At 37.3% G+C, this 144,179-nt stretch overlaps 4 protein-coding genes across 5 annotated transcripts; 2 read left to right on the top strand and 2 right to left on the bottom strand.

Moving 5' to 3' along the window:
- Positions 1-32,919: 32,919 nt before the first annotated feature.
- On the bottom strand, positions 32,920-60,088 carry LOC112050960 (uncharacterized). The gene is made up of 5 exons (XM_024089373.2): positions 59,821-60,088; positions 39,139-39,665; positions 38,078-38,245; positions 36,807-36,942; positions 32,920-35,746 (listed from the first exon to the last, which is right to left on the bottom strand). The coding sequence occupies exons 2-5, from the start codon at positions 39,389-39,391 to the stop codon at positions 35,611-35,613; spliced, it is 693 nt and encodes a 230-aa protein (XP_023945141.1). The 5' UTR covers positions 39,392-39,665; positions 59,821-60,088; the 3' UTR covers positions 32,920-35,610.
- Positions 60,089-60,223: 135 nt separating this feature from the next.
- LOC112050970 (pyridoxal phosphate homeostasis protein) lies at positions 60,224-64,111 on the bottom strand. The gene is made up of 4 exons (XM_024089391.2): positions 63,864-64,111; positions 62,366-62,723; positions 60,932-61,173; positions 60,224-60,421 (listed from the first exon to the last, which is right to left on the bottom strand). The coding sequence occupies exons 1-4, from the start codon at positions 63,954-63,956 to the stop codon at positions 60,353-60,355; spliced, it is 762 nt and encodes a 253-aa protein (XP_023945159.2). The 5' UTR covers positions 63,957-64,111; the 3' UTR covers positions 60,224-60,352.
- Positions 64,112-64,949: 838 nt separating this feature from the next.
- Positions 64,950-118,034, top strand: LOC112055863 (huntingtin). 2 transcript variants are annotated; one of them, XM_052889134.1, is made up of 43 exons: positions 64,950-65,137; positions 65,203-65,344; positions 65,774-65,895; positions 66,304-66,521; positions 67,075-67,206; positions 68,877-69,010; positions 70,445-70,637; positions 71,190-71,338; positions 72,444-72,587; positions 73,282-73,391; positions 73,770-73,894; positions 74,652-75,472; positions 76,857-77,053; positions 78,621-78,740; positions 79,456-79,711; positions 80,428-80,602; positions 80,875-81,126; positions 82,214-82,386; positions 83,009-83,533; positions 84,300-84,460; positions 85,218-85,311; positions 85,872-85,971; positions 86,697-86,791; positions 87,763-88,008; positions 88,574-88,967; positions 89,709-89,895; positions 90,748-90,892; positions 91,183-91,365; positions 91,910-92,028; positions 92,860-92,991; positions 93,610-93,762; positions 94,198-95,242; positions 96,519-96,715; positions 97,301-97,447; positions 97,918-98,106; positions 98,700-98,848; positions 99,915-100,042; positions 107,092-107,295; positions 108,844-109,022; positions 110,271-110,409; positions 111,301-111,442; positions 112,281-112,600; positions 113,667-118,034. In XM_052889134.1, exons 1-43 carry the CDS (start codon positions 65,073-65,075, stop codon positions 114,075-114,077), a joined length of 9,312 nt encoding a protein of 3,103 aa, XP_052745094.1. In that variant the 5' UTR covers positions 64,950-65,072; the 3' UTR covers positions 114,078-118,034. The 2 variants fall into 2 exon arrangements, with proteins under 2 accessions (XP_052745094.1, XP_052745093.1); XM_052889133.1 differs by having other exon boundaries at positions 107,092-107,322.
- A 1,616-nt stretch (positions 118,035-119,650) lies between these two features.
- LOC112056997 (uncharacterized) lies at positions 119,651-130,683 on the top strand. The gene is made up of 7 exons (XM_052889132.1): positions 119,651-119,778; positions 124,137-124,254; positions 125,043-125,113; positions 125,739-125,814; positions 126,818-126,964; positions 128,501-128,660; positions 129,517-130,683. Exons 1-7 carry the CDS (start codon positions 119,683-119,685, stop codon positions 129,653-129,655), a joined length of 807 nt encoding a protein of 268 aa, XP_052745092.1. The 5' UTR covers positions 119,651-119,682; the 3' UTR covers positions 129,656-130,683.
- Positions 130,684-144,179: the final 13,496 nt, after the last annotated feature.

Below are 144,179 nucleotides of genomic sequence, written 5' to 3'. Positions count from 1 at the left end.
TCACGTGTCTCATACGGTGAAGGAAAAACTTCGTAAGGAAACCTGCACACTTGAGAATTTTCCTAATTCTTTACGTGTGAGAAGTCTGCCAATCCGCTAACGTGTTGGTCTAGCCCCTCTCAATTGTATATTCAATGTATACATATAGTTTTTACACTTCCTGTATTGTGTGTACTGGAAGTGTAAAAACTATATGTTTACGGTAATACATAAGAGGCGTGATAGCCCAGTGGGCGTGATAGCCCATTGGGCCTGGTCCGTGGTGGACTATTGGCCTAATACCTCTCAATCTGAGAGGAGACTCGAGCTCAGCAGTGAGCCGAATATGGATTGATATTATTATTATTATTAATATATAAAGCTGAAGAGTTTGTTTGTTTGTTTGATTGATTGAACGCGCTAATCTCAGGAACTACAGGTCCGATTTGAAAAATTCTTTTGGTGTAAGATAGCCCATTTATCGAGGAAGGCTATATATTATCCCTGTACTCCTATGTTATCTCCTATATATATATGAAACCGCGTGGTGTCAGCTAGTAATAGAATAAAACACAAAATTGTGCATATGTGTTGTGCTTAGTGTCGTTGCTAAAGTCGGATCACTTTTTGCGGTGATTTTGTAGGCCCGTAACATATCTATAGTTAAAATATCGTTGGCCATTGCAAGTTATGTCATATCATAATCATAGAATTTTTTTACAGCTGTGTACATAATATTAAGTAATATTTTTAGATGACCGGCGTCTTCGGTTTGATAGCTATAGTCAATGACAGGAGCACACAATATGAAGATTTGTACAAATTAGCAGAAATATATAAAAATCTCACCAGAAGTAAGTATTTTTGTTGAATTTAGTTGTACTGCAACTCTTGTAAATAAAGTGCAAACTATCCCCACATTTTAAGGTCCGTTTACAGACAAGTAGCGTGACAGACACCCACAGACACCGTCTATTCACACTGTCCAGCTTGAGACACTTAAAGTCCTTTTCATGACCCTGACTCGGCGCTAATGTCTTAATGGCGCTTATTGTCATTTGTGCAAGGCGCTGCCAATTTTAGTTCAGGTTTCATGAAAAGGACTCTACATACATGAACCGCACAGACAAAATATTCTTTCCGTGAATACAGGCCGGGCGCGACCCGTGTATGTCAACGTCTGCGCGACCGCGTTACGATAGATATATAAATACGTTAGTAAACACTTTAGAGAAAAATGTTATTTTGTCTGCCATGGCACGTGTCTGGCACGCTAAATGTCTGTAGATATAAATGGACCTTAAAAGGAGAATGGGTGGTTTTGTCCCACGGCTTTATACAGTAGTGATAAATGACATTTTAAAGCTCATAATAATATCAATACATCATATAAACAAAATTTAAATGTCTGTTTGCGATTTCAATAGAACTATGTTTTTTCAAGTGTATATAGCTATTTACACGACATAAAAACATAATAAAGTTGTTGCATCACGGTAATCTCTGGAATGACTGAACCAATTTTAATGGGACTTTCACTGGAAGATAGAGAAAGTTATGGAGCAACTTTTTATCCCGAAAAAAATACATAGTTTCCGCGGAATATGTGAAAAACAGAATTTCACGCGTAACAGTCGTCGAGGGAGTCGAAGTAGTTTTATCCTGTATCCAGAGATTACCCTCTACAACCTCTCAAACATAAACTTTAAATTAGTATAGATTAAGAATATGCGTAATTTCTCTTTTATTTAAAATATGATCAATTCCTTTTCTCCTCCAAACACTTATAACAACCAAGGCAATCATCAACTACGGCATCGATCCCAATGATTCTCGTGTTAAATCCGGCTTCATAACGTCTCGTTTTCAGGTACAGAAAAGAAAGATATTGTTCGTAATTCAAACATATTGGTGAAAACTTTATTTAGCGTATTTTCAATGTGCTTTATGTGCACTGGCCTTATGTTATTTTTTGGGACATTATTTGTAAGTATAATTTAATTTTTTTATACATATAAACGTAAATAAAATGGAGGAATGTTCGCGAAAAGTCAATTCCAAGAAATTGTCAACAATGATTAACCTACGAACGGAAGCGTAGATTTTCCAAATACTTGAACCCCAATACGTACCAATCATCATCATCAATATTATTATCATCAATATTATCATCATCATTATCAACCCATATTCGGCTCACTGCTGAGCTAGAGTCTCCTCTCAGAATAAGAGGGATCAGTGGACCAATAGTCCACCACGCTGGCCCAATGTGGATTGGCTGACTTCACACACGCAGAGAATTAGATGTTTTTCCTTCACCATTTGAGACACGTGATATTTTAATTTCTTAAAATGCACACAATTGAAAAGTTGGAGGTGCATGCCCCGGACCAGATTCGAACCCACACCCTCCGGAATCGGAGGCAGAGGTTATATCCACTGGGCTATCACGGCTCTCCAATACTTATACACATACCAATACGTATACTTGATACGTACCAATTCTTTCATAATCCGTAACTGTGATTATGAGAGCCGTGACAGCCCAGTGGATATGACCTCTGCCTTCGATTCGGAGGACGAAGGTTCGAATACAACCCTATGCACCTCTTTTCAGTTAGGTGCATTTAAAAAAATTAAATATCACGTCTCAAATGATGAAGGAAAATCATCGTGGGGAAACCTGCACACCGGAGGGTTTTCTTAGTTTTCTACGTGGTAGACCTAACCTAACCCCTCTCATTCTGAGAGAAGACTCGTGCTCAACAGTGAGCCGAATATGGGTTGTTAATGATGATGACGTAATTTTGTAATTTCAGAAATCAGAAGGCCTCGTGAATGCTTTCGTCTGGGTGACATTACTGAACGTTTTGCTCGGTTTCCTAATGTTGGCAGTGACATCGGTTGAATGTGTCATATACGACGACACGTGTCTGTTCACGAACTCTCTGGACTGGCTCTCTGGAGCTTTTTTGGTGTTATCTTTCGTGGGCTGTTTATTTAGTAAGTTTAATGTATTATACAGGGTGCTGACTTGGAGACTTGGTCGCTAACTATGGGCTTCATAAAAAGGCTCAGAGTCACACAGCGGGCGATGGAATAAGCTATGTTAGGAGTATCTCTGCGTGATCGAATCAGACACGAGGAGATCCGCAGAAGTACCAAAGTCACCGACATAGCTCAACGGGTTGCGAAGCTGAAGTGGCAATGGGCGGGGCACATAGTTCGAAAAACCGATGGACGTTGGGGTCCCAAAGTGCTGGAATGGCGACCCCGCACGCAGTGTTGCCCCCACCAGGTGGACTGACGACATCAAGCGAGTCGCAGGGATTCGCTGGGTGCAGGTGGCTCAGTATCGTGATGTTTGGAAGTCCCTACAAAAGGCCTATGTCCTGCAGTGGATGTCCATCGGCTGATATGATGATGATGATGATGACAGGGTGCTGGGTAGAATTTTCCATAACTTGAAGGTGTTGACAAGTCCACTTATAGGAGCCGAACTGCATAACATTTTTTTTTTAACTAAAAAAACTATCTGGACTGTCTCTCTGCAACTCTGTTGGTTGTTCTTGCTGTGAGATATTGGACATATAAGTTTCAATGTATCTATACTTCTATACTATATAAAGCTGAAGAGTTTGTTTGTTTGATTGAACGCGCTAATCTCAGGAACTACTGGACTGAATAGAAAAATTCTTTCAGTGTTAGATAGCCCATTTATCGAGGAAGGCTATAGGCTATATTACACCTGTACTCCTATAGGAACGAGAACCACGCAAGTGAAACTCGTATAAGCAAGCATGCATGCTGACAAACTCTCTGTACTGGGTTTCTGCAAGTCTATTGGTCCTTGCCATTGGATGTTTGACGGTTTCATCCGCGTAGTTCCCGTTCCCGTGGGTATAAAATATATAATATATTAAAGCCTATGAAACTATAGCTTTAAGAATTTTAATATTTTACAGTTTAGTAGATCCTGATATCTATACATCCTCACAAAGTGACAAATTTTACCGCTTTATAATATTAACTAGTATAATATTTAATAATAAATAATAATCAATTTAACTATTTCAGTGTGGATATATTTCATTGTCGTTGCAAACACATACTTGCTGGAAGAAGAACACTTACTTCGCTAGAAGAGTAAAAAAGAAAAATACGACTAAATAAAATCGATAATTTTAATATTTTAGTCCTCATTTATCTGTAGATTTTTATTTCAATATCATGACTTTCGTCATCATCATCATCATCATCATCATCATCATCATCATCATCATCATCATCATCATCATCATCATCATCATCATCATCATCATCATCATCATCATCGTCATCATCATCATCATCATCATCATCATCATCATCATCATCATCATCATCATCATCATCATCATCATCATCATCATCATCATCATCATCATCGTCATCATCATCATCATCATCATCATCATCATCATCATCATCATCATCATCATCATCATCATCATCATCATCATCATCATCATCGTCATCATCATCATCATCATCATCATCATCATCATCATCATCATCATCATCATCATCATCATCATCATCATCGTCATCATCATCATCATCATCATCATCATCATCATCATCGTCATCAGCCAATGGAAGTCCACCGCTGGACTTGGGCCTTTTGTAGGGACTTCCAAATATAACGGTCTCGAGCCGCCAGCATACACCGGCTTGATAACCCGGTTGATGTAGTCGGTCCACCGCGTGAGGGGTCAACCAACACTGCGGTGTGGGGTCACCATTAATACCTTGGGACCCCAAATTTTACTTCTTAGGGTAATTAGCCACTACCAAAGCCTGCTATCAGACTTAACCTAAGCTTATCTAAGAAATATTAAATCCTAAGCTGATTTGAATCAGGGAACCGAACCCAAGACCTCTCTGTTAAGAGCCATAGCATTACCAACTTCGTCAAGAGGGGTCGACAAAATCAATGTATAGCAAACAAACCACGATTAGTATATACATAAGCGTGAACAAACTTTTGCAGATTGTTAAAGTAAATAAACCAAGATCTTGTTTAGTTTAAGAGCTAAGCTGAACCAACTTCGTAATAGATTCTCAGAAGATATAAGTTGCGAATATCACCTGGTGTTATAGAGTAACTCGTGTAATTGATGATTTAGTAAACCACCACTAAACCACGTGACTGAAAAACGTATATGGATTTATTATTTAAAGATTAATAATAATAAGAAAGCCTTTATTTCCAATAATATATAAGTAATTACACAATATTGTTCAATAGAAATGTAACATTAATTTAAAACAAATATGTCAAAATTCTAAATTAAAATTTAATAAATGTCGGAAAAATTCTTCGTCTTTTTATAAGATTAGATTTTTAAAATATTGTTGATAATTTGTTTTTTCTAATGTACAGTAATGTTACGTTATTAATTTCTCCAATACGACTGCCTTTATAAACCTATGTGATAATTAAGTAACTAAGTAATTCTGGAGTGTGCAATATTTATAATTATTTTTGAACGCAACTTGATTCTGACGTAGTTTACAATGATACTTTGAAACCTGAAACCAGAAAAATGTTCAATTTATACAGAAGTGAATGATAATCGTCATAATTATCTGGTATTTTTTTTAATGCCCCAATAACAGAACCCCTGAGGATCTGTCTTTATCAGTATCAGAGGGACGCGGGTTCCCAAATTTAGGCCTACAATGTTTTAAATAGACCCTCAGACGTTAATAGAAATACTCAAGATTGAAGGCTTAATGAGCTCTGCAAGAGATATTCTAACTCTGAAAGATTGAAAATTAAAGAAAAGAAAAATAAAAATCATAATTATTATACTAAATCTTAATATGACTTAGCAGTTTAATAGAATGAGCGGATATTTCAATATAATTTGTGTTAAGTTTTGTAGGACCAAGTGGGCCTACACTTTAGAAATCATGATATGTATAATATCGTCTCCTCCTCAAACGGGCGGTCTTGTTGTGTTGTCTGACAAAATGGAGTCTTTAATGGGCTCATGCTTTTAGTGTAAAGTTGGAAAATAATGGAGTAATTTTATATTTTCCAATGTGATAATACACTCCTATTTATTTTTAGAGTTCTTTTGTTATAAAATCTATAAGTAGGTACAAGTTCGTTACATACATATTCGTCTATCTATCTGTATGTCTGTCTGCCATTTAGAATTAATTTCCTCTCATTTGAATTAATGTACTATATCTAACTAATCTCCTAATTTAAAATGAGAGGAAATTTATTATTATTAATTGTATTGGGATTTTAAACTTTACGGTAGATAAAATCCGTTTGAAACGAACCGTATGATGCGGATCAGTGGACGCACTTCTATTCAAAGTATACTAAAATCCGTTAGAGGCGATGCATCCGATAAACGATGCGAATCAGTGGACGCCTACTATTATTAGGCGTCTATTTCGTAGAAACATTTACTTGGTTGCTGTATTGTGACGTCATTAGTCAGTGTCCTCTTGACACGATGCCCTCCACAAGTATGCTTTAGGAGACTTCGGTCACATTTTCTCCGTCCTTGAAGGATTGTACGGATTTGTGTTTTGCTAGACACCGTTTCGTACTAGAATAATGCTGCAACTAGATACTATTAAGGTATAGCTACTAGCCTACGATTAACCAGATTTTTTTTATTCTTTACAAGTTATCCCTTGACTAAACTCACCTGTTGCTAAATGATGATGCAACCTAAGATGGAAGCGGTCTAACTTGCTTCGAGTAGGTTGAAAATTCACCATCCATCAAAATAGACTGGTAATGTGTTTATTGGTATATGAGAGCCGTTATAGCCCAGTGGACATGACCTTTGCCTTCGTTTACGGAGGGTATGCGTTCGAAACCGGTCCGGTCCGGGGCATACACCTCCAACCGTTCAGTTGTGTGCATTTTAAGAAATTAATTATCACGTGTCTCAAACGGTAAAGAAAAAAAAACATCGTTAGGAAACCTGCGAATTTTCTTAATTCTCTGCGTGTGTGAAGTCTGCCAATCCGCATTGGGCCAGCGTGGTGGACTATTCGCATAACCTCTCTCATACTGAGAAGAGGCTCACGCTCAGCAGTGAGGTGATTATGTGTTAATTTAGCCCGTTTAAAAACGTGTTCTTTCTAAATTAACATCCCATTTTTGACCGTCTCTCTCGCGTTTCAGGAGATACTTTGTCAAGGGGGGATTCGTATAATAAATATTATGTAAATTTTCAATTACAACGACAAAGGCGCGCTAACAAGCGGCTCGGAGGCGAGGCGTTTGTTTTAAATTCAGCCTTCATCAATTTTAGAGGTCGTTGTATGAAGATCGTCACTTACTATAACTTGGCAACTTCGTTTGTAACACTACCGACGGTCCGCGCGGGCGTGTAGCGATGAATGAAAAACCCACGACTGATTTTTTTTTTGATGCACCTCACATCCGCCCTGGTTGTATGATATAAATAAAAACTTGAAATTGGAATGGAATGCAACGTTGCTGTCTGTAGAATGCGTTATTTTTTTTTTTATTTGACTTTTATTGAGTTGCGAATTTAAAGAGCGAGATTTGAAGACAGTACGGTTTAATACCTTTGCCTTTTTCTCATGTGAAAAATAAAAAATAAAATTAAAAAGCAAGTAATCGCACTTGATTTTTTTAAGTAATTCATTGTGAATTTGTGACCGTCACTTACATGTTTTGCAACATTAATTGTTTTTGTTGTCTATCTAGTGAGAATGGTGACCCTAATTTGTAGATGGATGAAATTTTCAATCTGTTACCATCAAAGTCGAGACGCATTTACTTAAATACCTACCTACGAAAAATTTAAATAAGTGGGGAAAAGAGCAACGAATGGATTCACTTACGAAAGGAGTTTTTTATGGTATTATCTCCCACGTTTACCTCACATACTCATTATTCATCTTCAAAGCAGTCAAAATTATGTTACCGGGTAAAAATATCTCCCTTAACATCCAAAATTGTAGACTTTTGTACATTTAATTTTTAATTACGCACGTACGATTTCACACCCGCGATGTCTTTCTCCCCGTCGCCCGTATATCATGAGATTGAGAGAGAGAGAGTGAGAGTCCTGGGTTCGATCCCCAGCTGGGTGGATTGAGGTTTTCTTAATTGGTCCAAGTCTGGCTGGTGGGAGGCTTCGCCCGTGGCCTAGATACCACGATTTAAGCGATTAGTTAAGCGATTTAGCGTTCTGGTACGATGTCGTCTAGAAACCGAAAGTGGTGTGGATTTTCATCCTACTCATAATAAGTTAGCTCGCTTCCATCTTAGATCATCATCACTTACCATCAGGTGAGATTGTAGTCAAGGGCCAACTTGTATAGAATAAAAAAGGGGATCTGTAAAAGACAGAATATCATGCGATCGGAGTCGCAGCCATCCACCAGTATTGTACAACTCAAAGAAACAGAATTATGAATGTAGCTACGTTTAAATTTTTAAATGTAGCGAAGGTCAATCGATACTCCTTCAAACGAAGAAACTTGATCCAAAATGTATAAGGCCTATGTCATTCCCACACCAATCAATATTTATAGACGTTTACAAAATGTAAGCATTTTACTTCCAAAGTAAATACAAGAATAATTAATAGCAGGCATTATGTACTAGTGGACCCGGTCAAGCTTCGTGTTGACATATGCGCTCTTCTTCCCTTCCCCTACCTCTACCCCTAACACTACCCCTACCCCTACCCCTACCCATTCCCTAAAAAGACTCTCCTTAAAAACTATCGTCATACTTCAAGGAATATTCTAAAAAAAGAATTAGCTACATAGGTTCCGCAGTTAACAATGCAGCTGTCTAATAAAGCTTCTAGTCAATCATCATTAACAACCCATATTCGACTCACTGTTGAGCACGAGTCTGCTATCAGAATGAGAGGTTTAGGCTAATAGCACGCATCACCATCTCAATGCAGATTGGCAGACTTTACTCACGTAGGGAATTAAGAAAATTCTCAGATATGCAGGTTTCCTCACGATGTTTTTCCTTCGCCATCTGAGACACGTGATATTTAATTTCTTAAAATGCACACAACTGAAAAGTTGAATGTGTATTTTAAGAAAATAAAGCCCTGCCTTCTGCCTTCGATTTGGATCGAAGGCAGAAGTAATTTTCTCTGGGCTGTCACGACTCTAGACAATTATTAAATTAAATAAAGTATTTTATTGAAATACTTCAATTACGGAGCTTCCTCAGAAGATACCAACTCTATTGCAGTAAACTTTGAAGTTATTGATCTACTTATTAAAAACAGGAAGTAAGAAACCGTCAGAAGTGAGAATGTTCTTTAACTTCCGGATGCATTGCGGCTCCAATTTCCCGTTTCGCCGTCAACTTTGCGGATACGGAAAATCGTTATATTTTCATTTGAACGCTCTTTTATCGCTTTTCTATAGGAAATTATTGAAAAATATAATAATGTAAAAATTTAAATCATTTCTACTTATGAAGACACTAGCGCCCGCGACTTCGTCCACCCTTAGACCTCCCTAATCCGGCCTTCTAACAAAATCCGTTCTTAGCGTACATCTAGGTACTAACTGTAAACTTCCCTGCCAAATTTCATCTTCGTACGACAAATAGTTTTCGTGATTTCTTGATGTCCAAGTCTAGTCGTTGGCCATGACCGAAAAGCTACGGTTTGCCGTTGGCTATGGCGGGAAAGCTACGGTTCAGCTGTGGCCTGAATTGTAGCCAAAACCACGACCAGTCCAAAGCGGCCAATTTTTAAAAAAAATTTTTTTTATTGTTCATTAGCGTTGTACAAGATTGAAAAAAAATCATATTTTTTTGAGACGTAAAAAATTAAGAAAATTCTCAGATATGCTAGTTTCCTCACAATGTTTTTCTTTTACTGTTTGAGACAAGTGATATTTTATATCTTACAATGCCGAAAAGTTGGAGGTGCATGCCCCCAACTGGATTCGAACCTACGGAACCGGAGGCAGAGGTCATATTCACTGGCCTTTTTTTTTCATTCTTAACAAGTTAGCCCTTGACTACAATCTCACCTGATGGTAAGTGATGATGCAGTCTAAGATGGAAGCGGGCTAACTTGTTAGGAGGAGGATGAAAATCCACACCCCTTTCGGTTTCTACACGGCATCGTACCGGAACGCTAAATCGCTTGGCGGTACGTCTTTGCCGGTAGGGTGGTTACTAGCCGCGGCCGAAGCCTCACACCAGACCTGGATAAATTAAGAAAATCTCAATCTGCCCAGCCGGGGATCGAACCCAGGACCTCCGTCTTGTAAATCCGCGCATACCACTGCGCCACGGAGGCCGTCAAAATCTATCAATAATCAGTTAACTAGGTCTTTGCGCCCATTCGGCTGAGCTACCACAATAATGGCATTCATGGGGTTAATGATAACGATCATTATACCATACGTTTTTAATGTCGTATCAATATCGTATATTATAAATATCACACAAGCATGATTTTGTCGAGTAATTTTTCAGCAGCCTATACATATACAGGTTGACCGGCAATGTTATTACACTTCAGTCGTACTGAACCTTATGTCAAAGGATTAGAATACACTTTAGTTTGATTAGAGATCACGTTAAGTTGGCTACAGGCATAGGTGATCAATGTTTGAAGACCTCTCACTTATAGCTTATATGAAGATTGACAGTGTTAAGGGTGGTTTAGACGGCATATGTAATTTATTATTTTACTAGCTAACCACATATTGTGTCCTGCGCACTATTTGACGTGGCAACGTCTTGTAATTCAATGGAGCCGGATGCACACACCGGTGCCATTACGATGGATTCCCCTCGTTTCGTGTAGGCACTGGTATCAATGCGCTCCGAGCCATGATACTTCTTATGCTAAGTATTGTCACAGAATACAAATACTATAGGCAAATTAGTTCGTAACACTCCCGATAGCGCGCGCTGGCTAGGAGGGGTATAGCGACGCCCCGCGCGCTCGACTTCACACCCGCACAGTCCTTTCTCCCCGTCGCCCGCATATCATGGAAGTGTCATCAACGAACTTGCCAACCTATAGTGTATGAACTCCCATAGCCGGTGAAATTTTGCCTCCAAGGAAACGAGGTCCATGAAGTAGAACGCTCCCGCCTCCACGAGTCCAACATCCCAAGTCACAGGACCTGTGTCTTTTTGGTACTCAAAATAATGTAATCCAAGATTTTTCAAAATACTTCCCTAATAAGACGGTTGCAGTTTTTTAATTTATATCGTTCATGTTTTAAGTTACATTTTTGTAAAATGATTAGTGGACTATTTATCTATGTCTATACTTATAATGATGCCAAAAATGCAATCAGTAAAATTTTTGTTTGTCTGTCTGTCTGTATGCTCGTTAGAGAAACAAAAACTACTCGACGGATTTTAACGAAACTTGGAACAATTCTTTTTCATAATCCAGGGCAGGTCATAGTATAATATATAGGTTTGGTGCGGCAACACCGTACCATAAACATCTGTTCAAATTATTGCATTTATTTATTGTTTAAAGTATTAATTTTGTGTATGTTTATTGCCCAAATCGAATTTTATCGTAATATTTAGTTAAATTATACGGAATTAATATATAGTTTAGTGTATAAAGTGTTTACAAGTAAGTTATTTTTTTTAAATTCAAATATTATTTCGTCGTCATCAACCCATATTCGGCTCACTGCTGAGCTCGAGTCTCCTCTCATAATGAGAGGGATTAGGCCAATAGTCCACCACGCTGGTCCAATGCGGATTGGCAGACTTCACACACGCAGAGAATTTAGATAATTCTCTGGTATGCAGGTTTCCTCACGATGTTTACCTTCACCGTTTGAGACACGTGATATTTAATTTCCTAAAATGCACACAACTGAAAAGTTGGAGGTGCATGCCCCGGACCGGATTCGAACCCACACCCTCCGGAATCGGAGGCAGAGGTCATATCCACTGGGCTATCACGGCTCTAAATATTATTTAAATGTTGTTAATTTGTAATAGCTGTATTACAATTATTTTAACACACAAAATTATTTATCCAAACTAGAAAGAAAAGAAAGAAAAAAAAGAAAGAAAAGATCTTTACTTTTAAGTAATGCCACATATCACATTAAATCTAAATTATAACATATTATGGCTTAACTGTCCACTCAAACAGTGGAGCACTAAAGAATGTCCTGTAATATGTGGCATAACCTAGAAAAAGGCCCCAACTCAGCATTTTGCCGCATACTTTCAATAAAAAATGTATGCAGCACTGATTTTCAGTACTACTACTACTACTAAGTATTAGCAGTAGTAGTATTAAGATAAACGTTTGAAAAATGGGGTCGTGTGAAGCGGGCTTAACAGTACGTGATGCATGTAGGCTCTTCATATTCCCTAGCCAAGAGGCTGGGCTGACGGTACGACGCCACAAGATCTCCATCACAAGTAGGTTATCGTGTTTATTGCGATTCTTATGTAAAATCGTGTTCCTAAGTTTCATATGTTTACACAAAGTTTACATTAATTATGACATTTATGTTATAACTACCTGACGCCGCGCGGTTTCACCCGCGTGGTTCCCGTTCCCGTAGGGATACGGGGATAATATATAGCCTATAGCCTTCCTCGATAAATGGGCTATTTAACACTGAAATAATTGTCCAAATCGGACCAGTAGTTCCTGAGATTAGCGCGTTCAATCAAACAAACAAACTCTTCAGCTTTATAATATTAGTATAGATAATTATGTTATTGTTAAAATCTAATTATGTTATTTAATGTCTAATATTTTAATGACTAAAAAACGCGTATGATATTTATACATCTATCTATATTCATCATCTATTTATATTTATTTTAATACTATTGATATTACTACTATTCGTATAGTACATAATATCTGTACTAATTATTAGGGCATAATTTGTGGGTTGATGGTCTACTAAACCGATTTTATTTTACTTTTACCTATATTAAGCCTCGTTATTTATGAATGTACACTTACAAATAACGATGGTATTTCTCAAAATATTTTTTCTTAGAATATTTTTACGAGATAATAACCTCACAATTTGTAGGACATTGTGGCTTTTATAATAAATCGTGATTGATACAAGTTGGGAGGAGGGTAGATTTACAAAACTTGTTACTAACCAGGTGTTATATGTACTGTTGCTAAATTAATAGTTATAAAATTTAACAGCCACATTGTCCTACAAATTATCTCGTTCCGACGCTCTGAAATTTTCATTTCCTAGTAACTCAGTTAGCTACCAGAATCAAGAATTTTCGTAAATAAAAAAGTTGATCGTTTCATCGAGATGAAGCTACTCACGAAGCTACTCGCGAAAATTTGCTTGTTAGTAATTAGTTTTACAAAATATTCTAGAGATCCCTGACAATAATGTCTTAATGCACAATAAAGATTACAATAAAAAAATACCTACCTTTTCTTGGTTAAAAAATATTCCTCAGAGAATTTAAGATGCTGTGAAAGTTGTGGATAGTTTATAAATACTTAATACATCCAATGCGTTAATTTTACAGTACCCGAGTGCTGCAAAGGCGATTCTTTTAAACTTCTATATTTGTTTGGAGTGCAAAGTCTTGTGGAAGAGGAAAATTATTTAAAAGTTAAAAAGCTGTTTTTCTAATTCACACTGGAAATAAGGTTTTTATCGAGATAAAAGTATTGAAAACTATAGTAAAATCTCTATTATTACCTACTAGAGGAGGCCCGCGATTTCCGCCGCGCGTGCCGCGTTGCAAGAACCAGCTCATGACTAAGGGCATTCGAAACTAGTCGAGCATACACCGACGTTGTATCGCGTGAGTTTTAGCCGTGTTTTATAATAAGTTAATATAAAAAACACTCATCATTATCATCATTATCAACCCATATTCTGCTCACTGCTGAGCTCGAGTCTCCTCTCAGAATGAGAGGAGTTGGCCATTAGTCTACCACGCTACCACGCACCACACGCAGAGAATTAAGAAAAATCTCCGGTGTGCAGGTTTCCTCACGATGTTTTTCCTTTACCGTTTGAGACGCGTGATATTTTTTTTTAAATGCACACAACTGAAAAGTTGGAGGTGCATGCCCCGGACCAGATTCGGACCCACACCCTCCGGAATCGGAGGCAGAGGTCATATCCACTGGACTATCACGGCTCTACTGGGCTATCACGGCTTATCTATACTAATATTATAAAGCTAAAGAGTTTGTTAGTTTGTTTGTTTGTTTGATTGAACGCGCTAATCAGGCACTGCTAGTCCGATTTGAAAAACTCTTTCAGTTTTAGATAGCCTATTTATCGAGGAAGGCTATAGGCTATATATTATCCCCGTATTCCTACGGGAACCGGAACCACGCGGGTGAAACCGCGCGCCGTCAGCTAGTCTATTACAAATTTTAACATTATTGTATAATACTAGGTACTCAATTGTGAAGCTGTTTTATTATTCAAGATTTCCCCGTAGATTTTCAGCTGTTCAACAATTTCTTACATAAACTATCCGTCAAAGTTTATGAGTTTACTTGAGAATTATGAGCCTTGTCCACAAGGCTGATAAATCACTATAATATTCTAGGGTACCCTCAGGGACACTGTACGTTGGCTTACTTTCATAATGACAGTATGTCGTGTAAGTACCTTCTCTCGGTATCAAGGTAATATTATTAGTAGATCCGAACATAAGACGACATTTACCGATCTGTTTACTAGTTGAAAAGCTTTTTAGCTATCTACATATATTAAGTATATTATGGTAATAGCCGTGATTTCCCAGTGGATATGACCTCTGCCTCCGATTCTAGAGGGTATGGGTTCTAATCCGGACAGAGGCATTCACCTCCAACTTTTCAGTTGTGTGAATTTTAAGAAACGGTGAAGGAAAACATCGTGAGGAAAACATCGTATACCAGAATTAAGCGTTAATTATTTGCGTGTGTGAAGTCTGCCAATCCGCATTGGGCCAGCGTGGTGGACTATTGACCTAACCCTGCTTATTCTGACAGGATACTCGAGCTCAGCAGTGAGGTAATATTTCCTAAACAGAATTCGTATACTTGTTTAAGATCCGGCATTAGAAATATATAAGCAACCATTTACAGAGTCTACTAAACAGTCGAGCTATGGCTATGCCATTAAAAGCGTGAAGCGGCGAGCAAAAACAGTTCCTGATTCGCACTGCGAAGTTATGGAATGCCCTTCCTGCCACATACAACATGGGTATATTCAAGTCAAGAATGAATAGACATCTTCAAGGCAAGCGAGTTCCACCATAAGCGGCATCATCGCTACTGTCAAGCATGATTGCGGCCAAACGCTCGCCTTTAAAATGTAAAAATATATAATATAATAACATTAAGAGATGGATTTACACGGCATCATTGGTCCTCAGGTTCGTTGTGCCTAATATAAAAATATCGGATATTTATTATTTCAAAGTGGCAACATAAAGTTAAAATATTGATAAAATTACATCTCCGTGGCTCAAAGAGCACAATAAGCCATCATTTCATTTCATTATCAATAAGCAATAACATCTGATAGTAAACGATATAGAGTTATTATCACCCCAAGGTTGTCAAGCTAACCTACATTGAAGCAGGTACGTCTAACCAGAAAATGGCGTGCACAGGATTTTAACTAGGGAACTATGTACAGGACCTATAATGGAGAAGAAATGAAGGAGAATGACGAGATTGCATGCATTTTGGAACTAGGTGATAGAAGTAGCGTATATAATGGAAACCTATTTATGATTGTTTAAATACAATGGAAAATTCCTTCTCTATTACAGGTCCTCAGGGTAGGTATTGCATATTTGAATTGTATGCCATTACTTACGGAAAGGAGGCTTACACCCTTTACCCTATAGTGAGCAAATAAAAATAGCCTAACTATGGTAATGATGATGAGATCTTTACAATTTCACCATATTATTTTAAGAAAAACTTTCGGTTCTGTTATTTTGAAATAAATCACGGTAATACAAACAAACATATACCTTTTTTTTATAATTATTTACAAGTTAGTCCTTGACTACAATCTCACCTGATGGTAAGTGATGATGTAATCAAAGATGGAAGCGGGCTAACTTGTTAGGAGGAGGATGAAAATCCACACTCCTTTCGGTTTCTACACGACAACGTACCGGTACGTCTTTGTCGGTAGGGTGGTAACTAGCCAAGGCCGTAGCCTCCCACCAGCTAGACCTGGACCAACTAAGAAAACCTCAATCGGCCCAGCCGGGGATCGAACCCAGGACCTCCGTCATTAAATCCACCGCGCATACCACTGCGCCACGGAGGCCGTCAATACCTACCTACCTACATAAGGGTTGATTACAGAAACTGCTATTTTTAGGAAGGAATAATTGTACGAAGTATGAAATATTTATGAGTCTAGTTCTCTCTTAAAGGAGAGAGAACTAGACTCATAAATATTTTAATAGACGGAGAAAAGTCTCCGTCGTTATTTATGTACGATCTTGGTCGCTATGGTTATAATTATATAATTGCTTTTAGTACTTGTCCAATAACGCTGCGCCGCTTGTCGCTCCGCGCGTCGCTGATAGGTGAGAGTCGTGGCCACGCCGTCACTATGAACACACTTGATACCGAATATTATCCGTCAACACTTCGTGACTGAATAATGGATCCAATATGTAAGGACGTTCCTCACGACACAATAAATATTTGCTTTCCGCTAAAAAAGATTGGTTATATTTAAACTTAGTTACACATGTTACGATATTTCACCTTTACCTTTTTAAGCATTTTTTTTAAAGTTACATTAACCTCTAACTTCTAGTCCAGGAACCGGATTTTTTAATGTTGCTTAATATTTATAACATATTTTAACATTCACATCACCCTAATATTATAAAGGCGAAAGTTTGTGTGTAAGTGTGAAAGTGTGTTTGTTTGTGAAGCGATTTGGCTGAAATTTGGAATGGAAATAGATTTTACTCTGGATTAACACATAGGCTACTTTTCATCCCGGAAAAAATCGTGATTCCTGCGGGATTTGTGAAAAACTTAATTCCACGCAGACGATGCACGATGCGTTTGTCAGTATTGAGTGTGTGAGAGAAATGTTAAGGTATGAGCCGTGATAGCCCAGTGGATATGACCTCTGTCTCCAATTCCGGAAGGTGTGGGTTCGAATCCGGTCCGCGGCATGCACCTAGAACTTTTCAATTGTGTGTATTTTAAGAAATTAAATATCACATGTCTCAAACGGTGAAGGAAAACATCGTGAGGAAACCTGCATACTAGAGAATTTTCATAATTCTCTGCGTGTGTGAAGTCTGCCAATCCGCATTGGCCTAACCCCTCCCATTCTCAGAGGAGACTCGAGCTCAACAGTCAGCCGAATATGGGTTGATAACGAACACATAGGGTACTTTTTATCCTGGAAAAAATCGTGGTTCCTGCGTGATTTGTGAAAAACTGAATTGAAGAGCTAAACGTGAGTGAGTGAGAGAAATGGTATTTACTCTACAACTGTAAATAATCTTTCTAAACCTACGCTTAGCTGCCGGGTACTGTCGTGTATAGCAATATTTCCTCTAAAAGCCTATTTCCCTATTTCCCGGGCAAATTCCGGCCGCTGAGCGAAACGTGTATCGAGTTTGAAACTAGAAAGAACTTTAACTACACCGTTAGACTGGACGTACAAACGAACTAGGTCTAGAAATAACTCTGTGACATCTATATCTAGGTATATTAATATTATGATCTAACTGGTAACAATTTGGAATTTGACGTATTTCACTCTCCACCGCCGATATAAAGACCATTAAATTATTATTAATGGAGTAGGTATTTAGGTATTTAGGTTTCAGATACATTTTTGTGAATCGTAAACCCCCACTTTTATGTCACGTCATGTTTTTGACGGCCCCCGTGGCGCAGTGGTATGCGCGGTGGATTTACAAGACGGAGGTCCTGGGTTCGATCCCCGACTGGGCAGACTGAGATTTTCTTAATTTGTCCAGGTCTGGCTGATGGGAAGCTTCGGCCGTGGTTAGTTACCACCCTACCGGCAAAGACGTACCTCCAAGCGATTTAGCGTTCCGGTACGATGCCGTGTAGAAACCGAAAGGGGTGTGGATATTCATCCTCCTCCTAACAGGTGAGATTGTAGTCAAGGGCTAACTTGTAATGAATAAAAAAAAAATAAAAAAAACGTCAACATAGACCCTCTTCGAGTCTTCCACTTTGGGAATCGATGCATAAGATTATATTTTTTGTGATATTTATTTTCAGTACTGTTTATTTGGAAATGTTATCCTAATTTACGTAAGTTGAGCTGAAAATTTTCCACGTATTCGAATAAATGGCACTTGATTGACCCGCCGTCCCTTAACTGCCCTCTAGAGAGTAATAATACTTGGAACAATATCGGTGTTTTACGATTTTAAAGTAATTTTATCTATCTTTTTTTCCTAAAAAGATCCAATGTGTATAATGCTTAAATAAATCATCATCATCATTATCAACCCATATTTGGCTCACTGCTAAGCTCAAGTCTCCTCTCAGAATGAGAGGGGTTAGGCCAATAGTCCACCACGCTGGCCCAATGCGGATTGGCAGACTTCACACACGCATAGGTTAAAGAAAATTCTCTGGTATGCAGGTTAAGGACAACTTACAGCACCAATTTTATCTAAAAACAAATCAAAGTTCATCGTACAAAAAAGTTTACCTACATCGAAATTTTTTTAAGCAAACTACTCGCGATATATTTATGAACATACTTTTAATATAAAACACTTCTCATTCAATTAATAGATAGGTGAAAGACGTTTCTAATTCGGACTAGCTGACGCCGCGCGGTTTCACTCGCGTGGTTCCCGTTCCAGTAAGAGTACAGGGATAATATGTAGCCTATAACCTTCCTCGATAAATGGGCTATCTAACACTGAAAGAATTTTTCAAATCAGACCAGTAGTACCTGAGATTAGCGCGTTCAAACAAACAAACTCTTCAGCTTTATATAGATCAGTATTGATTAACTAAACTTGTTTTAACTCTGAAACCATTCTCTTGTTTATACTTGTTCGGGACTCTTTGTGGAATTTGTTGAGTTATTTAATTATCGCTTAGTTGGGAACTCCGCTAAGCGCACGCTCTCAGGGAGATTCGTTATTAAATCGTCGAACAAAGCTTTTGTGTAAACAACACTTGGTTAATACAGGCAATCGAAAATGTTTTTGAAGTTTATTTTTAGGGTTCCGTTTAAGGAACCCATAAAAGATCACATTGTTGTTTGTCTGTCAAGACCCTTTATTTCATCTGGCCTAATTTGGCACTAATTTGGTCTTTATTAACAACCTATTAAAATAAACATCAAACCAACTAAGGAATGTCTATCTACTGTATGATATCCACGAAAGATTGTCAGTAGGCAAAGGATTACATTTGTTATTAGTAGAGGAAATCTAGAAAAAATCGTATAAGATTTGTAAAAGAATTACATGACCCGAGATTTTTTAACCATCGGTAGGGAGCAACCCAGCAAGCTTAACTTGAGTACATCGACCCCCCTCCCCCCCTTGGAGTGACTTAGAAACTCAAAAAGTTATTGGATTGCGTTTTTGTCCTTAACTATCCACTTGAACCCATGATATCAACCAGGTAAATAAACAAAGGCCCCGATAAGCCCCGCCCCCCAAAAATCCCCAAAAATTACCAAAATTCGACAGATGTCGATCTACTAAAAACGTTACGACGACTTAAGTATCGCACGTATCTATACTAATATAATAAAGCTGAAGAGTTTGTTTGTTTGTTTGTTTGTTTGATTGATTGAACGCGCTAATCTCAGGAACTACTGGTCCGATTTGAAAAATTCTTTCACTGTTAGATAGCCCATTTATCGAGGAAGGCTATAGGCTATATATTATCTCCATATTCCTACGGGAACGGGAACCACGCGGGTGAAACCGCGCGGCGTCAGCTAGTTTGAAAATAAAATACCACGTCGTGCAGGGGTATAAAGAATAACTTTACCGTTGTATTTAAACCGCCAACAAATATCTACTTTTAATAAAAAATGTTAAAACTTAGAATTTTAATAAACTTTATCAAAATTAATCAAACTTTTCTTACACAACACTAAGATATTTATACACCGGATTAAAGTACTCATTTTCGTAAATAAAAAACCATAAAAACAACCATAAGAACTTGGAAATTCATTAACAAAATCATTAAACTTCGATCATTAAATTAAAATTTATTTGACAAAAAATGTAGAAGACATTCTCATCTACAATTAATGTCATTGAGGTACTATCGTACGACTTTAAATACGGAAGTTAGGTGGCGAAGAAATTGCTTGAAATGTGTTTTTTCAGCATATCTACGGTCCCATGAATTTTTGGAAAGATAATACTTCTAAGTTTACATATTTCAAAAAGGGAGTCAAAACTCATAGGTATATCCCGTTGATCTAAAACTATAATTATTCATAATGGCAATTCGACTAACTATTTTTATAATATAGATCCCGACCGAATTATTTTTTTTTGCCACTCTTCAGGTGAGATTAACCATGTTTGCAGGAGATGTAAAAACTCCGCCAACACCAGGCTCCATTTTTTTCTAAGGCTGACCCGGAAATCGAAACCTGGACTCACTAAAATCTACCTCGAAAGTAGAAATTGTCGACCTTTGTAATACCTATTGTGTTTTATGTAAGAAAATACTCCAAATTACGTAGGTACTACTACTATATAGCGTGACATAAACGTATTCAAGCCCAAAACAGCCACTTAGTATAAATTACGTACTTACACTCTCAAGCACCGGGAGTATAACGGCAATGGATCGGAAAATTATTTCAGACCCTCGTGACTATTAAATGAATTCACAGAAACTTGTTTCTTTGTTTCCTTTATGTACTCATTTGCAGTAGTTTCATACGTGGAAGTGACCATGTCTTTGTTATCAACCCACATTCGTCTCACTGCTGAGCTCGAGTCTCCTCTCAGAATGAGAGGGGTTAGGCCAATAGTTCACCACGCTGGTCAACGTTTGAGATACGTGATATTTAATTTCTTAAAATGCACACAACTGAAAAATTGGAGGTGCATGCCCCGGATCGGATTCGAACCCACACGCTCCGGAATGGGAGGCAAAGATCATATCCACTAGGCCAGGGTAGGCGAACCAATGGCACGCGTGCCATTGATGGCACGCGACACAATATTTTGGGCACGTCGCCGATCATAAAACATGTGTAAAGTAGGTATTTGACATAAATTATTTGTCATCTAACCTGCAGCAACAGAAGTCACACTAATTTTACAATAATTTAATTTATGCGTGTAATAAAAACATTCCAAAATGTACCTCTTTTGTTTACTTTATTTCATAAAGAGTTTTGATAGTATTTATTATTGTTATTCTCCAAATAATCAGAAAGTCAAAATTATTTGATGGCACGCCAATGACCCCATTAAACATTTTTTAGAAAAAATGGCACGTTGATGCATAAAGGTTCGCCTACCCTGCACTAGGCTATCACGACTCTTTTGGGAATCAGTAGTACGAAAACATTATATGTAACTAACGGACGCCCGCGACTTCGTCCGCCTTTAGACCTCTTTTTATCTGGCCCTATCGCAAAATCCGTTCTTAGCAGATACCTCCAAATTATAGACTACCTCCCTGCCAAATTTCATCTTTGAATAATTTCGCATTTCAATAATAAGATTCGGTTTGCGTACTAGCTTCTTCCTTCAGCCGTGCAGTAATTATTGATATTACTGCTTCACAATGTCCCAGTGGCCTCTGCTTTCGATTCGGAGGGCGTAGGTTCGAATCCGGCCCGGGGCAACCTCCGACAGTTATGTGCGTTTTAAGAAATTAAATATCACGTGTCTCAAACGATGAAGGCAAAACATCGTGAGGAAACCTGCACACCTGAGAAATTTCTTAAATCTCTGCGTGTGTAAAAGTCTGTCAATCTGCCATTACGATGATGGAGAATTATTAAAATTAAAAAAAATGTAAGTAAGTGGAGTTGGTGATGATTTGGTTATTTTGGTGGTGAAAAAATCTCATTATTGTATTTTTTACAGGTAGGTACAAATAATTACAATAACGAGACGCAAATAACCTTAGACGAGGTCTATTTTACGAAATAATCACGCCATTTTCGTGCGAGGGTCTCCGCGGAAAATGCGTGGCAATGGGAAGGAAAATTGCTCCAGAGGAAAATTGTTACGAGTATGTATATATGGCACGTTAAGTATCGAAATAAAATGTGTACTTGGGTGAAATATGACTCCCCCTGCTATGGCGGGATTAAGTCCATATTATTAGGAACCTCTCTTAAAGGAGGGGAAGGGCTCTGCAGTGGCTATTACAATAGGCCGATAATGATGATTGATGTGACGACCTCTCTGGCCCAGTAGGCCTATACATCAAGAATAGAACCCAGGACCTCGTGATATGAAGATATGAAGGCACATAGCACTGAACCAACGAAGCAGTCACATGATACACGATAAATCATTTAGCGTCATTATCAACCCATATTCGGCTCACTGCTGAGCTCGAGCCTCCTCTCAGAATGAGAAGGGTTAGGCCAATAATACACCACGCTGGCCCAATGCGGATTGGCAGACTTCACACACACACAGAGAATTAAAAATATTCTCAGGTATGCAGGTTTCCTCACGATGTTTTTCCTTCACCGTTTGAGACACGTGATATTTAATTTCTTAAAATGCACACAACTGAAAAGTTGAAGGTGCATGCCCCGGACCGAATTCGAACGAACACCCTCCGGAATCGGAGGCAGAGGTCATATCCACTGGGCTATCACGGCTCAACCATCTAAATTTATAAAATTATCGATACTGAGAAATATATATATTTTTTTCATTTGTCCGTATTTTCGGAAATCACGCCGAATGAATTCTAATGAAATTTGTTACAATTTTAAACTATAATACGAAGAAGGTTATAGGATACTTTTTGTCGTGAAACCTAAATCACAAGGGGTTAAAACATGTTTTGAAAGTTTGCATGGAAAGTCCTGCATTTTTCACGTTACTTTTGTAAAAATTGGTATTTAATCGAAAAATGGTTAAAGTAATGTCATTTAAGATTTTTTTTAAATTCCATCCCTTAAGAAGTAAAAAGGGGTTCATATTTTGAGTTGCGAAAAGTGCATAAAACATGCGAAAATTTAAGTAGAAGGGTATGAAACAGGGGTTGAAAAATTACACCAATTTCTACGCGAACGAAGTCCCGGGCGATCGCTCGTATCTAATAAACATACACGAATTTTATTACATACAGCATATAATATCTAAAGGACTGTAAGAGGAAAATTGTTCCTGTTTATTGAATAAAAGGAATAATACACGATCGTGGAAGACATACTTGTACCTCGCAAGGAATAAAAATTTAATAAGAGTTCCAAACAATAGCGTCCCATAACAAAAGCCAACCTGCTCTTCAGAGGTTCCATGAGAGAAAAAATTGGTTTCACTGCAGACTTACGACAAGATATTACGTATATTTTTATTCGACTACTAATAAAATAAATATATTTGGACATTTGCTATCTAGCCTAAGCTGACACTCGCAGTTTCATCCGCCCTTGGACAACTTTTCTTTTTTTTTTATTCTTTACAAGTTAGCCCTTGTCTACAATCTCACGTGATGGTAAGTGATGATGCAATATAAGATGGAATCAGGCTAACTTGCTAACTTAATCAGGAGGGATGAAATCCACACCCCTTTGGTTTCTACACGACGTCGTACCGAAACGCTAAATCGTTTGGCGGTACGTCTTTGTCGGTAGGGTGGTAACTATCCACGACCAAAGCCTCCCACCAACCAGACCTGGACCAATTAAGGAAACCTCAATCGGCCAAGCCGGGGATCGAACCCAGGCATTAAAGTGAGACACTTTAGATTCGATTAGATACTGAATTAAAGTTTTGACGGCCTCCGTGGCGCAGTGGTATGTGCCACGGAGGCCGTCAAAAGTTTAATCCAGCCCTATCGCAAAATCAGTTACTTAAACTGAATACAGTTTTCTGTATTCTGAGTACTAACTATATACAACTTACCTTATCGAATATCATGTTTGTTTGAACTCATTTGATTAAAAAAAAAACTAAATCAAAATTAAGTTGAAACTAATTCATCATTCGGGATTACTTTAGTTATGAGATTATTGTGTGCCCTTTTTGGATAAGGCGTGCTTGAAACATCGTACGTAGCCTTAGTTTTAAGTTTGCAACTTCACTTACACAACTCATTTACTTATTCAAAAAATATACCTAAGCAAATGAAATGAAAACTATAATCAAGACAACTGCCTCATTGGTTCTGTGATTAGCCTACGCGACTTCTGATCTTGAGGACCTGGGTTCGAATTAAGCATTAAACATTATCACCCTAAGCCCGCCTAATGTGGTGGGTTTAAACCTCATATCACCTCTCCTGTAAGGTGGGAGGCATGACCCTGTAGCGGGCCATTATAAATGGGCTAAAAATAACAAGACAACACCAACGACTGTCTTGTCGCAAGTCTGCTCGTATGTAAAAGACCAATATCAAATCACACACAACCTGTAAGTCTTCCAAATCGTTCGCTGTATTAATATCGCTCTATTTCACATTTTCCGATCTAATGAATCGAAATTGATGGCTTTGGGAGACAGAATTTGAGTTGACGCAATTTAAATCCTCGATCCTTTTACACAGACGATCGATAAATTGCTTGAACTTATACCCAACTGTGTGTGTTAAAGGTGTTTATCAGTTGATAGCCGTGATAGCCCAGTGGATATGACCTCTGCCTCCGATTCCGGAGGGCGTAGGTTCGGATCTGGTCCGGGGCATGCACTTCCAACTTTTCAGTTGTGTGCATTGTAAGAAATTAAATATCACGTGTCTCAAACAGTGAAGGAAAAACTTCGTGAGGAAACCTGCATTCCAGAGAATTTTCTTAATTCTCTGCGTGTGTGAAGTCTGCCAATCCGCATTGGGCCAGCGTAGTGAACTTTTGGCCTAACCCCTCTCATTCTGAGAGGAGACTCGCATGGGTTGATAACGATAGTGGTCATTATAGAGTTAAAAAACGTCATGCATGCACTTCATAGATGCAAAAAACACTGCCTACCCAAAGGACCCGATACAAACCTATGTTGGACCACAGAATACATTGTTGGTTACGGAAATTTTTCATTTTTACTTACAGTGCATATCATAGGTAAATACTTTATGCACGCCACTGGTCATGGCTATACTGAACTTCCGCTTTCACTATTTTTATTCTCAAAAATGAAACTAACGTATTGAAAATAAAGCTTTTAGAAATGGATACAAAACATCCATATTTAAAACCTTAAATGCTTTTGTCATATTGTGAACGAGTTTCTGTTTCTTCGCAACAGTTTTTAATAAATAAGAAAAAGAATTCCGTAAAATATAAAACAAAGAAAAATCTCTTTCACCGGAGAACATCTATTCAAGTTAAAACCTACACTTTAAATGCACTTCTGGGACAATAAGCTATGCGATATGCCCATTTTAGGGTTCTGTATCAAAATGGTTTACGTGACTCTTACTAAGGCTCCGTTGTCCGTCCATTTATCACCAGGTATCTCATGAACCGTGATAATTAGATGCCGTTTAGTCGACTTTCAATTAGTCTTTTTTTTAATTCTTTACAAGTTAGCCCTTGACTGTAATCTCACCTGATGGTAACTGATGATGCAATCTAAGATGGCAGCGGGCTAACTTGTAAGAAGTAGGATGAAAATCCACACCCCTTTCGGTTTCTACACGACATCGTACCGGAACCTAAACTGCTTGGCGGTACGTCTTTGTCGGTAGGGTGGTAACTAGCCACGGCCGAAGCCTTCCACCAGCCAGACCTGGACCAATTAAGAAAATCTCAATCGGCCCAGCCGGGGATCGAACCCAGGACCTCCATCTTGTAAATCCACCGCGCATACCACTGCGTCACGGAGGCCGTCTATTTCTAAATGTAATAAAATTTCAGTTAGTTTAAGTAGGTATCATATAAAGTTGTCGTTATCAACCTATATTAGGCTCACTGCTGAGCTCGACTCGTCTCTTAGAATGAGAGGGGTTAGGCCAATAGTCGACCACGCTGGCCCAATGCGGATTGGCAGACTTCACACACGCAGAGAATTAGGTAAAATCTCTGCTATGCATGTTTTCTGACGATGTTTTCCTTCACCGTTTGAGGCACGTGATATTTAAGAAATTAAATATCATAAATATATTATGATACTTTAATTATTATCTATCTGACTATAAAGCTAATATCTTAGCACCTTGCGGGTGCCGGGTTAATCGCATGACAAAAAAGAATTCCGTAAAATATAATACAAAGAAAAATCTCTCTCTGGAGAACATCTATTCAAGTTAAAAACCTACACTATAAATGCACTTCTGGGACAATAAGCTATGCGATATAACACCCAACCTCGTACCAATATACAAAGTGTCTCGCTCTTTTATATGTGTTTCGTATTCTTTCTCTTTCGCTCAACGGATATTGCAGCACATCTTGCATCCGTTACCAGAGGCGTAGCGTGGAATTTAGACGTTATGCTTGCTCGTTTTAGGGTTCTGTATAAAAAGGGTAAAACGGAACCCTTACCTACTAAGGCTCCGCTTCCGCTGCCCGTCTATCACTAGGCTGTACCTCATGAAGCATTTTAACTAACAAAAAACAGATTATCAATGTTTAAAGAGCTCCAATCAAGTTTTTTGGACCGATTTTGCTTCTCATTAAAAATATTCCAAATTTTTTTATAGGTATTGATTAAAAATCCAATTTTGTTCATCCAATTAAATCTCTTATTTTTTAGATATTGGTTAAAAATTCAAAAATCTATCTAAATCAACCCAGTCTGTCTTAGACAGACAGACATACCTCAATTTAGGAAGGCTGAAAGTTTCTCAGCCTGTGGTCCTATTGGTAAGTACCTACGGTAGTCAATTAAAGAGTTAGGACTTTGGAGTTAGGAGTTAGGCTTTGCAAGGTAGCAGGTTTTAATGGTCCATTCCAAGGGTTTACTGCGAACCTGTGGGCGAGGACCCGCGTCGCTCACATCTAGATACGCCACTGTCTATTACTGTTTGAATATAGAACAAAACCATAGGAGTACTATAGTTTGGCAAGTGAAAGTAGAGACAAACTAAAAAAAATATTAAAACAAATTAAAAAAAAACATCGTCATCAACCCATATTCGGCTCACTGCTGAGCTCGAGTCTCCTCTCAGAATGAGAGGGGGAGAAAAACACACGTTTTAAAACATACGTTTAATTTGTTTAAACTACCTTTTTGTTTGTGAATACATTACTACCAACACTTTAAGTATTAAACTCAGTTATTGCAATATTTGCACTATAATTTTGAGAATTTACTCCGATTTTTTTTTAATTTGGCAGGCGACTTCAGTCTCTTCTTTAATTAGCCAAACTCTATCAAAAGTAATAAAAATATATACCTACAGCCAATGACATTTTATATTACACGTCCCTACAAAATCACCGCAAAAAGTGAACCGAATAATAGGCTATTACACTGAGCGCACACATGCACAATTTTGTCTTTAATTCCATTAATATATTTATGTTTATATATAGTTTTTACACTTCCTGAACACTCAACCTGCGTGTTGCCAGTGATGAACTATGGTTCCGAGCCTTGGTCGCTAACTATGAGCCTCATAAGAAGGCTCAGAGTCACACAGCGGGCGATGGAACGATCTATGTTAGGAGTATCTCTGCGTTATCGAATCAGAAATGAGGAGATCCGCAGAAGAACCAAAGTCACCGACATAGCTCAACGAGTTGCGAAGCTGAAGTGGCAATGGGCGGGGCACATAGTTCGAAGAGCCGATGGACGTTGGGGCCCCAAAGTGTTGGAATGGCGACCCCGCACTAGTAAGCGCAGTGCTGGCTGACCCCCCACCAGGTGGACTGACGACATCAAGCGAGTCGCAGGAATTCTCTTGATGCAGGTGGCTCAGTATCGTGATGTATGGAAGTCTCTACAAAAGGCCTATGTCCTGCAGTGGACGTCCATCGGCTGATATGATGATGATGATGAACACTCAACTCGATATTGTAGACGATATTTAGGTAATATTTGTTTAAATAACTATTGACCACAACTAACATTGACTTGTGTATAAATTTCCTCTTTTGGCCGCCTCATTTTTCATGCGCTAGTAACACATCTAACAGTATTTAATATGCCTACAGCACAAACAAAAGACATTTTCTTGTTCAGTAAAAAGCTGACGTCACTCAATGGCTAGTTAGCCACATTCACACAGCCATATTAGCCACTTTTGAAACGTTACAAGCCACAGACAGTGTAACCACGTAATTAGCCACTTTAGATGAAAAATGTACGAAACATCAACGAACTGGGACTCGGTGAGAGTCTTCAGCCGGCTTAGGGTATTTACGCACTGCATCACCCTATTTTTAACACACAAACAACTGAAAAGTGCATGCCCCGGACCAGATTCGAAACCACAGCTCCGGAATCGGAGGCAGAGATCGTATCCACTGGGCTATTACGGCTCTTTTGGGAAGCTACACCACGTAGTAATTGTGCTCTTTGAGCTACACTATCCCCGAACGCTGTAGGCTATATTATCCCCGTATTCCTAAGCATACTGGGTTCCCGTATGCTTAGGGGTACGGGGATCCCGCGGTGAAACCGTGCGGCATGCCTTACCTTATCATCCGATAGACGTCCACTGCTGGACATAGGCCTCTTGCATGGACCTCCAAGCACAACGGTCTCGATCCGCCAGCATCCAGCGGCTCCCTGCAACTCGCTTGATATCCTCGGTCCACCTAGTGAGAGGTCAACCAACACTGCGCTTTCCGGTGTAAGGCCACCATTCCAGCACCTTGGGACCCCAACGTCCATCGGCTGTTTGAACTATGTGGCCTGCCCATTGCCACATCAGCTTTGCAACTCGCTGAGCTATGTCAGTGACTTTGGTTCGTCTGCGGATCTCCTCATTCCTGATTCGATCACGCAGAGAAACTCCAAGCATAGCTCGCTCCATCGCCCGTTGACTGACTTTGAGCTATAAGGCCCATAGTTAGCGACCAAGTCTCAGATCCGTAGACCATCTGGACTGGCAACACGCACTGTTCGAAGACTTTCGTCAAACGAACGTCGTCGACGAAAGTGTGGCGGCTATTAGTATAATATTATATTTTATAAGTAGGTATCTCTGCCCATAACCTTTCTGCAAATTACTATAGCCAAGCCATAACACCAGTTCGCCATTACTATCCAACGATTTTCATACGAAATTTTCCCTTTTCACATCACGTACAGGCACCTGTCCAATGGCAAAATGTAACGTACGAATTTGGAACATAAATTATTCAGAATACATCAATCTATGTCGACTTCTGGAAATTTATTTATAGGCAACTTCTACTTCATCTTACCTGAGAAATGTATGTAAATCACACGTCCTAATATTTATTTGTTTAATCATGTTTATGTTTAGTTACTATGCAGGTAAGGTAAGCCTTTGCGCATCTAACTTTTCTGTTATGGTTTTTTTTTACTTTTTTTTGTATCTGTATTTTCTTTGTGTGAATAGTATTAAAAAATTTTAATAATAAAAATTCAACCGACTTCCAACTCGAAAAATAACCTAAACTAAAAAGCAAGAAATAACTTCTTACCTGTGTGCTACCTTCTGATCAGTTTGAAGGCGGTGACAAAAAAAAATCAAATGACGGATTATCGCTGGACATACATAAAAAAAAACATACATACAGCCGAACGTAGAACCTCCTCCTTTTTGGAAGTCGGTTAAAAATAAATAAATAAGGTGTTTGAACATTGTTTATTTACGTTCGACTTGTAACTGTTTAAATAGTTAGTGGTTAGTGTATGTAAATAAGGTATAAATGTAAATAACCCTAACGAAAGTCCTTATTTTCGGAAGACAGAAAATAAGGACTTTCGTTAGGGTCCTAGAAACGAAATCTTACTCGTAACGTAGTGTAAAACAAAGATTTTAGGGGGCGGAAAATTTGTCCCAAAAATATTTAACCGAAATAATGAAAAACATCATTACATTGCTTAAACATTGAAAGGAGTCGTAAAATTTAAGGATAATTTTAACATTTTTGTCCTACTGTACTTACTGTGCAGTACCAAAATATTAAAAACAGATTAAATGTAATTAATGAATATTGAATATTATTACCTCAGACTAAATACATAAGGACTAGTATTGCACTCAAATTCACGAACAAAATTTTCTGCCATTTTCTAAGGAAAACGAGCTTAGATTTTATACATATCGTATAGATACTAAACTAGCAGTTTTTGTTCGTTTTTTACATCATTTCCGTCATTATCCGACGGACACGATTGTAAACTATGAAACATCGATTTTGTAGAGACAGTGTTTATAATCGCATAAGATCGTTGATCATATACTTTGACAGAAAAATAATGTCTTGCTAGGCAGGTCTTTATCTAATTAGTCTGAGATTATTACGAACTAGGGTAGGTATCTGGTAACAACAAAAAGGGTTGCGAAATTGCACAGCCTCCTGGCGGTAAAGTAAAACCGCCACTGCCTTTCCTGCATATCGGCTCTAATTTCAGTTTATTCATATCCAGAGAAAATAGTACAGTAAAAACTTAAGCTTTAGTCTAACCCCTTATCAAAAATATTCACGCATCCATTGGGTCCATATTTACCCAGTAGGTAGGTCGTAACACATTGAAGTCTCCTTTTCAGTGTTACCTGCTGTAATGGCAACGATTTAGTCGAAATCGTGTCAAAATCATTTCTATAATTTACCCTCGTAGGAAAATCTTTAGATATCGGATCCAATGGCGCTTATCGGGCCTTTGAACGAACTCTGAATATAAATTGAGTGAGTGCGTAAAAGTTGATCACGATACGCACGAAGTCAATGCCCTTTTTTACAGAAAATGTCTTTACATTTAAATACAATAGAATGATTTTTTTACACAGCGATCTCTCGGCGGCAGTCGACTGCAGTCAGCTGCGGTCTTCGGTAGAATTTGTATCTAGATGAAACCTTATTCCTATGTATCACCGATCTTTGCCTGTCCTATTACCAGCCTAACGAATTAACTTATGATACTTCATCATTATCAACCCATATTCGGCTCACTGCTGAGCTCGAGTCTCCTCTCAGAACGAGAGGGGTTAGGCCAATAGTCCACCATGCCGGCCCAATGCGGATTGGCAGACTTCACACACGCAGAGAATTAAGAAAATTCTCTGGTATGCAGGTTTCCTCACGATGTTTTTCCTTCACAGTTTGAGACACGTAATATTAAATTTCTTAACATGCACATAACTGAAAAGTTGGAGGTGCATGCCCCGGCCAGATTCGAACCCACACCCTCCAGAATCGGAGGCAGAGGTCATGTCCACTGGGCTATCACGGCTCACATGATATGATACTTACTGTTTCATTACTGTTACTGACTGATAGCCTAGTGGATATAAAATCTGCCTTCGATTCGGAGAATAAATATCACATGTCTCAAACGGTGAAGGAAAAACGTCGTCAGGAAGCCTGAGATTTTTCTTGATTCTCTGTTGTGTGTGTGAAGTTTGCTTAGCCGCATTTAGTCAGCTGGTGGACTAATGCCTAACCCATCTAATTTTGAGAGGAGACTCGTGATCAACAGTAAGCTGAATACGAGTCGTTAATGATGATGAGGCATCACCAATCTTTGCCTGTTCTATTATCAATGAATTAAGTGATGATGGTTGAAAACAGTCGGGACCTATTAAATAATGTAGAAGAAAATCATTCTATCCAATATCTAAGGCCCCGACTGTTTTCTAATTGCTTTCTACACTTCTGGACTGAGCTTGTTTTATTTATTTTCAGTTTTTTTATACTTTAAGCAGTCGGGTTTTTTTATTTGTTTAATTAATTTATTTATTACACTGGCTACTTGTGTAAGTACGTTTGTTCCTTTTACGCTGCGGCTACAGAAGCGATTTGGCTGAAATTTGGAATGGAAATAGATATTACTCTGGATTAACACATAGGCTACTTTTCATCCCGGAAAAATCCGTGGTTCCCGCGAGATTTGTGAAAAGCTACGCGAACGCGAACAATTCTGGGATAAAAAGCACGTGTTATTTGAAGATCCATTCCAATTTACTTCCTAATTGATTCAGTGGTTGCGGTGGGAAGGAGTAACAGACATACATACTTCATCATCAGCCGATGAACGTCCAAGGCTGGACATGCCTCCTGTAATAAACCTCCAAATACCACACTTTAGCCACCTGCATCCAGCAGCATGAGCCGTGATAGCCCAGAGGATATGACCTCTGCCTCCGATTCCGGAGGGTGTGGGTTCGAATCCGGTCCGGGGCATGCACCTCCAACTTTTCAGTTGTGTGCATTTTAAGAAGTTAAATATCACGTGTCTCAATCGGTGAAGGAAAACATCGTGAGGAAACCTGCATACCAGAGAATTATGTTAATTCTCTGCGTGTGTGAAGTCTGCCAATCCGCATTGGGCCAGCGTGGTGGACTATTGGCCTAACCCCTCTCGTTCTGAGAGGAGACTCGAGCTCAGCAGTGAGCCGAATATGGGTTGATGACGACGATCCAGCAGCATGTAACCCGTTTGATGTCATCCTAATGGGAGGTCTAGCTTGCAAACATTGAGGGGGTTCACCTTGTGGGGGGTCCATTTTTTAGGGGGTCTACCTAGTGGGGGTCCACCTCGTGGGGATCGAGGGGCTCACTACACATACATATTTGTAAAGGCGAAAACTTTAGAAATTAGTGTGTTTTTCGAAAACAAGACAACATACAATTTTACGGAATAAAAAAATAAAACGATTTTTTGAGAAAATCTAATTAGTATTTATTCACGATTAGGTCAATAAAAAAATACACAAAATATAAGTTAATTACAAATAGAAAATCAATGTACAAAATATTTAACCTAATGGCACTAACAATTAAAATGCAAATAAAAAATATGCACTACCTACTTTTTAATTTATTTTATTAATATCAAATTTATTTCTCAAAAAACATTAGTTAAATGCACAAATTATACTACATTTTCAAAATATGGTCATGCTATTGAGTTTTTTGTTATAAATTGAATAAAATAATGTAATGGCTTTTATCCTGTTTGTATTAAATAATTAATTACGGTTTTTGATAGTCTTTCGGGCGGTCACAGATTTAAAAAATCAAATAAGGGCCATAGTTTCGAACCCATACGGGGCCCTTAGTCATGAGCTGGTTCTCGCAACGCGGTACGATCCAAACTGATCGCACCGCGTATTTAAGTTTGCAAGTTTATATCGTGCCGCGTTTAAATTTCATTATATATAGTATAGTAGATAATATTTACTTCTGAGAAATTTCTGAGAAATTTATTTATTTAAGTATATCAAAACTAAAAAACAATACTGACGGGTTATATCATACTAGTGGACGCTCGCGATTTCGTTCGCATGAAATTGTATTTTTTGAAAATTTCACGGGAACCTTGGACTATTCCGGAATAAAAAGTATGCCATGTTCTGCCCTATAGTCCATTTTATCTCTGTACCAAATTTCATCCAAATCGGTTAAGAGGTATGGCCGTGAAGACAGACAGACTGATTATAATATTAGTATAAATAATTATATAGTATAGATTCATACGAGTAAGTTACGTTATGCTCTTTCCTTGCTGTTTTCGAATGTAACTATAGTTCTTACTATGCTATAGCAATGGAGAAATAGCATTTTAGTGAGATTCTAATCAAGATCTAGGTAAATAGTGAATTTTGATCTATGTAATTCATATTTTTAGTATAACTCTGATACTATAATAACATAGACATAATAAAAAGTCCAGACACCGTTATCTGAACTAAAAAGTGACGTACCCCAATTTTGCAAGTTCGCATATACATATACTCAGACCAATTATATTAAGACCTGACGTTAGACGTTACCCCTCTGTCAAAAGTATATGATCATGATCTAGCATGGTTATTAAAAATACAGGTGTGTGTATTGGAAATCAAGTCTATAGTTGTATAAAGTGTAATAACACAGAATATATTTATTGGTGTTAAATATTTTCGATGTTTACCTCGAGTTTACCTCGTCCCCCCAAAAAACTACAACAAAACAATTTTATTGGATAATTTGGGTGTAAATTCCTCTATGTATATATACGAACACACCAACACGCATATAATATTAAGACAGATCGCCATTAATTTCCAATACACTTCATACTCACACATCTCTCTATTACTCGGCGCCATTACGGTGCTTCAGTTGAATGCCATCTGCTTATTTTATTAGTCTATGAACAATAATGTCTTATATAGTAGCTTAGAGCTTCAATTGTATAATTTAATAAAGAAAATGGACGGAGTTCTTACACAATATTAAAATACTTTAAGCAATATAATACAAAGGTTTTTAGCTTAATTTTTATACTATTATTTAAGATATTTAAACATTGGTAGTTTTAGTTTCAAATAGTATAATATCATAAAGAAAATGAACGTAATTCTTACACAACACTATAAAATTATTATATTCGAAAACCTTTGACTTAATCTAACATTCAGCCTTATATACTTAAAGAAAACTAAAGTACTAGAAGACATACGTAATCTTTGAGCCTTTATGTAAAATACTTATTCATATACATGTATTAGTGCGATGTCAGATCTATTGATTCCTCAGACTAATAACATAAGGACCTGCCTCGCTAGACGTTACTTTTCTGTCAGAGTATTTGATCAACGATCTAAAGCTAATAAAAGCTGTCTCTATAGACTCGATGTTTATAGCTGTAAGAAGAGCTACGTAAAAATACCTTTTTGTGTAGTTGAATGCTGTAAAAAACGGTCAAGAATTAAGTCAAGAAAGAAGAATCTAAGCTCCATTTCCTCAAAAAATTACAGACAATTTTGTTTATGAATTTGGGTGCGATACTAGTCCATTTTATGTAATTAGCCTGAGATTTATTCATAAACACTACATTTCGACTTTTTAATTTTATTTTTGATTTTTGCTTTTATGTTTTTCTTAATATGGGTGTATGCCTGAAATAAATGAATTTTATTTTTACTACATAAGTTAGTAAACACTACACAGTTAGTATGTGTTGGCATAGGCAAACCATAATTCGACAATAGCCATGTGTGTTTAGCCCTTTTTCTATTTAAATGTTTGTGTTTCAAAGTTTCAATATTTTCTACTAGTCTGTTGACTAACTGTGTAGAAAATATTGAAACTTTGAAACACAAAACATTGAAATTAAGTAAACTCACGAATGAAACACGCTGTTTTACTATATGAAGGTTTTGTGCAAAGTTACTTCAACAAAAATCTAGTTTTACCGTTTTTCTATGTAAACATTTTCTACACAGTTAGTCCGACAATAGTACGTGAGTTAAGTCGTTTTTCTATGTTAATTTTTTTGTGCACAATTTCAAATATTGACTCGTCTAAGGGAGATGCGATACGTTGCGTCGTTGCAACGGAATGCGCTAATAAGGCATCTCCCTAATACAGCATGATGGCGCCGTTGACCTTCTCCTCGAGTGCGGGCGCAATGGTGTCCGCGTCGCGCGCGTCCGCCATCGCTATGAGGATGCACACGTTGTTCACGAAGGCGGTTATACACGCTGTCACCACTAGCCTGGAATAGGGTTGGCTCATATCAAATTTAATATAAACAATATTAATTTTGTATAGTACATGGAATAAGGATCCGAAATGTACTTAGAGGCACAATGGAGAATGTTCACTATTTTCAAATGGAATTACTTCGGAATTACTTCGTTATTGGTTCTCAAGATATAAATGTTTAATGGGCGTGACGTCATCGTACAACACATGCACAGCCCATTCATGCAATTTCGTACTTCCGCCTTACCTACCAACGAACTAATGGCTAACCATTATGCCTAGTTTGGAGTACTTTAGTATTTTAGTAGAGTACGAACAATTTTTGGATTTACCGCCCAAAAATCGTTCGTACTACGTTACGTACGCTATACGATGACGTCACGTACAATATCGCGACTATTAGCGGGCGTCGATATTTATGCCAACTTTGAATGCATGTAACAAAACAAAAAGTTTCAAGTGATTTTGCATACCTAGTAACATTCTCCAATGCGCTAGTATATTATAGTGGGCGGATAATTGTGCCTCTGAGTATATATCGATATCAATTCATATAAATTAATCGAGACCGATGTGCTTGGAAGTCCATGCAAGAGGCATATGTCTTGCAGTGGACGTCCATCGGCTGATAATGATGATGAATAGTTAACACAAGTTAAGGATTTCTTAGAAACTTAATTTAAAAATCATTGCAATTTTTTTTTAATTTTTCAAACGTAAAAAACTGTCGTACATTTTGTGATACAATGTTACTTGATGTACTGAACGTCAAAATAATTATTATTAACTATTTTTTTTTAAATATAGACCATCAGGCCGACAGCGTGTTGCGTACAAACCACGGTGCGCCCGTGATGTATTTCTATTATTTTTGTAAAATTAGAAGCGGCCTAAGGGTCGCTTTGGGACGGTGGGCAAACACTACACTAGCGTAGGTTAAGATCGGACCGATCGTGGTCGTGTCTTGTTTACACTATATTTATTGGTTGACAACTGCATTAAAATCCGTTTAGTAGTCTTTGAGTTCCGTAGTTTATTGCAAACAAATTAGGTAATTAAGAAGATCTCACCAGAAGGAAATCCCAAGTTCGGCAGTGGAATCTGACGACCAGTGGTTGGACAGGTCTTCATCAGACATGACATTGTGTTGCAGACGCAGGAAAAACTCCGTCAGCCACACGGACATAGTTCCCATGGTGAACAGTACTGGAAATACGAGTAAGAATAACTATCATAATCATCTTAATCATCTATCATCATGTTAAAAAAAATTACTAAGTCGAGGTTAACATCTTTATCATCAACTATCGGACGCCCGCAAATTCGTCCGCGTGGAATTCAGTTTTTCACAAATCCCACGGATTTTTCTGGGATGAAAAATTTCCTATTAATCCAGATGAAATCTATTTCCATACCAAATTTCAGCCAAATCGCTTCAGTAGCCGCAGCGTAAAGGAGGAACAAACATAAAACATACACACACACAAACTTTCGCCTTTATAATATTAGTTTGATTATGTACATTGATGAATTCCTCAATGATAAAGATGCTTGGAGGCCATTGGATCAGCTTCCACCTTTACACAAGAAGTAAAAAAAATTGATTTTTATAAGAGCAGGTCGGCGGATCCTGCCTTTAGAACTGATGGTAGGAGTTACTACAAATGGACATGATGTATCAAAAGGCTTCAAACTTCAAAATTTCATTTATTTGAAAAGTATGAAATAAATGAAATTTGAATTCATCTATTATATTAATCAGCCTATTGTAACAGCCCAAGACCAGGCCTCCCTTTATATAGACAGGACGTGGAGCTTACACCGATCACACTGATCCAATGTAATACGTGCAGTTTAAACTGAACACCGTGTAGTGTCCGTCAGTTTTAACTGAAGAGAATTTCTAAAGATTTTGATTGAAATTTAGAATAAAATAATAAAACTAATTTAGAATAAAATAATAAATATAAGTTAAAACTGATTGGGATTTCAACTCTCTTATTCATTCATCATTATTATTAACCCATATTCGACTCACTGCTGAGATCGAGTCTACTCTCAGAATGAGGGGTTAGGTCAATAGTCCACCACGCTGGCCCAATGCGGGTTGGCAGACTTCACACACGCAGAGAATTAAGATAATTCTCTGGTATGCAGGTTTCCTCACGATGTTTTCGTTCACCGTTTGAGACACGTGATATTTAATTTCTTAAAATGCACACAACTGAATGGTTGGAGGTGCATGCCCCGGACCGGATTCGCCGGAGGCAGAGGTCATATCCACTGGGCTATCACGGCTCTCTTATTAGTACGGATAACTAAATTAATGAAATAAACGTACTAGTGGCGCAGTTGCATATAAGCAACGGTTTCGGCGAGCATCGATTTCTGGCGGCGGAGCCTAACGCGGCGAGGACGCAAGCGGCGCCCGAAGCCGCCAGGGCGACCGCTAGCTGCGCCGCTGCTCCGCACCATGACCATCGACGAGCGGGGTGTGTGCCGGCTTTCACTGGAATTCAATAAAAAAAAGTTAGGCTTTACGGTCACCGATCTTTGCCTGTTCATAAAAAATTAGAACCATGTTTGAATTTTAATTTAATAAAGTCGAATATGTCGTATAATTACTAATCCTTAAGCCGGCCATAGACGGTCAAGTATAGGTTCAGCGCTGTCTGCAGTGCGTGTGTAGAGTCAGTGAAAACAATATCGAAATCACATCAATATTTCGATGCTTGACAGTCTGTGGCCGGCTTAACTGGCACGCAGATTGCTCGTTTACTGGAGTTCATAGAAAATTAAGTTGTCTGGTCACCGATTTTTATTTTTACCTTTATACATATACATTAATTGGAACAACAAATTAAATAATTTATTATCACCAATCTTTGGCAGTTAAAAATAAAACGAATAACATACGTTTTTTACCTCTCTGGAACAGTTGGTAGTGGCTATAGCACTCAACAGAGGTCCTGGGTTCGAATGTCAGCACGGTCAATTTAGGATTTTATATTTACAAACACACAAATACTGTTAAATATATAAATGTTAAGGATATTTGACTTCACATGGTAAATGTCATGAATGCTGATTAAATTCAGGTACACTATAACCCCTCTCATTCGAGGAGACTCGAGCTCAGCATTGAGCCAAATATTGGTTGATAATATTATAAAGCTGAAGAGTTTGTTTGTTTGTTTGATTGAACGCGCTAATCTCAGGAACTAATGGTCCAATTTGAAAAATTCTTTCAGCGTTAGATAGCCCATTTATCGAGGAAGGCTATAGACTTTATTTTATCCCCGTATTCCTACGGGAACGGGAACCACGCGGATGAAACCGCGGAGGCGTCTACTAGTTGATTGATAATGACCATGAATGATGGCACTATAAAAAGAAACTCACCACTCAAATCGGAATGTCTGGATCCATATCCGAGGTGCAACTCCTTATGACCTTCGAACAGTCCAAAGTTTATTCTACCCTCTCGTGTCCTATCGTAATTTGTGGGGGGTTTAGACGGGTTAGAGGACAACCACCTCGCCCTCGCGTCGACCCAATGCGTCGTGCCCAAAGACGCAACAATCAATGCTATACATAGACACGATCCAAAAAACGTCGCAAAAATCATCGACCGTTTGAACAAATTGAGCTTCATTTTGTTCTTTTTCCCCAATCGCAGCCATACAATGCTTTACCGCCCACTTAATCCTTAGACTCTTGCTCAAAAACCGTCAAAATAGGTGAGCAGGCATCATATACACAACTTCTCTGTCAACTTCCCACGCTCGTGCTGTGTCTAACTGTCACCAACAGATGGCGTTACATCACATTTCACACGCGGTATAACTTATAGCGTTTTCTAGTGAACGCATTTACGTGGAGTCCATTGTTTCTCATAACATCGTTTTCTTTCGCGTAACAAAGAAAATCTGAAACAAGAAGAAAATGATTGGTGTTTATGTCGCACCGTCAAAGTCAAGGTGACTTGTATGAACTATACCCAGAGGCACAATTATCCGCCCACTTTAATATGACGCGAGTATATTAAAGTGAGCGGATAATTGGGCCTCTGAGTATAGACAATATGATCTATACTAATATTATAAAGCAGAAGTTCGTTTGGTTGAACGCGCTAATCTCAGGAACTACTGGACCGATTTGAAAAATTATTTTAGTTTTAGATAGCCCATTTATCGAGGAAGGCTATTAGGCTATTTATTATTTTTTTAATTCCGTATTGGTACGGGAACCGGAACCACACGGGTGAAACTGCACGGCGTCAGCTAGTCATTTATGAATTCAAATTCAATGACAAATACATATCACAAAATGCTAGCTGGCTTCTTTATAGCGATATAGAAAGAGAATTTGTATGACTATATTTTATTTTTAGAGATAGCATGGGAACGGTGACAGTTGGTTTCACTCTTGAAAGTTTGCCGGAATTCACTATAATAGGTAGTACGTATTACGATTGTGGTTAATACTTATTTTGAATGAAATAATCGCTCATGTTATCTGATGATTTTAGTAAGCCAAACTAATAAAAATTGTCTTTAAGGACTGTAGTTTTTTTTTCCCTACCGCTGAACGCGAAAAAAGTATATAACCTAATTCTTTCTATCATCTAGTCTACCAAATCTAATCGATTCCAATGACACTGTAGTAACTGCAAATTTAGCATCCCGGGCACCCCTACTATAACAAATTAACGTGCCAAACTTGTAGTTCCGGAATTAGATGCTTAGTTGGATATGGAGAATTTAACCCACTTTTTATTAACCAAAACAAATAAGCATGTACTAGTGGGTATATAAGGAAACTCGTGTTGACATAGGAAATAGAAACGTGTAAAACCAGCTACAGATGTAGGGCTTACGCAAGTTTTACTGATGCAAGTGGCTAATATGTTATTAACCTATATGGCATGTTTAATTTGTCTTAAACACCATAATAACATTATAAATGTGAAAGTTAGTAAGGTTACTCAATTCCTCTTAAATGGCTGAACGGATTTGGATAACGATTAGGAATTTGGGTGTGGTACCCCTGTGCCTTGGACAGCCCTTTAAACCGTACGTCCAGCAGGCTAATTCACTAACTTTGACGTATGTTACTTGACATATATGTGAAATTGTCATCCGGTGCTTTACTGACAACCATTCGTGGATATCATACCTACAGTAGATAGGAATGACATTTCTCAGTTAATTTGATGTTTATTTTGATAGGTTGTTAATAAATACCAAATTAGTGAATAGCTCAGCTGGTCATTATCATTAACATCTGAAAGTGATCGTTATTTCATTGGATGATCATCATTGACATTATCATCTATACCTGAGTGGAGTATTTGCCGAAACAATGGGTGTGTCTTGTTTAATATTGAATATACAATATTAGATAAGCAACCATCCGACATAGCTCAACGAGCCGCGAAGCTAAACTGGCAATGGGCGGGGCACATAGTTACTACCACCCTACCGACAATGACGTACCGCCAAGCGATTTAGCGTTCCGGTACAATGTCGTGTAGAAACTGAGAGAGTGTGGATTTCATCCTACTAAGTTACTACTAAGTTAGCCCACTTCCATCTTAGAATGCATCATCACTTACCATCAGGTGAGATTGTAGTCAAGGGTAAACCTGTAGAGAATAAAAAAAAGGTTTACTGACGACATCAAGCGAGTCGCTGGATGCAGGCGGCTCAGGATCGTGATGTTTGGAAGTCCCTACAAAAGGCATATGTCCTGCAGTGGACGTCCATCGGCTAATATGATGATGATGATGATGAACCATCCATTTAAATTCCAAGATATAACCCACACATCCTAACAGAGCAAGTTATACGATAGCTACAAAAACAATAGTAAACTTTAACGCAACCGCAAAACCAAGAAACGCAACCGTATTGATATCGCTTTCCCTTTTTAACTTAAAGAAATAATAATTAACCATCTCGGATGTCTCCTGCTAATTGTCAAATGGTCAACTCTCTAGATGCTACGAGTAAATGGGGGCACTGCTTCCGTGAAAGTGTAGATCGAACTGATGACAAAAATGCAGCTTTTCTACCTTATGATGGATGTTACGCAATTTGTAATTGTAGACTAGGGTAGTTGACTCAGATTAAATTTAATTAAAAAAAAATATTCAGCTTCTCTCAGTCTTAAGCCGGATTTATATTTGTCTGACGTGTCGTGTCGTGACGCATTAGAACAGAATCGGTATCATTTTATATTTATACATTTTATATCGCAACGTTTACACTTATGTGTTGTGACATGTCGTGATGGCTTTTTATGTGCCGCATACATAATGACTGTATGAAATTCCGTACAAATCAGACAAATGTAAGTCCGGCTTTAATATGCGGTTTAGTGTTTACGTGACGTCATACACTGCTAAAATACAGACCATCATAGCTGATATCGTTTTCACTCGTATTGACAAAAAACTATTTAAAAATATTGTTTTTCTATATATTCGTATTATGTCCCAATCGAGTAGAAAGACAATGAACAATTTAAGAAACTTATAAAAAAAGTGTCAACTAGCCTATTCTTCTAAAACTATAATCACAAAGATATAATGATGATGTAAATATTCGGTAGCGCAAAAATTAATAGGTATTAATTACTTAATTAAAACCGATTACGCTACACAAATTCTTTGGGTCGTAAATTACAAGTCATAATTAATAATTGTATTTTATTCACTAACCAATGATTTTCAAATTGCAAACCAGCATCTAATGATATATTCACTTAGCATTAGCTCAATAAACTGGATTAAAAATGGCTAGTGACTAATGAGCGAACCTCAAAACCAAAGTCATTTCAAATACAAATTCCGAATCAATTAAAGATCCATTATTAACTCAGACTTCATGTATTCATAATGGGTTTCGATTGTAATAGTTTCATAATGAGTATCTAAGACTTTGGTTTCGAAATTCCGGTATACTTTTTCATAAGAGAGCCTCAATAGCTCAACGGTAAGAGCGGTCGGACTCATCACTGACGGGTGGTGGTTCGATCCTCGCCCCGTTGGTCTATTGTCGTAGCCAATCCTAATACAGTCTTTCCCGACTAGTTGGAGGGGAATGGGATTATTGGTCATATTTAAAAACATATGGCAAATATTCTTAAAAAAAAATAGTATATTATTGTGTTATTTCATAATATGAGAAACTAGCAAACGCCCCACGTATTCAGCTGCATAGTTCCCGTCCCCGTCCCTATGAGAATCATTCATTCATCATTATCAACCCATATTCGGCACACTGTTGAGCTCGAGTCTCCTCTCAGAATGAGAGGGATAAGGCTAAATAGTCCACCACGCTGGCCCAATGCGGATTGGCAGACTTCACACACGCAGAGAGATTAAGAAAATTCTCTGGTATGCAGGTTTCCTCACGATGTTTCTTCACCGTTTGAGACACATAATATTAAATTTCTTAAAATGCACATAGCTGAAAAGTTGGAGGTGCATGCCCCGGACCGGATTCGAGCCTACACCCTCTGAAATCGGAGGCAGAGGTCATATCCACTGGGCTATCACGACTCAGCTAACATCTATGATTAGCAAAAACTCGACACGTCAATGATCTTCTTATTCTTTGACACGATAATAGCTGCATTTCTATTGTCTGTTTGACCGCCAAAGAATTTTTTGCCCGGGTCACGATGAAATAAAACACTCAATAAAAACCGGTTCTATCAATATGGAGACAAAAAAATCCGTGACACAGTTACTCGATCGTCATCAAGTTTGTTTGGTGCAGATCCTACTAATATTATAAACTCGTTTGTATGGATGTTTGTTACTCTCTAACGCCGCAATTACCAAACCGATTTGGCTGAAAGGGGAATGCCCACCGACACATACACCGTCGGCCCAGGGAACCCATGTATACCCCCGTATCTATACTAATATTATAAAGCTAAAGAGTTTGTTTGTTTGTTTGATTGAACGCGCTAATCTCAGGGACTACTGGTCCGATTTGAAAAATTCTTTCAGTGTTAGATAGCCCATTTACCGAGGAAGGCTATAGGCTATATTTTATCCCCATATTCCTATGGGAACGGGAACCACGCGGGTGAAACCGCGCGGCATCAGCTAGTTACAGATGAAATAAAAATCTTGTAAAACGTTGTAGCAAATTTTTTTGGATAAAGTTTTGTGTAGGCTTGGGCCGGGAATGGAGATTAATACATAGACTACTTTTCATCCCGGAAAACCCATGGTTTTCGCGGATTTTGTAAAAACTTCAATTCCATGCGGGCGTCCGCTAGTATTATAATAAGCCAATTTCATATTATTTGTATGAATATTCTTATATTCATTCAACATACTGACATAATTTACCTTGTTATGTTATCTAAATGCAAATCGCTAAAGATTTGTCAAGGTCTTTTGTTTTTATATTGTATTTTTGTAGGTACTTTATTAAGTTTTACTCTGTCGCTATTATATTATTATTGTCGTGTATTGGTTGACATTTGTCTATTTTTTTCTTACATGATATGTAGTTAGTCGCATGTTAGGCCTACACATCAATTCTCTTTTTACAAACGCTTCGAATAAGCACTAAAAATATACCCAGAGGCACAATTACCCGCCCACTTTATTATACTCGCACCATATTAAAGTAGGTGGATAATTGTGCCTCTGAGTATATATTAGATTTGTACAAAAAGCTTATTCCCTTACATTCCAAGGTGGACGACTATATTCAATTGTAATCAAGATGAATATTCGACGCAACTAGAACTTTTTACACCGCGTAAGCTCATAAATGTCCCCATACACTCATAAGAGATAACTTCGTGGAATAACTAAATAAGGAAGTACATTCCTCTACAAATACCATTCGAGCTATGTGAATGAGATACAGCGAATGCGTGATATTTTTTGCGCAAGAACACACAAGAAACAGCCCACGGAAATACGCTTATGCATCATCGTCGTCATTATCAACTCGGCTCACTGCTGAGCACGAGTCTACTCTCAGAATGAAAAGGGTTAGGCCAATAGTCTACCACGCAGGTCCAGTGCAGATTGGTAGACTTCACACACGTAAAGAATTAAGACAATTCGCCTATGCATATATTTAAACAGTAGACGTTAGATTAGAACATTATGAATACTATATGCAATACTTCATCATCATCAACCCTTATTCAGCTCACTACTGAGCTCGAGTCTCCTCTCAGAATGAGAGGGGTTAGGCCAATAGTCCACCACGCTGGTTCAATACGGATTGGTAGACTTCACACACGCAGAGATTAAAATATTCTCTGGTATGTAAGTTTCCTCACGATGTTTTTCCTTCACCGTTTGAGACACGTGATATTTAATTTCTTAAAATGCACACAACTATTAAAACACAGAATTGAATATTTTGATTGTTTGCATTGAATAAGCTTTGAAACCACTAAACCGATTTTAATAAAAACAGAAAAAACGTGAGGAAACCGGCATACCTAAGAATTTTCTTAATTCTCTAGATATGTAAAGTCTGCCAATGCGCGTTGGGCCTGCGTGGTGGACTATCGGCTTAACCCATCTCATTCTGAGAGGAGACTCATGCTCAACAGTGAGCCGAATATGGGTTGTTACTGATGATGATGTCCTCTCTATAATATTTATCTGTAGCACAATTGGATTGAAGGGCAATGTCAAAATGCTGACGTTTTTTGTTAAAATATTGAATGAAATTAGGCAATTAAACCTTGTAAAAGTTCACAGATGTCCCCCACGTAACGTAACGGTCAGTCTATTGTACGTTACGCTCCGCTCGGCAGACCGTATGGCATGTGTTGTATGGTTAATTATATTTTTTGGGTAGGCCGTAGGTACATTCCAATGCCCACCAAATGGTAAATGACATCGCTTATGTCTACATCCGACAAAAGCGATGTCGTTTCGAGTTGCGACCGACAACAAGTTAGTTTTAGGAAAACTCTCCTCACATAGGTACAATATAATGTCGTTGTCTAACATGTATGAATTTACCTAGAATGCCGATTTTTGTGTCATATTCTCTTATAATAAGGATGCACAAGCATATAGAAAATTTTACTTAATAAAATTTAAATACAAAAATACAACCGACTTCAAAACCTAAAACGTACCTACTAAACTAAAAAGCGAAAAATAAAATCATAGTATTATTATGTTCTACCTGCTGATAAAATTGAAGGCGGTGCTAAGCCGGTGTCATATTAATTTTTGCCGTTTCTGAAAGAACCACCTTTCAATATTCATGGCTTGAATTAATACATCATCGGATTCATCATCATTCATCTTTTATAGATCCACAAATGTCTTAGTGTCTTACTAGACACGGGCATAAGTTAGTTATTTCTGCATATCGTCTCCAAAGAGTAAAAAAATCTTTTGTAGGTTTGGGTGTACTCTTCTATAATAAGATCCCCAAGACTGTGATGGACCTGCCAATGCATAGCTTTAAGCAATGTGTTAAAAAACATTTATTTAGTCGAGGGTACTACAACATTGATGAGTTCCTTAATGATAAAGATGTTTGGAGGCCGTTGGATCAGCTTCCACCTTCACACAGAAAGTAAAACTATAAGAAATGTAAACAGTAATTGTTATCAATTGTAATTATAATACTGTATGACTTTTTCAAAAGAGCAACTGTTGAGTTTCTTGCCGGTATCTTCTCAGCAGAACCTGCCTTCCGAACCGGTGGTAGAATCTTTACAAATAGTCAAGTGACGTGTCAAAAGTGCTTGTAAACTGAGCCTACTTGAAATAAATGATTTTTGATTTTGATTTTTTGATTTTCAAATCTTCTAAAAAATAATCAATCAATGCAAGTTTACACCGATTATCTCACAAACGAAGTCGCAGGCGTACACTAGTTATATACAAAAACGTTACCAAGTCCCTAAGTAACACTAACGACCACGTAATGTACACGGTTGAGTGCACACCACCGCAGGACATGTCGTTACAATGTATAATTATGTATGTGTGAAGGCACCACGAAGGTCACCGTATTGTACTGAGAGGCAGCGTTATTCTGTGACGAATCGACATGACAGAGAGTTTCGAATTCATCTCAATCTTTTACTGATTTAAGGGTCTGCTACACACTTCTCGAGACCGCCTCCTTTTCTTATTACTCGTCAGTAACAGAGGAATTTGTCTCTATATGTCTGTCTTGAAAGCTTGCTATACACTCCTCCAGCTTCGTCATCAACCCATATTCGGCTCACTGCTGAGCTCGAGTCTCCCCTCAGAATGAGAGGGTCCACCGCGCTGGCCCAATGCGGATTGGCAGACTTCACACACGCAGAGAATTAAGATAATTCTCTGGTATGCAGGTTTCCTTAGATGTTTTCCTTCACCGATTGAAACACGTGATATTTAATTTCTTAAATCCTCCAGCTTAGCACCTTTTATTATAATTCGACAGTGACAGAGGAATTCGCCTCTATATGTCTCTGTCTTGAAGGCCTGCTACACACTGCTACAGCCTGCCTCCTTTTCTCATTACTCGACAGTGACAGAGGTGTTCGTCTCTATATGTCTCCACACTTCTCCTGTCGGCCTCCTTTGTTATAATTCGTCAGTGGCAGACGACTCTTTCTCTCTGCAGTATATCCCCGCCACACTATGCTCTTTGCGCTACTGCGATATTGCCTTTTTTAACCACACAGTGCTCTACCTTTAAATTGCGCTATAAACCGACAAAATAGGGAGGTCTGCCACACACTTGACGAGTGTCATGGGAAGTAGAGATCAAAGGAAGCAAAGACGCAATGTGGCGACGTTACTATTACAACATCACGAAATATCGAAAACCCCTCTACGTACAAAGTTGAAATTTGACAGGGTCGTAGTTTTAGTACAGTTAGGAGACGTCTGCTAAGAACGGATTTATGAGACGGCCGGATTAAAGAGATTTAAGGACTGATGAAGTCGCGGGATTCCGCTGATGACTGTAATATTAGATAGAGATGTAGACGAATTCGTAACTCACTGTCGAGTAGTAAAACCGCATCGTTATAAAATAGCGATGCAGTTTGATATTCTACGAAACAATACGAGCGTGTGTTGATCAAGATATTTATTTGTACTTTCTCCAGCCCACGCCTAATTTTGAACTATCGGTACTGTACTAATGGTGTTTGCTTTTACGTTTGACCTTAAGGTCGATTGTTCCGCAAATAAAAAAGTCGATTTCATCTATAGACATTCCTTAAAGAAGAATTATTGTTTTTCTTGTGTTAGGATTTCTGAGAACAGTGTGTTTCTAGGTTTATTGCCATCTGTTGTTTAAAGTAGGTAAGACAATAGTACAATTCAAGCTTTTTAGTTACCTACTTGAAAAAAAAAAGGAATTATCATGTTGTAAAAACAGATTTAGTTTTATTATTGAAAAGAATTTCATAAAGGCCGCTTTAAAGCTAAATCTTTTTTCTCTATTGTAAAGTACCAATTTGGTTCTTCATAAAATTACGTTCTAGCCTATTTATGTAATTAGTAATTTAACTTTAACCTAAACTTATAATATATTATTATTATACTAAGATAATGCCCAATAACTTAGTCTTTCACTAACTATTACGTCTTTAGGTCACTTTGTTCACGTGATCTTCCATGTAGCACTTAACACTACACTAAACGCTAAATCTGTGGCTATGAAACGAATTGAAATCTGCTAGAAAGAGTTTTCGAGTCTACTAGTGACCAATAAGATTGGTTATTCAAAGATATTCCATAATGCTGCCAGTATTATAGGTACGGCCATGGAGTCGACGAGGTTTTAGATTTAGGAGCAACTAGATATTTTTTTTAGGTTATTGTAGTTTATATAATAGACTAGTGGACGCTCGCGACTTCGTCCGCCCTTAGATCTCTTTAATCCAGCCCTTACAGTAGTATCGCTGTAAAAATGGAGTAACTTTCCCGTTTTCCCAACATTTCCCTTCACTGCTCTGCTCCTATTGATCGTAGCGTGATGAAAAGTATACTATAACCTGCCCAGGAGTATGAAGAATAATTGTACCAAGTTTCGTTACAATCCGTCGAGTAGTTTTTGTTTCTATAACGAACATACAGACAGAGAGGCAAAAATTTTACTGATTGAATTTTTGGCATCAGTATCAATTCCTAATCAACTGCTGATAGTTATTTTGGAAATATATTTCATGTATACAATTGATTTCCCTACAGATTTATTTTAAGTATTAGATAACAAATAATAAAAATAAAAAAAAACACAGAGAATGTGTGCCAACAAAAACAGACGAAACACCAGGTTAATGTTAACAATAACCGTTAACTCGCATCGTAAAATATTACGGCTTGGAGAAGCATTATCCAGTTACCGCGGGTAATATACACCTAAATGCTTTTCCCGGTTTGTATCGGGTTATTGCGAAATACAGTCGTAATCGATTACTATCTAATTCTGGTATGAATACATAACTAGGCTAAGGCATTGATTATAAATAATGATTTATTTATTTTGCTATCATACGCGAAAAGCCGACGAACCCATGCGACAACGTCACCCAGGTCCGACAAAATACTCTCTACGTACGTTTCACCCCGAAACCGGAGCATACTCAGAAGATGTTGACTCTACAACGTTCAATTGCAAAGACATCTATCCAATATTTAAGACATTGATGCTACTTTATAGGATCTCATATGTATGCTTATATGGTAGCCTCGTTCGTTTGATGTCGTGTAGAAATTGTAAGGGGTGTGGATTTCCATCCTACTCCTAACAAGTTAGCTCGCTTCCATCTTATATTGCATCATCACTTACCATCAGATAAGATTGTAGTCAAGAGCTAACTTGTAAAGAAAAAAACATGGACTCTAATTGAGAACCTCTTTTGAAGTCGGTTAATAAAAATAAAGACCTTATCGATTTGTCAGATTATTGAGGAAGTTACGATCATTTTTGTCACATAAACTTTAATGTACAACTCATACTTAGGTGAAAAACGCAATCCAAAAACGGTCGATGTACTCAACCTTATTGGGTTGCTCCCTACCGATGGTTAAAAAATCTCGAGTCATGTCATTCTTGTTGAATACTGACTATAATATTTTATAGGTGCAGGTTTCTTTCTTCGGTTTTCTTGCTTCTTCTTGATTCTATTTTTGAATATATGAATGATGTTGCAGAATTTGATATGTAGGTTTTATGAGTCCGTCGTTGATGAGGTCTGTTCCTAATGTGAGTGACGTTTTATATGAATTGACGTCTGTCACTTTGTTTTCTTGTCTATTTATTTTGACATGTTATGAAATGACGTTTTACGTCATTGTACTGTTACTCAGAGGATAAAATGTTATTAATAAGGTTATTGTGGTCAAGTATTTTATCCTCTGAAATTTATTTCTTGTTTCACAACAATTCTTTTACAAATCCTATACGATTTTTTCTAGATTTCCTGTACTAGATGTTCTGTTACAAGTGAATGATCAAGTCAATCAACACCTTAGGAACATTCCTCAAGTCAACATGGCATATAGCGTCGTAAATCACATCCGATATCTGACGTCACCCAGACGTGGGCTTTTTATCTCACGATCTCGGGGGCGCCCGGACTGATACACTCAGGCCAAAACACCCTTCCCGAACGGCCCTCTAAGTCGAGGCCCGAGTCTCAGAGGAGACGCCCTTAGAGAGTCGTTCCGCCCATCTACTCTGCTTCTGCCTTCGGGCCCCATCAGGCGATGCTTCTGCGCTCGCCCAAACCCCCCGGTGACGCCGCTGAGGTCCCCTAAGAAGCCTACGGCACTTACACAATCAGAAAAAAGTAAATCACAACGTCAGTACACCGCACACGGTCACGGCCATTGATTAAGTGCTATACACGTATGTAGGTAATGATGTTAAGTTAAAACGAGCTAGCGTTTAAAATTGAACCGTACTGATACATAATTGTTGACTGTTACCTAACAGTAAACCTATCGTTAATTGCTAGTTAAACGTTGATATAGGCATTTATTCAGTTCATCTATTCAGGGAAGTCCGTTTGGTTTTGTATGTAGTGGTAAGATCAAGCACGAAAAAGGCGGATTTACATTTGTCTGACGTGACGAGACGTGACCTGACGCATCAGAACAGAATCGGTATTTATTTATTTATTTAGATATACCAACAATGACAACCAGAATCATTCATAAATATACATGGGAAAATCTTAATGCTAGTGCTACAGAAAGCTATCTTTTAAAAGTATATACAGCATTGTTTTCCGGTTAAAAGTTAAAAATTTAACTATTTTAAAACTACAAAATTATATGTTCATTAATGTCCTATTGATTAATATGATTATATTATATATACTCATATTAACATTATATTACATTTAAAATTAAAATAAAAGTAAGTTACAGTTAATTAATTATATCTGTATAAATAAGTCAAATATCAATAAAAAGAGCAAATAAATTTAGAAAGAAAGAAAGAAAAAAAAAGCTTTATTAGTGAATTATGCCACACAACACAATTTGTTCTTGAACAATATCCTGCGATGTGTGGCACAACCCAGTAAACGGATCCAACTCAGCATAATGCTACATACTCTTTAAATAAAAAGAGCATGCAGCGCTGGTTTTCAGTGTCAATAAATATTAAATAATGTATTTTAAATGTCAAATCAATTTAAAATTAATGTCAAGTAAGTTTAAAATTAATGACAAATAAATTTCAAAATTTATATCAAACTAATTTAAAATTCAACAGAACTAATTTTACTTTTGAATATCCGAAGAGAATCCTTGAAGATGTCAATATCTTGAAGGGCCTTTATCATACAGTTTGTATGGTAACGTTTACACTTATGTGTTGCGATATGTCGTGATGGCTTCTGATGCATCGCATACAAAATGTATGATACCGATTCTGTTCTGATGCGTCACAACACGACACGTCAGACAAATATAAATCCGGCTTAAGTTAGTACGAGATCCGACATAAGAAATATATACCCTTATCTGTTATTTATTTGGGATTAGAATCAATGATAGAAAAAATTTACATTGACTCATTGCACATAGGTTGCCTAGTCAAATTGCGGCCGGATAGTATTAAATGATTATTTTATTTTATTTATTTAATCTTCTTCCCTCATTGGTTAATTAAAAAAAATACACTAATGAATATACCCAAAAGAATTGGATAAGTAAATTTTATATTGCAACTGTGGGTTTTCCAGATATAAACAGCTAAGCAATGTTATAAACTCTCATCAGTTATTAAGTCGTCTTATATGTCGAATGAAAGTTTATTTTATGTAATTTCCGACATTCCGACAGTCCGACAAATCACTCTCTACGTATGTGCAATTGCACGTTGTAGAGTCAACATCTCCTGAGGATGCTCCGGTTTCGGGGTGAAACGTACGTAGAGAGTGATTTGTCGGACCTGGGTGACCGAAGAACCCATGCGATAACGCATGGGTTCTTCGGCTTTTCGCCGAGCATAGCAAAATAAATAAATGATGAACTTCCGAAGGTGGCGCCTGCTTCTATCCAATATTATCTATATTTTTTTATCACTAATAAATAACAGATGAGGGTATATATTTCTACCGCCGGATCCTAGACCATAAATAGTGTCCGTTGGACTTTCTAACTAGTTACTTATATCGGCTGCAGCAATAACTGAATCATCAATATCTTCATCAGCAGCCAAGCGTTAAGAAGAACTGATACTTACTCAACTTCTATGTCATAACTAAGTGCCTATGACATTATTTGACTATCAATGACATTCATCTTTTACAATCACAATTTTGTAATAGTTGCTCAGTGATCGCGACACGTTTAAATATATTAGCAAATCACTTTGTATATTTCTTTAACTCGTATATAAATCATCCGTAGAAATAAGATTATTTTTATCACGAAGGATTAAAAAAAATGAAATGTATTCGTCTCGGAACGCTCAATAGAAGTGAACTTAAACCTTCTGCTGTATGTCAGAAAGGGAAGCCGTAACGCGTTACGTTACGAAGCGGTTAAACCTCCCATAAGAGGTTATCACTTCAATACAATGTACATATGAGAAATCTAAACCCTTTCTCCTAATAAATCTATCTTAGTGCCCCGCACTCTACGACAAATACAAATAAGACTAGTTGACGCCGCGCGGTTGCAGCCACGTGGTTCCCGTTCCCGTAGAGATTATATATAGTCTATAGCCTTCCTCGATAAATGGGCTATCTAACACTGAAAGAATATTTCAAATCAGACCAGTAGTCCCTGAGATTAGCGCGTTCAATCAAACAAACAAACTCTTCAGCTTTATAATATTAGTATAGATTCCATATAATTAGAAGAACTCTCCTGAGACTTAAATACATTGGCAACTAAAAGTGAAAACTCAGTTGCAATTAATATGTAAAACCAATCCCAAGAACACCATTAGATTAAATTACAGAATCGACAAAGGACTTTTGCTTCCGTAAGAAAGTCTCTCGGGAAACCAAGACTATATTGCGAACTTAACACGTTCGCTGCGGTACGAGGTCAATTGACCTCGTACTAACTAGTGACTTCAAGAGTTACGAGGTCGATTGACCTCGTACCCCACCACACAACTTTTAGTACGAGGTCAAAAAACCTCGTACCGCACCAAAGAAAAGTACAGAAAAATCAGTGCCGCAGCAGTGTTAAGTAAAATTACACACGTATCCCCCATAAATATGCATAACGCGTAGCTAAGGCCATTGTATTCCATAGTACATCGCGTAAAGAAATCATAATACGAATTGCAACGGGCGAAAATTGGACTTTCGAATCTAATAGAAGCGTGGCAATCATTAGAATCGGCCGGAATGCCAAAACGCCGAAATTACGCGTTTTCTCCTCACGTAATTTCCATCAGACTACTGAGGTCAGAGCAGTTAACAAGGTAATTTTCACTTGTTATTTGTTACAGCGGTCAAAGCTTGGCAAACTCGTTCGTAACACACTCAATGGTCCGCGGGGGCCGGGAGGGGAATAGCGGTGGCCCTCGCAGTCATTTCCCTCCCGTCGCCCGCATATCATAGGAGTGTCATCAACGAACTTCCCAAACCATAGCTGGTAATTTTAGAAAAAAAACTTTAGTTACGTCACTTTTACGATTCGTCATCGACGAAAGCTTTTTCAGTAAATGTTTGTTTACTGTTTTTATAGTAATAATTTTTTTTTTTTTTAATTGATGGACCATGTCTACCTGGTAGTTAGGCTATGCCATGGCCTATAAACAGAGTAAACTCCTTAGAGCAGCGTTTCCCAAACTTTATTCTAATGTGTAAATTTCATACTCCTTCGTGACCCACTTGAGTTTTTGGACCCATAGTACAATCCGCCCGTCGAGCAATCATAATTGTCTCGTCACTGCTACTCGATGAAGATGTAGCTTTATAATATTCAAAATCGTTAAGTTTTTCTGTTTAATCGTAACAAACAACGGCCTCCGTGGCGCAGTGGTATGCGCGGTGGATTTACAAGACGGAGATCCTGGGTTCGATCCCCGTCAGGGCAGATTGAGATTTTCTTAATTTGTCCAGGTCTGGCTGGTGGGAGGCTTCGGCCGTGGCTAGTTACCACCCAACCGGCAAAGACGTACCGCCAAGCGATTTAGCGTTCCGGTAAGATGCCGAGTAAAAACCGAAAGGGGTGTGAATTTTCATCCTCCTCCTAACAAGTTAGCCCGCTTCCATCTTAGACTGCATCATCACTTACCATCAGGTGAGATTGTAGTCAAGGGCTACAATCTCACCTGATGATAAAGAATAAAAAAAAAACAAAATTCTTAAGAGTTTAGATCTTATACGCTGCCATAAATCATATTCAAAAACAACCTGACTTCCTTGGTATTAATGAGAGAACTTAGTCCAAAACAATTTGGAAACTGAACAATAGTAACTATCTATAGAACAAAGAATAGGTTGTTAAAACTGTATGTACGTAATTCCATTATGAAACTGAATTCAATGAAACACAAGTTTTTGATGATAAAAACTGATGGTTTGCTCTTGAATGGTGTAACAATATCGAAATATTGTCGTTATAGCAACAATTTCGTATTAAGGTTTTGGCAATCGAGCCTCATCTTGCAAAGCAAGTTAAATGAATGGGGATGATGACTAACTAAGATTGAATATATTGATTTTTATAATACATACGGGGAAATAAGGTCAATGTTAACTAATTAATATATAAAAAGAAAAGATTAGATTATTTAGAATAATTAGATAAGCAAAATAAATAAGATTATAAAATTTCAAAATCTTTTATCGTAATTAGATGAAAATTCATACAGTTTTAGCTTCCTTACATATTTAATACATTAAATGTGACATTTTTAATACATGAACGCATAAATAACAAGGATATTAGTAATTTTAAATGAATGGGGGTGATGACTAGGTTTGAATATATTGATTTTTATAATACATTCGGGTAAATAAGGTCAATGTTAACTAATTAATATATAAAAAGAAAAGATTAGATTATTTAGAATAATTAGATAAGCAAAATAAATAAGATTATAAAATTTCAAAATCTTTTATCGTAATTAGATGAAAATTCATACAGTTTTAGCTTCCTTACATATTTAATACATTAAATGTTACATTTTTAATACATGAACGCACAAATAACAAAGATATTAGTAATTTTGTTTGAACGCCCATACAAATCTAATGATCATTATGCACCTACGACGTCATTAAATCGTATCATTTTGTATGGAGCGTTTTTCAGGGAACTGCGGAAGCGCCGCAAATCTGACCCTTTAAATCCCTGTAGCTCCGAAAGTAATGATCGCAGATACCCTGTTATTTTTACAAAATTGCTTTACTATTAGTATACTCTTAATTTATACACAATTTAAAAAAAAAACTGTCATCATCCCTATCATTTACATGTACCTAGTATGAAGACTTTAAATATAAACTTTTTTGTATTGTTTAGATAATTTCTACTGCTGCTAGGTAGGTACCTGCGCCTAGTAAGCAATGAGTCAATAATGCAGTTTGTGGTGGAAAGCGCTTGGGAGTTTTGATTCCGTAAAACGGTCGTATTTCATTTTTCGTAAACTTGGAAGGTTGATTTTTTCACAACCTCATTCAAAATCTACACCCCTTTCGGTTTCTACCGGATAGCTAAACGCATGACGTACGGTACGTCTTGAGGTAGGGTGGTAATAAGCCACGGCATAACTCATAAGCCTCCAGCCAGACCTGGATGAATAAAGAAAACCTCAATCGGCCCAGCCGGGGATCGAACCCAGGACCTCCGTCTTGAATATCAACCGCGCATACCACGGAGGCCGTACCTCTATAAAAATACATTCCCGACATAAAAGTCTTGACAAACAGGCGATTTTAAAGGGTTCCGTTTTTTTCTTTTTGACAAATGGAACCCTAAAAAATTACACTGGCAACCACGCCAACAAGAACTTCATTTGAACTGTGGACCCTATAATCGCAATCCAGCGTTATTCTAACCACTAGATCATCAAGAAAGTTCACTCTCATAGCATAACTGGTACAATCAAGCAATTAACTCGAGATGTTAATTTTTTACCAAGTTTCATTCCAAGTGGCTTCACGAGCAATTTCACTTGTCACTTTCTCAGCCACTTTACTTGAAAATAATATAGTCTATGTTTGTTAATAAACTGCCTCCTTGGCGCAATGGTTAGTTTATGCAGCTTCCGATCTCGAGATCCAGGAGTTGATTTGTTGTGCTGTGAAAAGCTTCTTATACCCAACTTCAAAAAAAGAAGGAGGTTCTCAATTTGACGCGTTTTTTATATGTTTGTTATCTTCTCAAAATAAATAATGTAATTTATTAACCAATTTTGAAAATTATTTTTTGTTACTTCCAGATTGCTTCCACTTAATTTTCACGAAAATAGGTTTTGTAATTTTGTGTTAAAACCAAAATAACTGAAATAAGTGAACGAGATTGTTTTTGCGGGATTTGTGAAAAACTTAATTCCATGCGGACGAAGTCGTGAGCGTCCGCTGAAACGCAAAAGTTTGTATGTATGTTTGGATGTTTGTTACTCTATAACGCCGCAACTACTGAATCGATTTGGTTGAAATTGAAAACGTAGATAGATTATACCCTAGATTAATACATAGGCTACTTTCATCCCGAAAAATCCATGGTATTTGCGAGATTTACGAAAAACCATCAGGTTATGATAGTGTGAATGTTTGTTACTCTTTCACACCGTGACTACTGGACCGAATTGGCTGAAATTAGGAATTGAGATAGATTATAGCCCGGATTAACATATAGGCTACTTTTACCCGGAAAAATTACATATTTATTTTTCGCGAGTAACACCGCAGGGCGCAGATAGTTAATTATACAATACAAGGTATCAATGAATGATGATGATGATGATTATTACTGCAGTAAAAATAGTGTGGTCACACCTAATTAAATATGCAATATGATTAAGTTACGTAGAGCATCAAAATACCTTGAACTTGTTTTTAATTTAGAGATGTTTTAATTTTGAAGCTTTTTCACTTTTTATTAGCCTTACGAAATATGGTCATTGGTAAGGTATCAATATTTCTATCACTGAACACATCCCTATTTGACCATATGCAGTTGAACACGCATAATACGTTATTTTACGCTAGTCCCTACAACTTGAGACATGTTTTCATACATTTCCTAACGCTTAATACAATTCGTCATCCCCTTTAATACGCCTACATGTCACACGCGTGTAATTCCAAATGCAACAAATAAATTACTAATGATAGATCAGGACATTATAAAGGTCCTTTTAAACAAGGTTGCAGGACAAGACAAAGGACCGAAAGACCCCAAACGACCCTTGACATGATGCGGTTTGAGACGCACTGCAAAACTAAAATTCAATTGAAAATTTATTAATTGCTAATGTATCAAAATCTTTTTGTCATACCAGAATAAGTGATTACTTTTAGTAGCATAATTAGGTAGTCTTTACACCAAATACTAGAATTTTTATAACTAAGTATGTATTATACATTAGTCGTTATATTTTTCACCATCCCCCACCCGTATAATACGCTTTCCCGTCTGATGCGTTTTTAGATGGGTCCCTGTGAAATCGTATTAAACGGGTCCCACTGTATGTATATTTTTTAAATGTAGCCAACTAATTTATTTATTTGACATGTATTTATTTTGAAATCACATGTAAATCTTGCAAGTTCTGTATGACTACTTAAGGACGTCCAGATATCTGCATCATACACATTGGCCAATCCTTAGTGGCCAAGTCTAGAAAAGAAGAAATCCTTAGTGGCCAAGTCCAGAAAATAAGAAGAATGATACTTGTTTATATTTATCTGTAGTCTATGCTTTTCAGAAACTTATTTTCCTAATTGGTGTATTAAATATTATAATGTTATCTTTACAACCAGTTGCAAAGATACCTGTGAGAGAGTGCACCAATGGGGCAATGATGACATTGTCTAAGCTTGAGAGATCTTCGCAAGAGATTTTTTTCTATTTTGTAAACAAAGGCAGCTTACATACTGACAATGGTATAATGATGCCAATGTTAAGTGGTATAAAACTTTTGCTGTTTGTTATTTACATATTTAAGTAGTAGCAAAGCTTTATGTAACATAGTTAACTTTTCTTTAAAGTCTAAGTGTTGATATCATAGATATTAGACTTCAGCAGGGACCAGCACTAAATGGACCTACATACAACGGCCAACCTAGTGGCCAAGTTTTTTTTTTTTAGTCTTTACAAGTTAGCCCTTGACTACAAGCTCACCTGATGGTAAGTGATGATGCAGTCTAAGATGGAAGCCGGCTAACTTGTTAGGGGGAGGATGAAAATCCACACCTCTTTTGGTTTCTACACGGCATCATACCGGAACGCTAAATCGCATGGCGGTACGTCTTTGTCAGTAGGGTGGTACTAGCCACGGGCCGAAGCCTCCCACCAGCCAGACCTGGACCAATTAAAAAAATCTCAATCGGCCCAGCCGGGGATCGAACCCAGGACCACTGCGCCACAGAGGCCGAAAAAAACCGTGCGAAAAAGAAAGAAAGAAGGAAAAAACCCAGGAAAGAAGAAGATCATAGATATTACAGGATATTTTCAAAAATTATATAATAATCAATACATACAGCCTTACTGGGTGTGTACTGTTTACCAACAAATTAGCACAGATTAATCAGTAATACTCTGTGTAAATTAGAAATGAAGGTAGAAAACTCATGTTATTTTATAACTTAAATTATATTTATTAACTTAACTCATAAAATGTTATTCAAACTATATTTAATTGTTTTTAAGCATATCAAGCCACATCTCAGCTAAAAATCTTTGCAATGAAAGATGAGCTCTGTGGTGCAGTGGTATGTGCGGTGGATTTTCAAGAAGGAGGTGCTGGGTTCAATCCCCGCCTGGGCCAATTGGGATTTTTTTAATTTGTCCAGGTCTGGCTGGGGAATTTGGCTGTGGCTAGTAACCACCAGCCCTTGACTGTGATCTCACCTGATGTTAAGTGACAATGCAGTCTCGGTGGAAGTGGGTTTACTTGGAGGTACAAGTTTATTCTACTTATCATCATTATAAACCCATAATCGGCTCACTGCTGAGCTCAAGTCTCCTCTCAGACTGAGAGGGTTTAGGCCAATAGTCCATCACACTGGCCCAATGACATGCAGAGTATTGAGATTCTACAGACTGCCATAAAAGCTGTAAAAAAATTTCAGACAGCTTCTAAGGGCAGTTACAATGCAAGAAAGAAGAAAGTTGAACAAAAATTCTTTTGCCAAGGATTTCAATACTTAGTGAACTATCTCTATAGCTCCCAGCTTAACTTTTTTTTAATGCTCCTCAATCTCCTTGCTAGTTTCATAGTGTATTTTCTACAGATTTGTGATGTAGCTTAGAGGGAAGTTAGAAATTACATATTAATACAACTACTTGCAGACCACTTTCTACGAAAGTATCTCTCTAATAAAATACGCATTTCAATTTCGAAGATGCATACAAGAGGGATTTATTTACAAAACAAGTATAAAAAAGTAGTTAACCTTCCCACTTACCTGTTAATTTAAGATAAAATGACACGGGCCACGGCCTTGTTTTAAACTTGGAACAGGATGTAAAAAACTTTTTAGTTTATTCACGCAACCAACAATATTAAATTTTCTGTTGAAATTTCTAAAAAAGTTGGATTTTTTCTATAAAAATTTAACACAATTTCACTCAACTCAACTAGAAAACACCTTGTATTTATTTAATTCACAACTTTCGTGGCGTACGCACGTCGACGTCACACAACACCCACACAGACAATAAAAAAATTAAACAGTTGACAAATGACATAAACATCGAGTGAACTGTCACTAGTGACAATGACAACTGACAATTTCTGTCAAGTATAATGTTGCCAATATTAATAATAGATCTATTTAACCGACAAAGGCAAAAAGTAATACACAGTTATTATTTCCGTTAATTATTTTATTTATTTTTTCAAAAAAATTCCACCTCAACAAAACTTACACAATTATTTATATAGTTCATTATTTATTTATGTATGTTATAATATTTTTACTTTGTTCTTGATTTGTTCTAGTTTTTTGGTGGTCTTGCTCCAAATATTTTAGAGCCCACTCGAACTGTTGTAGCTCCTAGTTCAATCTGAAAAGATCCAACAATTCCAACATTATACATTAGTAGTCAAGGCCAGTTAAATTAATTTAAATGATAAAATCAGACGCTTATTAATTATTAAGATACTGTGATTGCCTAGTGAAAGTCAAAACCCTGATCCTGTTCCAAAGATTCCTAAATGTAGCTCAGACAAACATTATTAAAAAGCTGAATTGTGTTTTTGTATTGTGTAAACACAGATTAAAGAATAATAGGCGCACGACGGTGTCGTATCCGTTTCAGATACAAAATTCAAAACTAATACATTCCCGAGTCAGTACGACAAGAAGCGTCGCATTAGTAATTTTCAATATTATTTAAGAAAAATGGTGTCATAAGTTTTTAAATATTTTAAAAACTGTTTACAAAAACTACAGAAATAAGCTGGAGTACTTTTTATTGGTAACTAGCGGACACCCGCGACTTCATCCGCGTGAAACTCGATGGAAACTTTCAACTACCCCTACCCTACCCCTTATTAAACCAAGAAATACTTACAGCATGTTCAAAATCTGTTGACATTCCCATTGATAATTCAATGTTATTTATGTCCAAATTTAGTTTATCAGTTACTTCCTGTCTGCATTTTACAAGGGAAAGGAAATCTGGATTGGGACCAAGCGATGTATCATAATCATACTGGCCAATTGTCATTAACCCTTGAAAATTAAGGTTATGACAGTTTTTAATGACATGTTCAACAAGGTTTGTAGCTTGTGATGGATCTATCCCACTTTTGGCTGAAAATCAAAAAGAAGAATTGTTATTTATTTAAATTATTCCTCCCTGAATTTTAATTATGTAAATTATTTTATAGACTTCAAAATTTTACCACAATTCAAGGAAATATAATTCAGTCAACATTTACATTATAACAAAGTGACAACTTATTAATTAATTAATTAATTATTTAAATGCCAATCAACTCAATAAAAATTGATCATTAGAACAATCCTGACTTTTAATATAAATCCGCGCACTACTGACTTCTAATATAAATTTTCCCAGTCCACCAGTGATCTTAAGCCCCTCCATTCACTAAATTGGTCTACTATAGAAAATTAAAGCTACCAAATTTCTTTGACATACTGTATAGTTTTCTATATATAACTACTACTAAACATTATTGAAGTATAACACAATGAAGTTGCAAAGTAAAACATTATTAACAGGTCAATTGGGCTTGGTTGACTTATCCTCTTAAGCAGGTTAGGTTAAAAAAACTAATTTTTTTTTATTTTATTTTTATTCTCTACAAGTTAGCCCTTGACTACAATCTCACCTGATGGTAAGTGATGATGCAGTCTAAGATGGAAGCGGGCTAACTTGTTAGGAGGAGGATGAAAATCCACACCCCTTTCGGTTTCTACACGGCATCGTACCGGAACGCTTAATCGCTTGGCGGTACGTCTTTGCCGGTAGGGTGGTAACTAGCCACGGCCGAAGCCTCACACCAGCCAGACCTGGACAAATTAAGAAAATCTCAATCTGCCCAGCCGGGGATCGAACCCAGGACCTCCGTCTTGTATATCCACCGCGCATACCACTGCGCCACGGAGGCCGTCGAACAAAAAAAGGTGTATCAGTACTACATATTTTTCCATTTTAAGATGAAGATTTGGCAGTACGTAGACCGGACAAGCGAGTATGTGTTTGTATGAGATTTATTACTGTAACTAAGCTTAGTTACAGTAATAAATCTCATATAGTCAATCTATTCCAGGAAGTCTGTTGTGCTTTGATCATGATTGTTCCAATCTGATCACTAAATGATCAGACTGATGACAACTACCTGACCAAGCCTTTATTATATGTGTAGGTCTCAAGGTTTGTTTCGTTAAAGAAAGTATGACATGTCAAATGCTTGTCTATACACTTTCTTATTACATTCAAAGCAATACAGAGTTCTAAGAGCAGAAAAACTATACCTACCTTCTTCTCCACTAGTATTGACCTGAACCATAATATTTAACTTATCATCTGTGTTCCTTATCTTTGCCCACTGCTTATTTAGATTATCTGCCAACTTTTCAGAGTCCACAGTCTCTAATATATACAGTCCTGGTGAACCCAGGCACTTGTTAATTTTATTTGTTTGAAGGTGCCCAATAAAGTGCCATTTTATTTCTTTACATTTCTCTAGTATATCTGGATTGTGAGCCTTTTCAGCTAACTCATTTACATAGTTTTCACCAAAATGACGTTGGCCAGCCTCATATGCTTGTATTATTAAAGGAACTGGTTTGATTTTTGATACTGCAACCAACTTTGGTAGGATTTGTGGAAGATCCTGAAATGTTAAAAATTCTAGAGTTACAAGAGATCATGGCATCAATTGCAATTATTGCCATATATATTACATAGTTATATTTAAAGTATTACTGGACATTGAAAACAAAACAAAGGTGTTGGGAGGGACAGACAAAATTGCAGGTGTCAGCTAGTAAGTTAATAATGGGATGGAAAGTTACCTTATCAGTTGTAAGTAAATAACATAAGTAGACGTTATTAGTATTACATTAAATGTTATTGCTGTTTACATGAATACAATGTATTTAATAATGACTAATTAGCACAAAGCATGTATTGTAATGAATATGTTTGTCAACTATAGGTATCATAAGATCAACAGAGACAGGATTTTATAAGTTATTCTTAAAATAATTTACAGCAAAAGTGCTACAGTCTTACAGACAGACATACCAATGACACATCACAGTCAAACTTAAAATAAATACCCATTTTTGAACCAGAGATTAAAGAGTGATATACAGTGTCACTGGAAACATATTATAGCGATTTAGAGTATTCGGCCCATTTAAGGGGTTATAGGGAGCAATAGCTACCAAATTGCATTAGGTTATTTAGGGAAAAATTTACAGATTTCTTATTTTAAGTTACTTCTTTTCCAACTTAAAAGTGGACTATAAAATAAAAATTACATTATTTAGGGATTTTTTTGGTATTTTTTAGTTGGTAACAACCTATAACATTATAATAATACAAAGGACACAAAATGTACCTACTGTTTTTGAATTATAACTTGGAGAATCTAACAATGTGTAATATGTTTTTCTGTATGTCTGACTAAATGCAAGTTTATTTCAAAAAATTTGCATACAAATTTATCAACATAGAAGTTTAAAAACAAGTGTACCTTATTAGCTATTCAACGAAGAATTAAAAATTCAAATAAAAGTTGAAAAATGGCTGAGTAAATGGAGCTGTTTGCCTATTTTAGAAGCCTATGTTTTTGCCCAACTGATTATAGGTTTTATCATAATGATAATTGATTTTAACTTTAAGTGGTTATGTTAATGATGGATTTGGCGCTGGCCGCTGCTTGAATTTAGACTTTTTACCATTGACTAGCAAAGAGCATGCAGCTACCTATTGTAAAAAAGTAGGAGCTTGAAGCTCCTAAGCTCACCTTACTTCTCCTAGCTACAGCGCCTTCAATTTGTGCTAGAACTGTCTTCAGCCCATACATTATGTCCACTTCGTGGTTATTTTCGCTAGACATTATATTCTCCACTTTTATTTGCACACTTACTGCTTATTTTTACATTCCTTTGAGTTTATTAAATTATTAATGATCCAGTCCAGTTTCTTTTCTTGTTCTTCAATTTGTTTTGCTCAATTCAATTTCACTACTTCACTATCATTACTCAAAGTCAAGTGCCAATGTCAAGAATGTCATCGTTATCAGTCTCATCAGTCTTATCAGTAATGCACAGATCACTATAGAGCAGTAATGTGTACAGTGCGTATGGTACCGCCTGTTCCGTCAAAAGAATATATTATTACTGTTTTTATCACAAAGTTATAATCAACGTAGAAATACTTACAAATGAAACGTAACTTAATCTTTTAGTATACCTACTAGAAGTTGTTGCCGTTTTTTATGCCATGCATACACTACACAAACCGGCATGTTTACCGACTTTTCAGACGACGAAAACGATCAACATAGAAACATTAGTAGCGATTCTTTATTTTAAACACGTTAAACCGTGATTGTGTAGTTTTCACAGAGGGGTAACATAAAGTGAGGCAGGTCCTAAGGTAATTGGTCTGTGTATACAAATAAGTCACAGAAAAGTATCAACCAAGAAAAGCTCAGACGAATTATATAACTTAAAAGGTACAAGTTTTTGGCCGTTTTTATGCCATATAACTACACAAACCGGCGATTAATTTTTAGGGAGCTCTTTACACGACGAAAACGATTACAACAACGAAACATCGATTCTATAGTTTTTATATACACGTTAGATCATAGATTTTTGATCTTTGCCAGAGGGGTAACGGTTAGCGAGGCAGGTCCTGTTATTTATATGGTCTAAGCTAACAAAGCGTTAAATAAAAGTACTCGTTAATATAAAAAAAGTCAAAAATACAAAAAAATAATCGATTCGATTCGATTATTTTTTCGCCTGTACCCTGTTTCTAGTCTATAGTGATCTGTGGTACCCTGTATCTGTCAATTCATCTGTCATCCGTGATTGATTTTCATAATTCCAATTTCCATTTTGTTTATTACGTTTTTCTGCTGCGGAAATTACGATTGTTGGTCCACAAATTTTGTTTACTATGATATTATCGACTTTTCCACACGTTGGCTGATGATTAAGCAGCCATGAATGTGTTAGAAAAGGCGGAAAAGGCTCTAGAGTATTTGAAAAACAGCGAAGGATTAGCAAAGTGAGTATAGACAATATTATCGTATTGTTTTTGTGGTGTTTATTGTGAATAAAGTGTTTTTGCAGAGGCCATGAGCTTCAAGCAGCGGCTGGGACGTTGGGGAGGTGTCTCGGAGCATTGGGCGGTCGACAGAACTGTGCCAGGCATTATGCAAACTTGTTACATTCGGCCATACCGACTCTGTTGAATTTGGCGAGCAATGACAGTGTGAGTATCTAATTAACGCCTAGAGTTACCGTTGATCAACAATTGCAAGTAGGTCGACTAAATCGCAGAGTACACTCATCGATCTCCTATTAAAAAGTGGATGCACAATCAGCGACCAAAAAACGTCCCCACTCAATGAGTGCCAAACACAATTCTTGGCACTCAAGTCAAGTAGTCGCATTTGAAAATTCAACCATAAACTCAATTTTTAAGGTTGAATTTGCTTTGAATTTGGGATTTTATTGAATATTGGACTATATATAAAGGCCTTTATGTATAATTTTCTTTACCAATAATGTAAATAATAATAATGAATCAATCAGGATTGAAATAATGCAAGTTATTGCAATTCTGATATATTTATAAGAAAAAAAAAACAAAATTTAATAATTTTATTTTGTTAGACTAATTTTACAATTTTTATTACAGGCAGAGGTGCGTTTGCTAGGTGATGAGGCACTGAACAGGGCAGTAGCGGGAGGATTTGCTTTCCACTCCTACAAAACTAACATCATTTTGCAAAATCAGATAGACATTAACAAAAATGCCAGGTAAATAAAGCAATCCATCAGTGATCAGTTGCTTGACTATATTAGTATAACTGATAGTATTCGAATATTGGATAGAAGCAAGCGTTACCTTGCGGAAGTTCATCATGAATATATAATAATTTATTTATTTAAAGCCAACAAAGCCACCATCACCCATGTCAGACAAAATACTCTCGTGACTTTGTGAAATACGGCACGTTGACTCTACAACGTTTGCGCGCGCAATTGCACCTTGTAGAGTCAAAATCTCCTGAGGATGCTTTGGTTTCTGGGTGAAACATACATTGAGAGTATTTTGTTGGACCTGGGTGACGTTGTCGCGTGAGTTCGTCGGCTTTCGTGGCTAATAGCAAAATAAATAATTTATTATATATTCATGATAGTATTCAATAAAATCAATATTTTCAGGTGGATTCGTGCAGCTCTCTCCCGCATCTGCATTGGCGACTGTTGGCTTAGACCAGGCGTTGGTAAAATCCGTTACCAAGCGCAAACACTGTTCCCGAAGCTCAGTCAGATAGTTCGACAGACAAACGAAATTCAACTTATTGTGGAGGCATTAGATCAGAATTTACCTCGGCTGCTTACAGGATTGGCTGAGTACACTACAGATGAAGAAATATCAGGTATCAAAAGCACTTGGTTTAACAAATTTTTTGCAGTGTATATATTCTAATAGGCCTAGCATGCTTCAACAACATTTTATGAAGAAAAAAAAAGATATTGTGTTGTCGATCAATAGGGTAATTAACTCATATCAAAGTCACTAAAGGAATAAAATAACCAACTTTTTAGTTGTGTGTATTTTAAGAAATTAAATATCACGTGTCTCAATCGGTGATGGAAAACATCGTGAGGAAACCTGCATACCAGAGAATTATCTTAATTCTCTGCGTGTGTGAAGTCTGCCAATCCGCATTGGGCCAGCGTGGTGGCCTAATCCCTCTCATTCTGAGAGGAGACTTGAGCTCAGCAGTGAGCCGAATATGGGTTGATGACGAGAGGTAGGATAGGGAAGGGTAGAGTAGGGTAGGGGTGTAGGGGTAGGGTAGAAAGTTTACCTGTTTACCTCGAGTTTCACGCGGACGAAGTCGCTGGCGTGCGCTAGTACGGTTATAAAAAAGTTTGAACCCCATATTACTTCTTTTTTTCATTTAATGACAAAAAATCTCATTGCAGAATTATCTAAGGCGCTCCTAGGACATGTGGAATGTACGGAACCAGCAGTGAGGAGGGGTATCGCGAATTGTGTAGCACATCTGTGTTCACACAGGGAACCCTTATTGACCAACGTGTTGGCGAGAGTTTACGGTAATTTCAACTTTAACTAAAAATTTTAATAGAAGAAGAGATACTTTATTGCACACAAAAATATGAAAATAAATGTAAACTTAGACTAATCAACTAAAATTAAAAAATACATTTCTGAAACTAATTTTGATTTCTAGTTGAAAATTTTGAATATTTTCAAAAGTACATAAATGTTAACAGGATAATTTATTAACTTTGACATATATGTTAGTGGAATATATACGAAATTGAGATTCTATATAACAAATGTCATCTGGTGCTTAATGACATCCCTTCATGGATAACATACAGTAGAATAAAGACCAAATTAGTGACTAGTCCATCAGGTCTGTCCTTTGGTAGTGACTAGTTACTAGAAAGAGATCTTTAAGCTCTACCACCAACCAAGCTTTTAGACTAAAATGTGGGGTTGAGATAACAATTGATGAATTTCTTTATGATAAAGATACTTGGAGGCCATTGGATCAGCTTCCACCTTCACACAGAAAGTAAAAATAAAAGAAAGTGTAATGATTTTACCTATGTACCTATTGTAAATTATAATAATGTTTATATATTATGTTATAATTTGTTTTTTAAAAGATTAAAGGTTTAGTCTCTTTTCGACTGTTCTCTGCAGAACCTGCCTTCCGAATCGGTGGTAGAGTCTTTATAAATAGTCAAACTTAATGCTTGTAAATTAACCCTACTTCAAATAAATGAATTTTGATTTGATTTGATTTGAACGTCGGATTAACGGCCTTATCACATTAGCGGTTTGCCAGCGGATGCGTCGCGGTTTTGTAGCGGATTATCGACGTACAGTACATTCAGTAACAAAATGGATTCTGACGAGGAAACACTGCTGTTTTATTTATTAAAAAAAACAGAGTTATGGCTAATACTTTCCAAACCTATAAATCATCACAGGTTAAATTTTCGTCGACTAGTTAATATTTTTAGTTCGTTATGATGATTGAGGTTTTCTTAATTGGTCCAGGTCTAACTGGTGAGAGGCTTCGTCCGTGGCTAGTTACCACCCTACCGACAAAGACGTACCGACAAGCGATTTAGCGTTCCGGTACGATGTCGTGTAGAAACCGAAAAGGGGTGTGGATTTTCATCCTCCTCCTAACAAGTTAGCCCGCTTCCATCTTAGACTGCATCATCACATACCTGATGGTACGTGATGATGTACGTCAAGGGCTAACTAACTTGTAAAGAATAAAAAAAAAATGGGCCTAAGATTTGAAAGATCCGAAATTTTGCTTACAATTTCGATTACTCGATCGTACATCGTACAAGAGCCAAAAAAGTCGTACAAATACGTACGTTTGGCAACACTGGGACGGACTGGCTTTTGTACGAGACAATAGTGCTTCCGCAACGAATTCGCTGCGGATTCGCGGCGTCACTAACTAACTAACGGCGGTAACATATCCGTAGCGAGGCCACTCCGCTTTGAATACGCTCGCAATCCGCTGGTGTGATAGCTCTGTAATGATTCATGCAGACTACCCTCTTAAGGTAAGAGCTAATTGCAATTGCGACCTAATATTAACTGTAATGAGGCGGATTGCGTTTTTCAGACCTCTATAAAGAGGATCCCACTATGAGTTTCCTTTGCTGATCCTCATTAGCGTAAATAATTTTCAATAAATGTATTTTAATTTTTATACTTTCCCCAACAGAAAAGTTATGGCCGACAGCGCAGGAAGACAATGCAGTTATCGGATGGTTCTGTGTTATCAAAGCTATATTTCAGATAAACAATATAACAAAATTTAAAGAAAATGATATATTCAGTGCGCAGGATTATTTAGAGGTAAGATTTATAAAGAAAAATTCATTAAAACTAGGGCCAGGATAAATATATTTTAAAAAATGTAAATTATGTAGGTATATCAAATATGGACGAAATAAATCGAAAATATGGTAAAATATGGAGTGTAAAATAATTTTTTTTTTTTTTTAACAGTTTTCGTCAATTTCCATTACAATTACAAGTTAATACAATGTAATAAGGCTAATTATTAAATTGATTGCAATACATAATGACGTGCTTCTTTAAATTATCAAAATTAAAACATTGATAATTTAAAGATTTGTTCTTAAACTTGATTAATTCAGTAATTGTGTAAGCCGTCTATATCGCCCTCAAAAATTCGGCACAGAACTTTGTTAATTTTTTTTAGACATTATCAAATAAAGTACGCAGCCGTGTGGTGGCAGGAATGTAAATTTCATGTATTTTTGTGAATATATGGATGATTGTGACATTTTCTTGTAAAATATGGACTTAACCTTGAAATATGGAAAATAACTCTTGGTTTTGTGCAATCTAAATATGATAATCGATGTAAAAAACAGATTCTAGGCCGAAAATCGCGTAAATTAAAAATATGTATTTACATATTAATCCAGGCCCTTATTATAACTATTTATTTTACAATCTTTTTCTGTTTATATTAGTCTTGTGAACCGGTAAAGTCTTAGTAATACAATCTCGTTTTGAACAGATAACAAGATTCTCTTACTACTACAGAACCCTTTCCTTTTCTCTCTTAAAACCAAATTGGTGGTCTGGCAGTATTTTTCTTCAAGATATTGCAGGCAGAAATCTATTTACCAATATTTTTTGCAAATACTTTGGATAGCAGTGGCAGCAAACTTATAAGTCTCTAAGACTACTATATTACTAGTAGTTTTACCAGATTTTTATTATTTGAGACACTTTCCATAATAGTGGGAAATGTCTCATTCTGATATTGCTGTTGTAAAGGACAGTTATACTACAGCCTATAACAAATTCAAAATAAGGGCATAAATCCCTAGTCATTTCACACCTAATAATAATTATAATTAACTTGTTTTAAAATAAACAGAAATATAACGAAAATAAATTTGATTAAGAAGCTTACAACAGTTAGATATGGTTAATATATTGTATAATATAACATTTTTTAAACAAACCATACGTAATTTAATATAAATAAGTTATGAAATGACATGCGTTTTCTACCTTCATTTCGAGAAATCGAGAAAGGCTGTAGTATATTTATACTACATTTTATTTATTATTTATTTATCTATTTAAAGTATATATGTACTTGACCATTATGTATCTACATAATGACATACTTTTTGTCTATTAGATCAAAGATTTTACTTCTTACTTACTTTAGGGTAATTTCTATAATAAGCTCTTTACAAGACACATCTATAGAACCCTAAAAATTCTCCTATCGATTGTTCCCAGTTATACCAACTTTGCGTCCACTACATAGAACAGACGACAACAGAGCATAACATACAAAACACTGTGATGGAATGTCTGTCTGTGCTACTATCGCAAGCCAAAGACGAGTACAAACGCGCTTTGCTAGAGAAAAACCCAAGAGTTGTTTGTCTAGACGAAAGGAGAAGTGAGAAAGGACATCGAAGGAATATTAGTAAGTATACGTCACTGTTTATTGACTTTATTTTTGAATTCCTAGCTACATTCAGAATTTAAAATAGAATCTTTTACTTTGAATTGAATTGCGGCAAACAATTATTGTTTTTTAAAGGAAGAACTGTTAACTACGCCTGTTCTCTTAGTCCAGAGGTTCCCAAACTTTTTTTTTGTATTATACACAAAAACAACAATTACAAAATAATATATTAGAAAACATAATCTACAAGCGTGTATACTCCTAGACCACTTTCAAAAACTCGCTGGTTATTCTGGACCCCAGCATTTATATTTCTAGTTAACCATTTTCCAAAAGACAAAATATGTGAAGATTAGATCGAACTATGGTGCACAAGGCACCAATCAATTCTCACTTATTTAATTTAGATTCATCAGATCCACCATATTCATCTAGAATTTTGAGTCTCTCTGACCCCTCTGAGACCATCTAGACCACTTTAGGAATAACTATCTTAATAGATCAAATTGGTACTGAATCCATAAAATACGTTAAACTATTGACACTAACAGATATTTATTAACATTACAGGCTACACAAGTGCTATATCATCTAGAACTCTAGCCAGCATCCCGTTGGACGTCAGAGATACGGAAATAACATTCACTGGTGCTTTGCAATTAGGCAGCTTACTACAGTTGAATTCGGAGTGTGGCAGTACTGATGAATTGGCTATACAGGTAAAATTTCATCTCATTGCTTCATCATCATCATTATCAGCCGATGGACGTCCACTGCTGGACATAGGCCTCTTGCATGGACTTCCAAACAAAACGGTCTCGAGTCGCCAGTATCCAGCGGCTCCCTGCAACCCGCTTGATGTCTTCGGTCCACCTAGTGGGGGGTTGACCAACACTGCGCTTTCTGGTGCGGAACCCCAACCTCATTGCTTGGCTTGTTTTAACTCAGATATTCAGTTGCTATCAATGCTGCAATAATTCTTGTGATATTAAATGATTCTTCATTACTCTAGGATATAAAATTATTGTTTAAGTTCGTTCTTTATGAACATTCTTGGCCATGGCTAGTTACGAGTACCATCTTACTGGGAAAGGTTTACTGCCAAGTGATTTAGCGTTCCAGTACGATGTCGTGTAGATATCGAAAGGAATGTAGATTTGAAACAAAAGGATTACTTTGTTCAAGCAAACAAACTTTTTAGCTTTATAATATTAATGTAGATTAAAAGGCGCGGTACTATGAAACATTTACAAGCTTATTCACAGGCTTAGACCTAATTTTTTGTAATATCTTTACCATAGATTTGGGATGTGGATTTTCATTCTATTCCTAGCAAGTTAGCCGGCTTTCATCTTCTTCTTCTTCTTTCTTGTCTATGGCACTTTGTACTGCGATTGTTTCGCAATAATTAGGCTTTCATCTTAAAAAAAACTATATGCCCTGTCCATTGCAAACTTCACCATTGCAACTCTATGCTTTTATGGCGTATAGTAATTTATTTTTGCACGCTTTATATTAGCTTCACTTGTAACTATGTATGTAAAAAAATCTTGGAATCTTAATTTGACCTACTTCCCGGTTTTGTATTAGGATGAAATTTTGCACACGCTCTGAATTCTGAAGACAATATATGAGTAGCTAAGAAACGTCATTACAAATCCAATATGGCGGCCTTCCCAAGATAGCGGATTGGCTGTTTGAAACCCCCATGATATGGATATCCAATCAATAATCACGTGACTTAATCCAATATTTGTAATTTTTAGTGCGTGCTAAAACGTGTTTTATAGTTTTTTAAACTATTTAAAGTTTTTATGTTTAAAGACTCCAGATTCTCCGGAAAGCGATATGGAGCTCAATATGACTGACGCGGACCAACTGTCGAGGGATCTGTCCGAGAAGTTACGAGAATACGAAGATGACGTCACAGACGATGACGGAATAGTCGTCCGTGGGGGAGGGATGAAGGTAAAAAACTACTTACTACCACTTGGCCTGACAGATTTTGATGTTACGTGCCTACAAAATCACCGCAAACAGTGATCTGAATTTAGCTTCTCCACTATACACGTACACAATTTTGTGTTTTATATTATATTATATATTTATGTTTAAATAGTTTTTACACTTTTCTTTATTCTGTACAAGTTAGCCCTTGACTACAAAGGCTAACTTGTACAGACTTACTTCCTTAACATACAACTCGACATTGTGGACAATATCTAGGTATTATTTGTTTAAATAACTTTCGTTGTTTACTATGCCACTAATTCAAATTATGAGACGCATGGTGGACTATTAGCTAATAGTCCACTGCGGATAGCGGAATGACAATGCCAATGCGAATTGGCAGACTTCACACATGTTGAGAATTAAGAAAATCCTCAGGTATGCAGGTTTCCTCACAATTGATTTTCCTTCACTGTTGTGAGATGTGATATTTAATTTCTTACACAATCACATAACTGAAAAATTGGAGGAGCATGCCCTGGACTCGATCGAAAGTCATATCCACTGGTCTATCACATATTCATTATTTATGTTTGTATTTAAGAATTTAATCCATGTTAAAAAAGGCTATATTTCAACTTTCTTATCATTTAGTGTTATTCCGTTTTTACGTCTGTTTAATAAAATATTTTTTTTTCTTGTTTATTCACAGATAAATATTGGAACCTCATCAGATGACGACGTACGGCTTAAGTATTGCTCGAGATTGCTTGTGTCAAAGTTTCTTTTGACTGGTAATAAAGGAGGAATTATCTCTGATAGGTTGGTACTAGAAATGAGATAAACATTAGACATAATAATTCTAAACTTAACTGCAGCATGATAAAAAAAATATCATTGTTATTTAGAAAACTAGAATTTATTGGTTTTACAGTTACTTTTTGAGTGTAATTATATTTGTTATTTCGTTTTCATTCCACTTTTTAATACATTATTAAATTCCTTTATCAAAAGGTATTGCTTTTGATAAAGGAATTTAATAATGTATTAAAATTTGGCCTTGCACATACTTGGTTACTATGTTTTCTACTATTTTCTTAGTTATTGTTGTTATTTTCTGCAATAAAATAAAAATTAATAAATAAATAGACATATTATATATATTACGGCCAATTAAAATTAATTTTGATAACATTTTAGGATTGTCCGGGTGTCAGTAAAGTCTTCAGCGCTCTCGTGTATATCTGTCATCATGCAGCTTTACCCTCAAGCTGCTACGTTGTATTTGGATAAAGACGCCGATCTCAAATTCCAAAACTACTCAGGTATGCATTACCTCCTGTATGCCTAACATGCGATATACGACATATTATAACGACAATGTACCAATACCATCATTTTGTGGTAGAGGAAACACCTCAAGCAGGGCCCTGGACTTGTGACCTTGGGTGTAGGTTTAAGGGATCCCTTTAGAATGCATTAACACTCCCCTGCCAGACATGTTCTCAATAATGATTACACCACGAAATCAGGTGACTAGCAGCGTGACGGTGTCCACGCTGGCTAATAAAGAACTGAACTGAAATTGCTGTAGAATTAGGGGAGTTTCTTAAGGACATTTCAACACTTACCTTCTCTACTCATGGTGTTCTTTCTGCTCAGGAAAACTTCGTAGGATCTTATTAGCAGTTCTTCTTAGCGTTATATAGAGACTAGCTGACGCTGCGCGGTTTTACCCGCGTGGTTCCCGTTCCCGTATGAGTACGGGGATAATATATAGCCTTCCTCGATAAATGGGCTATCTAACACTGAAAGACTTTTTCAAATCGGACCAGTAGTTCTTGAGATTAGCGCGTTTAAACAAACACACTCTTCAGCATTAGTATAGATATTTCGCTCTCGCCTCTTGTAGCCATTTCTACCTCATACAAACTAACTACATAGACAGTTTTAGTTAATTCATTTATTCATTGTTATTGTTATAGACTTGCTTGCAGTCTTTATGGATGTTTGTTTTCGAAGGCACAGTAATCTAATAATAATTAATTTACAACATAGAAACTCTATTGAAAATATTTTTAGGGTCTTCAGAAGGTACCGACACTAATCCTGATAACACAAACGAATTTATTATCGAAAGGAACGTTTGCTACCAGGATTCCATAACGGAATCTCTCAGCCAGGAACTTCTAAATCGCAGCATGGATAGCCAGTCGCAACAAATTTTCAAGAAAGATAGCAAATCTTTAGAAAAATCGACAGATAGCGAACAAAAAAACTCAAGTTCAAAAGACATTCAAAGCAATATTTTGGACAGCAAAGCATTTGCCAAAGACCTGATAGCTAGTGGTTTGAGTGCAGACAGCACAAACCCTAATATGACTAATAGTAATTTCACGACCAATTCAAATATGACGGGTAGTATAGACCATATATCGACTGGATATCCAATGTCGAGTAGCGGAGATATTCTATCGTCTAGCATAGATTTAGATATGAAATTTGATCATTTCGGTGAATCCACAATGAATATGGACAATAATGTAGACAATATGGACACATCTAAAGACGAAAAGCGTGTACGAAAAGAACTTAAACGTATGGATGAAATGACTTGTGACAGCAAAGACGTGCCGCCTGATACAAGCGATGTAAATTTACCTGTAGATATGGATAAAAATGATAATTTCGAATACCAACACATGTCGGAGGTATTTGTTTTGCTAGAGGGTCATAATGACCCACAAATTCGAGGTTTGGTGAGGGTTTGTGTCGGTAATTATTTGGTTGCTGCATTAGATTTGGCTCATGGTGATTATAATCGATGGAGGAGCTACAGTTTGTTGCCAAAGGAAATTAGTACAAATTTTGGTATAGACAAGTTGATGGATATTGTGTTGAAGGTAAGCTTAATTGGATTTAGTATAAAAATTCCAATTGAATTTTTAATATAAAGTATCGCTAATTTAATTTCGAAGGGTATAAGGCAGAGGATATTTTGAATTTATAATAAATCTAGCGGACGCCCCGCGGGTTTACTCTTGTAGTTCCCGTTTTAGTGAGAAAACTGGGATGACCCTCACAAAAAACTGTGGTAAAAGAATTTAAAAACTCGGTTTAGTACATCCAGAGATTAGCGCCTATACAACAAACTTTACGTCTGATAAAATATAAGAATAGATTTAATAATTTTAAGAACTGAAACATATATATTTTCCGATAGCTTATATTTTTAATGGACTTCAAAAATGGAGGAGATTCTCCTTTTGAAGCGTATTTCTTTTTTCTTCATGTTTGTTACCTCATAACTTAACATTTATTAACCAACGGACGAAGTCGCGGGCGACCGCGACTTCGTCCGTGTGGAAATCAATGTAAACTTTCAAGCCCTATTTCACCACTTTGTAGTTTGAATTTTAAAATTTTTTGATTCCCATTATATTTCGTATTTTTTTATGATTTATGAATAATTTTTTAGAACTCTAAAAATGATGGACTTTCCATACAAACTTTCAACCCCTATTTCACCTTCTTCTTATTTTATTTTTGCAATAAAAAGTATCCTATAACCTTTTCAGTATTATGGTCTTAAACTGTGCCAAGTTTCATTTGAATTCATTTAGTAGTTTCAGCGTGATGCCTGAATAAAAATACACGGTCAGACAGACAGACACTAAAAATCGAAAAAAAATATTTTTAGCTTCAGTATCGATAATGCCCACAACAAAAATTCAAAATCAAAATATCTTCACTTATTTGTTTGAAAGAGTATACTAATAGTTTGGTCCCATTTAATTTTCATGAAAATCAGTTTAGTAATTTAGCGTAAAATAACTGAAATATGTCTTTGAAGTCGGTTCAATTGATTGAAAAAGATTTTTCCTCATATAGAGAATAAGGACCCCATTAATAATTAATGCCACGCACTATCGTTCAAAAGCCGTGATAGCCCAGTGGATATGACCTCTGCCTCCGATTCCGGAGGGTGTGGGTTCGAATCCGGTCTGGGACATGCACCTCCAACTTTCCAGTTGTGTGCATTTTAAGAAATTAAATATCACGTGTCTCAATCGGTGAAGGAAAACATCGTGAGGAAACCTGCATACCAGAGAATTATCTTCATTCTCTGCGTATGTGAAGTCTGCCAATCCGCATTTGGCCAGCGTGGTGGACTATTGGCCTAACCCTTCTCATTCTGAGAGGAGACTCGAGCTCAGCAGTGAGCCGAATATGGGTTGATGACGACGACTATCGTTCAATGTCTAATTATTTTCATTTAATTTCCAGGGTCTATCTGATGAGATACACTCGTCAGTAAACCACACGTTGACAGCATTGCTGACATTGTCCTCGGCGCTGTGTAACAGTGTCCACTGGTGGCTCATGAACGATGCTCTGAACTCGCTGATAAGTGTCATGAACAACAACTATTGGCTGGTTAGAGTTAATCTGGCCAAGCTTTACGAATCTTTGCCGTATTCCAAGTGAGTGTTTATTTGTTTACTACCCCTACCCTACTCCCACCTTACACCTACCCTACCATACCCCTACTCAATCCTACTACTAATTGTCCTTGATCTTTATCACCAGACTCCTAATGACAATCACCAACCCTTTAGGTGGAAAGTTCTCATCAATACAAATTAAGCAAGCCCAAACACAAGGTAGCTACTGTAAACTGTTAATGAGTAACCTTTATTATCCTTGGTCTTCATCACCAGACCCTAATGACAGTCATAACCCATCTAAGTGGAAAGTTCTCATCAATACAGATTAATCAAACCCAAACACAAGGTAACTGCTGTAAATCGTTGAGGAGTTCCCTCGTCTATATTATGACTCCATCATCAGATCAATTCCATACTTTCATGAAACTGTAGTGATTTAAAAAAACTTAATGAAAATATTTACAAACACACTAGTCACCTATATCGTTTTTGAAAGTTCCCCTCAATTCATCCTGGAGCCCATCAGATCCTGACATGATGACTATGGGACCACATGGGGAGTATACTCTTTTAAACAAATCAAATCAAATTATTAAATTAACACTTAGATGAGTTATGACTGTCGTTAGGGGTCTGGTGATGAAGACCAAGAACAATTAAGGGAACTAATTAACAGTTTACAGTAGCTACCTTGTGTTTGGGCTTGCTTAATTTGTATTGATGAGAACTTTCCACCTAGAGGGGTTATGACTGTCATTACGGGTCTGGTGATAAAGATCAAGGACAATTAAGGGAACTCATTAATTTTTTACACATAATATCTATATATTTTGCACTAAAACTGGAAAAATGTAAAAAATTTCAATAAAAAAAAATACAACCGACTTCAAACCTAAAAACGTACCCACTAAACTAAAAAGCGAAAAATAACAACATAATGGGGATGATGACTAGGTTTGAATATATTGATTTTTATGATACATTCGGGTAAATAGGGTCAATGTTAGCTAATTTATACATAAAAAGCAAAGATTGTCTGGATATTTGCAAAATAAATGAGATTATAAAATTTCAAAATCTATTAAAAATATTTTATCGTAATTAGATGAAAATTCACACAGTTTTTACATTACACACACAGCTTTCTTACATTAAATATGACATTTTTTAATATATGAACTTTAAGCATAAACGCACAAATAACAAAGATATTAGTAATTTTGTTTGAACGCGCATACAAATGTAACGATCATTACATTGCGTATGACGTCATTAGTTCGAGCCATTTTGTATGGGGCATTTTTCAGGGATCCGCGGCAGCGCCGCAAATCTGACTCTTTAAATCCCTGTAGCCCCGAAAGTAATGATCGCAGATACCCTGTTCCTTTTACAAAATTGCTTTACTATTAGTATACTCTTAATTTATATACAATTTAAAAAACTGTCATCATCCCTATTATTTTTTTTGTTTTTATCCTCCTCCTCCTTACAAGTTAGCCCGCTTTCATCTTAGATTGCCTCATCACTTACCAGGTGAGATTGTAGTCAAGGGCTAACTTGTAAAGAATAAAAAAAAAATTCAATGAGACGTCACTTCTTACAGACTTTTTACATTGCATCCAGAATACTACAATCGAAGTAAACTGATAATGGACGCGTTACTGCATCTACTAGCGGATCAGGATCAGAAAGTCCGCACGGCAGCCGCGCAAGCGATTACAAGGTTTGTTTAGAATTAACATAATATCATCATCATCATTATCAGCTCATATTTGGCTCACTGTTGAGCACGAGTCTCCCCTCAGAATGAGAGGGGTTAGGCTGTAATCTACCACGCTGGCCCTTTGCGGGTTGGCAGACTTCACACGCTTTGAGACACGGTTGAGACACGTGATATTTAGTTTCTTAAAATGCACACAACTGAACAGTTTGAGGTGCATGCCCCGGACTGGATTCGAACCTACGCCCTCCGAATCGAAGACACTATATATCATACAGAGCAGCTATTTTGGAATACCCTTCCCAAGTCTGCGTTTCCTGATTCTTATAACTTGGGCATCTTGGAAAACGATAGTGGATAAGGCATCTTCTAGGCAAGCGTGTTCCATTTTAAACCTTATCAAAACCATAGTCAAATAAGAACCTATCTCTACTTATAATAAATCTGTAGAGAGGTAAATTCTGTACATGAAATATATTCCCAAAATAACTATCAAGGGATGATTAGTGATCGATACTGATGTCAAAGTTGCAATCAGTAAAATTTTTGGAATCAAAAAATGGATATCAAATGAAAGGGTTTGCTGTCAGGAATACGAAAAAACTCCATTTGTAATTTTAAGTGCGTGCTAAAAGCGTGTTTTTTAGTTTTTTTTAACTATTATTTCTTCTAACATCATTGGAAACTTCCTTAACAATTTTTTATCATATCATTTTAGCATAGTACCAAAAATCTACCCACCACGACGCGCAACACCAATATCAATGATGACCAACGTATCCAAAGATCACATACAGATGTACACATTCGATTCGCACAACTTATCTCTAGAGTTAGTCAGAGATATATATTTCTACAACGATCTGCCTGAACAGTTAAAAAAGGGTAAATCTTTAGAATGTAAAGATAGTCTTATGACGTTGATTGGTGATTTGGTTGGTAGATTGATGGCTTCAAATTGCAAGTATTATTCGGTGAGTATATTTTTTGTAACAATATGTTGTTTTTTTTTATTATTCTTTACAAGTTGTTTATGTCTACTAACATAAGTCAAAGTTAGTGAATCAGCTTACTGATCGCAGGTTGCTTGGGCACCTCAAGTGATTATTAGATATTTACGTGATACTAAATCAAATAATTAATTAAATTGTTTTTATGTCTGTCTGTTTGGCCGGGTTAATTTTTGCAATGGCTGATCAATAGGACTTTCACTATAAGAAAGACGAGGTTATAGAGCAAGCATAAATGCTACTTTTATCTCAGAGAAATCTATGCTTCCCATACGATTTGTGATGAATCTAAAAACCTCATCACCTTAATAGGCTAGTTGACACTTTTTTAAATGGTCTTAAATAGATCGTTGTACCAAGTACATAGATTGATTTTTTTTTTCATATTTCTTTGAGACGTGATTACATGAAAATTTTAGTTTTGAAATACATCAACTAACATTGTGACGTCACAAAATGGGCGACAGCGTTTTTGACGTTCGGAAAATTTGAAAAAATACTTGTTTTTTAAATTAGGTTTTTTAAGAAATCTTTAACTTTTATTAATTAATGTCGATATATTTCGGACCCTTATTCCATGAACTATGCGAAATTAATATTGTTTATATTAAGTTTGATATAAGTCAACTACCCTATTGCCCCAAAAATGTTCAAAAAATAAACCCATGAAATTCCCTTAGCAAGGTCTCCTTGAAACACTTCGACTGATATGTCTCCGATGGTCCCCTTGGAAGCACATCGAGGCGTATACGGAGCAGGGCATTTTGAGCTATTGCCTCGACAGTTTGGACTATTGCAATGGCGTTGTTAGTGTGCGGACTATGCTGTTGGACATATGCAGATTGGTTTATCCAGGTATATAAATTGTTTGGTTACATTTGTATTGCAATAAATATATTGAACTACCAAAGACACCAAAACCTCACTTTACCGGACAAGTGGATTGTTATAAATAGTTCAGAAATAGAATATTTAGCGCAGTTTTTGGTGAGTCTTTCCCGAATTTCAGACCCACTGTTTTTTAGGATTATATATATAGCTTGAGAGTTTTTTTTTATTTTTGTGGTCTATGGCCTATATTGGTCTAACAACAATTGAAAATTTATGTTAATTTTATAAAATTTCAGTGGAAATCCACAACATTATGCGTCACAGAACAACGAATCGTGACATCTTTGAGCGAGACACTCAAGAGATGAAGGAAAAATGGCATCACTTGGAAAATGACAGGGTCGCCAACTTAGCGGAGAAATTCTTACAAGTGACGTTGAAGATGTTGAACGTTTTGGTGCATTTGATAGAGGATGTTAACCCTAATGTGCATTTGAATAGGAGTGGAATTGCTTTGCCCGGAAGCCCTGTTAGAAGAAAAACACAAGGTGAGCCAAATATAAGGTATGATTACATATGGTTATCTAAACGAACAGACCAAATGTTCTAGTAGTTTATTTATGTTCGCCTCATGTTTGCATATTTATTTATAAAATAAACCCATGATAATCGAATGATCGTGTGCGTTTGATGTATTCAATGTCAAACTTATAGACACACAAGCTTAGTCTGTCATATTACCATATAACATACATACCAGTACACCTAAATGGACTCTTAACAGATCTCCCTGAATCATCATCATCATATCAGCTGATAGACGTCCACTGCAGGACATAGACTTTTTGTAGGGACTTGCAAACATCACGATCCTAAGCCGCCTGCATCCAGGGAATCCCTGTGACTCGCTTGATGTCGTCAGTCACCTAGTGGGGGGTCGAGCAACACTGCGCTTTATAGTGCGGGGTCGCCATTCAAGCAATTTGGGACCGCAAAGTCCATCGGCTCTTCGAAATGCCCCGGCCATTGCCACTTGAGCTTTGCGACTCGTTGATCCATGTCGGTGACTTTGGTTCTTCTGCGGATCTCCACATTTCTGATTCGATTACGCTGAGATACTCTTTAAAAAAGATTTTGAGAAACAAATTTATCGTTTAGTAAAAAAAGTCACTTAAATAAATATACAGACATAAACAAGAAATAACAATAGAAAAAGAAAATTAGCTTAAGTAAAACACAGTCTTCAATACGAACTTAGAAACAATTTTGGTTTTTAAATTTCCTAAATCAGTCAACATCTTGAACAAAAAATTACATCTCTGTGCTTTTTTTACAATACTTCTTTACAATACTTATTCTAGTTTGTATTTACATCTTAAATATCAAATATGTCTAAAATGTTTAAGGTAGGCTTCTTTTTCTTTACAACTTTTCGTATTACTTGTGTATGTTTTCATAGGGGCTTATGGAAACGTTCATCTTCGTAAGTATCATCAAACTCTTCTTCAATATCTGGATGATCTGGATGACACATGGTGGCTTATTAAGTTTCTTTTTAGGGACTAAAACATAGTTGCTGTGTGACGCTGTTTTCCCTGAATAGATTGACTATAATGCCTCACGATTTTCATTTAGATTCAATTCAAAGGAAAGGGAGTATCACCTCAGAGTCTGACGACAAAGGTATACGCAAGCGGCCGCCCGTCCCAGCGACCAGTTTGAAAGCGAACTTCGCTGGACATTTTTTCAACGAACCCTTCTATATGCGGCTATATGAAAATTTGCGAGCCACATACTCAAACCATAAAGTGAGTATTTGATTTTTAGAAAATTCTAGAGCTAGTTTTGAAGAAAACCATTAGGCTCAAAATGTAATCGATTTGTCTAGTGCCGAGAGAGAGAGACAGAGAACCACTAGCGGCGAAATTCAAAATAATTGCTGTCTTTCGTTGAAATAGGATAAAAGAGATAGTGATACTTTCGATTCCTATATGCCATTATGTAAAGAAAGCTAACATAGGTATTTTTTATGTCTTTATTGATTTAATTGAATAAAATGTAAGTTGATGTCAAATGACAATAATCTAATGTGAATAGGCTATCATTTTGTTTATACCTACTGACCAAATAAAAATATTTTTCTTTCTTTGTTTCTTATTTATCATTTATGGAATTGTGGTAGTGCAACCGGCTATTACACTTTTCCAGACAATGTTTTTCCACTTAAATTAAAAATACTTATAAATCAGCCATACTGTAATTAACTTTATTATTGTAATGTGTATGTAATTAACTTATACATTTCTTATACAATAAAGAAATGTAGAACTTATTAAAATCTCCTAAAAATTTGAACATTACGCATAATGAGATTTAAAAATATATCCATATAAAACATTGCAAAATAATTCAATATTTATTTAATTACAGATCAATTTGGACCCAAAAACAAGTATTTTTCACGAATTCCTCTCAACAACACTCAACTGTCTGGCCATTCAATTAGAAATGGCCACAGATAGGGAATTCGGTCCGGTGACAGAGGAAATCCTTTTCTATCTCAAAGTTATGCTGCCTCTGAACCCAAATCTAACTGTTTACTGCATAACACAACTTTTGAAATGCCTTTTTGGGACAAACATGATAAACCAATACACAGATTACATGAGTATAGCTGACAAGAGACTCGATGTTGAAACACCCAGTTTTTTCCAAGATGTCATGTTAGTCAATGCATTGAAGACCATAGAGGATGATAAAATAAGTATCAGCTCGAATTCAAGTCAAAAATTGTCGTTGGATTCCAAAAATCCACGGATGATCGACGAGAGACAGATGCTAATAGCTATGGAGAATTTTTCGAAAAATCGTACAGACAGAAAATGGAGCACGAACAAGAAGGAATTGGAGCGGTATATACGGTTGTTTGAACCGGTTGTTATACAATCTCTGAAGGTAAGTTTTATTGTATATCGTAGTATAGACCCCAAGGTCAGTTACCTGTCAAATTGGAATTGGTAATATAGTACCCAAAACCAAACAAATGGATATAGATTAAGTTGAGAACCTCGTCCTTTTTGAAGTCGGTCAAAAACTGACTTAAATTACACAGCTTATTTAATATTTTTTTTTACTTAATACGTATTCATTTAGAAACAGGCACGAATTTGTTTGTGCCTCCATTTCGTGGTGCCCTTTGCAAGCGCTTATCGGAAATCTAAGTCACACTCATTGGTCTCTGGGTCTAGAATTAAATATCATGTCTATATTGCTCCAAGTTTGTGTATCTGATTTTCATGGGGAGTCGGACAAAATAATAAACGTAGCGAACCATGGTGTTGGGTTTTTCTTTCAAGCAATCTTCTAGACTTCGATGTGTCCAATTTATACTTTTATACTAATAATATAAAGCTGAAGAGTTTGTTTATTTATTTGATTGAACGCGCTAATTTCAAGAACTACTGGTCGGATTTGAAAAATTCTTTCAGTGTTAGATAGCCCATTTATCGAGGAAGGCTATAGGCTATATATTATCCCCATATTCCTACGGGAACCACGTGGGTGAAACCGCGCGGCGTCAGCTAGTAACAAATATGCCCCCTAAAAATTGTCTAATAAGGTTACCACTTAATTTTTATATATGAATATTGTTTTCTATCTCTTCTACAAAAGTTGGCTTTTAGGTTGTATTTTTTATATTTGCACTTTGCCATTGTCTTAGAGCTACACTCTGCAAAACGACATCCCACTGCAGTGTTCGGTGCTACGTCTGCTCAATCAGTTGCTGGCGCTGAGAGTCAACTACTGCATGCTGGACAGCGACCAAGTGTTCATAGCTTTCCTCATGAAGCAACTCGACTTGATCGAGCAACACGAGATACCGTGAGTGTTTATTGTAGAGCTACATACTGCATAACGACCAATCCATCCAATCCAACTGCAGTGTTCGGTGCTACGATTTGTAACTTATAAATATTGATAATTTTGTATTGGTATTGCTAATTCCTTAGTAAGCAATTAAGTTCCCAATCCAAATCTCCGTCGAGGTTACTACACCATCGATAAGTTCCTTAAATATAAAAGAGCTTGGAGGCCATTGTATCAGCTTCCACCTTCACACAGGAAGTAAAACTATAAGAAATTGTAATGTTGTCATCAATTGTAAATTATAATATTGTATGATTTTTTTTAAAAGAGCAACTGTTGAGTTTCTTGCCGGTTTCTTCTCAGCAGAACCTGCCTTCCGAACCGGTTGTAGAATCTTTACAAATAGTCAACTGACAGTGTCAAAAGTGCTTGTAAACTGAGCTTACTTGAAATAAATGATTTTTCATTTTGATTTTGATTTCAAAGTTGAGGTGGTGGTTAGGTAGGTAACTATGGATTTAAGACATAAGAAGACCCAGAATCACTCAGCGGTCGATAAACCAACTTGCTCGGAGTATCTCTGCATGATCAAATCTGAAATGAGGAAAATCAAGAGCGCTGACATAGTTTAAAAGGATGGCGAAGCTGAATTGGTATTAGGCTGGGCACACAGAATCGAATAACCTATGGATGTTGAGGTCCCAAGGTCTCAAATATAACGACACCACAAAATGTGCATTTTAAGCTCAATTAAGCATTATTTTCATTTCAGAAACTGCTGTGACCTTGTGAACAGTATTCTACTGTTTTTGGTGCAACTTTCCTCCTCCAAACATCACACCAAAACCATTATTGAAATTCCTAAGGTAAGCCTGTAAGAAGTTAGGTAGATATAATCCGCGCTAAACTTGGAGGGTTGAAGGGAGGAACCCCTAGAGGGTTGATGTAATGGGGATGAAAGCATACCCTAATTTTTCGCAGACGAAGTACGGACGCTACTCATTTATAAACCCAAAATGTTTTGGCTGGTGGGTTTTGGATTCGGCCTTGGCTAGTTACCACCCTACCGGCAAAGACATATACCGCCAAACGATCTAGCGTTCCGGTACGATTTTGTGTGGTAACCGAAAGGGTTGTGGATTTTCATCCTCATCCTAACAAGTTAGCCCGTTACCATCTTAGATTGCATCATCAATTACCATCAGGTGTGATTGTAGTTAAGGGTACTTGTAAAAAATAAAGAAATGCAAATAAATCTTTAATTTTTCTTCTTGATGGTTACAATATATATCAATAGAGCCTCAATAGAGCCTCAATAGCACAACGATAAGGGCGGTCGGACTCATCACCGAGGGGTGGTAGTTCGATCCCCGCCCCGTTGGTCTATTGTCGTACCCACTCCTAGATATATAATGGTTTGTTGCAGTTAATTCAACTTTGCGATGGTTTGATGGCGTCAGGGGCCCAAGACGAATGTATAGCTGGCTTGGAACCGGTCGCCGTCAAAATGTTTAGTAATATGGGAGGTAAGATACTTTTACTGATTCTGGATTAATATGTGAGAAATCCTGTCATACTCTGTTATACAATTTTACTCCATTCATACTCTTCAATTAATGATATTCTCAGACTAAATACATAAGGACCTGGCTAGATTTTACTTTTCTGTCAAAGTATATGATCAAGGATCTAATGCGATTATAAGATCTGTCACTATAGAATCGATGTTTCATAGCTGTAATCGTGTTCGTCGATAAAGAGCTCTGTAAAAATATCTTGTTGTGTAGTTCAATGGTGTAAAGAACCGTCAATAACTTCTAATTTAGTATAACCTAATCAAGAGCTAGACAGACAATTTTGTTCGATATTTTGAATTTGGTTTCGATACTAGTCCTTAAAAGCCGTGATAGCTCAGTGGATCTACGACCTCTGTCTCCGATTCCGGAGAGTGTGGGTTCGAATCCGGTCCGGAACATGCACTTCCAATTTTCAGTTGTGTGCATTTTAAGAAATTAAATATCACGTGTCTCAAACGATGAAGGAAAAACATCGTGAGGAAACCAGAGAATTTTCTTAATTCTCTGCGTATGTGAAGTCTGCCAATCCGCATTGGGCCAGCGTGGTGGACTATTGGCATAACCCCTCTCATTCTGAGAGGAGACTTGAGCTCAGCAGTAAGCCAAATTTGGGGTCGATAACGAACTAGTCGTTATGTAATTAGTCTGAGACATCATTTATATTGTATTTCAAGGTAGCAGTGTATTGGGGCGAGCTCAACAACAAGAGATTCAAGCAACAAGGGAGGTCCTTTTCTACATGCTACAGAAAACTATGCATCAACCTAAAGTAAGTACTTTTGATTTTCAACTAATCAATACATTTATATCTATACTTATAATAAAACTGCAACAGTTCCAATTCTGTACATTGAAGATATTTTAATTTTTTTGTTGGAGGGATAATCGATACTAAAGCCAAAACTATTTAATTTATATTTTCTGTCTGTCTTTTTGTTTGACTGGGCATTACGCTGAATGCTACTGAATGATTTCGAATGAATCTTTGCACGATTTGAGACCATAATACGAAGAAGGATACTTTTGGTTGCAAAAATAAAATCAGATGGTGTGAAAATAGGGTTGAAAGTTTGTTCTGAAGTGTCTTCATGTGATTACAAAATAACTGTGTTTGTCGAAAACACATTTGTTTATTTTTGTGTCTGTTTGTCTTAGCTAATCTCTCCGAAGGCTGAACCGAATTTAATGGGACTTTCACTGAAAAATAGGATTTTCACGAAAAAATCCATGGATTATAGTGTTAAATCTCTTTAGGTATTAGACTTAGTATCATGCGTGCTTTAACTGTCACAATAGCACCCAGAAAGCTACTACCGGTGGTCAGAGTTAGCAAGTGACACTTTATTGAACTTACTCAGTGAGAGAAGTATAGAGTGCGACTTGATAAAAAGGCTAAACCGATTTTAATGGGAAAAATAGAGGCAGTCATTGAGCTACTGATAGGCTACTATTTGTCCTGGAAAAATCTATAGATTATAATGTTAAATCTCTTTTTAGGTATTAGACTTAGTATCATGCGTGCTTTCACTGTCACAAGAGCACCCAGAAAGCTACTACCGTTGGTCAGAGTTAGCGAGTGACACTTTATTGAACTTACTCAGTGAGAGAAGTATAGAGTGCGACTCTATAAAAAGGCTAAACCGATCTTAAAGGGAAAAATAGAGGCAATCATTGAGCTACTTATAGGCTACTTTTTGTCCTGGAAAAATCCATGGATTATAATGTTAAATCTCTTTTTAGGTATTAGATTTAGTATCATGCGTGCTATCACTCTCACAAGAGCATCCAGAAAGCTACTACCGTTGGTCAGAGTTAGCAAGTGACACCTTATTGAACTTACTCAGTGAGAGAAGTATAGAGTGCGACTCTATAAAAGCAGTGGAGTCCCTTGAGAGACTGTTGCAGTCTTTGTATAGAGATGTTTTGTTGGAACAGACGAGAGTTGAAATACTTTTGAAGATATTGTTTAAAGCTCCGCCAGATCAGGTGAGTCTTTATTTTTTTTATTTTTATTCATTACAAGTTAGCACTTGACTACAATCTCACCTGAATTTAATTTTATGTTTTCGACTAATTATTATCCAATCCAATCATTATCTAATAATACAGGGTGCTGGGGAGTATTTGCCATAACTCTAGGGTTATATTCTTTAACAAAAACCAATTCAATGTGTTTAAATGTGTTCTAAAATGAATATTTTCCGAGTAAATAATATTTCTTTTGTAAATAGATCTTAAAATGTGTCTCTTATATTAATGACGTAGCCAAATTTAAAATGCAAGGTTAGATAAAGGCGTGTGTTACATGGATAGTCTGAATTATTTGAATTACTTTGTATTAAAACAAAAAGTTTTTATTTTTTAGTTGAAAAAATATTGGTTATGCAGTTCGGCTTCTATAAGTGGACTCCTCAACACCTTGAAGTTATGGGAAATACTCCCAAGCACCCTGTATATTAGCTGACGTTTCGAAAGTGCTTTTAAGTAATCCTAATTGAAATAAATGAATTATGAATTGAAATTTGAGTTTACATTTTTTTTTTTATTCCAGGATACTACGCCCAGGAAACTGAAGCTTCGCTATTTGACAATCGTTATGGTGCTTCTACGAAAAGTCCTAGTCCTAATACCAGAGACGGAGGTTCTTTTGTCTATAAACTATTTAAAATCCACCTGTATATCTCCACAATCCATATTTTTCAACGTAAAACCCAACGTTGACCCGCTAAATGTTCAAAATGTCAACGAGAATTGTGCTAACCTATCCCCCGATGTTATTCTCGTCAGATTTTTGTTCAAGACTTTGACGTATGTTATAATGGAGATGAACGATTTTCAAGTGAACGTCGACCTTGTAGATGAGGAGGATAAGGATCAGAATCGCTTGCTGTACGCTGTGTGTGTTAATATTATTGTACAGGCGAAGCATATGCTGCATTTGACAAGTAAGTGTCCTTTTCCATTTCATTTCGTAATCTACTTAATATAAATTATTTAATGTAAACCTCAAACCATATCACAAACCTATTCATTCCTATAGGTTGTTTGGTAATGTTCATTACCACACGGGTAAACCATGGTACATTTTTTTTAATAGTTTCATGCTCTACAAAAATTCAGGATTCCTTATAAGATACAAAATCTAGAAGGCCATGTCCAACGTCATCGTCGTCGTAATATTTACTAAGTTTTGTTAATTCTTTTATTTCTTTTATCATTGCCATTAAAAAAGTATTGTGTGACACTGCACATAATTAGCGATTGTAGCACTCGTGCTGCATAAAGTGGAGATATAGTCACTGCTTACATTGCATCGTCACTTGACATCAAGTTAGATCGCAGTGAAGAGTTTACTTGTCATTTGATAAGAAAATCAACATTTTTGTCTCCTAGTATTTGGTTAAGAGAGTTCTAAAGTGGCAACGGGCGGGGCAAGAGTTTTGGATCCTGGTGCTGAAATTGCGACCCCGCACTAGAAAGCTCAGTTGGTCGACCCCCCACCAGGTGGACTGACGACATTAAGTCGTCGCAGATTAAAAGTCGCAGGGATTCGTTGGAAGGCCGAGTCCCTACAAAAGGCCTATATCCAGCAGTGGACGTCCATCGGCTGATATGATGATGACGATGATGAATATCTACCTATAATACTAACTAGTAGTAGTTAAAAAAATCATCTTCTATTACAGATGGTTGCCTCTTCCCCCTGACAGCAAAAATGGCTCAAACAATCTTACACAACGAGCAAAGTGGTCTCAACACTGGACTATACAGCCCCGAAGAGAATATTCCTCTGGATGTTCTCAACTTGATCTGTTTGAAGGTGGCCCATAGGATTCCAACGTTGACGTTGCATTGGTCGCATTTACTTATCAGGTAGGTGGGTTTTAAACTAGTATTCAATATAAATTTCAATATAAAACAATAAATTCATTGCAATTAAGCAATAAGAACGCTTTTGTGCATACTTGTATGCTATGTTTTCTTAGTTATTTTTTTAATTTGTGCAATAGAGTGTATATAAATAAATAGAATTGATGTGTCTATCTGTGATTTCAAAGTGACTTTTCTCAAGTGCTTACGTCTCGTGATACTAAAAAAATGTGATTTTTTTTGTGTTTGACTGTTTTTTGGCCGATCTTAACAGGTCTTTTACAAAAATATAGAGGTTATTGAGCAATTTATGAGCTTTTATGTTCTGTATGGATAAATCTGAAATTGTTTGATTATTACTTTACGACATATTGACCACAACAGCGATTTATTAATATACTCGTACATATAGGTATATCATAAAAATCAATCTTAGTATCTATAACACAGGCACTTACTTTGTGGCTAAGTAGTGATGTGTGTATTGTTCAATTGTATACTTCAGTATATTAATAAGTTATGAATTACTTTTTTCCTCAGACCAATAATTACCATAGGACCTGCCTCGCTAGACGTTACTCCTCTGTCAAAAGTATATGATCATAGGATCTAACGTGTTTATACAAACTGCGTCTATAAACTTGATGTTTCATTGTGTTGAAATTACACATGTGTATATTACGATCTGAATTTATGGAGCTGTGTGAATTGTAAGGACACAGTTTAATTTTTTCGATGTGTGAGTTCCCTCAAAATACGAGGACAACTTTGTTAGTGAACTTGAGTGCGATACAACAAGTCCAGAGGTAATTAGTCTGAGCTTTTTCCCCAATCTAATATTTTTGTTTGTTTCAGGTTAAACTTTCTCTCGCACAAGTACTGGCAGAAGCTGATAGGCTTCGCTCGCAATTTGCCACTGAGTGCAGACAACAGTGATAATACACTGTTGAGGGTTGATCTTCTGCAGACTGCTTGCGTTATGGCGTATTGCGAGTATTTCGTGAGTAATTCAATGATATTTTATACTATAGATACTTTTTAGCCCCTAGTATAACATACTACTATTTTAGTACGCTGATGATCTAAGGTATAAGGCTGATTTCTTACATTTCTAACCCTAGGCCTAACTCCTCTCATACTGAGGGGAGACTCGGGCTTAGCAGTGAGCCGAATATGGGTTGATAATGAATGACTGATGAGACAATGGTCGTGTACAGTACATTCGTTGTTTCTTTTAGTACGTTTTTAAAGACTGATGATCTAAGGGTGATTTTTTACATTTCTCCACAGGTAGACAACGGTCTTTCAGAAGCGGTGCATTTAACTTGGCTGTTAGTGAATAGAGTCCACGTGCTAGTCTCACAGTTCGACGAGGACATCATACGGCAGCTCATAGATAGGGTCCAACAAGCCGCTGGTGCTTCGGGCCTCATGCTGCAAGCTGTGGCCGCGCGGTGCCAGAGCTGTTTGAAGGTGAGTGATCATCCTTAAAAGATATAAATAATGCAATTAAAAAGTAATCGTCATTATTCATCATCATCATCATGTCAGCCGATGGACGTCCACTGCAGGACACAGGCCTTTTGTAGGGACTTCCAAACATCACAATACTGAGCCGCCTGCATCAAGCGAATCCCTGCGACTCGCTTGATGTCGTCTGTCCACCTGGTCGACCAACACTGCGCTTTCTAGTGCGGGGTCGACATTTCAGTACTTTGGGACCCCAACGTCTATCAGCACTTCGGACTATGTGGCCCGCCCATTTTTTCGGCTTCACCTCATTGTACGAAAATCAGCTATCAAAAACGCCCTTAACCCTACACACAACGTTCACAAGTGCGTGACTTCACTCAAAGCCATTCTCTGCCATTCTAGGGTCTTATTTAGGTTTGATTTGTTAATTAAGTTGTCCTGACAAATTTTGTGAATCACAACCTTTGTTCGACATTAGTCTTCTTATTTTTGTAATCTACTTCGGAATCTGCTAAAATTAATTTCAAGTAATTTATTATTTTAGGATGATTTCGCACTGAATACGTACAAAATCCTGTCTTTATGCCACGAGAGTCAGTCGGGTGCGTTGGTGTTTCTAATTTGTCGCATCATTGGGAAGTTAGAGCCGGCTATTGCTACGAGGTAAGATTTCTTTTACCGATTGTACTTATCACCGTATTTTTTTCTTTCATTTATTTATTTAGCCTTTTTTAATTTTTAACAATGTTAATAATACAAAACACTATTTAAAAATTATAAAATAAAATCAACCCTCCCGCTGCGGGACATTTGAATGCCCAAGCAACTAATGGTCAGGGCTCCAGAGTGAAGAACCTCCTCACAATGCGCGCCGTCTCAAGAATCACTGCCTTCTGTATCCGACCCTTGATTCAGCAGCTAAATAAAAATATTATTTATGTTATCATTATTTGTATTCTCATAATATAACTTGATGTTTCAAATGTGCTTGAAACTAAGTCTAATTTTGATTTTGACTTTTAAAGTGGCAGACAGAAGCATCAGCAAACTTACACTTAAAGAAAATCTTAAAAAGTTTCTAATACAATAATGTTACAATAATGATAATACAGTCTTCGATTAGGATGAAATTTTGCACACGCTCTGAGTTCTGATGACAACACACGACTAGCTAAGAAACGTCATTACAAATCCAATATGGCGGCCTCCCCAAGATGGCGGAATGTCTGTTTGAAATCTACCCCCATAATATAGATATCAAATGAAAGGGTTTGCTATCAGGAATACGAAAAAAATAGTCACGTGACTTAAATCCAATATGTTGTACGTCCAAGATTGCGGATACGCTATTTGAAATGCACCCCCATGATATGGGTATCAAGCGTGTTATTTAGTTTTTTAAACTATTCATGTTATTGTACACAAATTAATTGAAAAAAAAAACAATGCTTCACCGAGACATTAAAAAAAATAACTCTAAAACATTTGTTTTAGATTTGCAAAATTAGCAATACACAGATGTCAAATGCTGAAGGACATGTCTATTGAAGCTGTGAACAGTCAGTTATCCAAAGAAGACGTGCAAGTCGCTTTAGAACTGTTGCAACGAGATAAAGTTCATGTTCGGTAAGAAGTCTTTCGTTTATTCAATAAAATTTGACTCTTGATTACGATCTTATCATCATCATTAGCAACCCATTTTCGGCTTAATGTTGAGCAAGAGTCTCCTGTCAGGATCTTTCATCGGGTTAATGCACATATCTGAAAAGTTGGAGATGCATGTCTCTGACCGAATTCGTATCTACGGCCTCCGAATTGAAATCAGAGGTCCTATATGTCATATCCTATCTGTCACAAATCACAATACTTAAATGAAGAGACGAAATATCTTAGCATTCCATGGATTCACCATGCGGGTGCCGGGTCCATCGTGTGGTAAATAAAGAAACTCCGAGCAGAGTCCTGGACTTGTGATTACAGGATGTAGGGTTAAGGAATTCCTTGACAACCAATCAACACTCCCCTCTCTCGTGTTGTTCTCCCTGCTTAGCCAAATTTGGTAAGATCCTACTAGAGCAGCTTTGGATACCCGTTCTAATATAGATCTTGCTGCAGTTTTAGAGAGGCCAAGGTCTTTTAGCAAGTTGTAGAGAGATTTTGCTGGTAATCCTCTCGCACCTATATCTACGGCGTACAGACTAACTATTTATGAAAAAAGTAAATGTGTTTATTTTTATTTTTCAGATTTTCTAACTTAGTAGTAGAGCTCAATGCGCTAGCGTCGACTGTATTCGACTTGTCTCCTCTGGATTTGTCGCAAGACAGAGCAATCAATGCACAGTACATTGTCACTACGAATGTCGACAGTAATTGGTTACTAAATCAAATTAAAAGCAGGTAAATTTTGAATTCTAGTCATAAGTATGACACAAGTTTACTAACATATGAATAAATATCATATTATCAATTAGTAGAGATAATTTGACGACTACGTCTACTTAGATAACCTACGCTCAGTGTATTTTGTTTTTTAAATTACAAAACTTTATTTTTACTTACGCCATATCGTAGATTTTTTTAGAAATAATTGTGCTACATAAATATATTGTGTCTGATCTATATTCACGATCCTCTTCCTTGTCCACGTCTAACCTGGCTAACCCACGAGACTTGATGACATAATTCTCCAAAAATGTCTGAAAATTTATTTTAAAAAAAAAAATTCATGTCCCTTTTTTAGGAAAGATAGATTAAAAATTTCCGTACCGATTCCGAGAGCTTAAAATTCTAGAATTAAACTTTGAAATATTAGATGATTTTTTTTCATTACAGATGCTGTCAAGTAGATTGTACAGCCCCCAAAGTATCAATGCATACTGATCTCGCTAATTTACTGTCAACATTACCTTTAGAAGCGCTGACAAATATAATGACATGCCCAGAGTTTGACAGAAAAATCTTAAGCGCATGTTTCAAGGTCGCATGTGAAAGTTTCACACGGGACTTTCTCAACAGTGTGTCTATTTACGAACTGAGGGAGACGGAGATAGAGGCGATACGACAACAGAGAGAGATGGCGAGAATTCAAGAAGAGATGACGTCATCTGTTGATAGCAATAAACTGAATGTAGTGAACTCTTTGCATGTATTCAAAAAGAATGACCACAAAGAATCGAAATCTCAGTTTTTTATACCCATAATGGAGAATGATGTTAGAGAGAAATTTGGAAACCTCAAACTTATAGATGAAGACACAGATATCATGATTCCTGAATTACCTAAGTTGTATTTAGCTGCCGTGGCTACTTTAGACAAATCGCTGGCTGACGTCCTAAGATTGTTTCCTAAACAAAATAGACCTTTAAGTCAATCGGAAAATTTTAGCTTGAACGTGGAACAGACTATAGATAGATACACTAGAAGATGTCACCAAGTATTTCAAGACAAACTATTCTATCAAGAATTTATAACTATCCAAACAATTTTGACCGGTTTTTTAGACGCAGTTGATAAAGTTTTGACAATTATCGACGAAACCGACTGCGATTTACTGGAAAAGTGTGTAGAAAATATAATAACAAACACTTTAGCGCGAAATATTGCTGTTTTTTCTGTGGTTTCGCTGCAATATTTGTCGTTTTTGATCAAAAATAAGAAAGTTGTCGAAACCCCCGTGCATACTGACGTCTCATTTCGAGTGACAAATGCGACCACAGACAATGTATGCGTTGATCACGTGATGGTTGTAACCATAGACAATGTTGCGAAAGCGTTGCGTTTTAATGAGATCTGGTGTGAATTGAATGTTGAAAGTAATTTTAATAGGACCCAATCGGCTATTAGCTGTTTGTACGCGATTGTGAAGTATTTAGTTAAGGTAATTAAATAAAACAATTTTCTCACTAATAATAATTATAGTAATATTAAAAAGGCGGTATTTTATGTATGTTTGTTACTTTTTTTACGCCAAAACTACTGAACCAATTTGACTGAAATTTGGAATGGATATAAATTCAACCCTGGATTTTCAAACTTTAATTACTTTTTAACACACTTATATTAGCTTCACTTGTAACTATGTATGTAAAAAAAATCTTGGAATCCTAATTTGACCCTCTTCCCAGTCTTCGATTAGGATGAAATTTTGCACACGCTCTGAGTTCTGATGACAATACATGACTAGCTAAGAAACGTCATTACAAATCCAATATGGAGTCCTCCCCAAAACGGCGGACAGGCTGTTTGTAATCCACCATCATGACATGGATATCAAATGAAAGGGTTTGCTGTCAGGAATACGAAAAAAATAGCCTTGTGATTTAAATCCAATATGGCGAAGTCCAAGATGGCGGACAGGCCATTTAAAATGCACCCTCGTGATATGGGTATCAAGCGTGTTTCTTAGTTTTTTAAACTATTCATGTTATTATCCTAGAAAATCCATGGTATGATTAATTCTTTCTTTTTAAAAGACCTAGGATGCGTTAACGACATATCTGGCTTAGAATGCGTCAACTGCTTATCTAGTATCGTCTGATGACGGCAGAATCGAAAGGAAAGAGAGAATCGGAATCGAAATCGGAAGCCTCTTTTCTCCTATCACAATGAAAGAAAAAGCGATATTTTCAATTAAAAAATTATTGGTCGACAATTTCGTTCTATCTTTACCGTTTATATTTTGTCATTCGAGTATTCTAGGCGAGTTGTTATCTAAGTAGTACATATTTTTGCTTTAAATTTAAATCTAAACTGTTCACTATCATTATCATCATCATCATCAACATAATCAGCCGTTGGACGTCCACTGCTGGACATAGGCCTCTTTCATGGACTATCAAGCACATCGGTCTCGAGCCGCCAGCATCCAGCGGCTCCCGGCAACCCACTTGATGTCTTCGGTCCACCTAGTGGGGGGTCGACCAACACTGCGCTTTCCGGTGCGGGATTGCCATTCCAACATCTTGAGACCCCACAGTCCATCGGCTCTTCGAAATATGTGGCCTGCCCATTGCCACTTCAGCTTCGCGACTCGCTGAGCTATGTCAGTGACTTTGATTCGTCTGCGGATCTCCTCATTTCTGATTCGATCACGCAGAGAAACTCCAAGCATAGCTCGCTCGATCGCCCGCTGAAATCGACTGTTTTTTTTTCAGGATACAAAACCATTAACCCTAACTTCTCACATGAAGACTCAAGATTCTGGTCCGCAACCGGATATAATAATAACTGGCAATAAACTGGCAACACTGGTTGAATACTGGGAGCAAAACTTCTATGTGAAAGATAATAAGTACATTCTTGGTAAACGACATAAAATCGCGATTGAAAGTTTACTCATCAGTTTGGCTAGGTAAGCTATATAATATAAAAAAATACATATACTGAATACTGACTTTACTTAGTTCGCATAATAATCATCATTATCAGTCTAATTTTAATCAATTCTATATGTGTCACAGATATGATATTTTGACCAATAGCTAAAACATCGCTCTCTCTCAATTCGTTGAGAGGAAAGAGAGTGAGGGCGATGTTTTAGATATCGACGTTATTGGTTGACAATATGTCTCTCGTCGTTTATATATGTTACTTTAAAGTTTTTTTTTTATAATTATAAAAGTAAAATATGAGACGTTGCAGAACTTACTATTTAAATATTAGTCTCTTTATAGAACTCACTTCGTTCGTTTTATAAAATGCACTCCCATTTTAATAGCCCCTATTGTGCAGCCGTTTTATAATCTTCTAGCGGATGACCGCGACTTCTTCAGTCTTTAAACCTCCTTAATGCGGCCCTGTCGCAAAATCCGTTCTTAGCGGACATCTACTAACTATAAACTACCTCCCTGCCAAATTTCATGTTTGTACTTCAAACGGTTTTTGTAATTTCGTGACGACCTTTCGCTTTTATATAGTTTAGATTATTATTTTGCAGATTGGAATTAGTATCGAACGTTGCCCTTATTCCGCCGATAGCGTGGTCGTATGTAGAAGTCAAGGTCAAAGCTGATCAGTTGGAAAAGATCGATTTGCCCCTCCAACCATTGCAGGACTTGGACGTTTTGGAGGCTTTCCTATTTAGGTAAGTAATTTCTTCTGAAATGGTCTTTCAAGGAGCTTAATAATCATTTTACTTTATAAAAAAAGTGTGTGTCAGCTCCGACGCATGAATGGAGTTTACTCTTTCAGATTGACTGTCTAAATAGGTGTATCCTACGTGTGCACTATGTACGTCACAATACCTACGCCCGAAAAGTGAAAGGTGCGCAATCGATGAGCATCAAGCCCCGGGGTCAACAGCCCGCCAACTGCGTGTTGGCGGCAGTGCACGGTGAAAGGTGCGCAGAATAGGTTGCGCACAAAAACGTACCGCTGTCATTCGTTCTTCGAATTTTACTGCCCATATTTTTTCATACCGGGGGCTATATATGAAAAATCAATTAAATTAAATTAAATCAATTAATCAATCTTAAGGAGTAAACTCCAAAAGCTTTTTAGTTTTGTAAAACTCAAACTTTACAGTTTTATAAACTTTTTAAATTTTGTTCATAGGGTAAACCTTATTGGATGGTCTTCAAAGAAACAATTCGAAGAAATTTGGGTGGGTATATTAGGAGCATTGCAGGGTAATGGGACGCATTGGGCGGTCAATGGTATAACCCAACTGCTTCTCAGCGTGGCGCCCTCTATACGAGGGAAAATGCTTCATGTGCCGAGGAAATATCAAACCATGACGGAGGGGTAAGCCCAATATAAAACATTTTAATATCAATACTAATATTACAAAGCTGTAGATTTTGTTTGTTTGAACGCACTAATCTCAAGAAATACTGATTATAACATGAAATTGAAAATTTTGAAAACCCCCGAAGGTCATGAAATTATTAATTACACTCTTGAGTAAGTCATCAATATTCTCTTCGCTTTGATTTGAGATAGCACTCGAGTATATTTGCAGACATTTGGTTGTCCTTCCCCACTTTCACAATATGAATTGATAATAATGATGATGATGAATTATATTTGTTCTACCTCGCTGGTCCAGTAATTAATTAGCCTTTATGGTTTCGAATTAGAGATCATTGGTTCGAATACTGGGTCGGACTATATGAGATATTTTCTTTCTTGTAAGAAATTTTCAGTTAAAAATTACCCCCCGGAATTGAAGAGTTGCATAGGAGCAGCGTGGTGGGTCTAAGCTCCATATCTCATCTATAAGGAGGCCTGGCCCTGTTGAGGGATAACTAAAGTTTGTACCAAACGATGACGTCATCATATTCTATAGTACAACACACCTTAACAATATTTTTGATATAAATTTTTTCTCTTATTAGTATGCAACGTCTACGAAACATCCTTATCGGTACTACGGCGTACAGCATATTCGAAGACACAAACTTGGAGAGGATACCGCTTGTGAACGAGGGACATAGCGGATTTCACTATGGACAATTTAGTACAGAGTTCTTGAAGTATTCAGCGGGTGAGTTGTCAATTGCTTTGGTCACATTATAGTGTTACATTATGTGTTAAATTCCTTGATTACAGGTGGTATTAACATTAATTACTTACGTTATTGTAAGGGGAGGTATCAGCGTTGGTATAAATAAAAGGGTATTTGATGACTTGAGCTTAATTACATGAAACAGCTCTCTCGAAACTATTTTGACAGAGCTGCCATCCATCCCAACCAACTTGTGGTTGAGGCCTGCAATTACACTCCCAACCTCTACGCTAACTTCAAGCAGAGGCGTCCCAATAACATCCTTTACGATCTAGACGATGACATGACGACCGACAACGCTTCCCGGGCAACACAATCACAAGCTACACAGCGTCTCCGACGGCGAAGACGAGGTCCCCGTTATCAAACGGAATTGGGTTTTCTAAGTCACGATCTCGGGGGCGTCCGTACTGATTAACTCAGGTCACGGTTACTCCCTCCCGAATGGCCCTCTTAGCCGAGGTCCGAGTCTCATGAGAGCCGTTCCGTCCTTCGGGTCTCATCAGGCGATGCTTCTGCGTTCGCCCGACCCCCCGGTGGTGTCGTCGTGGTCCCACAGGGAACCAGCGGAATTTATTCAACAAGAAAAAAAAAATTAATTGAGCTTAGTTGCTGGTGAGGCAGCGTAGACACGGTCACGCTGCCAGTCGCGTTACTGATTTTGTGCAATAAGGTTTAGTTGTGTAACTATTGATAGTGTTTTGTGTTGTAATTATTGTTTATCATAAATTGTCTAGTGTGGGCATGGAGAACATGTCAAGCAGGGAAGGTGAGTGTTGGTGTGTTAGTCGGAAGGGATCCCTTAAACCTACTCTCAAGGTCACAAGTCCTGGGACCTGCTCGACGTGTTTCCTCTACCACAAAATAATGGTACCATCGCTCGTTAACTCATCATCTACTCCCTTTACACACATGTCCTCTTTCACACACTCCATCCATCTCTTTTTTGGCCTTCATCTCCTCTTATGTCCTTCCTCTTGCACATTCAACATTTTTCTAGTAATATGACTTTCCTCCCTACATCTAAAAACGCGTTTAATCACAGATATATCAGACGACGCATCATACAGAGTCCGCAAGGAAGTGAAACGCAAGAGGAAATACAAAGAGATCGACATCAACAGCTGTTTGCAGTTGCTCATGGATGTGACCACGGATATGTTGGACCCCAAGGTATCAATTTACAGTCCAAAAAAGGACATTTTTCAAAACACTCGGTGCACCAATATCTTTCAATTAAAACGCTTGCTGTTTCGGGCGAAGCGACATTTGGCGGCCACGTTCAAAGAATGGAGAATACATTTGCCGCCATGTTATTAATTGTTGCTCTCTGTCGTCAAACCTTTAAATATCAAAATTGTTCAAGTGCGGTATCAAACTAGCATTACTGTACAAGAATTACGAACAATACTACGACAAACAAACACAACAAAACGCAGTCAAAATGTTTCGTTAGGCTAACAGCTCATAAAAACAAAGCCATGAATCAACCACGCTCTGCTACCAAAATTATGTTTCGCGGGCTTTGACACCACCGTTAAAATGACCGCGGGTTCATGAGACGGTTTGTGATTACTACTAGTTGAAATTCGACGAACGTTTTGACGTCGTGAATAGGTGGAATAGGAATACCGCACAATTTTATGTCATAACAAAAAGATGTGCACGCGCATCTTATCTTAGTACGTAACAAGCGCATGCTGTGAGTGGACGTGGACCTAAAAAATATTCACTGTTTTTTCTTATTTTAATCCCTTAATTATGCCTTCGTGTTCATTTTGGAAGTGTAAAAACACAAGCCACAACGTGAATAAAGAGAAATGTGTTACGAATGATGACGTACTCAATGTGCGAAACCAATGACAATGGGGATGATGACTAGGTTTGAATATATTGATTTTTATGATACATTCGGGTAAACAGGGTCAACGTTAACTAATTTATACATAAAAAGCAAAGATTGTCTGGATATTTGCAAAATAAATGAGATTATAAAACTTCAAAATCGATTAAAAATCTTTTATTAAATGTGACATTTTTCAATAAATTAACTATAAACATAAACGCACAAATAACAAAGATATTAGTAATTTTGTTTGAACGCCCATACAAACCTAACGATCGGCGAGCCAACGACGTCACTAAATCCTGCCATTTTGTATGGGGCGTCTTTCAGGGATCCGCGGCAGCGCCGCAAATCTGACTCTTTAAATCCCTGTAGCTCCGAAAGTAATGGTCGCAGATGCCCTGTTCCTTTTACAAAATTGCTTTACTATTAGCGTACTCTTAATTTATATACAACTAGCGGACGCCCGCGACTTCGTCCGCGTAAATTTCGATGTCAACTTTACTACTACCCCTACCCTACCCTACCCCTACCCTACCACTACCCCAACCCTACCCTACCACTACATCTACCCTACCCCTTCCCTACCCCTACTTCCCACCCTACCCCTACCCTACCCCAAACCTACTCCTACCCTACCCCTACCTTACCTACACCCTACCCCCATCCTACCCCTACCCTCCCCGTACCCTATCCTTTCCTACCCCTATCACACCCGTACCCCTATCTCACGCCTATCCTACCCCTACCCTACCACTTCCCTATCCTACCCGTATCTCTACCCTACCACTACCCTACCTCTACCCCTACCCTAAACCTATTAGAATAAAACGTTCTTTCACTGCGTATATCACTTTAATTACGGAAATCAATTGTGCCAACATACATGATACTTAACAATAGACATAGAGGATCAAAGACAATTAACATTGTACCAACTATTATTTTGTTACAGTATTGCTATACTTTAATACCCTGCCTTAACAAAATAAAAAAATTATAATCCAATATCTCTATATGGCTACTTTTATTTTAATTAACAAACATAACAATTTTAATTTTGAACAATACCTAGCATGTGCAGAAATTTATAATGTTTTGTTGACAATAGACCTTTAGTTAAAATGTCAGCGGGCATTTCATTAGTAGGAATATATTTAATATTAATTAATTTATTTTTAACCGCGTCTCTGACATAATGATAACGAACATCAATATGTTTGGATCTATTATGTGACTGATGATTGATAGCTAATTTCAATGCACTTTGATTGTCGCAACATATATCAATAATACATTGACTTTGAGTAAGCTCATAGATTAAATTTTTTAAATAAATAGCCTCTCTAGTTGCCTCTGATAAAGCTATGTATTCAGCTTCAGTGCTGGAGAGAGAAACTGTTTTCTGTTTTCTACTCTGCCATGAAACTAAAGAACCACACATGGTAAAACAATACCCAGTATAAGACTTTCTGTCAATACTGTCACTAGCCCAATCAGCATCAACAAAACCTTTTAAATCTGCATTATCTTTACTATACAATAAACAGTAACTTTTGGTTCTCTTAAGGTATTTCAAAATTCTTTTAGCATGATTAAAATGACTTTCATTGTAACAATTATTGAATTGGCTGAGATAGCTAACTGAATATGCTATACCAGGCCTAGTTAAAATAGCTAAGTACATAAGACTACCAATTAGTTTCTGAAAAGGAATATTTGTCATACAAAACTCAGACTTTTCAAGATTCAATTTACACTCAATTGGAGTTTCTGTAGTCTTACAGTCAGACATGCCAAATAAATATAACAATTGCTCTATATATCGCTGTTGATCTACACATATAGTATTTGACTTGTTATCTACATTTATTCTCATACCTAAGTAACATTTTACAGGACCTAAATCTTTTAGCTTAAATTCTGAACCTAATACATTTTTCAACTTGTTTGTTTCCTCTACACTATTTGAAAAAATTAAGAAGTCATCAACATAGACTGCAACAATAATTTTAACATTATTAAACATTTTTTGAAACAAACATGGTTCATATTTACTATTTTTAAATCCCAAGTTACATAAACAATCTTTAACTTTTTCATACCAAACTAAGGAAGATTGTTTAAGCCCATAAATAGCCTTATTTAATTTTAACACTTTACCTTTACAATTTTCATTTTCTAACCCTTCAGGAATAGACATATAAATGTTTTCTTTTAATTGACCATTTAAAAAAGCTGTAGTAACATCTAAGTGTGTAATAGACATACCCCATTGTACACTAAGAGCAAATAACAATCGTAATGTGGAATGTCTTACCACCGGGGAAAAAGTGTCCATATAGTCTATACCTCTTTGCTGGGTAAAACCTTTTGCCACAAGTCTTGCACGATAACGCACTTTATCATTTAAGTCCAATTTTTTGTTTAAAACCCATTTACACTGCACTATTGACACATCACTTGGAATGTCCACCAGATCCCACGCTTTGTTATAGTGGAACGACTGCAACTCTTCGTGCACGGCCTGCCTCCACTGTTGAGCCTCAGGCCCTTTGAGCGCCTCAGAGAAAACAATATTCTCTATTTCTTGATAATTAATATCAGTTGTGACTTTTAAACCGAAACGTTCTGGATTTCTCCTGTTTCTTTTTGAAGGTAGCTCTGGAACCTCACAAATCTGTTCTTCTGTTAAAGTGTCATCACTGACTTCAGAAGTAGCATTAGTGTAAACTGATGTGTTTAAACTACTCAGAGATTCATTCAGTGTAGTTTCATCCCCCACTGAATCTCTGCTTTCATTATTTGTTTCTGAAACTTGATAACTTATATCCTGATTTAATTTTTCTTCCTGAAACCATAACGCGCTGTCTTTTTCTTGCTCCTGTGAGTATATTTTTTCTTCCATAACAATAACATCTCGCTTCACCGTTATAGTATTTTTCCTTGGGTCATACACACGATATCCTTTTGTGTTTTCTGAAAATCCAACTAAAATATATTGTTCTGATTTTCTATCCCATTTTAATCTCCTTTCTTTTGGAATATGTACCATTACTGTACATCCAAATAAACGGATATTACTTAAGTCGGGCTTTTTGTTATACCACATTTCAAAGGGTGTTTTATTTTCCAAGCTTGAAGAAATACACCTATTTTTAATATACACGGCTGTGTTTGCTGCTTCAGCCCAAAATTTTTTATCCAGTTTTGAGTCAAAAAGTAAGCATCTTGCTTTTTCAATTATAGTTCTGTTCGCTCGTTCACAGACACCATTCTGCTCTGGTGTGTATGCTACAGTTTTCTGATGAATAATGCCTTGCTGTGCCAAGAAATTCTGCATTTCACCGTTACAAAATTCTCCACCATTATCTGAGCGTAGTATCTTTATTTTTCCATTTTGTTGGTTCTCAACCATCGCCTTGAACTCTTTGAATTTTTTTAAAACTTCATTCTTTTGTTTTAAGAAATATATAAATGTCATACGACTATAGTCATCCACAAATAATAGAAAATACTGTGAACCTGCAATCGACTTTGTTTCCATTGCTCCACATATATCGGCATGAATGATGTGTAGTGTGCGAGTACTCCTTTCACCAATATGCGAAAAAGGTAGTCTGCTCTGCTTCCCTTCACAACAGATCACACATCTATTCTTTGTTACATCACTTGAACTCGGGAATGTCAACCCGTCAACAATGCTCTTCATTTTATTTAAATCACAGCTATTAATGTGTGCTAATCGTCTGTGCCACAACTCTGCACTTTCTACTGCCTTTAAACCTAACCTACAAATCTTATCTTTTGTTTTCAACTTGTAGACGCCGTTAGTCAATTCTGCAGTTGCAACGAGCTCATCAGATCTGTTACGGATGTAACACTGATTTTGACTGAAACTTACTTTGTTTCCATTATTTATCAGCTCGCTTACGGATAACAAATTGGTTGTTAAACTTGGCACACAAAGCACATTTTTAATTGTGATGTCATAATTATGACTGCTCGTAATTTTAACGTCACCATAGCACAAAACCGGCACTTTTGTATTGTTTGCAATTGTAATTTCACCTAAAGTTGGTGAATACGTAGCGTTGTTTATCCAACTTTCGTTCGACGTCATATGCGCACTTGCGCCAGAGTCAACGTACCACTCGTTTTTATTATACATTCCGTTTAGAAACACGACGTTAAATGCATTTGTAGACTCATTTTTCTTTAGCAACGGACACTGACTACGGTAATGATTCTTTTTACATTTATAGCAACTTATGACTTTTTTTTCCGTAAAATTCATTCCGCCATCTTTGTTATAGTTCCGCGCCTTGAAGTTATTTTTCTTCGCAGCGAATGCAGCGCCACTGGAATCTGTATCGGCAAACTTTGTAACTTCCATATCAATTAATTTCGATTTGATCGCATCTGTAGTTATTTGCATACCAGAGTGCTCTATGGCCATAATCATAGGTGAAAATTGATCCGGCAAACCTGCTAATAATAATGATCCAATCCATTCCTCCGTGATTGTAAAACCTGTGCCTTTTAATCTCTGGGCTGTATCGACTAATTTAGTGACGTATGATGTCATAGAACTACATTTTTCTTGCCGTATTGAGATTAAATGCCGTAATAAGCTTATTTTTCTAGAATAACCTGAGTCATCGAACATGTTTTTCAGCTTCATCCATAACTCGTTTGAACTGGTTGTTTCCTTTACATGCACGTACAATCCGGGATCGATGGTTAAAATTAGCTTCGCCTTTGTTCTTGCGTCTTCTTCTGGTTTAATTTCAAAGCTAGGGGTCGGCTTGATGTACTGTACCATGCCCTCAAGCACCAGCAGATTTTCCGCCGCAAAACTCCATTCATCGTAATTATCTCTTCCCTTCAATTTCGGGATACTTTGAATGTAATTCACTGCCATGATTAATTATTACGCGAAAAAACAACAATATTTCAACTGTACTATACTAAATACTGAAATATTTAACTAGATTAAAACAGATTATTTTGTTACAGTATTGCTATACTTTAATAAAACCTACCCTACCCCTACACTACCCCTACGCTTCCCTACCCCTACCCTACCCTACCCCTACCCTACCACTACCCCAACCCTACCCTACCACTACATCTACCCTACCCCTTCCCTACCCCTACTTCCCACCCTACCCCTACCCTACCCCAAACCTACTCCTACCCTACCCCTACCTTACCTACACCCTACCCCCATCCTACCCCTACCCTCCCCGTACCCTATCCTTTCCTACCCCTATCACACCCGTACCCCTATCTCACGCCTATCCTACCCCTACCCTACCACTTCCCTATCCTACCCGTATCTCTACCCTACCACTACCCTACCTCTACCCCTACCCTAAACCTACCCTACCCCTACACTACCCCTACGCTTCCCTACCCTAAACCTACCCTACCCTGTAACTTCTCTATCTTACTCCTACCCTTAGCAATATCGGTCCAGTCCTTCGAGAGTAGTGGTATGACCAAGAGCAATAGAGACTTCTATGCTAATAATATAAAGAGGTAAAGTTCGTGTGGACTACTGGACCGATTTGGAAAATTGTTTTACCAATAGAAAGCTACGTTATTTGCGAGTGTCATAGGCTATGTTTGATCCCCATATTCACATAGGAACGGGAACTACGTAAATGAAAGCGCCGGGCGTCATATAGCGGAATTTCTGCGTCTTTTAGAAATTTTGTATCTCCGAAACTATTTAAGTAATTAACATACTGTAAAGGGCAAATCTTATCTCCATAATATCCTTGTGATTATTAAATAATTTATTTTAATAAGGATTAAAGTTTAGTTGTATAAATAATGACGTAAACCTAAGTATATGAAATTAATAATTTTTAAAACACAAAAGGTACTATATCTGCTAATATATAGAAGATAGATATATGGTGTCGCGGACTTTTTTGTAGAACTTTTAAAGATACATAAAGTCTCCATACATTAATTTCAATTTTACACAATAGTTAAGGCAGCGCATGCGAATAAGTCTGTTTAAGAGGATTTTAATTCCGACCTGCATGACAAAAACTGTGATAACTCGGCTAATATATATGATACCAATATAAAATATAGCCTATAGCACTCCCCGATAATGTAGCATTCTACTGGTGAAAGAATTTTTAAAATCGGACCAGTAGTTCCGAAGATTACCCCATTTAAAAAATGTGACAAACTTACAAACTTACAAACTTTACCTCTTTATAATATTAGTATAGATAATATTAGTATAGACATAGATTTAAAAAACTGGTCATCATCCCTATTCCGCGACGTTTTGAGGTCCATCTAACGATCTACGATCGATGGGTACTGACGTAGTTGTTGTTATTATGGTCAGTCGCCGACGGGCATAGCGGGCCGCGTGGCGCTAGTGAAGTGCGCTGCGGCGACGTCGGTGGGCGCGGTGCTGTCGACGCACACGCAGTGGTCGCGCGCGGCGGCGCTGCTGTCGGCGTCGCCGCCGCCGCAGTGGGCGTTGGCCGCCGCGTGCGCGCTGCACTCGCTGGCCGCGTGCCTGCCCGTGCTGCATCCCGCGCAGCAGGTGAGGCAAACGGTATACGTGGTTATGGTAAGAGATCCCGCAAACATACAATGGAGAATGTTACTAGGGATGCAAAATCACTTGACACTTTGTTACATTAGAGCTTTTATTTATACAGATACACTAGTTTTTGTTTTACTTTAAAATCCTAATTCCTACTAATATTATAAACGCGAAAGTTTGTATGGATGTTTGGATGTTTGTTACTCTATAACGCCGCTACTACTGAAGCGATTTAGCTGAAATTTGGAATGGAAATAGATTTTACTCTGGATTAACATATAGGCTACTTTTTTTCCCGAAAAAATCCATGGTTTCCCGAGATTTACGAAAACTGATGATTTTAATTATGTAAATGTTTGTTACTCTTTCACGCCTCGACTACTTAACCGAATTAGCTGAAACTTGGTATTGAGATTTATTATAGCATGGATTAACACATAGGCTACTTTTTATCCCGAAAAAATCCATGGTTCCTAAGGGATTTGTAAAAAACTAAATTACACCCGGACGAAGGCGCGGTCGTCCGCTAGTACCAAATAGTTTACATGCATTCAAAGTTCGCATAAATATCGACTCCCGCTAACAGTCGCGATATTGTACGTGACGTCATCGTATTGCGTGCGTATCGTAGTACGAACGATTTTTGGGCGGTATATCCAAAAATTGTTCGTACTCTACTAAAATACTAAAGTACTCCGAACTAAGCATAATGGTTAGCCATTAGCTAGTCAGTAGGTAAGGCATAAGTACGAAATTGCATGTAAGGGCCGTGCATGTGTTGTACGCTGGCGTCTCGCACATTAAACGCTTATATCTTGAGAACTAATTAACATATCGAAATAATTCTTTCACGAGTATTTAATATTTTCAACGGAGGATACAGAAATCTAACATTTGAAAATAGTGAACATTCTCCATAGTCAGAGATCCCTAGGACATTTTGCATACCTGATTACTAACAAGCTAATTTTTCGTGAGTAGCTTCATCTCGATGAGACGATCAACTTATTGATCTTGCTTCATCGATCAACTTATTGAGCTCGATTCTGGTAACTAACTGAGTTACCAGGAAATGAAAATTTCAGATCGTCGGAACGAGATTATGTACCACGCAATTTGTATGATAATGTAGCTGTTAAATTGTATAACTATTAATTAAGCAACAGTAAAAAAAACAGCTCGTTACAACTTTTAATAACCTCGTTATTGATACAAGTTGAGAGGAGGTAGAGTAACAAAAGTTGTTACTAACCAGATGTTTTTTTACTGTTGCTTAATTAAGAGTTATACTTAACAGCCACAATCCTACAAATTGCGTGGTACATTATCTCGTTCCGACGCTCTGAAATTTTGAAACGGTGAAGGGAAAACATGGCGAAGAAACCTGCTTACCTGAGAATTTTCTTAATTCTCTAGGTGTGTGAAGTCTGCCTATATGCATTGGCCTAACCCATTCTGAGAGGAGACTTGTGTTATAATAGTGAGCCGAATATGAGTTGCCAATGATGATGATAATGGATTATTAATTGGAGAATTTTTGTACAGGAGTTGACAAATGTCCACGAAAAGCTGCTAAAGTCTCTAAGCTCCAGTTTCCCTCCACTTCGGCAAGCGGCGCTGCGCGGCTGGTTGCTGCAGCTGACTCAGTACGCGCAGGTCACGCAGCCGGAGGCTGTTACGCAGTTGTTGCAGACCACTGTGTCACATTTGAAATGTAATTTCAAGTAAGTTCATATTTACCTACACTAGCTGTTGTCTAAAACTCGATTTTCCTTTCCCGAACGACCCTTTAAGCCGAGGTTGGAGCCTCAGAGACGTCCTCAAAAAGTCGTTCCGCCTATCTCTTGATTATGCCTTCGGACCCCATCGGGAGATAGTTCTGCGCTCGCTCAAATTCCCCGGTGACGCCGCTTAGCGCTGACGTCCCATTAAAGAGTCTACGGCGTTCACACAATCAAAGTAAATAGGTTTTATTCGTGTAAATCCCATTCTCGTGGGATACAAATTAGTCCATTTGCTGTATTAGACTATAGTCCATGTGCTAAAGTAAACGAAACGAGTTGACAAATAGCCAAGAGACTTTTAAAGTCTCTAGAGCATCTAGAGGCTGTCACGTAGTTGTTACAGACTACTGTGTCACATTTGAATTGGAATTTCAATTTACTTCATATTTATCTACACTAGCTGTACTGTACCACTAATTTTTCCTTTCCCGAACGACCGTTTAAGCTGAAGTCCGAGTCTCATTGACACCCTCAGAGAGTTGTTACGCCTATCTCTTTTGATTATGCCTTCTGGTCCCAACAGTTAATGCTTCTGCGCTCGCCCAAATCACCCTATGACACCACTGGGCGCTGACGTCCCATTAAAGAGCCTACGGCACTTAAACAATTAGAAAAAGAAAGCTTTCGCTCGTGTAGTCCAATTCTTGTAGGAATATCTTGACTATAGTAGCCTATGTGCTATATTAAACGAAATGAGTTGACAAATAGCCAAGAGACTTAAGTCTCAATTTGTTGCAGACCACTGTGTCACATTTGAATTGTAATTTCAAGTAAGTTCATAATACGTGGGTCCTGAAAACAGACTGCCTGTCGACGGTTGCGAGCATTTCAGATGTGGGGATTAAAGAAAATGCTTAAAATCTCGTGGATATTTTGTCTCAAATGTGCAAGTGCTGGAGAGAGCAAACCTTAAGCGCACGCTGATGTGTGAGTGGACCAAAAATAATCACAGTTAGCTCAATAATATTTCAAGTGATCGGAAAAGTTTTCTCCTACTGATCGCCAAACTTCAGTTTGAAGAGGGCATGTGATGATAATGACCTTCGAGTATAATAGATGTACTCTACCACTCGTTTTTCTCTTTTCGAAAGGCCCTCTTAGCCGAGGTTAGAGTCTCAGAAGTGGGAAGTCGTTCTGCCTTCGGGTCCCACCAGGCAAGTCTTAATAGCATAATATTTTTCTTTTCAGACTATCTCTCCACGAGCAGAGTCTGTATTGGGCGGTATTGTTTACTCTAGTGGAACTTGGACATCCTGACCTGATGAACACCGCGGTAGATTTTGTGGTGAACAACCCCAGACATTACTGTGCTGATTTAGTCGTTAAGGTAAAAACTGAACTTTCGAGGAAACATCCCAGCTTACGAGATAAGTTTGTCTACATATCGTTCTGCCTGAGCTGTATTTACTAAAATATCACTCTTTTTCTTGGGATGCTGATGGGATGAAAGAGAGCAATATGTAGACCAATGTAGTATATGTGAATGTCTTTTGAATTGAGGCTATTATATTTTTCTTCGTACATATTTGTTATTGGTGCCATTGGACCTCTTATAATAAAAGGACGCACAATCATGTAGAAATTTTCACTTAAAACTGGCCATTTTTGCTTTGACAGTTTTATTGGTAACGAAAATAATACCTGAAGGCCTTTAAATGTAGTCCAATTTATACTCTATACTAATATATACAGCTGAAAAGTTTGTTTGTTTGATTGAACGCGCTAATCTCAGGAACTACTGGTCCGATTTGAAAAATTCTTTCAGTGTTAGATAGCCGTATTCCTACGGGAAAGGTAACTACGTGGGTGAAACCGCGCGGCCTCAGCTAGTATTTGTATAAAATCCGAAATACAGAGCAAATTCCATCTTAAGGATTGAGTTTAAGGTTGAATTTGCAAATGCGACTACTTGAATTGAGTGCCAAGAAGTTGTGTATGGCACTCATTAAGTAAAAAAGTTTTTTGATCGCTGATTGTGCATGCACTTTTTAATAAGAGATCGATGATTCATGCTCACAATTTCATTTATTTTATGTGTATTGTATTACTGGTTCGTCCAAAAAGTGACCATAAAAAAGTAAGTTTAGATATCCGTTAAAAAAGTATCTTTCGACGTCACAGTCCACGTTCGCGTAGCGCGCGTGAATGTCAGAGTTTATTTTACAGAAAATAATAATGTTTTTCTCAGAAATCTTTTATCATAATTTAACAACAACAGGGAATAACATCGGTCCTTCGTCAACAAGTATTGCCGAAAGATCTGAAGAACATAGTGATTGAGAAGTTGCTGGATATTGAGAATATGAAGAAGTATTCGGAGAATCATGCGGTGCGGATTTTGATGGTCCACTTATTCTCAGGTAAGAAGTATATTTAACTCGAAAAATTTTGTTTGCTAGGTTACTTCTAATAACGTTGTATGTACATTATACAGGATGTCCCGTAATTGAGGGATTAAATCAAATGGGAGGTGCTGAATTTTCAACACAAGAAATAAAAATTAAAGTGTGCACCAATTTTTCTTTGGTGGGTCAACTTTCTTTTTAAAATGTTTTACAATATCTGCTTACTTGCGAAAAATAAAATTTGGTCACCCTAGGGATTTTTCAAAACTATTCGAATTAGTTTTAGTTAATTATGTGGTGTATGTGTGTGTATCGTGATAGCTCAGTGGATATGACCTTTGCCTCCGACTCCGGAGGGTGTGGGTTCGAATCCGGTCCGGGGCATGCACCTCCAACTTTTCAGTTGTGTGCATTATAGAAATTAAAATGAAGGAAAACATCGTGAGGAAACCTGCATACTAGGAATTTTATCAATTCTCTGCGTGTGTGAAGTCTGCCAATTCACATTGGGCCAGCGTGGTGGACTATTGGCCTAAACCTTCTCATTCGGAGAGGAGACTCGAGCTCAGCAGTGAGCCTAATATGGGTTGATAATGATGATGTGGTGTATCTACCATTTGCGATTTATCTATTAATTACGGGACACCCTGCATAGTATGTCTATGTACCGTAGATTTTAGAACAAGGACAAAAAACACCCCAAGTTAAAATTTTTCTCTACCAAAATGCAACAGAATCGGCTTAAAGGTAACATAAGAGATAAACTCTCACGTTTCTAATATTATTTACTTATTATATAAGATAGGAATGGGGACAGGATATCAAACAAAGTTACTATTATTTTTTATTACAGCTGACAACAGATTGATAAGTCCAAAACTAGAATCTGACGTTTCAAACATGGATCCAGACATACTAATGAACTCTATGGAAAGAATAACCCTACTCTACAAAATACTCCGTCAGTGCAAACACAGAGAGAACAAAAATATTGTAGCCTCTGCTTTGAAATACTTTTTGAGGGAGACACTGCCGCCGGCGGCGACTTTGAGTAGAGTCGTCATAGAGTATCTAGAGTGCTGCAAAGAGACGGAGAAGAAGAAGATGGCGGTATTGAGCCAAAGGGATAGATGGATGGAATGTTCGGTGCTTAACGCGGAAATTGTTTTTGAAGTAAGTTATTTATTTTAAAAAACTTAATCTCTTTTTTTGTGTTCTCTTACTCTCTTCTTTTCTGTCTCTCTATCTATTTTGATTATTTTTACTGGAAGTACCAATATAATAAGTAATAATATCTACGGATAGCAATATTGAAAGTCTTTATTTTGTGTATGCAAAAAAAAAATTATACTACATTATACTACTTGATACAATAGGGATGATGGCAGTTTTTTTTAATCTATACTAATATTATAAAGCTGAAGAGTTTGTTTGTTTGTTTGTTTGTTTGATTGAACGCGCTAATCTCAGGAACTACTGGTCCGATTTCAAAAATTCTTTCAGTGTTAGATAGCCCATTTATCGACGAAGGCTATAGGCTATACATTATCCTCATATTCCTACGGGAACAGGAACCACGCGGGTGAAACCGCGCGGCGTCGGCTAGTTGTATATAAATTAGAAGTATGGTAATAGTAAAGCAATTTTGTAAAAGTAACAGGGTATCTGCGATCATTACTTTCGGAGCTACAGGGATTTAAAGGGTCAGATTTGCTGCGCTGCCGCGGATCCCTGAAAAACGCCCCATACAAAATGGCACGATTTAGTGACGCCGTAGATCATAATTATCGTTAGATTTGTATGGGCTTTCATAAAAAATATTAATATCTTTGTTATTTGTGCGTTTATGTTTATAGTTGATTTGTTGAAAAATGTCACATTTAATGTAAGGAAGCTAAAACTGTATGAATTTTCATCTAATTACGATAAAAGATTTTTAGTAGATTTTGAAATTTTATAATCTTTATTATTTTGCAAATATCCAGACAATCTTTACTTTTTATGTATAAATTAGTTAACATTGACATTATATACCCGAATGTCTCTTAAAAATCAATATATTCGAACCTAGTCATCATCCCCATTATTAAATAAACCATTTATTTGTTTACAACGTGGGAAAAGTATGACAAAAGTTAAGCTCGAATTACTATGTATTGCCTATTAAAGGCGTACATAAACTACCAATTAATTAATTATTTAAAGTGAATTAATTATTTAAGTTAATTTATTTTTACAGGTATTCGAAGCTTCAGTCGCTCAAGACCAACTGCCAGTACTCAGCGGATGGATATTCGAAGCGCTTTGCCATTTGCTATCCGGAAAAATATCCACGAAGTTACTTCCATACTGTCTACTAACATTACTAGTTTCAGCCAGTTCAAACCAGTTCATACGATCAATAAGCCCTTTGTCCTACCACATATTTAGGGTGGGTCTTCACAAATGTAGCGAAAGTGCCCAAAATTGGGGAGTTTTTGCCGATTTTGTTGAAAAATGTGCAGGTAATATGACGTTCTCCGATCGTAGGCTTTTGTGTATAGTCGCTTTACATTCTAACTACACGGTATGTCAATTGGAAAGATTGAAGGAGCTATGCGATGGCAATGATACATTTAATGATTTGATGCAATGTTTGACAGCTGTTTAGTCATTCAATTGTTTGACATTCGAGAGGTTGTTTAAAACAAGGCTTCCTGTGTTTGCCTTAGTAGATACTGGCGTAGAATTTGTTTATAGTAGAATTACATTCTAATTCGACTTATTGTAGGAGCTATGCGAGGGCAGTGACACATTAAACTATTTGATGAAATGTTTGACAGCTGTTTAGTCATTCAATTGTTTGTCATTCGAGAGGTTGTTTAAAACAAGGATTCCTGTGTTTGCCTTAGTAGATACTGGCGTAGAATTTGTTTATAGTGGAATTACATTCTAACTAATTCGACTTATTGTAGGAGATATGCGAGGGCAGTGACACTTTAAACTATTTGATGCAATGTTTGACAGCTGTTTAGTCATTCAATTGTTTGTCATTCGAGAGGTTGTTTAAAGCAAGGCTTCCTTTGTTTGCCTTAGTAGATACTTGCGTAGAATTTGTTTATAGTGGAATAACATTCTAACTAATTCGACTTATTGTATAAGCAATGCGAGGGCAGTGACACATTAAACTATTTGATGCAATGTATGACAGCTGTTTAGTCATTCAATTGTTTGTCATTCGAGAGGTTGTTTAAAACAAGGCTTCCTGTGTTTTCCTTAGTAGATACTTGCGTAGACTTTGTTATAGTGGAATTACATCTATCTAATTCGACATAATGTTTGACAGCTGTCAAATGTGTCTTTCAGAATCAAAATACTACAAGGTTTCCTTTGTTTGCCGTAATACCAATTTTCGTAGAATTTGTTTACGTTCTAAATAATTATAAACAGTAATATGTCAATTGGTATTATTGTGGAAACATAGTGAGGGGAAAGACATATTAAATGATTTGACGTAATGTTTGTCATCTGTTTTGTCATTTAAGTGTTTGTCATTGATCTATTGTATCTATTGTTATAATATATTCAGTTGTCTTTGATTACTTTTAATTTTATGTAATAAATAAAATAATGAAAGAGTTTTCTCTGTTATTCTTTGTTCTTCTTTTTCTTTTTTCTTGTTACCTTTTATCGGAAAAGTTCTTTTTATGTCAATTTCTATGAAGAGTTATGTCATTCCATACTAGGGATAAAAGTGTTGTTTTGTTGTATGTGTTGAGATAGAGGGTCTGTACTTAAGCTGACTTAAAATTATAAATTAGTACAACAATTGAATAATAGGTGGCGCGCGAAGCCACATTGGAAGGCTTGTCGGTTCTTTTTGTAACAATGAGCTTAGTGAATGTATAGATTGGCAGGTTCGTTGATTACACTCCCATGATATGCGGGCGACGGGGGGAAAGATTGCGCGGGTGGGGGAAGTGAGGTGCATCAGTCGTGGATTTTTCATTCATTGCTACACGCCACCCGGCCTGCGCGAACCATCGAGAGTGTTACGAACGAACTAGCCAAGCTGTAGCGATGTTTGTAATCTCCCCAAAAAAAAATTAGAAAATATTACTTTTTAGTCAATTAGACAAATATTAAGATTAAAATATACCTAAGTATTTTATATGAATGTATAATACGAGCATTTTATGATTTTGTAGCTTTTTAAACTAAAAGGTAGTGAGTATTTTGCTACTGTAGCATACTGCTGTGTCGCTTTAGTGGGCTACGACCCTTATAGTAAAAGGTGCGAATTAGAAACCACCCTCACCCATCTGTTTAATGGATGAAAAGTGTTTTATATCAAATTTAGTTCGTTAAAAAATATATTGTGAGTAGGTTTCCTAATAGCCGTGATATCTCAGTGGATGTGACCTCTGCCTCCCATTCCGGAGGGTGTGAGTTCGAATCCGTTCACCTTAAAATGCACCTCCAACTTTTCATTTGTGTGCATTTTAAGAATACCTGAGAATTTTCTTAATTCTTTGCGTGTGTGAAGTTTGCCAATCCGCATTGAGCCACCGTGGTGGACTATTGGCCTAACTATGAGAGAGACTCGAGTTCAGCAGTGAGCCGATGGCTTGATAATGATGAGGTTGCCTAGAAATTTCCTAGCCCAACTATTATTAACCATGATAGTTTGGCCAGGATTTACTAAATCTATACTTATATTATAAATAGGAAATATTTGGTTGTTCGTTTGTTTTGAATAGGCTCTGGAACTACTGAACCGATTTGAAAAATTCTTTCACTGTGGGCTATATTTTATTCCCATATTCCTACGGGACGGGAACCACGCAGGTGAAACCTGCGCCTGCTAGTTTGATATAAAGTTTTAATCCATTGAACAGATGGGTGAAGGTCGTTTCTAATACGAATCTTAGACTTACACAAATACAGTTAAATACATTTAAGCTATATTTACATTGACATAGTAATAACGTGTAAAAAACCTGTCGCTTCACTTTGTACACCAAATTAATTAATTCAACAACTATAAAATTTTATTTAAAAAAATCTAAAGTCACATAAATTGATATTAACTATTAATAATTGTTTAAGCTAATTCAGTAAATGCACATATTTTTGTAAAAATAAATAATAATATCCAATGAATAAAAAAAAGAAATGTCCTACATTTTAGGTTCATTGCTCATTAGAGCCATCTGGCACCCACGTTGTGATCATTGGTCAAATTTAATCAGCAAACATACATATTTTTGTAAACTTTAACTTAATAATTTCTTTTAAATTCATTATAATTACCTACTTACTAAAGCCAAACTCGATGTAGATAGCTTATTAACAAACAAATTTTTTTTTTTTTTTATTGAGAAAGAATACAATAAGGAACTTAAGCTAACTTATCCTAATAACTATACAAATCATGCCCACGTGGAATGGTGGCAAGAATACTGGCTACAAACAAATTATTTAAAATCATGACGTACTTATTGTTTTTAACACGCTTTCATTAGCTTCACTTGTAACTAACTCTGTATGTAAATAAATCGAAAAAAATTGTCACGTGACTTAAATCCAACATGACGGACATCCAAGATGGCGAATTGGCTATTTTGTAATTTTTAGTGCGTGCTAAAAGCGTGTTTTTTAATTTTTTAAACTATTTTATGTTATTTTAAATGTTATTCAACAGATTATATCTAATTGTTTTAAGTTCTATACTATGTGCGCTGTAGCATGGGGTGAGTGACAGTTGTCTTATGACGTTCATAATACCTACTAATATCGCGACAAACTTTTAAGAGTGAAACTAACTCTCACCAGCAGGTGAGAGTTAGTTTCACTCTTCATTGCGCTATAGCATGGAGCACCATGCTATAGCGCACGAACTGCAATCAAATGTATTGTACATTAATTTAGTAACAACTTTAAATTACGAGTATTTTTATTTGTAAAATTACCTTTTTTTAATGTCTGTGGATAAATATTTCACATCGATTTTGATTACTTTAGTAACCGAAACTCTACCTCTAAGTGCTGCGATCCGGTAATGCTATACATAGGATGTTCCGTAAATATTACGACTTACAATGTTCAATGTACAACGAGTACTATTTAGTCGTACCTAAAAATTCCTTAGCACATGGTATCACTAAATTTGCACTAATGGTAGGGATTTTCGTATTTTGTACAAACATCAATATAACTTAAAAACCGTAAAATATCGTCTAATATAATATATTGCGTTATTTTAATAGTTATCACCCTATAGATATAAAGTATGCCGTACTATTTACGGGACACCTGTATATATTGCGTATGGAAAGTCATAATCTGGTGCAGATGGCTTTAATGAGCGATGATATTAGCATTGGACTTACTACGAGTATATGTACAATAACAAAGTAAACGCATTACGCGCAAAGTCAGCTATCGCACGCAAGCGTTCCATTATCATATGAACACTATTTATTATTAACAAGGTTATTTAATTTTCTGATAAAATCATGACATTTGTAATCAATATTACGGGAACAGTGTGTAAAAGTTGTATATTTTATTAAATTAACTAAAATTAGGTATATTGAAGCTTCCGCAATAAATATGATTAAATACATTTATTGTGTTTTTTTATTTAGTGCCTTATCTACGAATGTAGCGATCTACGACGACTTATTCTAAGTATGATAAGGTCATTTTGACAAGTTTATTTGGTTTGGAATTAAATTAGGAAACCTGCGGAGACCAAATTGGATGCTTTTGGATGCTGGCGGCTCGAGACCGTTGTTCTTGGAAGTTCATGCAAGAGGCCTATGTCCAGCAGTGGACGTCCATCTGATGATGATGATGACTTACAGAACAGAAGCATTAACTAGAACCTTGGAAAAAAAAATCGAACTCAGGATTCGTGATCCAAAGCCGCATATGCTATCAATTGTACCACCTAGGCATTTATACCTCAAGCGTTGTAGGTAGTAGAAAAACCGGAAGCTAAGAGGGTACTCCAGATTTGCGAAGTGCGTATCAAGAAAGTATCAGAACCGCTAGTAAATATTGCTGTAACTGTGTGCCTACCAGTGGCGAAGAGTCCATACAAGCCGAACCCCGCCGAATTACCTTTTAAAAATCCATACATACATATTTATTATTGTAATGTATGTATGTATGGAATTATGGATGCATGAGAAACCGGATTTCCTTTTCTATGGGACGGCTTACCTTTGTCAAAATTCCATTCTTCGCCACTGGTGCCTACCTAATGGTGGGCTTGTACGGCATATTGGCCGAATTATTGCTGGGCAACTAATCTGGAGCAATTTCAATAAAATTCCAGTATTGTTTAAAATTGCTCCATTTATTCATTATTGCTCATTGCCTTCGACATGTATTACAAGATACGGTTGGGAAATTTTAGTCGATTTTTTTCTCTCAGTACCTTTTTACTACTATCTATACCTACAGCTACAGCGTATCATTAGTTGCTATGTAGGTAGGTTGGTATAGCTACTCTGGTAGGTGGTATGTCTCACGTTCTCAAAGTTGCACGAAGTATTGCCAGCAACTTTTGTTGAACTTGCTAATGTACCATTTTAAAAGAGCAACTGTTGAGTTTCTTGCTGGTATCTTCTCAGCAGAACCTGCCTTCCGAACCGGTGGTAGAATCTTTACAAATAGTCAACTGACGTGTCAAAAGTGCTTGTAGATTGAGCCTACTTGAAATAAATTAATTTTAATTTGATTTGATATATTTTGCTCTTAAGTGATCCATATTACCTATTCCACGCTCCTCAATACGGTGTGGAGTTACATAAAGAAACTGTTCTTGTTGTAGTCGTGACATCATATCTATACTAATATTATAAAGCTGAAGAGTTTGTTTGTTTGATTGAACGCGCTAATCACAGGAACTACGGGGCCGATTTGAAAAATTCTTTCAGTGTTAGATAGCCCATTTATCGAGGAAGGCTATAGGCTATATATTATCCCCGTATTCTTACGGGAACGGGAACCACGCGGGTGAGACCGCGCGGCGTCAGCTAGTTAACAATATTGCTGAAATCGGAGCAATTTTAATTGCCCGTCTAAGTGCACCTTGACTATAACAGCTACCTAACGTCCATTATAAAATACCAATACTGTTCCAAAGATGAATCATTACGATTACGCCAACCAATTAGTTTATCATTTGATAATCCACATTATCATTGATAAATATTAGAATGCTGCGAATAGGGGAAATATAGTATCAGTGTTCATAATTCAATATGGCGGTAACACGTCGGAATTACATTTTCGGTGCGTTTATTTCTAGTGTTTTGTGTGTGATTTTGACTATAGTGGCCATAGCTAGTAACAGTTGGGTTAGTATGACTTTTGAATACTTTAAAGCAGTATCAGTGAAGGTTTATATTATGAGTATACTTAATAATATTTTTAGTATTATCTGATGCTTGTAATGAGTTTTAAAGAATGCTGTTGGAAGTGAGAACATAGATTTTTTATTAGGTAGGTACTAGCTACTAGGTATACATACATGCCTAAAGCAGTAGGTATAATATATAGCAGCGATTCGGGGGGCGTAGGTTCGAATCCAGCCCGGGGCATGCACCTCCAACTTTCAGTTGTGTGCATTTTAAGAAATTAAATCACTATAGCCGTGATAGCTCAGTGGATTAGAACTCTGCGTCCGATTTCGGAGGGTTTGGGCTCGAATCCGGTCTGGGGCATGCACCTCCAACTTTTCAGTTGTGTTCATTTTAATAAGAAATTAAATATCACTTGTCTCAAACAGTGAAGACAAAATATCGTAAGAGAAAACCTGTAGGTTACCTACTTGAGAATTTTCTTAACTCTCTACGTGTGCGAAGTCTGCCAATCCGCATTGGGCCCTCTCATTCTGAGAGAAGACTCGTACTCAACAGTGAGCCGAATGGGTGATATAGAACCATAGGCTCGAGGCGAATTCATTAGATGGGGATTCCACTAAACGCCTCTCGTAATTTTAGTTAATGCCATTACGACTTCTGAGCTCTTTAGACACTAAAGTTCTTTTTGGATTTTTTACAATGAAGATAAGTTCATTATTATACCTTACCAACCAAAGATTTTATACTGTCAGTTAAGTCACTAGCGAGTTGAAACCGAGGCAGACAAAAGTGGCTAATTGTCTTAATTACATTTAGTCGCTGGTGGTCGCATTTCTGACTGGTGGGAGGTTTTGGCCGTGGCTAGTTGCCACCCCACCGACAAAGACGTACCGCCAAGCGATTTAGCGTTCCAGTACGATATCGTGTAGAAACCGAAAGGGGTGTGGATTTTTATCTTCCTCGTAACAAATTAGTCAGGTGAGATAAATGTAGTCAACGGCGAACTTGTAAGTAATAAAAAAACACATAATTATACATGTGTGCGCTCAGCGGAATACCTAAATTTGTATCAATTTTTGCGGTGATTTTGTAAGCGTAACATGTCTAATAGTCAGTAGAAAATCTTTGTTACCAACCTATTCATTCTCTATTACATAGACTATAATTGTACTAAGCTTATTTACGTCAGATATCGTTAGTTGGTATCAATTGTTTACTCTTTTGTTGAGTATTGTGATTGAGTATTTCCTTATCGTATGGTAAGGTATCTGTAGGTATAAAATCAAGGCCCTTTTCTCTGGTAACATAAGGTCAGGACAAGACTGGTCTATTGCTTGGTAAGCAAGTAATATTCATCCCGGTATTAAGCCGCGTCCATATAAATAGATCTTGTGGTCAATATTAGCCATTTTTTTTAATTTAGTATTGCTTTGCGTCAACTTAGCATACATTTAGCAAGTCATCAAGTAATCATTTTTACAAGTAATTTGTTTTAATAGGGCGAAAGTGGTCAAATATACTCAGAGGCACAACTATCCGCCCACATTAATATGACTGTTGGAAATAGGTATTGCGTCTACATCTCTTTTATAATCGTTTATGGAAACACTGATCTGTCATCTATGTAAGCTTGTCGTTTGTGTTTTTTCCGACCCGCACTTTTTGGTCTTGTACCCACCATATTGTTGTAAAGTTTCTTTCAATAAAAGCATTGATTCTTGAATTTATTTGTTTTATCGTGCTCCACTCGCTGACGTTGCCCTGCGACAATGATGCGAGTAAATTAAAGTGGGCGGATAATTGTGCCTCTGAGTATCTAATAGTCCATCGTCCGTCGTTGGCAGTCAGTCAAGCCATGCCATGCTTTAGTTACCTAAAGCGAAGGCAACCTTACTAAAATTATTTCTGGAGTCCACCTAGAAAATTGAAACATTAATCACTTAAAACAACCTTCACTTCACTTGTGCTCCTTTACAGAACTATCTTCTATATCTATACCTACTTATAATAAATCTGTAGAGAGGTCAATTCTGTACATGAAATATATTTCCAAAATAATAATCAGGGGGTAGTTAGTACTGATGCCAAAAATGCAATCAGTAAAATTTTTGTCTGTCTGTATGTTCGTCATAGAAACAAAAACTACTCGACCTTAGACCAGTTATTAATGGTCTAAGTACTCGACGGATTTTAATGAAACTTAGTACAATTGTTTTTCATTCTCCTGGGCAGGTTATACTTTCATCACGCTACGATAAATAGGAGCAGAGCAGTAAAGGGAAATGTTGGGAAAACGGGAGAAGTTACTGCATTTTTACAGCTATACTACCGTAAGGGCTGGATTAAGTGGTCTAAGGGCGGGCGTCTGCTAGTATTGAATAAAATGCATTCTATTTTAAGCAAGGAAACTCTAAAATCATCATTATATCAGCCGATGGACGTCCACTGCAGGACATAGGCTTTTTGTAGGGAATCCCAAACATCACGATACTGAGCAACCTGCATCTAGCGAATCCCTGCGACTCGCTGTCGTCAGTTCACTTAGTGGAAGGTCGACCAACAATGTCCATCAGCTCTTCGAACTATGTCCCACTGCCCCATTCATTGCCACTTCAGCATCATTTCAACGACTCGATGAGCTATGTCGGTGATTTTAGATCTTCTGTGGATCTCTTAATTTCTGATTCGATCACGCAGAGATACTCCGAGCATAGCTCGTTCCATCGCTCGCAGTGTGACTCTGAGCCTTCTGAGCCCATAGTTAGCAACCAAGTCTCGGAACCATAGGTTATCAATGGCAACACGCACTGTTCGAAGACATTAATTTGTCTTAAGGCACAGAGGAATTTCGGACTAAAATATATCGCGGAGTTTCCCGAATGCTGCCCTGTAATTCGCTGCTTCTGGTATAGCAGACAATAAAGTAGGCATTAATCTATACTTATAATAAATCTGTAGAGAGGTCAATTATGTACATGAAATATATAAAATTTTTGTCTGTCTGTCAGTATGTTCGTTATAGAAACAAAAACTACTCGACGGATTTTAACGAAACTTAGTAGGTACAATTATTCTTCATACTCCTGGGCAGGTTATAGTATACTTTTCATCACGCTACGATAAATAGGAGCAGAGCAGTGAAGGGAAATGTTGGGAAAACGGGAGAAGTTACTCCATTTTTACAGCGACACTACTGTAAGGACTGGATTAAAGAGGTGTAAGGGCGGACGAAGTCGCGGGCGTCCGCTAGTATATGAATAAAAAAATGTCTATCTTCAAGATTACTTTCATTGTGCAGTATCATTGATGTATATCTATCACGATTCCGAGTTATCTTTGAATTGTAAAATTGTAAAATTAACCTACCTACCTACCAATAATACTTACTTACTTATAGCAATAAATACCAAATCATCAAGGTAATATTGTAGGTATATAAAGCCTCAATAGCTCAACGGTAAGAGCAGTCAGACTCATCACCGAGGGGTGGTGGTTCGATCCCCGCCCCGTTGGTCTATTGTCGTATCGTATTGTCGGTCGTATCTACTCCTAATACAGTCTTTCCCGTCTAGTTGGAGGGGAATGGGAATATTGGTGATATTTAAAAGATATGGCAAATATTCTTTAAAAAAAAATGTGGAACTGAAAAATGCAGTGAGTATTATCTACCTATTGCATCAAAAGCCGTGGATTAATTCGCATAGTAATTAAACTATACTATACTATACTTATAATAAAACTGTAATAGTATAAAAATCTGACTGTTGTTATAAACCAAAAAAATATGTTTATATTATTTTTTGTCTGTTCGTCTTTTTGTTGACCGGGCATCACGCTGAAACTACTGAATTAATTCAAATGAAGCTTGGCATGATTTTTTTTTTGCAAATTTGCGAGATTTTTTTTGCTTAATTGACTAAAATTAGGTAACACAACCAAATGTATAAATAAACATTTTTTATTTTTTGTAAAAATTTTAGTTATCTTTTTTTTTTTACTTTTTTAACAGATGACAACGTTAATATTTAAAAAAATAAAATATGATAAATGTATATTTGAAATATTGAAACAAAAACAACAAAAAATATTTGAAAAATGTGTAAAAAATATTTAATAATGACTGCTTATTAAAATACTGATTTAAATCAACAATTAATAAAAAAAAATTAAAAAAAATGAAAAATTTTTGGCAATTTTTTTTTTGATTCTCTCTGCGTTGAATCTGTTCTGATGCGTCACGACATGACACGTCAGACAAATGTAAATCCGCTTTTAACCTGTTGGTAAATCCACCACTGACAGTAGTAGGTAGGTTTGTAGAACTGTAGATTATAGAAGTGTCATTGTTTCAGATAGTTTCAAATGTTTACACCGCCAACCAGGAGCAGGACAGCACCGTGCGCTATGGATTGTTTCGCGGAGAGTTCGCTTTGTATATCTTCGCTACACCCTCCTACAATACCTTATACAGTAAGTTTTGTAATTAACTCATCATAACGAACCAGGTTTTGAAGTAAAACTGACCCACCCACGCTTTACTTGGGAAATCATCATTTATCATCATTATCCAACCCATATTCGGCTCACTGCTGAGCTCGAGTCTCCTTTCAGAATGATAGGCCAATAGTCCGCTACACTGGCCCACGATTTTTTTCCTTCACCGTTTGAGACACGTGATTTTAATTTCTTAATAGCACACAACTGAAAAGTTGGAGGTGCATGCCCCGGACCGAATTCGAACCCACACCCTACGGAATTGGAGGTAGAGGTCATATCCACTGGGCTATTACGCCTCTTAATTTACTTGGGGAGTAAACAGGTGTATTTGTTACATAAACTGTAATCGGGCGAGTCGAACGGACGTTTAGAGGGAGAACTAAAGTTTTGTTTCAGTCGTGTAGTCAGATTTTTTCGGGATAAAAAGTAGCCTATGTGTTAATCCAGAGTAAAATCCATTTGCAAATTTTAGCCAAATCGCTTCAGTAGTAGCGGTGTTAAAGAGTAACAAACATCCAAACATCCATACAAACTCTCGCGTTTATAATATTAGTAGGATTAGCGGACGCCCGCGACTTCGTGCGCGTGGAATACAGTTTTTAACAAATCCCGCGGGAACCGTAGATTTTCCCGGGATGAAATGTAGCCTATGTGTTAATCCAGAGTAAAATCCATTTCCATTCCAAATTTCAGCCAAATTAATTAAGGAGTATGACTTAAAGTACCAATATATAATCTAAAACAACATAATTTTATTTTAGTGACATGCATCCCGGATATGAATGCCTGTGCCATGAGTTGCAAGACAGAGGCGCAGGCGAGAGAAGACGAGGTATGATTTATTATTCAGTGACGCAATTAGCAGTATTAAGATTAGGTTTCCTTAAATGTTATTGATGGATTATTTCTTCACATTTCTTTTTTGTTTGTTTGTCTTTTTTCTTTTTGTTTAGAGTAAGTTAATAATATGCGTTATGTACCCTATGTAAGCATGTTGTGTTTGCTTCAAGTAGGCACAATTACGTGAGGATGAGAAGAAGCTATTTATAATATTTGTTAGTTTAAGGTAATTGTGCCAGTTTAGCAAACCAATAAAAAAAAATTACGACTGACTGCCTCGCAGCTTCATCATTATCGTTAACAGCCGATGGACGTCCACTGCTGGACATAGCCCTCTTGCAAGCACTTCCAACACCACGGTGATGGGCCGCCAACATCCAGCGCCTCCCTGCAATCCGCTCGATTCCTCTCGAGTCCTCGGTCCACTTAACGGGAAGTCGCCATTCCAGCACCTTGAGACCCCAACGTCCATCTGCTCTTCGAACTATTTACCCTGCCCACTTCAGCTTCGCAACTCGTTCCTAAGATGGATATCTTAGACCTTATCGTCCCATAACATCTGATCAAGGGCTAAGTTGTCATTAAATAAAAAAAAATATTATTGTTTTATTTTTCAGGCCCGAGCCTTAGCTTCAGGCTACAGGACTAATCAAGCTTGCACCGCCGTCACTACCGTTGATACCACAAATCCCTGTAAGTAAAACAATATAGAATTTCATTATCGCTAGACATAAAGAACCGGCGATTGCAAATATACCTTATTGTTCATTATGGGGGTTAAAGCTCATAAAGAAAAGAGTTCTTTCACTATTAACCTATACAGAGGGAGGATCCCACCCATTATAGGGTCTTGACCTAGCACCCTTTATATAGTAGAGGATAATATGGAGCTTAGACCCACAATCCTGCTACAATGTAGGTTAATGATAATGACCGGAACGAGCCATGATAGCCCAGTGGATATGACCTCTGCCTTTAATTCAGAAGGCGTAGGTTCGAATCCGATCCCAGGTATGCACCTTCAACTTTTCAGTTAAGTGCATTTTAAGAAATTAAATAGTGCGTGTCTGAAACGGTTAAGGAAAAAATCGTGAGGAAACCTGCATGAGAATTTTCTTAATTCTCTGCGTGTGTGAAGTCTGCCAATCCGCATTGGGCCAGCGTGGTAGACTATTGGCCTAACTTCTATCATTCTGATTCTGAGAGGAGACTATATAACAGCATAATCTATGTAAGACAAAATATTAATTTGTACAAACGAAAAGGAGATTTAAACCCACTCCTTACTAGACACGGGCATAAGTTAATTATTTCTGCATATCGTCTCCAAAGAGTAAAAAAATCTTTTGTAGGTTTGTTAGGTGTACTATAACAAGACTGTGATGGACCTGCCAATGCATAGCTTTAAGCAATGTGTCAAAAAACATTTACTTAGTCATGGTAATGTTGTCATCAATTGTAAATTATAATATTGCATGATTTTTTTAAAAGAGCAACTGTTGAGTTTCTTGCCGGTTTCTTAGCAGAATCTGCCTTTCGAGCCGGTGGTAGAATCTTTACAAATAGTCAACTGACGTGTCAAAAGTGCTTGTAAACTGAGCCTACTTGAAATAAATGAATTTTGAATTACCCGAGAATGTTTCATAAAAAATCATAATAATTCAACCTTGTCATCAATCCCTATTGTTTATTGCAGTGAAGGATCCACCAGTGATATCATTCGGTGTATACGTTGGAACGTTATTGCTGCTCTTCTTGAAGCTAACGCTGGGCGTGTTGGCTGCCTCGTTGGCCATACTCAACGCCACCAGAAATCCTACGGAACCCGCATTTGGATTACCCGGTAAGTCTTTTACTCGATTGTAAAGCTTGAAAGGGTTATGCGCTTGACTTTGTGCAATGCATTTTGGTTCCAAAATAGGCCAAAAATCTGTGCACAACATGCAGCGCCGGCCCGAAGTAAATTTTAAAATGGAGCGAGATACAAAGGCGCCTCTCCTATTTGCTCCTAATAATATGAAGATACCTATACCAAATTATGAGTGTAAAGTAAGAATGGAACGCGAAGATCTCGTCCATACTCTGGGGTGACCAATTGAAAATCAGGCGCAGTACCGTCTACGGTTGACTGGGATTAAAATTTTAAGGGCTCTCTAGGATTTGGCGCCTGGATCGACTACTGCCCGTCGCTGTATGGACGTGCCGGCCCTGAAAATCGTGTGTTAGTTTGAATAAAATTTGAATTACTTTGTATAAAAACATAAAAAGTTTTTATTTTTTAGTTAAAAAAATATTAGTTATGCAGTTCAGCTCCAATAAACTCGTCAACACCTTGAAATTATGGGTAAAACTCCCCAGCATCCTGTAGATACAAACTCTTTTGCTTATAATATTAATAGTAGTTTCCCCGTATAGTGCCTGTTCTCGTCAGAATACGAGGATAAAATAAAGTATCGGATGATCGTAGTCGGAAGGGTAACTTAGTGGCGTAGCGTGCCTTTGCCCTGCATTAATGGGGGGGGGGGGGAGGAGGGGGGGTTTAAAAATTAGTCGTATAACCCGTCATAAGTCAGATTGTCGATTACATTTTACTGATTTTTGCGTAAGTGGCCCCGGCATACGATGGTAGCTACGTCCCTGGGGAAAGATGTCATTAAAAAAACAAACAAAAAATATTTCCTCTACAAATGGAGAATGTTCACTATTTTTAAATGTTAGATTTCTGTATGCTCCGTTGAAAACAAAAAATACAGTACGCCAGAAGTACGAAATTGCCTATAATGGGCGAGCAAATCTTGTGCGATGACGTCACATACAATATCGCGACCGTTAGCGCGAGACGATATTTATGCGAACTTTGAATGTATGTAAAATCATAATTATTTGGTATTTGTAAATAAAACAATAACTAGTGTATCTGTATATATAAAAGCTTTAATGTAACAAAGCGTTCTGTGTATATAAAAGCTTTAATGTAAGAGCCGTGATAGCCCAGTGGATATGACCTCTGCCTCCGATTCCGGAGGATATCGGTTCGAATCCGGTCCTGGGCATGCACCTCCAACTGTTCAGTTGTGTGCATTTTAAGAAATTAAATATCACGTGTCTCAAACGGTGAAGGAAAACATCGTGAGGAAACCTGCATACCAGAGAATTTTCTTAATTCTCTGCGTGTGTGAAGTCTGCCAATCCGCATTGGGCCAGCGTGGTGAACTATTGGCCTAACCCCTCTCATTCTGAGAGGAGACTCGAGCTCAGCAGAGAACCAAATATAAGTTGATAACGAATGTAACAAAGTTTCTAATGATTTTGCGTACCTAGTAACATTCTCCATTATAGTTTACATCTATATTTGATTAACAAAAACGTTTTTCATCAGGTTGCCTTTGGACAAACGTAGCCACTACAGTTGTGGGAATAACCGTGATGCTGTTGTTTGGAATATATTGGGCCACTTCCGGTCTGAAGAACCACCTGGCGTTCTCCTATGTAGCCTTCGGAGGCTCTACCCCTGCGCCTGGACTGGGTTACTCTTATTGGTAAGTAAGAACTAAGGAGATCCAAATCCATCCAATACAATCAATACAATACAATTTTTTGACGACCTCCGTTTTGAAGAATGCGCGGTGGATTTACAAGACTGGTCTGGCTGGTGGGAGGCTTTGGCCATGGCTAGTTACCACCCTTACCGACAAAGACGTACTGCAAAGCGATTTAGCGTTCCGGTACGATGTCGTGTAGAAATCGAAAGGGGGTTCCAACTCCAGGTTGCTATTAAGATCTTTTTATAAGAATAATATTTGTTCCTTTTGCCGTGGAAAGCCTTTGGGCATGTCTAAGTGCCACAATTGCACCGTATCATTTCACCGCGGCTAGTTGCCTCGACTGGTGACAGAAGGGTTGGCTCATTTTTTGCGCAAAGGATCACCCTGGCTGTCCAGCGCGGAAATGCAGCCAGTATTCTTGCCACCATTCCACGTGGTTTGTTAAGTTATTAGGATAAGTTAGCTTAAGTTCCGTATTGTAATTTTTCTCAATAAAAACAGACTTTTCAGAATTTGTTTCTACATACCTTGTTCTACAAATCATTGGGTATTAACGTCATCATCATCAACCCATATTCAGTTCACTGCTGAGCTCGAGTCTCCTCTCTGAATGAGAGGGTTTAGGTCTACGGTCTACCACACTGGCCCAATGCGGATGGCGACTTCACACACGCAGAGAATTAAGAAAATTCTCTGGTATGCAGGTTTCCTCACGATGTTTTTGCTTCACCATTTGAGACACGTGATATTTAATTTCTTAAAATGCACGCAACTGAAAAGTTGGAGGTGCATGCCCCGGACCGGATTCGAACCGACACCTTTGAGTATACTAATGCTGATTTACTTGCAGGTTACTCATATGCGCAATCGCTTGCTCGGCGACTAACGTGGTGCTGATAGAACTGCGTAGATTCTTGCTGGAACGAGACCCGCCGCCACCTACCATCAAATTGGAAAACCATTCCGACGGGAACATATTCCTCTACTAACCCATAAGATTAACTAGTATATTTATACATATTAATTAATCCATTAGGGTTTCATTCCATACCTCAAAAGAAAAACTTCTGTTTTTCCATTTGAGGCACGGAATGGATAAGATCATTTTGTCCGTGTTCTGTACGTCTAGACCCTGTATTTCAGCAAAGCGCTGAATACCAAGTTGAAATTTGAACCGTATACTCTACATCCCTATGAAGTTGTGGAAAAATCCAACTTTTAAGTTTAAGTAAAAAATGCACACTCTCATGGGTAAAACTCTACTTGATGTTGACTTAGAACTATGAACAAGGAGAAATCTAAAAACCAAATTATAATTAACTAGCCGACGCCCGCGACTTCGTCTGCGTGAAACTTGATGTAAACTTTCAACTACCCCTATCCTACCCCTATCCTACCCCTATCCTACCCCTACCCTACCCCTACCATACCCCTACCCTACCCCTAGCCTACACCTAGCCTACTTTTCTGGTTGATTTTTTACACCTTGTGTCCGAAAAACCCAAATATCTTACGGAACCCCATTTTTTCCAAAACAAAATTTAGCCTATGTTACTTGTGGATAATGTAGCTTTCGAATGGTGAAAGAATTTTTAAAATCGGTCCAGTAGTTTTTGAGCCTATTCATTACAAACAAACAAACATACAAACAAAGTTTTCCTCTTTATAATATTAGTATAGATTAATCTCTTGGGGTCTATATTATTTATAGGAGGTCGAAATTTCAAATTGCAGCGACTAGATCAAATATGAGAGGGCTAGATGTGCATTATATATAGATGTCCTTATTTACCTCGGGTCCATTCAGGTCTTGTTGAATTTATATCAGGTTGAATTTATGAATATATAGATTATAGATGTCCTTATTTACCCTAATTTTGGTGATAAAAACCTGTCCTAGACAATAAAGGAAATAATCGAATTATTTTAACCTGCTATACCTAAAGTCCTACATCTTGCCAACACTGTATTTAAATTTGTAAGCATAGCCTACTGATATCTTAAACTGTACGAGACAATAATAGAAGATGTCTTGTCTTAGGTATAATATGAATAAACACAACTTTATTAAAAAAAGAAATACGCGTTTTCCAAATATTATTTAAGCTAATTTATTTGTAAGATATAATTTAATAAACAATTTGTTTTAATATTTTAATGACATTTTATTTAATATTTAATTTACCTATTCACAAGGTCATGAATGGGTGTTACCTTAATAATGGACGAAGAGTCTGTGATAAACAAAAACCTTCGTTTTTTTATAAAATCTACTAGTTTGCAAGTTCATGCTACTGCCAGTAAGTACGTAAGTATAGTACGGTTTAAAGCGCATTTTTTTATATTTCGGGATAACGATAATAAGAAATTATGTCCCCAAACCCCTTGCAAGACACTTAGGTGGCACGGCAACCCTTTAATAAATTTCTCGGGTGAAGATTTCCCACCTACCTTTGTTACCTTTATACCGTGGTGCAGTAGTATGCGGTTGGATTTCAAACAGCCAGTCCGCCATCTTGGGGAGGCCGCCATATTGGATTTGTAATGACGTTTCTTAGCTAGACATGTAATGTCATCAGAACTCAGAGCGTGTGCAAAATTTCATCCTAATCGTTAGGGAAGTAGGTTAAATTAAGATTCCAAGATTTTCTCACACACATAGTTACAAGTGAAGCTAATATATGCGTGTTAAAAATGAGGGTATAAATCGCTAGTCATTTCACATCTAATAATGATTAAATTGTTCGTAATTAAATGAAAATAAAATTGATTAATAAGCTTAGAACAATGAGAATAGTTAATATATTTCGAATAACATTTTATAAACAAACGATACAATCATAATTTAACTAATTATGGGCCTCATAAGAAGGCTCAGAGGCACACAGTGAGCGATGGAACGAGCTATGTTAGGAGTATATCGAATCGTGATCGAATCAGAAATGAGGAGATCCGCAGGAGAACCAAAGTCACCGACATAGCTCAACGAGTCGCGAAGCTGAAGTGGCAATGAGCGGGGCACATAGTTCGAAGAGCCGATGAACGTTAGGGTCCTAAAGTGTTGGGATAGCGACCTTGTTGGTCGACCCCCCACCAGGTGTAGTGATGACATCAAGTGAGTCGCAGGGATTATCTGGATGAAGGTGGCTCAGTATCGTGACGTTTGGAAGTCCCTACAAAAGGCATATGTCCTGCAGTGGACGTCCATCGGCTGATATGATGATGATGACATAATTTAAAATAAATAAGATATGAAATGACATGCCTTTTTTACCTTCATTTCTAATTTGTTTGTTGGTAAACAGTATTCATTGAGTAGGGCTGTAGTAGAGAGATATAACCGAAATGAAGAAAACATTTCTAAGAAATCTTAATTCAAGCTGTGTCTACCGAAGCAAGTAGATGAAATACTCAACACTCCAATTAGTGTCGTGAAGGCTGTCGACTTATTGAAATCAGAACTAAAAAGAATTGAGCTTCGCTTTCATTGAGGGATACGATAATAAAAATGTTAACAGGTACAGACAGCAAAAAAACTATTAATTGTTATAAATGGCCTAATTCAAGGTTTCTCAAAGTGGGGTACGTGAACCCCTAGGGGTTCGTCAATCGACGGCAGAGGGTTCGCGATAAGATTTACATGTAAGATTTACAAGGGTCCATTAGTTAGTAAGGGGTTCGCCGTCATTTGGAAATTTTAACAGTGATTCGTGGAGCGGAAAGTTTGAGGAACCCTGGCCTAATTTATATATTTTCAAGAGCAGTGGCGTAGCGTGCTTTAGAGGGGCCCTGTATCAAAATTAGTTGGGGGGCCCACTAGATGAGCGGCAAATTCCAAAAATTCTCTTTTACTTTTTTCATTTATGTAGGTTTTTCTCTCGGGAAGCACCACCAGATTAAGTTATATTGTTGATTATATTGTTTTTTGCTTTTACACACGGGTAAGGGGCCCCTATAGTTCGGGTGCCCCATATCATTGATACGGCTGATACGGTGGTAGCTACGCCTCTGTTGTAGAGTACTTACTGTACTTACTGTACTTCTGTTTTGTAAATCCACTTCCGTATCATTTTATAATGCCATAGATTACTCACACGCATAATTATGTATTGAAATTGAAAAAATAAACTAAAGCATTGCTTTCCGTTACCAAAACAACTTTTCTATCTGTATAAATAATTGAAGAGACATGATTAGGCAAGGGTATTTTTGCATACTTTTTGACAACCATCCTTGCGAGTTCTCAGTAAGATGGGTTTTCTAACCGTCACCTTTCATTTAGATACTTACAGGACGTTTTGCACCCGGGCGCTACGTGAATTAGAGACGCCTCTGCTCTTTATAATATTAGTATAGGCAGTGTTTTGCTATCCGTACATATCTTTCAATCGTTTCATTACTTTAATGCGGAGGTTTTAATGTTATTAGTACTCCGCAACTTGTATCCGACGGTAATAATACTTCATAATATTCGCAGCGATTCAGAGTTGCGGTAAAGCTGTTTAAAAAGTTCATTTAGTTTTCATGAACATACCAAGCCCAGGCTACGAATTTCATTAACAACGACTTTCCACATTATTTAAAAAAAAAAAATCAGCATCATCTCCTTACCCTTATCCCATTTAAGTGGGGTCGGAAAAATATGTCAATCTTTTCCATTCGTTTCTATTACTCGTCAACTCATCATCCACTCCTTTTACACACATGTCCTCTTTCACACAATCCAACCATCTCTTCTTTGGCCTTCCTGTCCTCTTATGTCCTTCCACTTGCACATTCAACATTTTTCTAGTAATATGACTTTCCTCTCTACGCATTACATGTCCATACCAAGCTAACCTTCTACTCCTCAATTTTTCCGTCACTGGCGCCACCTTCAGACTTCCTCTTATATACTCATTCCTTATTTTATCTATTCTTGTCACACCACACATCCATCTGAACATACGCATTTCGTTCACATGCATTCGTTTACTATCCATCCCTTTCACCGCCCAACATTAAAAAAAAAATAATAACACTTCGAAAAGATGACGATAAAATCATCTAGAACTAAAAACCATCACGCTGCTCCAATGCTATTCTATAAATAACTAGCGGACGCCCGCGACTTCGTCCGCGTGACACTCGATGTAAACTTTCAACTATCCCTACCAAACGCTTCCGAACTAATTTAATTTTTTTGGCCGAAAAAAATTCGTTTTTGGTTTTTCTTACAATAAAAATCTTAATAGCAGCCTGGAGTTGGGAAGTTAGCGGTGTTAGTACACCCCGTGCCTCGGAGAGCACGTAAAGCCGTCGGTCCTGCTGATCTCTCACCGGTCGTGTCGGTCTGCCGTCCCATCGGACTATGAGAGTGGGAGAAAAGTGCACCTGTGCTTGCGCACACACTTGTGCTCTATTAAATCTCTTGCGTATGAAGATGCCAAAATTTTTTTTTTGGTGGGCTTGACCCGGGATTCGAACTCTGCTACTGCTACTGTAGCTGTACTAGCTAACCACGGGACCAATGAGGCAGTTATTTTTAACCGACTTCAAAAAGGAGGAGGTTCTCAATTCGGTCGGTATTTTTTTTTTGCCATTTCTGAAAGGACCACATGAAACAACACTCCGCAAAATTTAAATCTATAACATGGCTTGAATTAATACATCATCGGCTTAGCACCGCCTTCATACTGATCAGCAGGTAGAACATATTATGATGTTATTTTTCGCTTTTTAGTTTAGTGGGTACGTTTTTAGGTTTTGAAGTCGGTTGTATTTTTTTTATTAAAATTTTTATTATTATTAATATTTTATAGAAGTCACATTACTTCAACTCGTATTATAAAGAGGAAAAGTTCAGGGGTAATCTATCTCAGGTTCAGGATCTACGTAACCGAATTTCACAATTATTTTACCAATGGAAAACTACGTTATTTTTGAGTGTCATTTATTCCCGTATCGCCTCGGGAACAGTAACTATGCGGGTGAAACCGCGGGGCGTCTGTTGGTAAACTATATTTTTAAAAATTGGTTTCTGTCTAATATTTTGATGCATTTTCCCCCATCACTATTAAGCAGGTTGTACAAGGTTCATCATCATCAGAAGTTCACTGCTGGACATAGGCCTCTTGCATGGACCTCCAAGCACAACGGTCTCGAGTCGCCAGCATCCAGCGGCCCCAGCAACCGCTTGATATCCTCGTTCCCCCAAGGGGGGTCGACCAACACTACGCTTTCAGGTGCGGGGTCTCCATTTCAGCACCTTGGGACCCCAACGTCCATCGGCTCTTCGAACTATGTGGCCCGCCCATTGCCACTTCAGCTTCGCGACTAGATTGCGAATGTTATATTATTTTTTGCTATCTCTACTTTAAGATATTAAGTAATCCGCCTTTCGAAGTAATCCTTCTAATTTGCAAGAGCTATTTTAATTCCTAAACCAATAAAGCAATTTTAATAAATAAAATTTAATCAACCGGGACTTATGACCAATGGGTGTAGGCAGTGGCGTAGCTAGGTAACCAAGGGCCCTGGTGTAATTAAAAAAGGGTGTTAAATTGGGTGTGATCCTACTAGAGCAGCTTTGCATTCTAATATAGTTCTGCAGTTCAAATATCACCGACAAACATACATAGCATAGCATAGCATAGCACGGCATCTGACGTCATCCAGACGTGGGCTTTTTAACTCACATGCAGCATGAGCATGGGCTGACTTTTACCTTTTATAAGATGAGGTACTAGAAAAATGTTGAATGTGCAAGTGGAAGGACATAAGAGGAGAGGAAGGCCAAAGAAGAGATGGTTGGATTGTGTGAAAGAGGACATGTGTGTAAAAGGAGTGGATGTTGAGTTGACGAGTAATAGAGATGAATGGAAAAGATTGACATATTTTTCCGACCCTACTTAAGTGGGATAAGGGTAAGGATATGATTAGGATGAGGTAGTTCTGGCCATTTCAGGCTCTCGTATTATCTTCGATGTTGATATACTATTTATAGATAGATTCGATGTAGATTGTAGATGTAATTTTGTTTTCTATTGTTCGTGTTTTTCCTTTGTTCCCATCTCTCAGTCTTACGTAACTTTGGTCTGTTATCTCTGGTTAGTGAGAAATGTGAGTCTGTAAAATGCAGCAGTTGTTTCAAAGTTAACAAGATTAATAGTTTGCAATATCAGTGAGCGGCGGAATGATTGCATGCAAATTGTAGCTGGCACTGCCTCGTCCGACATGTGCTTTCTGGGTGTGGTGCAAAGCATAAGCTGAAAGCGATTTTCCATTTATAATACCTACTACTAGTAGAAGCCTTCGACTTCCGCTTAGAAAACTTTTATAAACCCTTACAATTTCTTCTAAACTATTCTCCTATTCCCATTTATAAGTGATCCAATTTTTTTGCTTATTGTCTCTGGCTATCACACTAAAATACTTTATAATCCGATTGCTAGTTCGATAGGTTGTCTCGTTCAAAGAAATATACACTTAGGCTTAAATTAATGCACCAGAATTATTATATTCAGATTGTAGCTGGTACTGCATCTTCTGACAAGTAATTGCTGAGTTAAGTACGAAACATGAATCGAAAGCAAAAGCGATGCACCGTCATAAAAAAAATATTTATTTTTGCTATTGCAGTAGTGCATTTTTTTAAGCAAGTGTACAATAATTATACGTTAGTAACAAATAAACATGCAAGGGAAACCAAGCCCCATAAAAAAAAAAACACTTTTATTGTGTGCGTTTAATTTAGTACCTAACCGCTGTTTATGAACTTTTGGTCATAGAATACCTTCTTCTTAGGTTTTTCTCCTAATATATTTTCAGTAAAAATTCTCAGCCCAGTGTCTGGAATTTGGTTTTACACCACTGAGTAACGAAGAGCACGTTAAACCGTCTTTCCCGGACATTATCATTGACATCTGGCAGTGGCTGTTAATTTATCATTATCACCCAAAACCCACCAACCCGTATTAGAAAAGCGTGGTGGTTCTAAGTTTTATATCCCCTTTCCAATGAGGAGGAAGGCCTAGTCCTGTAATAGGCCGTTAAAATAGGCTGATAATGATAATGATGATAACCGCTTAAGCTCACCTCTTGTTTCACAAAAAATGCCGAAACCCAGCGGCGCGGGCAGCACAGCTGTAATTTTGTTGTCATCAATCATCACTGATGCACAGTGTTTCGCTTGCTTTAACAGGCCGAGATAATTTCTCTTGATTTATTTTTTTTTTTCAATCCTAAAAAAAATTATAATTTTTTTATTTTTCTTTTTCGTGTTGAGTAAGTGCCGATGCCTCCATGTGGGACCACTACGGCGTCACCGGGGGGTTTGAACAGAAGCATCGCCTAATGAGACCTGAAAGCTGAAAGAAAGATAGAGGACGGAACGACTCTTTATGGGCGTCTCCTACGAGACTCGGACCTCGGAAGGGGGTAACCGTGACCTGCATCAGTCCGGACGCCCGTGATAGAACACGAAGATCGTGAGTTAGAAAACCCACGTCCGGGTGACGTTAGATATTGGGGACCTCGTCTTCACCGGCGAAGACGCTGTGTAGCTTGTGTTTGTGTTGCCTGGAAAGCATTGTCGGTTTTCATGTCATCGTCTGGATCGTAAAGGATGATCGTACTGCTTACAGTTAGGTTGGGAGTGTAATTGCAGGCCTCAACCACTAGTTGGTTGGGATGGATGGCAGTTCTGTCAGAATAATTTTGAGAGAGATGTTTCATATACTTAGCTATTGTCGGTAATTCTAGATTTCTATGGAGATCATTATTACGTACAAACCACGGTGCGCCCGTGATTTGACGCAGAAAACGATTCTGTAGGGTTGGAAGCGGTCTAAGGGACGCTTTGGGACGGTGTGCAAACACTGCACTAGCGTATGTTAAGATTGGATGGTTGATAATAATTAATTTAAGGCGAGAGTATTTGATCGGAAAAGTACCTACCATATATGTCATATTTATTTCTTGTCGACAACTTACTTGTGGGTACGTCTCTAATGTAAATAATCTTTAACAAAGTGAACCTACTTACTCGCCAATTGAAGTAGAAGTGGGCTGAAGTGCAAAGAATTTGTACTTAGTTGCCAAACGTTTTTACATCATATTAACGAACGATTTTATGCACATTTACATTCTCGTAGCTACTGTATTCTTTAGCAAAAACTGTATATTACAGAGCTGTCAACTTTAATATCTCATCTAACCACCAAAACATCTTGACTGTTTGCGTGTTACAAGGTTACAAGTCACAGAGCATAGATAAAGAGCTTAACCTACCGCAAACAACAGAAGCTTTGAAAATACCATAATCATCAACCCATAAGGAATTCTGTTTATATTGTGAACCCATCTCCAAGCATTGAGTTACTATGCATTAGAGAAGCTGTTGCAAACGAAAACCACATCGCACCAGCAGCAGCGCTAAAACATTAGTTAAGTCTACTCATGCTATTGAAATATGTTACGTTAGATCGCTTAGAATCGCCTAGGATATATATGGGATAACGTCATAAGCACCATGAATTAATTACGTGGCGTTGACGCGTTTCGCTCAATATAAGCTTGCAAAAACTATGAAGTGTGGCGACATCACAGTTGAACAGAACCCAGTGGTAATGAGTAGTGTCGTTATGTTGTGTAGATTTGCGTCCAAATACAACGGCAAGAGGCCCGACGGGATGACAGTGCCGTGGTCTATGGGGCGTGCTTTAGTATGGGACGGAACCTGCGTAGATACGTTGGCAGCGTCTCATCTCTCACGCACGTCCCATACGCCTGGCGCAGCTGCTGAATACGCTCAATTTTGTAAGCGTCGTAAAAACTCGGTCATATCGAATGACTATGTATTTGCGGCGCTTGCCTTTGACACTTTAAGCCCATGGTCAACGGATACTAAAAAAAATTTCAATGCTATGTCTGACAAATTGGTCGATGCGTCAGGTGACCCAAGAGCTGGCGCTTATTTGGCCCAAAGTTTAAGCCTTGCTATTCCTAGCTAATAGCGCTATGGTATTGGATACCTTGCCTCTGGGTGAACAATTAGATGGTGTGTATTTCTTATAATTATTTTATTTATTATAAATTTAAATTTAATATACTGTTAAGTGATTTGCGCTTGATTATAATCATACCTGATGGAAAACGGTGTTAAGTTATAACATGGAGCGCGCTTATCTAGAAGATGCCTATTTACTCTTGTCTTGAAGAGCTTCATCTTATTAGAAACCTTGATGAGAAACGTTTCGTTGGTGTCCAAAGGATGCCATTGATCACGACGTCTCGCTGGTCTGTTATAGAAAAGAGGGTGGAACTAGATTGTAAACTATGCATTAGTAGATCTTCTCTAGTACATATCAACTCAATGTCTACAAGGTGCAGTAGGTAGGTATGTAGTATATAGGTTAGGTTAGGTGTTCTGGGAGCAAAGTTAGCTAGCAACACAATTCAAGAAGTCGGTACGCTCACAAAGGCTGGGGATAAATAAATTTAGACTGTACAAAGCAGCATGGACAAAATTGAAAGTCAGGTTGCATCCACTAAAGCTCTCCAGTTACATGGTTAAATGAAGCGACATGCGAAGTTTTTGTAGACTAGCTGATGCCGCGCGGCTTCACCCGCGTGGTTCCCGTACCCGTAGGAATGTGGGGATAATATAGCCTATAGCCTTCCTCGATAAATGGGCTATCTAACACTGAAAGAATTTTTCAAATCGGACCAGTAGTTCCTGAGATTAGCGCGTTCAATCAAACGAACAAACAAACTCTTCAGCTTTATAATATTAGTATAGTATAGATTTGTCTGAGTTTTCGTCACTTCTGTGGCATTTTTGGCAATGCCTTTGTGTCCTGGGTTCGATTTTTAGCTTGGCATAATTTATACGTATACATATGCTTCCTAATCTTCAGTTGTGATACTTAGATACCTTGAAAAAAAAAAAAGATAAAAACGACTACGTAGAAAGGGGTCAAAAAACTACGAAACAAGAAAATATTTCAGATAGAAATAGAGAAATGCACAGGTACAAAAATGGCCAAGGTAGAGTCGTGGTTTTCTGAACTTCAATTTTTTCAATGAGAAAAAGTCCTGACTGACCATGATAAATGAAGTGTAAGTTTTAATTGATTATGAAAAACGGCTAAAACTCACGTGATATATGGTCAGAGTATGCCCGACTAGTTTCGAACCTAAACGGGGCCCTTAGTCATGAGCTGGTTCTTGCAACGCGGCACGATCCAAACTGCGAAGCGGTGCGGCGCGCAGCTGCTCGCATCGCGCGCTGGGAGAGGGGTTGAGTGGTGGGGAGTGAAGGTTCCATTACACACCCTGACGGTTCATTAATGTCATCTTCATTAGACTCGTCTTCTTGTAAGCAAACCGAACTAGCGCTATCTTGTTCCAAGTTTGTTATTTGTGACAATGAAAGAAATAGCGGTTTTCACGCTGTCGGCAGCAACCATCCATGATCCCGAATAAAATTGTAGAACCAGCTCATGACTAAGGGCCCCGTATGGGTTGGAAACTAGTGGGCATATTCCGACCTTATATCACGTGAGTTTCAGCCGTGTTTTATAATCAATTAATATGGCGCGTGGCGCAGTGGGTAGTGACCCTGCTTTCTGCATCCACGGCCGTAGGTTCGATTCCCACAACTGGAAAATATATGTGTGATGAGCATGGATGTTTTCCAGTGTCTGTGTGTATTTATACATTATATAAGTATTTATATGTAGTATATAATTGTATATTAATATTATTATAATATCAACTATCTTAGCACCCATAACACAAGCTACTCTGTATGCTTACTTTGGGGCTAGATAGTGATGTGTATTGTTTAAGTATATTTATTTATTTTATTTAATATGAATAACACTCATGTAAGTTTATAAAAAACAATTTTCAATTGAGGATGAACAAATAGTGTATCAAAAATACACAAATCTGAATCGCTGAATTAGTAAATAACACGCCTCAATGGATACATGGCTGCCTTTTTTCAACTTTTATTTCAGCAAACCATTCGAACGTTAATTCTAATTGAATTGGAATCGTTTCGGTATATTGTAAATGGAGTTGACGATAAATTCGTTTTCTAAGCCCTCTTCTTTTTTTTTTTTTTTTAAATAATATTTGCTATATATTTTTTTTTAAATATGACCAATAGTCTCATTCCCCTCCAATTAGTCGGGAAAGAGTGGAGGAGTGGGTACGACAATAGACCAACGGGTGGGGATCGAACCACCACCCCTCGGCGATGAGTCCGACCACTCTTACCGTTGAGCTATTGAGGCTATATATCATTCGCACGAGAGTTTTTTTAACGGACGTTAAAAAAGCGTTCAAATGAAACAAGCATTCGCAAGTATATATGTTCACACGATAGCGTTTTTGAAACATGACGCTTTTATTCGAGTAGTGCTGCATTTTCAATTTTGGGCGTTGGAAATAGACCTTCATTTAAATTCATACTATACTAGCTGACGCCACGCGGTTTTACCCGCATGGTTCCCGTTCTTGTAGGAATACGGGGATAATACATAGCCTATAGCCATCCTGGATAAATGGGCTATCTAACACTGAAAGAATATTCAAATCAGACCAGTTCCTGAGATTAGCGCGTTCAAGCAAAAAAGCTCTTCAGTTTTATAGTATTAGTATAGATTTGAACGCGATTTTAAAGTCCGTTGGAAAAACTTTTGTGAGAATGAAGACTTATTGGCTGGTTAAGGGGATACAGAATTATAGTTTGAACAGCGCAGTTTTATCTTATCGAAATTTCAATCAAAATCTCACTCACCACGCTCCGCTTATGCGGGTTGGCGGGTTTAGGGTGATAATGTTAAATTCATTAACGACTAGTATAAGATGTTAATGATAATGACCAGGGCCCATGGCATAACGCGCTCTGCGTTTAAAAAGCTATCGCTTGACTGTTGGATCAAGGGCCGGATACAGAAGGTAGTTCAGAACTTCTGCTAGTAATATTTATCACACTAATATTATAAATGCGCAAGTTTGTGTGTGTGTGTGTGTGTGTGTGTGTGTGTGTGTGTGTGTGTGTGTGTGTGTGCGTGTATGTTCCTCCTTTATGCGGCTACTGAAGCGATTTAGCTGAAATTTGCAATGGACATAGATTTTACTGTGTGATTAACACATAGGCTATTTTTCATCCCGAAAATACCCAAGATGAGATGGTAATTGTAACTCAAAATCTCTTATAGGTTTTACCACAACTGCCGTTTCAACCTATATTTATATGAAAATGTTTTTTGCTCAATAAATCATTTATTTATTTATTTATTTATTTATTCATCAAAGGTTTCCACGGGATTAGTGAAAAACTGAAATACGCGGCTGAAGTCACAAGCGTCCGCTAGTAGAAATATAAAGATACGTACTTAGGGCAAAAATAATCAAAATCTCGGCGTATCATTTTTATTGTATTGGATATTTTCTGCGATAGATATTTTTCCTCAATAACGACTTCTTATAAAAGGGATAAGCAGGATAATGGGAGGAAATAATATTACTTAATGGATATTAATGAACTACGAAAATAGGAGATTACATTTGCTATTTTTGGTATAAACTTGACTTACTTTAAGCGTTCTTGGAAATTGTTACAAGTTCTTCGATTACGGGTAGTATTACGAGCACCATTCATTATTTATGTTATTGTGGAGGGGAGGTATCAGTGTTGTTATAAATAAGCGCTTATTTGGTGACTTGAGCTCAGTTGTTTGTTAGGCATCGTGGACACCGTCACGCTGCCAGTCAAGTTAGTGATTTTGTACAATAATGTTTTGTGTTGTAATTATTGATAATGTTTTATGTTAAAATTATTAATCATGAATTTCTTAGTGTGGCTTGGAAACATGTCGGGCAGGGGAGGCAAGAGAATTCAGGATAAAAGGATCCCTCAGACCTACTCCTTGTTAGTAGGTCTAAAGCAGCAGCAGTCTAAAGTAGCATAAAAAATAAGGGTTTTCATACAAACTTGCGAGAGCCTTTAGATCTCTTTAATCCGGCCGTATCGCAAAATCTGTTCTTAGCGGATACCAACTAACTATAGACTACCTCCCTGCCAAATTTCATCATTGTACGTCAATCGATTTTCGAGATTTCGTGATGAATGAGCTTTCGCAACAAATACATATTGCGAAGTCATTATGCATATGGCGTAAATAAAATTTAAAATACAATATTTTCTTTATTAAGTTTTAAATTTCGCGCGCGTCTCATCATTTTCTGTATGTGTTATTCTAATGAATGTAAATGAATGCAAATCTCTCTAAACGAACTATTTGGGGCTCGTGTTCATGCCAAATGAAGAGAAATGAGATTTGTGGAAAAGTTTATGTTATAGATTATTCAAATTCTCATATCGGGTTTTTTTAATGAGGAGGGGTTTGTTTTGTACAAATAAGCGATATCTATACTAATATTATAAAGCTGAAGAGTTTGTTTTTTTGTTTGTTTGATTGAACGCGCTAATCTCAGGAACTACTGGTCCGATTTGAAAATTTCTTTCTGTGTTAGATAGCCCATTTATCGAGGAAGGCTATAGGCTATATATTATCCCCGTATTCCAACGGGAACGGGAACCACGCGGGTGAAACCGCACGACGACAGCTAGTGTTATAATAATGTGCCAGCGAAGTAGTAGCAAAACTTCATCATAGTAGATGTAGTTTTGCTACTACTTCGCTGGTTTTTACCACTTATCTAATTACTTACTAATAACTAATCTATACTAATATTATAAAGCTGAAGAGTTTGTTTGTTTGTTTGTTTCTTTGAACTAAAATCGGAAACAACTGCCCCTGTAGCTAAGTGGCTCGTCGATTCTCTATATGAATGACATTTGCTATAGACAGGTCATGTGATCAAGATCTCTCATCCCCATACATTTTTCTAGTTTTTCGGAGCGTTTGCGATCGTAGAAAGAGAATCGATGAGCCACATGGCTGCAGTGGCAGTAGTTTCTGATTTTAGAGCGTTGTTTTATAACGAAGCCGTGGGGCGACCGCTAGTCTGGAATAAATTATAAAATTCGTATAAGTTCAAAAGGTACTGTGTTCTATTTAAAAAAAAATTAAATTTTGGCAAGCTTCACTTCACCAAGTTTTGTGTTCATCGGAATATTTTCTACGGGTTCCTCCGACACACTCTCGAAGTACACGTATGTTACGTTTATTATTTGTAACTTTGTTTAAAACAAAAAATACAATATATTAAGCTCAGAAGTGGAATAAAAAAATAAGAAAACGAATGTCGAACAAAGGTTATGGTAAGTACATATTCACAACATTTGTCAAGACAACTTAATTAACAAATCAAAGTGTAACCAAAATAAGACCTTAGAATGGCAGAGAATGAGCTTGAGTGAAGTCACGCACTTGTGAACGTTCTACCGATCCCAAGTCACCCATAAATAATTACACAACAATACACTGAAACCGACCGGACGACAAGCGCCTTATATCGCATGTCATTCCCGCCAACTGATCGCTACCCCTC

Source organism: Bicyclus anynana, chromosome 24 (assembly GCF_947172395.1).
Source record: "Bicyclus anynana chromosome 24, ilBicAnyn1.1, whole genome shotgun sequence".
In the NCBI taxonomy this organism is placed as follows: domain Eukaryota; kingdom Metazoa; phylum Arthropoda; class Insecta; order Lepidoptera; family Nymphalidae; genus Bicyclus; species Bicyclus anynana.
This window is presented reverse-complemented; position numbering and strand designations above follow the sequence as displayed.

What these genes read in the sequence shown, in the direction of transcription:
- LOC112050960 (XM_024089373.2), bottom strand. Translation starts at nt 39,391, where the DNA reads ATGAAGCTCAATTTGTTCAAACGGTCGATGATTTTTGCGACGTTTTTT. An exon ending in CAGACATTCCGATTTGAGTG is followed by an intron (nt 38,246 to 39,138) that starts GTGAGTTTCTTT and finishes ATTGAATTCCAG; the next exon opens with TGAAAGCCGGCACACACCCC. An exon ending in GAACTTGGGATTTCCTTCTG is followed by an intron (nt 35,747 to 36,806) that starts GTGAGATCTTCT and finishes ACCCTATTCCAG; the next exon opens with GCTAGTGGTGACAGCGTGTA.
- LOC112050970 (XM_024089391.2), bottom strand. Translation starts at nt 63,956, where the DNA reads ATGTCTAGCGAAAATAACCACGAAGTGGACATAATGTATGGGCTGAAG. An exon ending in CTGTAGCTAGGAGAAGTAAG is followed by an intron (nt 62,724 to 63,863) that starts GTGAGCTTAGGA and finishes TTAACATTTCAG; the next exon opens with GATCTTCCACAAATCCTACC. An exon ending in CAACAGATTTTGAACATGCT is followed by an intron (nt 60,422 to 60,931) that starts GTAAGTATTTCT and finishes GGATCTTTTCAG; the next exon opens with ATTGAACTAGGAGCTACAAC.
- LOC112055863 (XM_052889133.1), top strand. Translation starts at nt 65,073, where the DNA reads ATGAATGTGTTAGAAAAGGCGGAAAAGGCTCTAGAGTATTTGAAAAAC. An exon ending in GGAGGAATTATCTCTGATAG is followed by an intron (nt 73,392 to 73,769) that starts GTTGGTACTAGA and finishes ATAACATTTTAG; the next exon opens with GATTGTCCGGGTGTCAGTAA. An exon ending in ATCGAGCAACACGAGATACC is followed by an intron (nt 84,461 to 85,217) that starts GTGAGTGTTTAT and finishes TTTTCATTTCAG; the next exon opens with AAACTGCTGTGACCTTGTGA.
- LOC112056997 (XM_052889132.1), top strand. Translation starts at nt 119,683, where the DNA reads ATGGCGGTAACACGTCGGAATTACATTTTCGGTGCGTTTATTTCTAGT. An exon ending in CTCCTACAATACCTTATACA is followed by an intron (nt 124,255 to 125,042) that starts GTAAGTTTTGTA and finishes ATTTTATTTTAG; the next exon opens with TGACATGCATCCCGGATATG. An exon ending in CGTTGATACCACAAATCCCT is followed by an intron (nt 125,815 to 126,817) that starts GTAAGTAAAACA and finishes TGTTTATTGCAG; the next exon opens with TGAAGGATCCACCAGTGATA.